This window comes from Schistocerca piceifrons, chromosome 1 (assembly GCF_021461385.2).
Source record: "Schistocerca piceifrons isolate TAMUIC-IGC-003096 chromosome 1, iqSchPice1.1, whole genome shotgun sequence".
NCBI lineage: Eukaryota > Metazoa > Arthropoda > Insecta > Orthoptera > Acrididae > Schistocerca > Schistocerca piceifrons.
In genome coordinates this window covers 750,319,485-750,463,663 of record NC_060138.1, presented here as the reverse complement: position 1 = coordinate 750,463,663, position 144,179 = coordinate 750,319,485, and the positions used below count along the sequence as shown (strand labels likewise).

Below are 144,179 nucleotides of genomic sequence, written 5' to 3'. Positions count from 1 at the left end.
CCCCCTCAATGGATAGACAGTATAGTGGTTCCTGTCTTTAAGCTTGGCAAGCTTCTGTCATCCCTTGGTAATTACTGGCCAATCATCCTGACCAATGTCCCTGCAAATTACTACAATGATTGGGAGCCCATTGGTTCAGTTGGGTCCTTGAATCTTGGGACGATTTATCCCCTTACCAGTGCACCTTTTGGGAGGGGCAGTTTCCATTCAATCATCTGGTTTGATTGGAAACCACAATTATGCAGGCCTCTTCTCAGTGCCGCCATCTTACCGCAGTTTTCTTTGATTTTGTAAGGCCTACCACACTGCCTGGCGTCATCACATCCTCCTTACACTCCAGGAGTTAAGTTTTTGGGGCCACTTCCTGTCCCATGAGTCCAAGTTGGCACTGTCATCCACTGTGGACCGAGGAGAATGACATTCCACAGGGCTCCATATTAAGTCTCCTTCCCTTTCTCATCGCTATTAATTAACTTGTGGCATGTACCAGACCATTCGTCACCTGTGCTCTACATGTGGATGACTTCTGTATTTGGGCTTGCTCCGACTCTGTGGCCCCTGCGGAAAGACAGCTGTGTGCCATCTGGCATGTTTTCATATAAAAGGTGGTGGATTTCTGGAGCTGTAGTAAGCTCTACCTCGACCCTCAACACTCGACCATAGTCTGTCAGTTTAATTTATTTGATCTCTTTTTGACATGAAGCTTACTTGGTTGGTTTTGTAAACTCAATTTTCTTTGTTTCCCTGCCCATACCTCTTGGCGTGCAGATCGTTTCTCTACCTTTACTGGGCGTTAGTTCTGTCTCGTTTGGATTAAGGTTGTCAAGCTTATGGATCAGGCAACACGTCCACGCTACTCCTCTTCGACCTGGTATCCATTTAGCCACCAGTACCATTTACACAAACCCTGCTGACAATCTTCTGGTTGACACTGGGATCCCTCCCCTTTCAATTCAGCAGTCCCAACTCCTGGTTTCTTATGCTGTCACTATCCGTTCTTCCCCCACTCACCCCTCCTATTCTATTCTTTTCACAGCTTCTGTGCATCACCCACACTTGGGTTGGTTTACCAGTCATGTTCCACCTCATTTCTCTTCATTTTGGCTTACATCTCCCCTTCATGTCCTCTTCCCCATGTTCTCTTCCAAACTCCTCGCCCCGTGATTAGCTTCTCAGGCCCAGATTTTGATGGATCTCTTCAGGATCCGAAAGCTTCCATTGCTCCAATGGTGTTCCATTGTTTGCTCCAAATGCTCTTAAGGGATTTGCAAGACGCCATAATTTTTTTACACTAACAGCTCCAAATCCGCCGATCATATCTCTAATTGGTACAGAACATCACCTCTTGGCTGCCGTGTATGAGGTGTTTACTGCAGAATTGATGACCACCAATCTGTTGATTAAACGGTCCTCACTCACCTGAGTTTCGTTATGCACAGACTATGAGTGTCTTTCACGCTACCGATACGAGTTTTTCCCGCCACCCCTTGGTCTTTGCCATCCATGACCTACTTGCTGGTCATGATGATTCTGGTTGTTCAGTTGATTTCCTTTGGGTTCCCGGTCGTGTAAGTATGCTGGGTTATGAATTTGCTGATCGTCTAGTTAGGAGGAGGCCACTTACTCCTCATTCTGCGTGACCCCTCTTGTTCAAATGGTTCAAATGGCTCTGAGCACTATGGGACTTAACTTCTAAGGTCATGAGTTCCCTAGAACTTAGAACTACTTGAACCTAACTAACCTAAGGACATCACGCACATCCATGCCCGAGGCAGGATTCGAACCTGCGACCGTAGCTGTCGCGCTGTTTCAAACTGTAGTGCCTAGAAACACTCGGCCATCCCAGTCGGCGTCCCCTCTTGTACCGGATTTGCTGCTTCACATATAAAATCCATTTTTGCTCAGTTGTGGGCTAACTACTGGGATGCTATCCCTCTGTCTAATAAATTTCGCGCAATCCAGGAGACTCCCACCATAAGGCGTTCTTCTCTCAGCCTCCCCCAGTGGGAATCTACCATCCTCTGCCATCTTCATATTGGCCATATTTTACTCCACTATGAGCCAGCCCCCCTCTCACCGTAATCCTTATTTTGCTGGACTGCCTCTGCAGTGAAAGTGGTTTGTCCTCTCAGGTTTATGTCCTTGAACTTACCTTTGGGCCGGCCAGAGTGGCCGAGCGGATCTGGGCGCTACAGTTTGGAACCACGCGACCGCTACGGCCGCAGGTTCGAATCCTGCCTCGGGCATGGATGTGTGTGATGTCCTTAGGTTAGTTAGGTTTAATTAGTTCTAAGTTCTTGGGGACTGATGACCTCAGAAGTTAAGTCCCATAGTGCTCAGAGCCATTTGAACCATTTTTTTTTTTTTACCTCTGGAATTTGAGTCCCTCAGCGTACATGTTGGTTATGAAGGCCTTGACCTTGCCTCCAAATTGGCCAAATACCAGTGTTTATATTTAAAGTGCAACTACGCACAGAGGTTCAGTGTAGCCTGTAATTATCATGTGGCAGAGAAACTTGGTAGGTGGGCTAATTTATGCGGTACTGATGTACACTGGAAAAAATTAGTTCCAAATGTGGCCACGAGTTGAAAATCTGGTGCTGTAACGTATCTCGTCGGCGCCTCTGTCGCTCATATGGAACAAACTGTGTAAGTGGCAGTTAATATAAAATCAACATTATGCCTTTTTCGCTTGTTTCGCTTTTTCTGCTCGTCTCAAGGTCGTAATCAATTGCGTATGGAAACATTTCTATACATCATTCTTGCATTCACAACGCCAAATTTGCACCTGGTGGCCAAACTTGGAACCAGTGTTTTCCAGCGTAAATCGGTTTCGCATTAACGCATTATAGTATCCGCCAAGTTTTGCTGCCATACGAAAATATGGCTAAGACTGGACGTCTGTTAATAACTGCACCTTAATTATAAACTACCAGTAAATACGTGAATGTGCAGAACGCATTCCTTTGGGCTACAGGAAATCCACGTCATCTGCACGTGAAGGAAGTGGATGTCTAGTGTGCAATGTCATGTAGGCGAATCTTCATCACATTCTTTCCTGACACAATGGAGAGTGAGGTGCCACAACAACAAATTTATTAAAAGACCCCTGTTTTCCACTTGGCACTATTATGATCAACGTCTTTGTTTCACACGATCAGCTGATTTCGGAGATTTGCTATTGTCTACACCCAAACAGCATTTCCGTGTAAAATTACACTCCTGGAAATTGAAATAAGAACACCGTGAATTCATTGTCCCAGGAAGGGGAAACTTTATTGACACATTCCTGGGGTCAGATACATCACATGATCACACTGACAGAACCACAGGCACATAGACACAGGCAACAGAGCATGCACAATGTCGGCACTAGTACAGTGTATATCCACCTTTCACAGCAATGCAGGCTGCTATTCTCCCATGGAGACGATCGTAGAGATGCTGGATGTAGTCCTGTGGAACGGCTTGCCATGCCATTTCCACCTGGCGCCTCAGTTGGACCAGCGTTCGTGCTGGACGTGCAGACCGCGTGAGACGACGCTTCATCCAGTCCCAAACATGCTCAATGGGGGACAGATACGGAGATCTTGCTGGCCAGGGTAGTTGACTTACACCTTCTAGAGCACGTTGGGTGGCACGGGATACATGCGGACGTGCATTGTCCTGTTGGAACAGCAAGTTCCCTTGCCGGTCTAGGAATGGTAGAACGATGGGTTCGATGACGGTTTGGATGTACCGTGCACTATTCAGTGTCCCCTCGACGATCACCAGTGGTGTACGGCCAGTGTAGGAGATCGCTCCCCACACCATGATGCAGGGTGTTGGCCCTGTGTGCCTCGGTCGTATGCAGTCCTGATTGTGGCGCTCACCTGCACGGTGCCAAACACGCATACGACCATCATTGGCACCAAGGCAGAAGCGACTCTCATCGCTGAAGACGACACGTCTCCATTCGTCCCTCCATTCACGCCTGTCGCGACACCACTGGAGGCGGGCTGCACGATGTTGGGGCGTGAGCGGAAGACGGCCTGACGGTGTGCGGGACCGTAGCCCAGCTTCATGGAGACGGTTGCGAATGGTCCTCGCCGATACCCCAGGAGCAACAGTGTCCCTAATTTGCTGGGAAGTGGCGGTGCGGTCCCCTACGGCACTGCGTAGGATCCTACGGTCTTGGCGTGCATCCGTGCGTCGCTGCGGTCCGGTCCCAGGTCGACGGGCACGTGCACCTTCCGCCGACCACTGGCGACAACATCGATGTGCTGTGGAGACCTCACGCCCCACGTGTTGAGCAATTCGGCGGTACGTCCACCCGGCCTCCCGCATGCCCACTATACGCCCTCGCTCAAAGTCCGTCAACTGCACATACGGTTCACGTCCACGCTTGCTACCAGTGTTAAAGACTGCGATGGAGCTCCGTATGCCACGGCAAACTGGCTGACACTGACGGCGGCGGTGCACAAATGCTGCGCAGCTAGCGCCATTCGACGGCCAACACCGCGGTTCCTGGTGTGTCCGCTGTGCCGTGCGTGTGATCATTGCTTGTACAGCCCTCTCGCAGTGTCCGGAGCAAGAATGGTGGGTCTGACACACCGGTGTCAATGTGTTCTTTTTTCCATTTCCAGGAGTGTATAAGTAAGCACTTGAAAATGATAATCGTCGAAGGCAGCTGATCGTGTGAAATAAATGATTCTGATCATAATATAGTCAGGATGGAAAACGGAAGTGTCTTTTACCTGAAGATCAGTTACAGTGCACGTGACTTCTGTTGGATGGTGCTAATGTCCCTTCAGACAACACCTTGACATACTCGGATCTGCATCTTCACGGAAAAATGAAGCGCATGAGTTCCAGCCCGCTCAGTCTCCTGCTTTATCCCTACATGAGGTTTCTCTTGTGACAGTTAAGGGGGCTGCTTGTAAAACTCATCCACGCTATTCTTGAATTTCAGGAGAAATTTGAACCAAGTAGTGATTCAGTTCTTCAACATACATTGAAAGATTTGTTTTAGGATATGGAACGTCGGGTTCAGTTGTGTGTGTTATAATGGTAGCATTTTAAACAAATTTCCTTAATTTTTAGATATGAATACGTTTCTTTTTCACATCCTGTACGAAAAGCACATGATTTATAAACCATATATTGTTTATAAATTATGTGCTTTTCGTTGAAGGAATACGTAGTATAGGATGCCAAAAAAGAAACATACTCATATCGAAAAACTAAGGAAATTTGTTTAAAGTGGTCATCATTACGATACACAACTGAATACGACGTTCCATGTTCTAAAACAAATATTTCAATGTATATCGAGGAACTGCTCATTTCACAATTCCTTTGCTAAAATGCATGATGTTTTCTACGACGAAGTCTAATTTCGTGGTTATGGTTACAGACTGCCTGTTAGTACTCTCTCCCACTCAGTTTTCTAGATCTTTAGGTGCCAGTTGCAGCCACATTCACAACGCTGCAAGAGCCGTGTCGTCTATATACAGTGTTTAACGACCCCCGAGTATGTCTTCTTGAGTATGACCTTAATATAATTTCGCACTCTAGCTTACACGTAGCGTCATAATGATCAAAAAGAATTAAAAGATTTATTGTACATTCATTTACAGGTATTACAATCTATGAACGTAATCGGTCTCCCACGATTCACGTCATAGTATCGTAAAAAAATATAGACCATGAATAAATATTTGCTTTTAACAGCTTTTTCATGGAACTTAAAGTTCAATACACGCGTTCAGCAAGCCTACGTGCTATGCCATTCGTAAAACAACGCGATAATTGTTATTGAGAAACCTTTTGAGATTGGAAAGGAACTCCACCCATGTACACAAAGGGAGGCATGGACGTACACTGTATCGATATAATCTTTACTGATCTGTGTCGTCAGAGACTCGACGAACAAAGGCTATCCAATTATTTTCCCTCCTAGCTTTGTATTTAGCATACTTGTCACTATAATGAAGCTGCGTCGTTCACATCTCAGACAATCGGGGCTGATCTTCAAGAGTACGCTGCGCTTGCATCACAAGATTAACTACTCTGTTGGAGGACTAAACGAATAAAAAACATCAAATGGATATTAACGTGGAGCCGTTACTCTCACGAATCGACAACATTTCCAGATTTGTGTGATCTAATTTGTATACAAAGAGTACTTTCACTTCAGAGTGCGGCATTTTTGTTCCGTTTCTAAATTGAAATTTCGTTACAGGCTCCTCCTCCATTCTGTAAAGACCTATGTGTGTGCTGTAGTTGTCAAGAAGGAACAGAGATTGTTAAGGCTATGCGGTCAAACTGACAATCATCACATTCTGCAATCAAATTTCGTGGATCTGCGTACGTCTCTTTTCATTCCACTATTTCCACGCATGCACACACACACACACACACACACACACATACACACACACACACACACACACACACACACACAACAGTCGTAGACCGATCTCATTCAGAAGCTAATATTGCGAAAAATGACTTCTACGTGCACATTGTTATTTGTTTTTAAGTTGTCACTTCTGTTGATGCCTCTTCAGTAACTTTTCTTTGGTCCCCACCCCCAAATAAACCAAACAACTGACTTTTACGGAAACACAAGGGAGATCGTAGCGGGGTCTACATTCATCGCTCTCTGTACAGTTTGAATTACATATTCCTATGCACCGTTTGGGATTAGATTCATTCAGATCTTAGTTTTCGTGTGTTGCAGTTTTCACAGAAATTTTTATGCCAATTTGTCTCGCAATACCAGGAAGGACAGCAACTAACAAAATGTTACTTACTGTGCACATGAAGTAAAGTGTTAAAAGTACATGAAAAATTTGTTGAGTGGTTTGGCAGTACACGGGATACGAGATTAAGGGGCAGGCCCGTGAATACCAGGGGAATTGTCAGTTTTCTAAACAGTGTAACTCAAAAAATAAGATTTGTAAGCCCATATAAAGCTTACCATCTTTTAAGACATCTTTTAGGAACATTTTTATGTATGAACCACAGCTTTAGCTCTCACACTTTTTAATTGTATTTTTTTGTTGCAAGTGAAATAAACCATGCTCATTGTTTATGTACGTCACACATACGCATTACTCATAATATAAACAAAGCAGAAGGTTTATTTTTTTCCTGTAAGTTATTTGAACTATTATCTTTAAAGTAGACTGTTGAAAAGATGGTGCTGTCATAAATGTGGCACACAAAAATTTTAAGTATGATCATCAAAAATTTTGGAAATGAATTTATTTTCAAAGTCACAAGAGTAGTCTGTTTTTTAGTTAAGCATGTTTTAAGACAGTATGCAAAATTTCAGCTCTCTATCTTTAACAGTTTTTAGCCGAAGTGTACCAGAACATGAAATAATTTAACTTTTGGGAAATTCAAGTTAAAGTTAAAACTTGCTTTTTGTATTAAACTTGCATGGCACTAATCCATCACATGTCCATATTTATTTCTTCTTCCTTTCTCTTTTCCTAACTACTTTTCCTTATTCCTGCTTCTTTGGTGGCTTCCAACACTGATCTTTATGCTTCGAAGTGTCTCCTTCAGTAAATGGCTATTAGAGCTCTATGCATATTAGTCCACCAGGCACTCCCATCAGTTCCATAACATTAAGCCTTGACACTGCACCGTCATTGAAGCAAAGAACAGCATCTAGCATACATATTGTCAAAATATTTAGTCCTACTATAACAGTTTCCGGTTTCTGTTCCCATTTACAACTGTTGGAACTTTCATTTGGATTTTGAGTCCTACCATGTAAACATTTCTCTAATAACCTTGTGTCACTAAATTCCCTAGATATAGGTTTTATAACTTCCATTACAGCAAATGGCAAAGAACGTTTATGGTTGTAGGTTTCACCTTGAGTAAGAGCCCTCTGATAGCCATATCATGAATCACTGCCAGGTGGGCAGAGTACATGAGATGGGTTGTCATCTAGGGGGGATTATGAAAGAAGGTAGCCCATACTGCCTTTTTCATTCCTTCAAGATAATTTTTATTTTGTCTTATGGCTTGTCCATAATAATACTGCAACCTGTCAATTTCTTCATCTGTAAGCCGACCATGTCTTCTAATGTACTTACCATCAGCTAATTTCTTTCCCTTCAAATTCCTCAGTTTGTACCTATCCTTTCCTGGACATGTCCAACACATTCCAGCATAAGATTTGGATTCACAGACTTTCTGATACCCTTTTGAGTATCCATGTCGTAGGTAAGATGTATACGAGTACAGCACACCAAATTTCTCCACTGACCTGTGAAATATCTTCAGCTTCCACCCCTCCACTATAACCACTAAAATTAATCAAACATTTATAATTTTCAGATCCACTAGTACATCCATGGCAGTACTTGGTAATACATTACACATCTTACCACAGTCCAAGGAGGCAGCCGTCACTATACTATTTAGGGAAATATGGCCTCTTCGTTGCCAGGATGCATCCAAGGCTGCAGACAAACATGTATTGCTGTCATTCATGTTCACACTTTCCTGAACAGCATTTTTCATACTATCATTTGCTACTTCTTCTAAGGCTGTAGAATAATTTTGTTGTACCTGTCAAACCTTATAGGGGGAAGTAAGTCCTTAAGAGCACAAAAAATTTGTGCACTTCTGTACCCTTTGCCTATACACCTCATAGCACAAGGAAATTTACTATTTGTGTTATACGCTCTCTGTTTAGTTACGCCACAAGTATAATCACATTCTCTTAAATCACAAAAATTACAAACAATTCTTCATTTTGATACGCAATCTCTTCTATCACATATCTCCTCAACTACCTTCATTGCAAAGCTTTATTTATTAGTTCAGATAGACCAGAGAGCTCAACAGTAACACAATCTGAATCAGTGGTTGGGGTCACTATATTAACAACACTAACACTGGCAAACCCATTGTCCAAATGTTTCAGTTTTAGTTTCGAAGCACTTGGAGTAGCTGAAGCTGATTCAAGTGTTGTTTCACGTTGTATTTCAGTATTAGCAGAGTTAATTCGTTTGGTGAACCTATTTCCATGAAATTTACGTTGTTTAGTACAGAGATTATTAATTCTTCCCATTGTTTTCAAGTGGAGTAAGAAGCTCACGCACATAATAAAAAGTGACGCACACAATTGCTTTACTGTAAACAAAATATTCGCACCAAAACCACAGATAATAATGACTAAACTCTCTGTATAGACAAAAGATAAGCAACTGTAAAGCTTTCGCAGTTTAGCCAACTTAAGAGACTAAAACGCCATAAAAACGAAACGAATGAGAGAAACTTGTTTGAAGTCAGTACCGCCACTAGACTTTTTTATTTGCAGTGTTACATTTACATGATCATGATTTCGGCTTTAAAGTGCCATTATCGAGTGTTTTAATGTTGTACAGTGCCTAAGATGGCATCCTGTCGTATTTAAAATATACTATTAGACACATTGTCTAAGGGTCAATATTTCTGGTAAAAGCCTACTGCTGTATCACAGAGGGTATATTCAGTGATAAAACAAAGCCTACTGCTTTATCACTGACGGTATATTCAATGATAAAACTGTAGGCTTTTACCAGAAATACTGACCCTTAGACAATGTGTCTAATAGTATATTTTAAATACGACAGGATGCCATCTTAGGCACTGTATAACATTAAAACACTCGATAATGGCACTTCAAAGCCGAAATCATGATCATGTAAATGTAACACTGCAAATAAAAAACAGTCTAATAGCGGTACTGATTTTAAAGAAATATATTATGACTGTGTCCCCACATTATGAAAAAATTATTGAATGAAATAAAGACTACTTTTAACAGAACTGTTTGTGTACCATGGGGACGTCGTGGTGCATGCAGCTACTTTTAAATTCCTCTAAGTTTGGTTCTTTCTGTGGTCCATTTTCCTCTAAGTAAATTTTTTCTCGTTCAGAAAACTACAGAGAATTTTTAAGACAAAAATAAAAAATCGATTTTTTTAATAGTTATTCACATACAAGTGCCCTTAGTTACTCACGAGGAGAACACGGGAAGTGCCATAACCTGATTTGCCAGAATCTTCGCTCGCCCACTGAAAGAAGATCCAAAGTAAGCGAACACATGTCTTGGCTTACCTGCAGATCCACGACCATTTGTGAGAAACGACTGTCAAAGTTTTCAACAAAATTTAGAGGGTTTATAGCATGCAATAGAGCTGGGCCGAGGTGGTGGCGTAGTGGTCAGCTTCGTGACCTTTCAGTTTTTGAGTTCTGTGTTCGAAACACGATTTTATTTTTTGTTTATTTTTTTCTTTTATCTAACCATGTCCACGAATGTTTCTTATCAATTTAGGCCATACAAGGGCGCGATATTAAATGTAAACTTACAACTATGTTTCACAAAAAGTGTCATACGTTCATTGTGTGTAAGGTATTTTCACACCTTACAATCTTTTAAAATTCTGATATGCTTATATTTAATTCTCATATCAATTCTTCATTCTCATATTTTGTTCTTAAGTTTCTTCTTCATGAAGATTTGGGGCAATCCCTTGGATGATACCGATCCTAGAAGCATTGGAAACACACAGACTCCGAACACCACGAATATCGCGCGAAGGCAGGTTTGTAACAGCGACGTATCTTCGTATGAATCTCACTCGGGAAAGTAACGTCATTAATACTGCTGAAGTTTTCACGCGTTGGCAACGACTTCGCGCAAACTGCGCATGAGGTATCATTTTTCCGAAAACTGGCACTTGCAGTTGATTATGAGTCAAGGTACTCTACAGTAATTGCCGGCCGGAGTGGCCGTGCGGCTCTAGGCGCTACAGCCTGGAACCGCGGAACCGCTACGGTCGCAGGTTCGAATCCTGCCTCGGGCATGGATGTGTGTGATGTCCTTAGGTTAGAGAGGTTTAAGTAGTATGATATCAGTGGTGACTTGGTTAAGATAGCTACTCAAACTGGTGACAATAATGTGCATTTCGTGCAATTGTTTCAGCGTCATGATCGGCCTCACCTTAATGCGGCTGTTAGGCGCGTTAATGTGGGGCTGGAAAGGGCACTGATGGCGGAGGGCATGGATCACATCTCAGTGGTGCCAGTTGGGTCTATCTGTAGATGGGGTTTCACTAGGCATGGCCTGCACCTCAATAGGTATGGGAAGGGGAGGCTGGCTAGGCTTATAGGTGACAGTGTAGTGGGTGGTGGTGGTGGTGGTGGTAGTGGTATCACTCATGGAAAAATTCCTGTAGTAGTTGGTGTTGGAGCTGCACCTTTTTTAGACTGAAGTCAGCTGATAGGTATACCTGCTTAAAGGACGTGCCTCTAACTAAGGGCTCACCTCCAGAGGATGTAATGCTTCCAAGTAGAGAAGGAATTAGCATATTTCACCAAAATATAAGAGGTATTAGAGATAAAGTTAGTGAACTGCTAATATATGTTAACTCTGAAATCATTGGTATATCAGAGCACCACTTAAATAATTTGATAATTCAGAGGCTTCCTTTACCAGGCTACAGATTAGCTGGTTGTTTCTCGAGGAGTTCCTTGCGGTGTGGGGGAGTGGCTCTGTACGTAAAAAACAGTATTCCATTTGAGTCCATAGACGTATCACGACACTGCACTGAACAGATATTTGAAAGTTGTGCAGCATTAGTTGAATTTAGTGAAACTAAACTTCTAATTACTGCTGTTTATAGGGGCCCTAACTTCGACTTTAGAGCATTTTTGCTTAAGCTAGAGAGGGTTCTTGATTCACTTTGTTGGAAGTACCAGAAAGTAGTTATATGTGGTGATTTCAATATTAATTTTGTACATGATTGTGTAAGAAAAAGGATGTTGGTAGACCTCCTAAATTCATATGATCCGATGCAAACTGTGTTTTTTCCAACTAGGGTGCAGGGGAACAGTAGCACAGCCATAGACAATATTTTTATTCATTCTTCATTACTAGATGGGCATTCTGTTACTAAAAGGGTGAATGGCCTTTCAGACCATGATGCACAAATTTTAACACTAAAAGGTTTTTGTACTCAAACCAATGTCGTATTTAATTACAAACTACGTAGGAAAGTTAATCCAACAGCAATAGAGAGTTTTTCAAAACTTGTCAAGGAACAAGAGTGGCAAGATGTTTATAGTGCCGATAATATAGATGATAAATACAATGCTTTCCATAACACATTTCTCATGCTCTTCGAGAGTTGCTTTCCATTAGAACATTCTAAACGGGGTACTAGCAGTAATGGACAGCCCGGTTGGCTGACTAGTGGGATAAGGATATCATGTAGAACAAAGCGGGAATTGTATCAAAATGTTAGAAGTAATCGCAATCAAGCTACAGTAGCCCATTACAAACTGTATTGTAAGGTGCTTAAAATATTATTAGCAAGGCAAAAAGTATGTGGTATCCAAATAGAATAGCTAATTCACAGGATAAAATTAAAGCCATATGGTCAGTTAGGAAGGAAGTGTCTGGTCAGCAGCACAAGGTTGATGATATAAAGTCAGTTCGCAGTAATAATATTTCTCTTACTGATACATCAGATATATGTACAGTATTTAACAACCATTTTCTGAGCATTACTGGTGAATTAAATAAAATTTTAGTTTCTACAGGAAATCATATAAATTTCTTAGCAAATGCTTTTCCGAGATTGACGTCTGAAATACTCCTCTGTGATACAGACAAGAGGGAGATTGAGTCAATAATTAAATCACTGAAGACTAAAGACTCTCATGGTTATGATGGAGTGTCTAGTAGAATATTAAAGTACTGTGCTGCACATGTTAGCCCTGTATTTAGCCATATTTGTAATTTTTCCTTTAGGAATGGTCAGTTTTCTGAGCGATTAAAGTACTCGGTAGTAAAGCCGCTTTATAAAAAGGGAGAAAGGGATAATGTAGATAATTTTAGACCTATTTCTATGCCATCAGTGTTTGCAAAAGTTATCGAAAAGGCTGTGTATGTAAGGTTAATTGATCATTTTATATCACACGATTTGCTATCAAATGTACAGTTCGGCTATAGAAGTCGTCTGACAACTGAAAATGCTATATTCTCTTTTCTCTGTGAGGTACTGGATGGGCTGAACAAAAAGTTTCGATCGCTTGGCGTATTTTTTGATTTAACAAAGGCATTTGACTGTGTTGATCTCACAATATTGCTCCAGAAGTTGGACCATTACGGAATAAGGGGAGTAGCTCACAATTGGTTCACCTCTTACTTTAGCAACAAGTAGCAAAAGGTCATTATTTACAATGTTGATAACGGCTGTGATGTGGGATCTGAGTGGGGTACTGTCAAGTGGAGGGTGCCTCAGGGATCAGTGTTGGGGCCGCTCCTGTTCCTTATTTATATAAATGATATGTCCTCTAGTATTATGGGTAACTCTAAAATATTTCTGTTTGCTGATGACACTAGCTTGGTAGTAAAGGATGTTGTGTGCAACACTGACTCGGTTTCAAGTAGTGCAGTACATGACCTCAGTTCATGGCTTGTAGAAAATAAACTAACGTTAAATTACAGTTTCTAACACACAATTCAACAAAACCTGACGTTTTAATCTCACAGAATGGGCATATGATTAGTGAAACTGAACAGTTCAAATTCCTAGGTGTTCAGATAGATAGTAAGCTGTCGTGGAAAGCCCACGTTCAGGATCTTGTTCAGAGGCTTAATACTGCCATTTTCGCTATTCGAACGGTATCGAAAGTGAGTGATACGTCGACACGTAAATTAGTCTACTTTGCTTATTTTCATTCACTTATATCGTATGGTATTATGTTTTGGGGTAATTCTTCCCATTCTGGAAGGATATTTTTGGCTCAGAAACGGTTCGGGCAATAAGTGGTGTGAGTTCACGAACCTCTTATCGACCTCTGTTCACGAGTCTGGGTATTTTGACATTGGCCTCTCAATATGTATATTCCTTATTGTCGTTTCTTGTTACCAACATTAGTTTATTTCCAACAATAAGCAGTTTTCACTCGGTTAATACTCGGCAGAAATCAAACCTCCATTTGGATCGGACTTCCTTAACTCTTGTGCAAAAAGGTGTGCAGTATACTGCTGCATCCATTTTCAATAAGCTGCCACTCGAATTCAAAAATCTTAGCAGTAATCCACGCGCTTTCAAATTGAAATGAAGAGTTTCCTCATGGGTCACTCCTTCTATTCTGTCGAGGAGTTCCTTGAAAAATTAATCTGATTCTCATTGTATAGCTGATAGCGTTTGCTTAAACTTACGGACTGATTTTCTTGCAGGTTCATGAACATTTATTTTCATCTGTTATTACTTTTATGTTGTAAGTTCATGTACTGACACGCTCCATGACCTTGGAGATTTGCTCCTCAATTTGGTCCTACGGAACTTGACGTGTAAATAAATAGTTCTAAGTTCTAGGGGACTGATGACCTCAGGAGTCCCATAGTGCTCAGAGCCATTTGAACCATCTACAGTAATTTCACCGATGACAATTTCAAAAATATTTCCTTTCATTTACAGTTTTTTTTAATTCATTCACCAGACATACAATTAGTAGACTAGTAAAGACAACGTTATTTCAACATACATCGGAAAATTTCAATATACGTTGGAAATAATCTTCGACGGCCTGAAACACTACTGTGCCACTGCTTCAGCTGGACTAACTGCTAGCTAAAAGACACATAAAGCACCCTGGAAACTTAGGCCAACATTTTCTCAGGTATGATCGAGTGAGTATCTACGTGTTCGCTTACTTTGACCCCTCTTCCACAGAGCGAAGTTTCTGCACAATCGGATTTTGGTAGTTTTCGTGTTTTCCTCGTTAGATCTGTCACTTCTGACAGCAACAATGACTGTAATCCGGCTGGGCGTGTAGTCGAATTCTGCTTGGATGACAGCTGTGGGTACGCCAGAGTGGTAGTGCCTGGTGGGAAGTGGCGTGATAGTCTCTCGACACCCCTGACCAGATTTTTTGTCAGTGCCAGATATAAGGAACGTGCCAGCCAGTGCGTCTGTAGCGAGGTACATCAGGACGATATGAGCAACACGCAGTCTTGCGTTGTCTTCTTGAAAACCGATGTCACAGAGACCTCTAACACACAAGGATTGCACAAAAATTTAGAAACTCCCCGAAGAATGCATGCTTGAATATAAAGGTGGATGATAGCCAAGCCTGCAGGTTGACTTCTGGAAGGCGTTCGATACAGTTCCGCACTGTCGCCTGATAAACAAAGTAAGAGCCTACGGAATATCAGACCAGCTGTGTGGCTGGATTGAAGAGTTTTTAGCAAACAGAAGACAGCATGTTGTTTTCAATGGAGAGACGTGTACAGACGTTAAAGTAACCTCTGGCGTGCCACAGGGGAGTGTTATGGGACCATTGCTTTTCACAATATATACAGGGTGTTTCAAAAATGACCGGTATATTTGAAACGGCAATAAAAACTAAATGACCAGCGATAGAAATACACCGTTTGTTGCAATATGCTTGGGACAACAGTACATTTTCAGGCAGACAAACTTTCGAAATTACAGTAGTTACAATTTTCAACAACAGATGGCGCTGCGGTCTGGGAAACTCTATAGTACGATATTTTGCACATATCCACCATGTGTAGCAATAATATGGCGTAGTCTCTGAATGAAATTACCCGAAACCTTTGACAACGTGTCTGGCGGAATGGCTTCACATGCAGATGAGATGTACTGCTTCAGCTGTTCGATTGTTTCTGGATTCTGGCGGTACACCTGGTCTTTCAAGTGTCCCCACAGAAAGAAGTCACAGGGGTTCATGTCTGGCGAATAGGGAGGCCAATCCACGCTGCCTCCTGTATGTTTCGGATAGCCCAAAGCAATCACACGATCATCGAAATATTCATTCAGGAAATTAAAGATGTCGGCCGTGCGATGTGGCCGGGCACCATCTTGCATAAACCACGAGGTGGTCGCAGTGTCGTCTAAGGCAGTTTGTACCGCCACAAATTCACGAAGAACGTCCAGATAGCGTAATGCAGTAATCATTTGGGATCTGAAAAATGGGCCAATGACTCCTTTGAAAGAAATGGCGGCCCAGACCAGTACTTTTTGAGGATGCAGGGACGATGGAACTGCAACATGGGGCTTTTCAGTTCCCCATATGCGCCAGTTCTGTTTATTGACGAAGCCGTCCAGTTAAAAATAAGCTTCGTCAGTAAACCAAATGCTGCCCACATGCATATCGCCGTCATCAATCCTGTGCACTATATCGTTAGCGAATGTCTCTCGTGCAGCAATGGTAGCGGCGCTGAGGGGTTGCCGCGTTTGAATTATGTATGGATAGAGGTATAAAATCTGGCGCATGAGACGATACGTGGACGTTGGCGTCATTTGGACCGCAGCTGCAACACGGCGAACGGAAACCCGAGGCCGCTGTTGGATCACCTGCTGCACTAGCTGCGCGTTGCCCTCTGTGGTTGCCGTATGCGGTCGCCCTACCTTTCCAGCACATTCATCCGTCACGTTCCCAGACCGTTGAAATTTTTCAAACAGATCCTTTATTGTATCGCTTTTCGGTCCTTTGGTTACATTAAACCTCCGTTGAAAACTTCGTCTTGTTGCAACAACATTGTGTTCTAGGCGGTGGAATTCCAACACCAGAAAAATCCTCTGTTCTAAGGAATAAACCATGTTGTCTACGGCACACTTGCACGTTGTGAACAGCACACGCTTACAGCAGAAAGACGACGTACAGAATGGCGCACCCACAGACTGCGTTGTCTTCTATATCTTCCACATCACTTGCAGCGCCATCTGTTGTTGAAAATTGTAACTACTGTAATTTCGAAAGTTTGTCCGCCTGAAAATGTACTGTTGTCCCAAGCATATTGCAACAAACGGAGTATTTCTATCGCTGTTCGTTTAGTTTTTATTGCGTTTCAAATATACCGGTCATTTTTGAAACACCCTGTATAAATGACCTACTAGATAGTGTTGGAACTTCCATGCGGCTTTTCGAGGATGATGCTGTAGTATACAGAGACGTTGGAGCATTAGAAAATTGCAGCGAAATGCAGGAAGATCTGCAGCGGATAGGTACTTGGTGCAGGGAGTGGCAACTGCCCCTTAACATAGACAAATGTAATGTATTGCGAATACATAGAAAGAAGGATCCTTTATTGTATGATTATATGATAGCGGAACAAACACTGGTAACAGTTACTTATGTAAAATATCTGGGAGTATGCGTACGGAACGATTTGATGTGGAATGATCATATAAAATTAATTGTTGGTAAGGCGGGTGCCAGCTTCAAATTCATTGGGAGAGTCCATAGAAAATGTAGTCCATCAACAAAGGAGGTGGCTTACAAAACACTCGTTCGGCCTATACTTGAGTATTGCTCATCAGTGTGGGATCCGTACCAGGTCGGGTTGACAGAGGAGATAGAGAAGATCCAAAGAAGAGCGGCGCGTTTTGTCACAGGGTTATTTGGTAAGCGTGATAGTGTTACAGAGATGTTTAGCAAACTCAAGTGGCAGACCCTGCAAGAGAGGCGCTGTGCATCGCGGTGTAGCTTGCTGTCCAGGTTTCGAGAGGGTGCGTTTCTGGATGAGGTATCGTATATAGTGCTTCCCCCTACTTATACCTCCCGAGGAGATCACGAATGTAAAATTAGAGAGATTCGAGCGCGCACGGAGGCTTTCCGGCAGTCGTTCTTCCCGCGAACCATACGGGACTGGAACAGGAATGGGAGGTAATGACAGTGGCACGTAAAGTGCCATCCGCCACACACTGTTGGGTGGCTTGCGAAGTATAAATGTAGATGTAGATGTAGATGATGTAGATGTTGCAATGCACCTGTGCACTGTCCTCAGTATGTTACAAATGTCGCCGTGGTCAGAACAGCAGTATTGTGCACAGCTGTGAGCGCATTATTCAGGAGCTAAGCGGATTGGAACGTGGGTAAATCCTTGGTGCTCGCATGGTGGGTGCTTCCGTAGCCAAGGTAGCCGAAGTGTTTGGTGTTTCGAAAGGCACCATTCTGAAGATTTATATCGTATACATGAAAAGTGGTAAGGCAGAATGCGGATGAAAGTGTGCGTTGCGCGATGGCGTCGACGGTAATTGAAGAGGACTGTGACGAAAGAAAAGAGGACGGCAGTTTCAAAAGTCACTGCACAACGGAATGCCGCACTCGCGAACCATGTCGGGATCGAAACAAACCGAATGGAGCTCCAGAAGGAGGAAATCGAAGGGAGAGCCGGAATTCCAAAGCCACTCATGAGTGATACAAATACCCATACAGGAAAACTTAATGCTGAAGTCGTAAACCTTGGACTATGGATCAATGGGATAGTCGTTTGGTCGGATGACAGTTGTACACTGTTTCCAACTTCTGGCTCAGTTTATGCCGTAAGAGCAAAGCATGGGGGCGTGGGGTTCGACGATGATTTGGGCAGCCACATGCAGGATTTCATGGGCCCCATGGTTACCCTACAAGATCAGTTATAGCCAAGGATTATGTGACTGTTTTGGCTGATAAGGTGCATCCCACAGTACAATGTTTGTACCCCAATGAAGACGCCACACAGGTCGCACCATCTAGAGCAGGTTTTGTTGGCACGAGAATTGTCTCATCTTCCCTAGCTTAGTGATGTACTGTTTCTACAGGTTCAAACTATTCTCCCAACCAGTTTCAATAACAAGCGACAATCAATCAATTATCTTTAACTGTAATAATAAGGAAAGGATTAATTCGCCCCAACGCTTCACTTTTGCAGTTATTGTCACACCCTTCAGTGTAAATCACAGAACAAGCAAGTGTAGCAATGAGAGAATATTTACACTCGTGATATTTGCTATATAACTTAAGAATTAATAAACAATAGGAATACAAAATTAGTCCTTTTTAACGAACTTAATTAAGACAATAATAAAGATCAACCGTTAATAAAGTCCCGTAAACTTGAGCAAAGATCACCTTTTAAGTGTCTGAATGAAGTCAGTAGGTGACATAGGGGACAATCAGACGTTACACCATTAAGGACGATCACTCATTAAGAACTATTCCACAAATTGAAGAAGATTAATTTAAAGCAATTAACATCAATAGCAAATAATTACGTCTCGTCTTAGCAAATTTATCAAAACCAAATCTTTCAGTTCTATAACAATGTTGGATCGTGGAATACGCCGAATTACCGACACGGAAGGCTAAATTTTACCAAACAGTAATTTCTCCAAGCCTATAACTATCTTAATAGTGCACAATACTTAGGTTATCCAGAACTACTCTAATTCGCCTTTCTTGGAAATAAAGGTGGAGTAGATAATTAACCTCTTATTTCATTCTCCTGGAACATTGAGCGGCAATAGACACTCGGGCAACTCTTACCCCAGCGTGGCTCGGGAAAGAGGATGGCTCCACCAGGAGGAGGAAACATTTACCCGAACAGGAAAGGGAACTCATCTAACACGAGCCACTAGGTTGGACGAAGACCAGTTGGTGATTTTTAATCATTAACCAAAGCTTGCTGACCAGCGGACGAAAATTACAGAGGCAAAGGTAGCTTTATTTATGCTCACAAGAGTTGATAACTTCTGCAAATGAGATTTCAGCAGAACTACGGCCGTATTATCAATACGGGACTGCGGAGAGCAAGTCAACAACGGTCTCTACCCAAAAGGCCCAACATTTCAGACAGACCGAGCAACCGACATCAGTCGTGGCTAGGCGGATTACCAAATAGAAACTCTAGCACTACCTTAAATATAAGTAAATAGATCACTTAAATGCCACGGGAACTAAAATCCTTCACACAAGAATACACACACAATAACGACTAAAGTTAAATATGCCTACGTACTAAAAGACAACAGATATTAGCGAACATCAACATAATCTCGCATTTCAGACATCGATAAAATTGGCTCTCTCTCTCCGCCAGACAGTATAAGGTTATTTGACATTTTACAACGTGCTTATCCAAACGGTGACCTACGTCGTCCATAGGTAAACAACTGTTTGCAGAAGGGCCACAGCCAAAAAAATTTCTTTTTTTTTTTTTACGATGCGCGCCTTAAGTCAGTATGGCGTACAAATTCACGATCATGTAAGGGGGCAGTAACACACATGCAAGGCAATTTCCGATCACAAACTCAAAGCAGAGAAACGTTGCCACACAGTTATTGGTTCAAATGGTTCAAATGGCTCTGAGCACTATAGGACTTAACTTCTGAGGCCATCAGCCCCCTAGAACTTAGAACTACATAAACCTAACTAACCTAAGGACATTACATACATCCATGCCCGAGGCAGGATTTGAACCTGCCACCGTAGCGTCGCACAGTTCCAGACTGTAGCGCCTAGAACACAGTTATTAATAGCTCCCACAACACCGGGAGATTGGCCCCGCCAGGCGACGGCCGTTGCACTAACTAGATGAAAAATCTTACTTTCAGTGACGACACCACTTATCGAAGGTTATTGGCGGCAGCAGACGGACTTCATAGCTTGACCAGGCCATGAACGGAAACCAAACGTTGTCCACATATTTACGGCCTCTTCTGTCCTCACGGCCCGGGTTTTTGGGCCCATCCAGACTTAGCATAGAGGGACCGAGCGTCCCGCTGCAGAATGGTCGTCCAGGGCCAAACACTCGTCTCAACTGCCTCTTCCGCCCTGGGCACGGCACACAGCGCCTCCACCCAGCGGGCGAGCTAGCACGCTCTCGCGGAGGCTCCGCAACGTCCTCTAGGAAAGCGCGGAAATTCCAAACAGGAGTAAACCTAGGGAAAAACAGGAACCGTGTCAAACGACGCGGTTCATTTAGTCACCAGATGTCCATCTTATAGAGCCTTTATATCCTACCTTGGAGAGAAGGCTGTCCACCTCCATCATAATTACATAAACTTGCCACTGTTTAGCAGGAAGAGTGGTACAAAGTTCGATTGAAAGCCGTATACGACCTGTATCTATCCATTCCGAGACGACTGGAAGCTTTTTAGAGTGCCAACAGGTTTCGTATATCGTATAGGGCATGATACTGTGTAACGTCTTTAGTGTTTTCATACTTCTGTCCACCCACTGTAGGGCGCAGCCACTGGCGTTAATACATCAGATTTTTAATGCCTGTCGTCCAAATTACCGGCTATGTGAACCGGCGGTGATCGTATTGCGTGCCCCAGTATGTCATCACGGCAGGTCCTGATCTTTTATGGAGACGATAAACACAGTCTGCAACGATCCTGTCTCCAGAGCCTCCAATTGTCCATTGTCATACTCTAAGTAGAATCAGGACTCGTCTGAAGAGAACACTTACGGCCACTCCTGAATCTAGTGTGACAGAGCGCATCACTGCAATTCGTCTTCTCTCTGAAAATGCCTTAGCGAAGCCGCTACAGTGGTCACCGTGCCGACGGTCCGTGGTGCTCCAAAACCCGTCGCGCTGCCCATGTCCTGTGTGGGCTGTAATTATCGTATGGCAGCGAGACTTGGTGGGTATGCCAAAGCGCTAAAGCGAAACCGATTTACTCTGGCAGGAAGTTAGTTCCAATTCTGGCCACGAGATACAAATCTGGCTCTGTACAGCATCTCATCGACGTCTCCGGTGAACAAAATTGTGTAAGCACTGGTTAATAATACACTCCTGGAAATGGAAAAAAGAACACATTGACACCGGTGTGTCAGACCCACCATACTTGCTCCGGACACTGCGAGAGGGCTGTACAAGCAATGATCACACGCACGGCACAGCGGACACACCAGGAACCGCGGTGTTGGCCGTCGAATGGCGCTAGCTGCGCAGCATTTGTGCACCGCCGCCGTCAGTGTCAGCCAGTTTGCCGTGGCATACGGAGCTCCATCGCAGTCTTTAACACTGGTAGCATGCCGCGACAGCGTGGACGTGAACCGTATGTGCAGTTGACGGACTTTGAGCGAGGGCGTATAGTGGGCATGCGGGAGGCCGGGTGGACGTACCGCCGAATTGTTCAACACGTGGGGCGTGAGGTCTCCACAGTACATCGATGATGTCGCCAGTGGTCGGCGAAAGGTGCACGTGCCCGTCGACCTGGGACCGGACCGCAGCGACGCACGGATGCACGCCAAGACCGTAGGATCCTACGCAGTGCCGTAGGGGACCGCACCGCCACTTCCCAGCAAATTAGGGACACTGTTGCTCCTGGGGTATCGGCGAGGACCATTCGCAACCGTCTCCATGAAGCTGGGCTACGGTCCCGCACACCGTTAGGCCGTCTTCCGCTCACGCCCCAACATCGTGCAGCCCGCCTCCAGTGGTGTCGCGACAGGCGTGAATGGAGGGACGAATGGAGACGTGTCGTCTTCAGTGATGAGAGTCGCTTCTGCCTTGGTGCCAATGATGGTCGTATGCGTGTTTGGCGCCGTGCAGGTGAGCGCCACAATCAGGACTGCATACGACCGAGGCACACAGGGCCAACACCCGGCATCATGGTGTGGGGAGCGATCTCCTACACTGGCCGTACACCACTGGTGGTCGTCGAGGGGACACTGAATAGTGCACGGTACATCCAAACCGTCATCGAACCCATCGTTCTACCATTCCTAGACCGGCAAGGGAGCTTGCTGTTCCAACAGGACAATGCACGTCCGCATGTATCCCGTGCCACCCAACGTGCTCTAGAAGGTGTAAGTCAACTACCCTGGCCAGCAAGATCTCCGGATCTGTCCCCCATTGAGCATGTTTGGGACTGGATGAAGCATCGTCTCACGCGGTCTGCACGTCCAGCACGAACGCTGGTCCAACTGAGGCGCCAGGTGGAAATGGCATGGCAAGCCGTTCCACAGGACTACATCCAGCATCTCTACGATCGTTTCCATGGGAGAATAGCAGCCTGCATTGCTGCGAAAGGTGGATATACACTGTACTAGTGCCGACATTGTGCATGCTCTGTTGCCTGTGTCTACGTGCCTGTGGTTCTGTCAGTGTGATCATGTGATGTATCTGACCCCAGGAATGTGTCAATAAAGTTTCCCCTTCCTGGGACAATGAATTCACGGTGTTCTTATTTCAATTTCCAGGAGTGTAGATTCAACATTATGCCTTTCTCATTTGTTTGACCTTTTCTGTCTGTATGTCCTTCTTAATCCATTATATATGTATTTCTTGCATTCAATGCACTAGATTTGTGCCTGGTAGCCAAAATTGGAACTCATTTCGTTCCAGCGTTAATCGGTTCCACAGTAACGTACTAGAATACCTACCAATTTTCGCTGCCATTCGATAAATACAACCTACACTGAACCTTTGTGAGCAACTGCACTTTAATTAGAACCACCTGGTACTTGTCTGGCGGCAAACTGCCGATTTTCTGCGTCAGATTACGTAACGTGGTGGCACGACACAGACTCCAGTCGTCAACGCTTCGGGCTGCTGAGATCCTGCATGTCGTTATAGCCCTCCTGAGCCATTTCGATGCCGTATTTGCGTGACATCCGTGACATAGCCAGCATCGCGTGCAGCATCAACTCGGAATGCTGAACTCTAGTCTCGATAGGACTGAGTTCTGCCGCTGTCGAATCCCGACAGGTGCCAATAGGCTTTCCTCTTCCGTACATGAGGCGTTATCCGATCTTTTCGCAGACAAACGAAATTTAAATGTGATTTGTGGAAGAGAAATCCACTTCCCATATATACAGATTGCGGATGGCGTTAATACTACACATTTTTTTTCGATTCCTCTGAAATTCTGAACATTTATACTGTAAGAATACAGATATCGATCGTATATTTGAAGGATCGAATCTACCCTTAAACTATTTTGCTACAGGGCAGCGACAAAACGCTGTTTGGGATGCCCCATCGTTCTAGAAGTGAAGACTGGCACCTGGAGATCGTCTGGCGCGGAATGAGTCAATCGAACCTGAGCAAGCCTGCAGGGCAGATCCCTGGAGATCGTGCTACGCACATCGCGCGTAAAAGTGAAGTATTTTATGGAAAGATTATAACGAAACTCAGATCAGAGTTAAAATGTGAGTATAATGAGTGTGGGTGTGAGCAGTGTGGGATTCTGAAGCTCGGATTAGAATTTCCTATCGAGGGAATTGTTATGTAATGAGACCCGCCAGGTTAGCTGAGAGCGCTAATGCACTGCTTCCTGGACTCGGGTAGGCGCGCCGGCCCCAGGTCGAATCCGCCCGGCAGATTAACGGCGAGGGCCGTTGTGCCAGCCAGCCTGGATGTAGTTTGTAGGTGGTTTACCACATCCCACTAGGTGAATACCGGGCTGGTCCCCACGTACCGCCTCAGTTACACGACTTGCAGACATTTGAAGCACATTCGCACTCTTTCATGGTTTACACTACACGCAGACTGCTGGGGTGCGCTGATTCCGTCCTGGAGAGGGTGGGGGGCGGGGGTATGGGGTGGCGGCAGGAAGGGTATCCGAGCACCCCTTCAAATTAACATTCAAAAACTGATTGTAAACCTGCCGACCCTGCGAAAACTGCAGGTCAAAGGCAGAAGCAAAAGAAGAAGAAGAAGAAGAAGAAGAAGAAGGTTCAAAAATGGTTCAAATGGCTCTGAGCACTATGGGACTTAACATCTGAAGTCATCAGTCCCCTAGAACTTAGAACTACGTAAACCTAACTAACCTAAGGACATCACACACATCCATGCCCGAGGCAGGATTCGAACCTGCGACCGTAGCGGTCGCGCGATTCCAGACTGCAGCGCCTAGAACTGCTCGGCCACGCTGGCCAGCAAGAAGAAGAAGAGGGAATTGTTACCTAATGAAAAGGCGATCGTACAGTAATGAACCGATGAACCGCCAAAGGTAAACTCCCACAGGCTCGTGACAAATGAGTGTCTGCATTTGTAGAGTTAGTGCAGTCAGAAACAGTAGTGATGTGTTATATGAATTTAATGTGGAACAAATTAACCGCGTCGTAAAAAGGTGTTGTCATATTTCAAACTATTCATTATTAATAAAAATATTTTGGAAGAGATGGTTGGTTGATAATATTCTTCTCGGGTGTGCAGCCGGATCATAACGTCTTCTTGACACAATAATTCCGCGGTCCTACTGGCCGCCATCTTCAGGTGAGAGTGCTGGTACACGATCTCGCCGGAACTGACTTCTCAGCGTCCTTAAAACCAACGTGTTTCTGGAGGTACGTCTACGATACGTTTATGGTGTGGCCTCATGGGAGAGAATCTCTTGACCGCCTCCTAGATTATTTTAAATCCCTGCATCCTAGCATCAAGTTTACCATGGAGCTGGAAAGTGATGGAAAGCTTCCGTTTCTGGATGTTCTGGAGTACAGAAAGGATGATGGGACACTGGGACACAGTGTTTATCGAAAGCCTACGCACACGGACCGTTACCAGCATGCTTCTAGCTGTCATCCATCGTTCCAGCGTACGGGGGTCCTGTGGACGTTGGCGAGAAGACCTTATGTCATTTCAGATGGAGAAAGCTGGACTCAAGAATTGGACCACCTTAAGGTTGTGTTCAAGCAGAATGGCTATAAAGGTAAACAGATCCATCGTGCTTTCCAGTTTGGACCTTCGCCTGAACCACCAGAAGATACCTGCAAATCGGTGGCTTTTCTGCCTTTTGCTGGGTGCATTTCCTCAAAGATAGGAAGAATTCTGAAAAGATATCATATCAAAAGTATTTTTCGTCCGCCAGCCAAGATTAGAGCGCTTCTTGGCTCTGTTAAAGATGACTTGGGTTTGAGGAAGCCCGGTATCTAAGAGATCCCTTGCCACTGTAGGAAGGCTTATATTGGTCAGACAATCCGGACCATTCAGGACCGATGTGTTGAGCACCAGCGGCACACCCGGTTGCTTCAACCTGAGAAATCTGCAGTGGCGGAGCACTGTCTCACCGGGGACATTGAATGCTGTATGACGAGACACAAATGGTTGCCACTGCATCTCGCTATTGGGGACTGTGTTTTAAAAGAATCCATAGAGATTCGATTATCTGATAATCTTATTAATAGAGACAAGGGTTATCTTTTAAGTAAGACTTGGAACCCAGTGTTTTCAGACTTTAAAAAACAACGGTCTGCGTTTCGATCGTCGGTATAAATTTTTAATTTTCGATAGCGATATCTCGATTTCGCCTGTTTCCACCACTGGCGGCGCGATATGTTTACTTGCGCTACAGGGCAGTTACGGCACCTTCTCGCGCACGCCTTGTGGGCCTTCTGCGGCATATATAGGGGACCCGCTTGCGCTGAGAAGTCACTTCCGGCGAGATCGTGTACCAGCACTCTCACCTGAAGATGGCGGCCAGTTGGATCGCGGAAATATTGTGTCAAGAAGACGTTATGATCCGGCTGCACATCCGAGAAGAATATTATCAATATTACGCCGGGAAATCCTTCGTAGTCATAGATGGTTGGCTGGTTTAAAGAGGGGGGAGGGGAAGGGACCAAACTGCGAGGTCATCGGTCTCTTGTTCCCGATAAAATAATTACACAAGGGAAAGAAGAAAAGAAAGGAGACTTACAGGGCAATAATAGGAGAATGGAAGAACCAGAAGAACGACAGGACAACCATCACTACTAAGGACTAAGCAGGAAAAGAAAACCACAGAGAGAAGCACGAAACAGGTAGAAGAGATAAAACCAAGAGAGCAGATGACCGTGGCTGGCCGACCACGAGAATAGAAAGGAAAAGCCAGCCACTCTGCGACACATTAAAACATCCAGACTAAAAGCATTAGAGTGGAGAACACAAAGGGACAAAGGACACGCGCAAAAACTTACATACTCGTAGAATGATAAAAGCCACCGTCACGTATAAAACATAAAACTAAATTAGCCGATGAAGCGTTGTCAGCCATAATGGCAACGAGTCCGTTAAGAGTCCGTCGCAGGGCAGCCAAAGGACAGCTCACCAAGATACGGACCACTGTCAGCCGCGCGCCGCACCGACACTGAGGTGGGGCGTCATGGCGCAGGAGGTAGCCGTGTGTCTCCCAAGTGTGGCGAATGCGGAGCTGACAGAGAACCACAGAGTCCCTGCGAGAGGCCCGCGCGGAGATCTTCCACACATTCGTAGTCTCGTTAATAGCACGCAGTTTGTTGCGTGTACTGAGGTTATGCCATTCCGTCTCCCAAAGCCGCAAAACCTTGCGGCGCAGTACTGAACGCAGGTCAGTTGCAGAGAGGCCGATCTCCATAAACGGTTTCCGCGTAGCCTGTTTGGCCAGCTTGTCGGCAAGTTCGTTGCCTGGGATTCCGACGTCACCTGAGGTCCAGACAAACACCACTGAACGACTGGACCGTTCCGGGGCATAGACGGACTCCTGGATGGTCGCTACCAAAGGATGACGAGGCTAGCACTGGTCGATAACTTGTAGGCTGCTCAAGGACAGTACACAGAAGAAACGATTCCCCAGGCCATGAACGGATGTGCTCAAGAGCATGAGATATAGCCACCAGCTCTGCAGTGAAAACACTGCAGCCATAGGGGAAGGAATGCTGTTCAATATGTCGTCCATGGACATAGGCGAAGCCGACGTGACGATCATCCATCGAGCCGTCGGTGTAATTCACTTCATGGCCTCGGTACATGTCAAGAATCGAGAGGAAGTGGCAGCGGAGATCTGTGGGTTTAACTGAGTCCTTAGCGCCATGTGTAAGGTCCAGGCGAAGCCGCGGCCTATGAGTACACCATGGAGGTGTATTTGAATGGACCTCAAATGCTTCAAATGGCTCTGAGCACTATGAGACTTAACTTCTGAGGTCATCAGTCCGCTAGAACTTAGAACTACTTAAACCTAACTAACCTAAGGACATCACACACATCCATGCCCGAGGCAAGATTCGAACCTGCGACAGTAGCGGTCGCGCGGTTCCAGACTGAAGCGCCTAGAACCGCTCGGCCACTCCGGCCGTTAATGGACCTCAAGTATAGGTGGTAAAGGCAAGGACTCTAGTTCAGCCGGCTGGAGTGGCCGAGCGGTTCTAGGCGCTACCGTCTGGAACCGCGCGACCGCTACGGCCGCAGGTTCGGATCCTGCCTCGGGCGTGGATGTGTGTGATGTCCTTAGGTTAGTTAGGTTTAAGTAGTTCTAAGTTCTAGCGGACTGATGACCTCAGAAGTTAAGTCCCATAGTGCTCAGAGCCATTTGAACCATTTTTCTGAACTCCAGTTCAGAAAGAAGCGATCAGACACGGACAGCTATTGATAGCCCTGACCTGGGCAGCCAATGTGGGAGATGAATCGCCGTAGATAGGAAAAGAAGGCGGTAATTCGAATGCACATGAGAACTACGAACTTGTACAACGTAACAGACCAGCAGTTGTGCACGCCTAACTTGGAATGGAGGGACTCCGGCCTCCACCAGGACGCTGGTCACCTGACTCGTCCTAAAAGCTCCTGTCGCTAGGCGAACGCCACAGTGGTGCACTGGGTCGAGTAAGAGCAACGCTGAGGGAGCCGCCGAACCATAAGCCAGACACCCATAGTCAAGGTGGGATTGAACAAGGGCTCTGTAGAGCTGCAGCAGCGTAGAGCGATCTGCACCCCAACTGATGTTGCTCAGGCAGCGGAGGGCATTGAGGTGCTGCCAGCACTTCCACTTAAGCTGACGAAGGTGAGGAAGCCAATCGGGCGTCGAAAACCAGTCCTAAGAATCGATATGTCTCCACTACAGTGAGTGGATCGTCATTAAGGTAAAGTTCTTGTTCCGGATGAACGATATGACGCCGACAGAAGTGCATAACACACGACTTTCCGGCCGAAAACTGGAAACCGTGGGCTACAGCCCACGACTGCACCTTGTGGATGGCTCCCTGTGGGCGCCGCTCAGCAACACCAGTACTGATGGAGCAGTACGAAATGCAGAAGTCGTCTGCATATAGAAAAGGTGAGACAGACGGCCCTACAGCTGCTGCTAGAACATTAATGTCCACTAAAAATAGAAATACCATCAATACAGAGCCCTGTGGGATCCCATTCTCCTGGATATAGGGAGAACTATGGGAGGCACGAACTTGGACACGGTAAGTACGAAGCGACAGGAAATTTTGGATAAAAATCGGGAGTGGGCCTCTGAGACCCACTCACGTAATGTGTGCAAGGATATGATGACGCCAGGTCGTGTCATACGCTTTTCGTAAATCAAAAAAAGACGGCAACCAGGTGTTGGCGTCAGGAAAAGGCTGTTCGGATGGCAGACTCGAGGGACACAGGATTATCAGGAGTAGAGCGACCCTGGCGGAAGCCGCCCTGACATGGAGCCAGTAGGCCACGTGACTCCAGGACCCAACGCAAGTGCCGACACATCATACTTTCCAGAAGCTTACAAAGAACGTCGGTGAGGCTGATGGGCCGATAGCTATTCACGTCAAGCGGGTTTTTACCGGGTTTGAGCACCGGAATGATGGTGCTCTCCCGCCATTGTGATGGAAAGACGCCATCGCACCAGATCCGGTTGAAGATGACAAGGAGATGTCGCTTGTAGTTGGATGAGAGATGTTTAATCATCTGACTGTGGATCCGATCTGGCCCAGGAGCAGTGTCGGGGCAATGTGCAAGGGCAATGAGGAGCTCTCTGTGAAAGGGACGTTATAGGATTCACTGTGGCGTGTAGTGAACGAGAGGACTTTCCCTTCCAGCCGCTGTTTGAGAGTGCGAAAGGCTGGGGGGCAATTCTCCGACGCAGAGGAGCGAGAGTAGTGCTTAGGGAAGTGCTCGACAGTCGCGGTTGCGTCGGTAGATAACACGCCATTGACATTACTGCCAGGGTCACCTGTTGGGGTCTGGTACATCTACATCTACATTGATACTCCGCAAGCCACCCAACGGTGTGTGGCGGAGGGCACTTTACGTGCCACTGTCATTACCTCCCTTTCCTGTTCCAGTCGCGTATGGTTCGCGGGAAGAACGACTGTCTGAAAGCCTCCGTGCGCGCTCTAATCTCTCTAATTTTACATTCGTGACCTCCTCGGGAGGTGTAAGTAGGGGGAAGCAATATATTCGATACCTCATCCAGAAACGCACCCTCTCGAAACCTGGCGAGCAAGCTACACCGCGATGCAGAGCGCCTCTCTTGCAGAGTCTGTCACTTGAGTTTATTAAACATCTCCGTAACGCCATCACGGTTACCAAATAACCCTGTGACGAAACGCGCCGCTCTTCTTTGGATCTTCTCTATCTCCTCCGTCAGACCGATCTGGTACGGATCCCACACTGATGAGCAATACTCAAGTATAGGTCGAACGAGTGTTTTGTAAGCCACCTCCTTTGTTGATGGACTACATTTTCTAAGCACTCTCCCAATGAATCTCAACCTGGTACCCGCCTTACCAACAATTAATTTTATATGATCATTCCACTTCAAATCGTTCCGCACGCATACTCCCAGATATTTTACAGAAGTAACTGCTACCAGTGTTTGTTCCGCTATCATATAATCATACAATAAAGGATCCTTCTTTCTATGTATTCGAAATACATTACATTTGTCTATGTTAAGGGTCAGTTGCCACTCCCTGCACCAAGTGCCTATCCGCTGCAGATCTTCCTGCATTTCGCTACAATTTTCTAATGCTGCAACTTCTCTGTATACTACAGCATCATCCGCGAAAAGCCGCATGGAACTTCCGACACTATCTACTAAGTCATTTATATATATTGTGAAAAGCAATGGTCCCATAACACTCCCCTGTGGCACGCCAGAGGTTACTTTAACGTCTGTAGACGTCTCTCCATTGATAACAACAAAAAGACATCTGATATTCGTCCAGACTTGGGAAAGTGACGTATGGCACCCGATGGTCGAGACGTGTCTCTCCCAACACTCCTGCTTCCGATGTTTGATAAGTTGGCGAACGCGGGCACGGAGCCGTTTAAAGGCTATGAGGTGCTCCAGCGAAGGGTGCCGCTTATGCCGCTGTAGGGCTCGCCGACGCCCCTTAATTGCTTCAGCGACTGCCGGCGGCCACCAAGGCACTGCCTTTTGCTGGGGGCACCCTGAAGAACGAGGGATCGCGTTTACCGCCGCTGAAAGGATTGTTGTAGCCACCTGCTCAACCACCACATCAATGTTCTCGTGTGGGGCAGATTCAACGGTGACAGCAGAGGTGAAAGTTCCCAGTCCGCCTTGGTGGTCACTACCACACAGGTCGTCATGTGCTCTCCTGTGGATTGGGCTGCAAAATTGATAAATCAGTGGCCGAGTAACTACCATGTGCCACACTGAAATGTGTGGCAGCCCGGTATTTAAGAGATGGAGGTAGAGTGAGTCAGTAAAGTTCCGACATCTCTGCCCCAGCCATTAAGCATAATGCCACCCCACAAGGAGTTATGGGCGTTAAAATCTCACAAAAGTAGGAAAGGTTTAAGGAGTTGAACAATCAGTGCAGCTAATACATTCAGGGATACTGCACCATCTGGAGGAAGACATACATTGCAACGGTTATTTCCTGTGTCGTCCTTATTCTGACAGCCACAGCTTTAAGAGGGCTTTGAAGGGGCACAGTTTCACTACAGGCTAAGTTCAGGACATAAACGCAAACTCCACCTGACACTCTATTATAGACGCAATAGTTTCTGCAGTATCCCTTATAGCCGCGAAGGGCAGGGGTCCGCATTACCGAGAACCCGGTTTCCTGGAGAGCAATAGAGAAAGCAGGTGTAAAGCTTAACAGTTGCCGTAGATCAGTCAGGCGGTGGAAAAAACCGCCGCAATTCCACTGGAGGATGACGTCATCGTGAGACTGGGAAGGCATGGAACAATCAATGAGGCAGTTTACACCTCAGGGTCACCTGCTGCCATTGACTTACTGCCCGAGCAGCCTATATCCATTGTGTCTGAGGGTCCGGCGAGATCTAGGTCCTCAGCGGACGCCAGAATCTCCACCTCATCCGCAGACGCAGAGCTTGTAGGTAGCGGTGGTGAGGGTGCCACCACAGTTCCTTTGGTATTAGGCATCTTCATTTTGGATTTCTCTCTCTGCTCCTTGGGCTTTCCTGGCTGGGAGGACTTCACTGATTCAGTCTCTGGGACTGAGGAAGAGCGTGAAGCCCTACGACCAGCTACTTTTGGCTCTTCAGCCGCTGGCAGGTGTCATCTTTCCCACTACCAGAAACCTGAGAAGAGAGTGATCAAAGGGACCCCTTCCTAGAGAGAGGAGCCAAAGAAGACTTACGCTTCTCCGGCGCAGAAGTGGGGACTGATATCCCCAATGGATGGGGGGATGTTGCTCCTGAAGCAGGTGGTGCAGGAGCAACAGGGAGGGAAGTGCCTCCCACTGTTAAGGGGGTAGGTGTAGTCTTCTGTCTACAGGAGGTGACTGGGGTTGGTGGAGCTGATGGGGCTAGAACTGTTGTAGCGGGAGCATAAGACGATGTCATATCACAGGATGAAGACGTTCGAATTCACGCTTAGCGTCAGTGAAGGTCAGTCGGTCCAGGGTCTTGTACTCCATGATTTTCCTTTCTTTCTGGAGAATCCTGCAGTCTGGCGAGCAAGGTGGATGGTGCTCTCCACAGTTGACACAGATGGGAGATGGGGCACATGGATTATTCTTCGGATGTGATGGGCGTCCCCAATCTCGACATGTGACGCTGGAAGTACAGCAGGAAGACATATGGCCGAACTTCCAGCATTTAAGGCACCACATTGGGGGAGGGATATTGGGCTTTACATCACAGTGGTAGACCATCACCTTGACATTCTCGGGTAATGTATCCCCTTCGAAGGGCAAGATGAAGGCACTGGTGGCAACTTGATTATCCCTCGGACCCTGGTGGACACGCCAAACGAAATGTACACTTCACCGCTCTAAATTTTGCAGGTAGGTCTCAGCACATGATGGACACTATGCACCATGAAAGGCGCCCTTCCCCAGTTGGCTCGCTCTGCGGGAGAATTTTGAAAAATGAAGGTCAAACCCTACAGGGGACCATCACATGTGAGACTCCTTTACGCCGCCTCTTATGACAGGCAGGAATACCTTGGGCGTGTTCTAACTCCTGGACCTGAAGAGGGATTTTGAAAGAGACAGACTCATAGAACTGTGTGGAAGAATAGAGGGGACTCCCGTCTCAGGCTCATGGTCAGAACTTTAGTTACTGGCTCATGAATCTTAGGAGTGAGTTAGCCTTCCATATCTGGTTACTTATTGACATGTGATACCTAATTTTCCAAGCTAGCCAGACTACAGCAAGGAATAATTAACCATAAAAAATTATTAGGGGGCTTACAACGTATATAAACAGGTAGTACGCATCAAGACAATTTTACATTTGTAGCTTTTATTCATGGTACTGCAGTTTTAATGGCAAGTAGTGCAGTTACAGCTGGAACCTCATCCAAGGACCTCAGAAGTAGACAGCGCCAGTTGGAACGCACCGTTCTCTGTAGAGCAAATCTATTGCAAAAATCTAGCTATACATATTTCGAACTAAAGAAGACACGTCCAAACTGGAAGAAGCAGATATTGATCTATATCTTGCTCCCCTCCTTTGGTGGTCGGGCGCCTCAGAATGGCCGGCCGCGGTGGTCTAGCGGTTCTAGGCGCGCAGTCCGGAACCGCGCGACTGCTACGGTCGCAGGTTCGAATCCTGCCTCGGGCATGGGTGTGTGTGATGTCCTTAGGTTAGTTAGGTTTAAGTAGTTCTAAGTTCTAGGGGACTGATGGCCACAGATGGTAAGTCCCATAGTGCTCAGAGCCATTTGAACCAGCCTCAGAATGACTTCACTGAGAAAGGGCTGGACAGCTGAATAGAAAGGCGGAGAGACAACGGTGAGAGCGAAATACAATTATTTAAACTTTGTTGTATTAAAATGCAATAATCATTTTTTACAATATCAGATAAGAGTTTTCGCCACCCACGTTCGAGCCGCTTGCAAACTTAACATTTTTCAAAAAGTGGTGCTCTTATTAACTTATCTTTGGTGAGGATATCGTTCGTTGAACACCTATAGGTGTAACTGGGGAAATAGAACAAGACAAAAAAACAACGAAAATGACTAGAGATCTTGATTAGTATTGCATTGACAGGATCATTAGGGTAGTTGGTGGCGATTTAGGGTACCTTTAAAGAGAGTGGAAGCATAGGGAAAAATATAAATTTTAATTTACATTGAATTATAAACATTTCCAGTCCCTAGAAACAAAGTATTTTCTTAACTGTGAATGAACGATCTAGCAGCTGGCAAATGTTTGCAGTATATGAAAAACGTGGATGCCTAAAAATGAGAACAGAAATTAACTTGTGGAAGAAAGAAGGGACGAGATTGTAGGGAAGATGCTTAGGAATCAGATGATTACTCACAGAGGTGTGAAGGAGAAAGAAACAATCTTCAAACAATTGCCATTTGGAAGTTACATAACATTCCGAGCGTTATGCAGAAGACTGCTGCGTCACAGGCCGTAACTAAAGAAAGAAAAATCGAGAGTTAAAAACATTATAGTAAAACAAGAAATGGGCTTCTAGAGATTTGACCTAGCATAGCCTATTAGATCAAACAGGCTGTATCATGACCTAAATTTCGCAATCTATCAATCGCTGAGGTAGGACTAGTGTTACTATATTCTTTGCGAATCCATCGAGAACACTGTTAGCACGCATAGTTCAGTGGATACTCCTGGAAAGTATTCATTGTCTGCAATATTTTAGTTAATGCAGCTGATTGCAGTAAAACTTAGTACATGTCTTATGGCAACTGAGAATTTCTGTGATTGTCATTCTCTACTTATGTCTGTATACTTTCCTTCAGGGTGCACTGGACTCGCATTCGGGAGGACGACGGTTCAATCCCGTCTCCAGCCATCCTGATTTAGGTTTTCCGTTCAAAATGGCTCTGAGCACTATGGGACTTAACGTCTATGGTCATCAGTCCCCTAGAACTTAGAACTACTTAAACCTAATTAACCTAAGGACATCACACAACACCCAGTCATCACGAGGCAGAGAAAATCCCTGACCCCGCCGGGAACCGAACCCGGGAACCCGGGCGTGGGAAGCGAGAACGCTACCGCATGACCACGAGCTGCGGACTAGGTTTTCCGTGATTTCCCTAAATCGCTTCAGGCAAATGCCGGGATGGTTCCTTTGAAAGGGCACGGCCGATTTTCTTCCCAATCCTTACCTAACCCGAGCATGAGCTCCGTCTCTAATGACCTCGTTGTCGACGGGACGTTAAACACTAACCACCACCACCACCACCTTCAGGGTGTGGCGTATGTTACGATACATTTGCTTAAGGTTTAAAGTTCCGTCGACACTCAGATAATTGCAGCTGCACTACTAGCTTAGTATGACAATAAGGATGAAATGGGCTCGTTGGTGAAAGCGAAAGTTTTAAATACCCGTGCTACCATCCACATTTATGTCTTCTATTGCTTGCGTAAAACACTTACGAGCTGTGAGGACGTGCCGTGAGTCGTGCTTGCGTAGCTCAGTTAAGTCCGCCTTTAGCCGCGGAGCAGCTCGTACTTGTTTACGTCTCGGCTGCGAACGGTCGCGGAAGAAGCGGTGTTTACACCGTCGTCACTCGCGTGTGTTACTGTTTAAATCGAACGCAATGGCACACAATTTCCGAAAAACCACGATACAGTTCACGTTCTGTAACGAGTATGCAAGACCGAAGGCTTTCGAAATCGAACGTTTCTTGAGGGACGAAGTGCATCTTAATTACACGGAGATTATTGGAATTCATTTATCAATCGTGAGCAGCACTCTTTACGTGAAGATGATTGACGACGCAGCATGTGATAGGATCATTGAACACGCCAAACGAGGATTCCAGTTCCGACACTCCGATGGTCATATTGGCGAAGTTTTAGTCGCTCATTCGGGCCTGGGCGTGCGTACGATTCGAATCTTCGAGCTGCCTTTCGAGGTACCCGAATCATTGGTCACTGAATCACTCCAGCCATATGGCAGAGTTATTAGTCATACGGCCGAACGCTGGGCAAGTTTTAGCACGTATCCAGTGCTCAATGGTGTCCGACAGGTGCGAATTGCCCTTACAAAACATGTGCCCTCGTACATAAACATCGGCGGCTGTAGAGCTATTGTCATCTATGATGGACAGCCCAGGACATGCTCCGGGTGTGGTGGTGAAGGACATCTTCGATCAGCGTGTATGCAGAGGAGACTCGTGCAACTCCCCAGCGGAGACTTCCAGAATCCGACCACACCAACGTCACTTTCGATGACTTACGTGACGGCACTTCGCGTGGAGGTCACGCCGAGGTCGGAGCGCACCATCGAACCGACGCCGCAGTTGATTGAGGCGCCATCAGACGCCACTGAAGAAAGAATGGCTCCGACCAACCTCCAATCTCAGACACTACAGGTGGCGCAGAAAGAGGATGAGAGCATCACAATAGGCATGGAAGCTGAAGTGGAACGGCCCCAGGGGATTGTGGCGGCGGCGGGAACGCAGGAGATGCAAGATGCGCCGACACCAGAGGCCGAGGTTAGGGCCCGCAAACAACGCTCGCCAAAGCGCCGCAAGAAGCGCCGACTAAACTCTGCGGAGACGCTCCCTTCTCTTCTAGGGAGCCCAGACGAGTCTAACACTATGGACCTGTCTGACATGGAACCACAAGCTTCGGATGTCGCAGATCATATGAATTCGGACAGTGAAATGATGTCATATCGTTCAGACGACGCATCCGCTCAGGGGCCTGCTACCCCTTCGGCGGTGGAGTCTACAGCTGCGAAAGAACAACAGATGTCACACAACAATGCTGCACAGGAAAATTTGGAGCACACCAATAGTCTCAGCTGGTATGAGCAGGACGACGACATCACCGATGCGGACCATTCTATTGGTGGGGCCTTGCATCCGTCCGCATCTCAAGAAACCTAATGCCGCAGGAACACGTTCCTCGGGCGACCCTCGGCGGATGTGCAACGGGACTATCGACACGGTGAAACTTTGTCATTTTAACATCATGTGGAGATGACAGCTACTCGACCCCAGGCATACAGAATAGGGACAGTGAATGTAAATACCATTAGATCGCCCGTGAAACAGCAGTTGTTTAGGGACATGATATACGCGTCGGATGTAGATATACTGATGGTGCAGGAAATTTACATTCCTGAGTTCCAGGACGTACATGGATACATCTCCTACACCTCGCCGCACTCTAACAACGACAGTGGAACGGCGATATTGGTCCGGGACGGGATTCCGGTCCGAGACCTGGCTTATCTACCTTCGGCACGAGGACTGACGACAACTGTTAATGGAATTCGCATTCTCAATGTTTATGCCCCTTCCGGCACAGACAACAGACGGGCGCGTGCGAGATATTATTCGGAAGAGATTGTGCCCTTATTTACCGGCAGATTCGATCATTTCATTATAGGTGGTGACTTCAATTGTGTTTTAGCCCAAAAAGACCAGACACCACATTACAATACTTGTCGTGAATTGCATGTGCTATGCCGGGATCTGGAGTTAAGCGACACCTTTGACATGATTCATAGGAACCTTGAGGGATATACTTTTTTTACCAGTCACTCGGCGAGCAGACTCGATCGAATATATGTTTCGGTTGGCCTACAGGATAAGGTGGTCGACGCGGAACGATGGCCTGCGGCATTTACTGATCATCTGGCTTACATTTGTACCATGTCACTCCCTAGGCAAAGTGTGTGGAGAAGCCGCGGGACATGGAAGCTCAATTCGTTCCTTTTGGCGGACCCCGAATGTCGTCAGAGAGTCGAGGAGGTATGGGCCACATGTCAACGCCGTCTACCAACGTATACCTCCGTGCTTCAATGGTGGCTCGAGTGCACTAAGCCGGCAATAAGAAGAGCTCTAATACAGTATGGTCGGGATAAGGCGAGATGGCAGAGAGACACTCTTACACTCTTGATTATTATTACACCATGCTTCGTGAGCTGTCCTTCCAGGTGCCGTCTGCAGAACATCATGCGTAAGTTCATCGTGTCAAGGCACAAATCCTATCGATCACGTGACGACGACTGGGTGGCATCCCAATACGGGCAAGATGTCTCGACACCATCACTGGGGAACGTACCTCGATGCACCATGTGTCGCGGGAACATAAGCGTTACCGCCGGGCATTGGTAACAGTGCTCCACGGTTTAGATGGCCGTCAACTGACAACACAACAGGACATTGCAAATGAATTTTTAGAGCATTTCCGCCATCTCTATGCCGGTACACCGACGGACCGTCAGGTAGGGGACGAGATACTGCAACATCTGCAAACGACACTGACAGAGACGGATAAGGCAGCGCTTATGGAGCCACTCACAGAAGACGATATAAAGGTGGCACTCACAAAAGGAGCGGCCCATAAATCACCGGGGCCAGATGGGATTACGCTAGAGTTTTATCGAGAATTCGAGGACATGATGATGCCACAGTTGGTGTCGATGTACAATGAGGCGATGAGTCCGAACATGCGCCTACCGTCGGATTTTGTGACGGGCTTTCTTCTTCCCATCCCGAAGGTGGAGAGGAGTCGTAGTGTTACTCAATATCGGCCTCTCACTATGCTAAACACCGATTATAAAATTTTTGCACGGCTACTAGCGTCTCGTCTCAAGCTGGCGATATCCGGGACAATATCCCCTGATCAGGCTTGCCTAGGGGTGCGAAGCAACATCTCCTCGGCGTTAAGTGAATACCGTGACGTTATCGCCCTTGCGGAAACTTGTAAAATGCGAGCAGCGATGATATCTGTGGACTTCGACCGTGCGTTCGACAGGATAAACCATGACTTCTTGGCGTCAGTCGTGAGCCGAATGGAGATTCCACCTGTTTTCATCTCCATCATTATGAGGCTAATACGAGGGACTACATAGAAGGTGATTGTAAACGGTCGGGAAGCGGGCTCGGTTCCTATTAACAGCTCCGTCCGACAAGGGTGCCCACTCTCCATGATGCTGTTTGCGATAGCGCTTGAGCCGCTGATGTGTGTTATGAGGCGCTCACTTACTGGGATAGCGCTTAATGAGAACTCTTTCGTTTGTCGCGCATATGCGGACGACCTGATCCTTCTTGTCAGATCAGGTCATGAAGTGCATCAGGCTGTTGAATATCTAGACTCTTACGGGACGGCAGCAGGCAGTGTCATTAACATGACGAAATCCAAAATTATGCACATTGGACGGGGTCTGGAAGACATACCGGGACTGTTTCAGACGGTGGAATCGCTGAGATGTCTGGGGATCACATTTACCCGCTCACTACGGCGGTCAGCGGCGGCGAGTTCTCGGCGGCTTCTGCAAAATGTTCGTCTGGCGATACGGAACAACTCACTGAGAGCCTTTGACATGATCCAGCGTGTGGCATACACTAACGTTCACATAGCGTCACGTCTGCCCCATTTAGCGCAGGTCCTACCAATACCGAAGGGGATTGCAGACCGCCTCATGGCTGCCTTTGGTTACTATGTTAGTACTGGGATGTTGTTTAAGATCACGTATGACACGTTAACGCTGCACTTCCGGAACGGTGGCCTCAACCTCACAAACGTGCGAAACAAAGCTCTGGCACTTTACATGCGAGCGATGATACGAAATTGGCAACAACGAAAGCACACCATTACGTCAGCTCTGATAGAAGTACTTGTTCCGCATTCGTACGAACCCCCTATTGCGGTGGGCAATATTTCGCCTTCTCTTGCACACATTGCCTCATTTCTGGTTGATTACAGTTATGTTCGTCTGAAAGTACCTTCGACGAGATTACCCACGACTCGGGAGATCTATAGGTGCTTGATGGATCACCACGCCCGCAACGTAATGGAATTCAAATACCCGTCGAGAACGTGGAACCACATTTGGTGTGCAGTGCATACTCCATTACTGTCAACAGCAGCGAGATCGATGTGGTACATTCTTATAAACCGTAAACTTGTGACCAGGAGTCGATTACATACAATTCATATGGTCGATTCTTCTCTTTGCACAAACTGCGGCCTGTTAGCAACGGAAGAACATGGTTTAGTGTGTGGCGCAGCGAGGGACGTCTGGATGCTGACGCGTCGAATATTGGCCTTCCTTCGGCGCACTAACTACACAGAAATCACATCGGATGTACTTTTTCTACCGGACAAGACCTTTTTTCCCAAACAAAAGACGTATGCGGTCAATTGGATCGCTGGACATGCGACGAAATATTTGTATTCGTACGATATTAAGTCCGTGATGGATTATTGGATGTATTTACAAGAACAACACGAGCTCATACGGAGTCATACGAAATACAGGACTTACTTTTCCAATTTTTTAGGAAGTGTTTTTCACAATCCGCACGACAGCTGGGGTGTCCCAGAACTGAGAAGACTCCTGCAGCAGAACGACTAGAAACAATACTGCGCGGTTCAGTTATATTGGCATACAGCACACTGAGAAGACAACGGGCCCCTACATGGTCGACGCAGGAGAAATACATGAATATATGCCGCCCACAAAGGCAGAAATGGTCAAGATTATATGGCTGTCTGCCAGATTTATGATGCGACACCGCGTGCTGCAGGGATTGTGATGCAGATGATAACTTCATTTTCACTCCCGCCCGTGACGAGGATTGTCATTTACTTTCTTCATGTTACACAAACAAAAAAGGGCGGCCTTTACGTTGATTTTCTGGTTTCCAAATTGTTTTTGCTTTGTTTTTGCTGTCTCGATCCTTTTCTTATCCCTAAGATAGTACAATTGTACGAATAAAGATTGTTTGTTTACCCTGCCTTCCTGCTCTCAAAAAAAAAAAAAAAAAAAAAAAAAAAAAAAAAAAAAAAAAAAAAAAAAAAAAAAAAAAATTGGTAGAGCACTTGCCCGCGAAAGGCAAAGGTCCCGAGTTCGAGTCTCGGTCCGGCACACAGTTTTAATCTGCCAGGAAGTTTCATATCAGCGCACACTCCGCTGCAGAGTGAAAATCTCATTCTGGTCACACGAGAAATTTCGGAATTATTCCCATGACAAGGACTAGGCGTACTTCCGTTGCTGCCCTTCTCTCACGCACCTTCTGTAATGACCTCGTTGTCGATGAGAATCTAATATACTTTTCTCTCTGAAAAATAATAGCGAAGGGGACTCCAGTTTTGTCCGTTTGGAGTCATTCGGTCTGTAACGGGAAATCGTTTTTACAAGAACCAGAATAACTAAATGAGAATGCAGTGCCATCCTTTGATTCATCTCTCGGCATATGGAACCTTCGATTATGGTAATATAATATCTTAACATTTCTTTCTGCATCTGTGTATGCTACGGATGTGTGAAAAGCCAAAGGAGACGCCTACAGATGAAGGGGGAAATCGAACTCGTGGATAATAAGAAGCCCTTGGATTTATAGATTTACTAGGACACCAAATAAAGCTGAAACACAGTTATTTGAGTATTTCCGCAAAGACATAGGTGTCCACAGCTTCTGTGCCGTTATTCGACACGCTGGTTATCAGTTGGGGCTGATTATTACTATCGCTTTCTCGGAGGATATTTTGCCTCAAATCAAAATTTGTTTGTTGTTTTTTGGAGATCTGCAAGGGGAAGGTAGGGTTTGTGGACTATTGGACGATCAATGTTTCAAGCTTCTGTAGCCATTGTTTCACGGTCTCTTGAAGCAGTTTGTTCGTGCAGATGTGGCTAATGGTACTAGTTTTACTAATTTCCGTTCCAAATTTGCTCTAGATTTGTACTAGTCCGTGCCTGGAATGAATGATTAGGAAACACTACACCAGCTTACAAGATGAGCAGCAGCTCCTGTAAGCGTATGCCCGTAACACTCGACGTGGTGCTGAAGCGTTGTATTTACTGCTTCGTGACTGAAATTTTTAGCGATGTGATGGAGGGTACCGCACCACCTTATTGGTCTCGCGTGCTGTTAGTCTCGCGTGCTGTTCGTCTCTCAGTCTGTTCGTAGTTAGCGCTCGATGCAATTGTTAAGCAATGTGAAAATATCAGATATGCTAATGAGCAGTGCATTGTTAAACAAGGAATCTTTGTGGCAGGCGTTTTGCTTGAGGAGAAGGGTGCTGGTGGTCTTAGGCCCCTGGTTCCCGGGTTCGATTCCCGGCGGGGTAAGGGATTTTCTCTCCCTCGTGATGACTGGGTGTTGTGTGATGTCCTTAGGTTAGTTAGGTTTAAGTAGTTCTAAGTTCTAGGGGACTGATGACCATAGATGTTAAGTCCCATAGTGCTCAGAGCCATTGGAACCATTGGTCTTAGGTCGCAACCGATCGGAAATGTCTGAGTGTGGGAGTACCAGACATTTACAGCGCGGTTACCTTGTATTGGCTTCGCATAGATCCACAGTACAGAATGACTAGTACCCGCTGGAAGTTGACTAAGTAGGGTTTACATCTACACGACTGCTCTGCATTTCACACATAAATGATTGGCAGGTGATTCGTGCAACCACTTTAAAACTATTTCTCGACCGTTCCAGAATGTTCAAATGTGTGTAAGTTCTTAAGGGGCCAACTGCAGAGGTCATCGGTTCCTAGACTTACACACAACTTAAACTAACCTAACCTAACCTATGCTAAGAACAACACACACAACCATGCCCGAGGAAGGACTCGGAACTCCGGCGGGTGGGCGACCGTTCCACTCTCGAATAGCACATAGGAAAACGAACACCAAAATCATTTCTTACGAGCTCTGATTTCTCTTATTTTATTAATTGTCACTTCTCCCTTTGTAGGTGACAGTCAACAAAATATTTTCACATTCAGAGGAGAAAGTTAGTCTCTGAAATTTCGTGAAAAGTTGTCGTCTCAACGAAAATCGTCTTCGTTTTAATTAATTCCACCGCAGCTCGTATCTCGTATCCGTGACACTATCTCACCTATTTCGCAATGGTACTACACTAGTTGAGCTTTGTTGATGCTCTGCCACAATTCTATTTGGTAAGGATTCTATATAGCGGTCCAGTATTCTAATGACGGATATGTGTGATATAAGCAGTCTCTCTGGCAGATTTACTGCATCTTCTAAGTGTTCTGCCAATAAATCACAGCCTTTGGTTCACCATCCCCGCAACATTTTCTGTGCAATAGTTCCAACGTAAAGTTTTTCGCAGCTGTAATCCCTAGGAACTTAGACGAATCGACAACTTTACATTTTTGTGATTTTACATGTAACCGCAATTTTAAAGGTGTTCAAAACGGTTCAAATGGCTCTGAGCACTATAGGACTTAACATCTGAGGTCATCAGTCCCATAGACTTACAATTACTTAAGCCTAACTAACCTAAGGACATCACACGCATCCATGCCCGAGGCAGGATTCGAACCTGCGACCGTAGCAGCCGCGTGCTTCGGACTGAAGCACCTAGAGCCGCTCGACGACAGCGTCCGACTTTCAATGTGTATTGCTACATTTCGAACCATGTGTATATCTTGTCTACATCATTTGGTAATTTGTGTTGCGTTATAGAACAGTCGATGTTTCAACTCCCTGAGTGCCCTTGACTTGTATGAGTAGCACTGGGGAAACAGTTCGTGAACTCTTGAATTCTATCTCGTTGGTTGGTGAAGTCTTATATGCTGGTAATTTTGTCATGTGTAAATTGCATGCATTAGGCCCAGCTGCCGGGATCTGTGAAGTGCCCAATGACCAACAAAGTGCATTATATTTTAAACTGCGGAGTTGCGATTGGACTTGGAAGTTCAGGTTTAACGTGGCATGTTGATCAGACACTCCAATTATCCTTGGGTCTGAATTTATGCAGCATTCTGGCCTTCTACCAGTTCGCAGGGAGAGAAAATTTGCCTTCGTGTTTTTTCAGGGCGTGTGATAAAATTTTTGAGAGCGTGGGGATTATTCAGGCACGTAACTCAATTTGGTTGACGCCGGCGATTGTGGCGAGTTTGATCTTCACCACTTCTTGGCCCAACAAGCTACCTAATTTCTGGAGTAATGCGAAATTTTCTCAACTTGTTTAGCAATAAATTAAGGGTTACCAGGCAAGAATAGTACAAAATTCAACTCATGGACCGCTGATCAGGTAGACAGCATCCTGATAGATTTTCCCTCCCCCAGATGAACCAACTGATTTTTCAGAATGTCATTTCCTAGTCTCCCGCTCTCCAGTATTTTTTAAGAACGCCCAGTAATAGCATCGTTCGAATTTTGCTGGAAGAAATCGTAACACCACTGTGGATGGCCTCTGGCTGATGTAACTTGCTTTCTTCAGGAGACCGAAAACACAGTAAACAAAGATGAATAGCTGCGTTTCCGTCAGAGCAGCAGGAGGTAGGAATCCGTAAAAACTGTTTCCGTTCCACCTGTCTTCCAAGAAGTCACTGGGCTGAGCACAATGCTCACTGCGAAGCATGCTTTGATCGACCTTGGCCCTGTACTCAAATGGCCATTTACTTGCCACCAGCAACTCTGTCAACTGTTCATTAGCCTCACGTTTTTAGCCGGACCGGTACGGCGTATACTGGCTTCCTACAGCTCACGGAAAAAGAAGAACTTGCGGATCCACCGGAACGGGATCCAGCAGAGTAATCCTGGTCGGCAGACTAACTATGTCCAGGCTGACCAGAGGTCTGCTGCTGGAAGTTCTTCCCTTCCCGTCTGAATGCATCTCTGCGGAGATCTCAGTCCTCACCCCTGCTGTGGGCATACCGCCGACAGCGCAGACCGAGCCTCCCAAGTGACGTTTACTGTTCCATATGCAAACGTTTACGAACAGAATAGAGAAGATTAATATATAGGAAAAGATGGCTTGAGCTTTACAAGCACTGACAGCACCCTTGCAGCAACCAGTTAGGTCGAGCGGTAGAAGCATGACTGCAATTGTGATTAACGGAATTTACGGAACAAAAATGAGATGTATCAGACCGGAAACGGATTGGAACCTCTCAAATTTCTCTTTGTGCTAGCGATTAGTGAAGAAGCGACCCTAAAATGGTTGCACATCGTCAACTGGAGTGAAGTACACCATTTGTTTCGAGTGTTCCTTTAGCGGAAGTCCACCGGATTTAGCATTTGGGAACGAAGAGGACGAGGTACAGAGTCACCCTGACAAATTCAGTGGGGCCGGCCCGAGTGGCCTAGCGGTTCTAGGCGCTTCAGTCTGGAACCGCGCGACCGCTACGGTCGCAGGTTCGAATCCTGCCTCGGGCATGGATGTGTGTGATGTCCTTAGGTTAGTTAGGTTTAAGTAGTTCTAAGTTCTAGGGGACTGAAGACCTCAGATGTGAAGTCCCATAGTGCTCACAGCCATTTGAACCATTTTTGAACCAAATCCAGTGGCACTGAAATGTCAGCTTTTCAGGCACATTGCTGCAAAAATATGCTGGTACCGAATCGTCCGTAAACCACATCTGTAGTGTCTGATGACACATACTCCTGAAACGTAGTAAATATGTTAATCACGAAGCCCTCATGAAACTTCCTGGCACCGGTCGATGTGTCCGAGCGGTTCTAGGCGCTACAGTCTGGAACCGCGCGACCGCTACGGTCGCAGGTTCGAATCCTGCCTCGGGCATGGATGTGTGTGATGTCCTTAGGTTAGTTAGGTTTTAGTAGTTCTAAGTTCTAGGGGACTGATGACCTTAGAAGTTAAGTCCCATAGTGCTCAGAGCCATTTGAACCATTTGAACCAAACTTCCTGGCAGATTAAAACGGTGTGCCGTACCGAGACTCGAACTCGGGAAGTTTCCCTTTTGCGGGCAGTTGCTCTACCAACTGAGCTACCCAATCACGACTCCGGCGTCCTCCTCACAGCTTTACTTCCGCCAGTACCTCGTCTCCTACTTCCCAAACTTCACAGAAGCTCGCCTGCGAAACTTGCAGAACTAACACTCCTGGAAGAAAGGATAGTGTGGAGACGTGGCTTAGCCACAGCCGGGGGGATGTTTCCAGAATGAGATTTTCACTCTGCAGCGGAGTTTGCGCTGATATGAAACTTCCTAGTAGATTAAAACTGTGTGCCGGACCGAGACTCGAACTCGGGAACTTTGCCTTTCGCGGGCAAGTGCTCTACCATCTGAGCTACCCAAGCACGACTAACGCCCCGTCCTCACAGCTTTACTTCCACCAGTAACTCGTCTCCTACTTTCCAAACTTCATAGAAGCTCTCCTGCGAACCTTGCAGAACTAGCACTCCTGTCAGAAAGGATATAGCGGAGACTTGGCTAAGCCACAGCATGGGGGATGTTTCCAGAATGAGATTTTCACTCTGCAGCGGAGTGTGCGCTGATATGAAACTTCCTGGCAGATTAAAACTGTGTGCCGGACCGAGTCTCGAACTCGGGACATTTGCCTTTCGCGAGCAAGTGCTCTATCATCTGTAAGGAAAGCTGTGTGCTTTGATTGAGAAACGGCGGTGCAGTGGATGGGGATAATTGTCAACCCACATTTGCTTATTATGTTATTGTTCACTATACCATCTCTTGTGAACCTCACATCGTCAGTAATATATATTATCTTAGACATCTTTTGGACTTACAGCCTGCACGCACTGAAGATGGTGTGAATGCAGTACATCCTTTGAACAAGTCCCGTGAAATGACTTCGGAGTGAGCCCCTTCTTTGAACAAGCATTCAGAAAGAAAACATTTCTAGACATGTGTTTATTGGACTTGTTTTTCTTGTTTTGATGAATACTACAACCTCTTGACACCTTTTTCTTAATCCACTATCCACTCTGTTATCGGACAGCAGAGTACAAAATTTCATTTCAAGGGGCGCTGTACTTTATTAGAAGCAATATCCTTCCCGAGAAAGCTGAAAGTATACACAGGCTATATCATAACAGCGAAAAATGACCAGGATAGAACTATACGATAACAGAAGCAAAAGGGTTCCAGTGAACATGGGTCAAAAAGGAGCCTTAGTACAAACATATTTGGAATGGGAACTTTTCGGTTAAGTCCCCTTCTAATTGCGCTAGAAATTCCACCCATGGTCTACCTAAATAAGAAATACAATACTTCACGATGGTACATATAACCTCTGAACACTTGCATCTGTTAAAGGATGCTTTCCACATGTCGTCCTAGTAGTTGAATGCAATACTGCACTTTTCTCTGAAGCGAGTCATGAATATTTCGAACACCACAGGATCATCACATATACATTTAATTGCTCCAGTTCTTCAACCCTATCACCGGCATTGCTGTACACTTTTGAGATGCCTCATACAGAAAAACCTAGCTGTCAGGTGATGTTGGAAATTAAGATACATGCCCTGGTACACCCATTGACCTCATATCACACGATCGTAGCAGTCTGGTCCGTTCAATCCCACACACCAACCAACCATTATATCACACTAGCATTTTATATGGCATCTTCGATCAGCAACAAAATGTACTGGTGCACAACGTAAGTACCACGTTCTCAACTATTGGTCATAGGTAGAATTTGAGCCCAAATAGATTGAATTTTGATAGAAAATTTGTCATTTCAAATAATTTTAACAGACATGAAAGTCTGTTAACATATGAAAATGCACTAATCATAGAATAATGTTGATAGGGAGGTAAAAATTAGCACATATGCCTGTTGTGACACGCCGTTTTATTGAAAACAAAAACGAATGAAAAAACTGGCCTACAGACGGCGCTGGACAGAAACACGTCAGTCACGCCACATGAGAATTGAGTATAAAATGCTCTGCAGTAAGAGAGAGTTACATCATCCCCAGCCTGACAGATAAACACCTTTTACGCAAAATAGCACACCACTACATAATGCGACACACGTGAAAGATCTATTGCACATATCGTTCGGTGAGGATCGCGTGTGAGCTGCCATGTCCATCATGCTTGGCCTCCCAGGTCCCCGGATCTCAGTTTGTGTGATTATTGATTGTGGAGTTACCTGGAAGTGTAAGCATATTGCGATCGTCCGACCTCATTAGGGACGCTAAAAGACAACATCTGACAGCAATTTCTTACCATACCTACTGATATCCTGTACAGTGATGCTCACAACAACGTCTCTCGACTACCGGTATTACTGATGAGTGATGACCGACATGTTGAGCATTTAATTTAGAGAACATCATATTTGCTGAAAATCAAATTTTATGCTAGTTATTCCTTTTGCATCACATCAAGCGCCATCTTTTTGTCATTTTGTGTCATTTATTAGTTTCAGCAAAACCCCATGCCATTTCAAATATATGTGCCAGTTATTACCTCGCTACTTGCATTGTTCTAAGAAGTATTGAATTTACAAATGTTAATGAACTGTTGGGTCACCCTGTATAGATGCGTCCAAAGCAGCATTTATTCCTGTATGTATTTGTTGACGCATTCAGTGGGCGATCTAGATGCTCAGTGACACTGGAGACTCAAGAAGGTGTCTCCAGTCAGCAGCTAACGTGAAGATGGCTAACTAGAAGTTTGAAAGAGTTAATGAACTCGCTCGGAAAATAATGGAACAAATTTGTTGTTATTGTTGTTGCGGTCTTCAGTCTAGAGACTGGTTTGATAGAGCTCCCTATGCTACTTTTTCTTGTGCAAGCTACTTCATATATCTACTGATACGTACATCCTTCTGAATCTGCTTAGTGTATTCATCTCTTGGTCTCCCTCTACGATTTTTACCCTCCACGCTGTCCTCCAGTACTAAATTGGTCATCCCTTGAGCCTCAGACCATGTCCTACCAACCGATCCCTTCTTCTAGTCAAGTTGTGCCACAAATTTCTCTTCTTTCCAATTCTATTCAGTACCTCCACATAATTATGTAATCTACCCATCTGATCTTCAGCATTCTTCTGTAGCACCACATTTCGAAAACCTCTAGTCTCTTTTTGTTTAAACTGTTTACCGTCCATGTTTCACTTCCATACAAATACTTTCAGAAACAACTTCCTGACACTTAAATCTATACTCGATGTTAACAAATTTCTCATCTTCAGAAACGCTTTCCTTTCCATTGCTGGTCTACATTTTATATCCTCGCTACTTCGACCAACATCAGTTGTTTTGCTCCCCATGTAGCAAAACCCATCTACTACTTTAAGTGTCTCATTTTCTAACTTAATTCCCTCAGCATCATCCGATTTAATTCTACATTCCTTTATCCTAGTTTTGTTTTTGTTGATGTTCATCTTATATCCTTCTTTCAAGACACTGTCCATTCCACTCAAGTGCTCTTCCAGGTCCTTTGCTGTCTCTGACAGAATTACAATGTCATAGGCAAACCTTCAAGTTTTTATTTCTTTTCCATGGATTTTATTTCCTACTCCGAATTTTTATTTTGTTTCCTTTACTACCTGAATATCTACAATCTTTAATTTCTTGTCTGAACAAGAACTGGATAATGAATTGAATAAAAGTACACTCCTCCTGATTGCAAAATCCCATGGAGAGAGGTAAGTGTATAGACATGAGCAAAAGCAGAGTCAAAGAGAATACTGCAAGTCCTGGGCTCGGGCCTCATCTATACAGACGACCCTCCTGAACTGCTGTCTGTACTGAATTCCCCACCTTTGGGTAGTGCAGTTGGCCATGCACCCCTTCCATGTAGGTGCTTCCAGCCTCCATCGTGCAGGGTCTTGTGTGACCATATATGGTCACTGCCAGCCTCTAGGCTCTTCACATGAGTTCATGTGGTACATCTTGAGTCTACATAACATTACTGACAAATGCCCAAACCAGCATCCTTCCTGTGGCATCTCCTCTGTATGAGTACTTTCAAGAAAATTTATTCCTTCTGGGTACTGTTCTGTTGCCTCTTAACCATTATTTTTTTTTTTAATATGTGACAGTATGCCTGGGATCTCATCCCAAACCCCTGGATCGATTTCAACCAAATTTTGCATATAAACAGTGAGTTTTTTGGGTATCAACACTGTCTAGTTGATAACATCCTAGCTCCAATAGGAGCGAAAATAAATGTAAAACCGTGTTTTTTCAGCCCCAACATAGGCTGCTCTGCAACGCCTGATGTATTGTGTGGGAATAATATCAGACTGCCTTATCGACCTGCTTTGCAGAGTAGCCTACACATCAGAGACAGGAAAGGGTATTCAAACCCTGACACATAGGCTGCCTTCCATGGCAGGTGTGTTCTGTTCAAGTAGTGTCAGTTTGCCTTATCAGTCTTCAAATTGGGGCTGCAATAAAATGGATGGTATGCTCTACAGGAATGTTGTGGCAGTACTGTGTTTTGCTGGAGCTATACATGTGGATGTGTGGGTGGGCATGCCTGAGCACAGATAGGGAGCAAAGGATATGAACAATGAAAGAAAGGGGAGGATGAAGCGAACAGAGAAAGGTGGAAGAGGAGATGGACAGATTGACAGAAACGGAGGGGTGAGAAGATGGTGGACAGAGTGAAGGGGGAGGAGGGTGTGTGTAGTCGGAGAGAGGGAGGAAGATGAGATGGCCAGAGAGGGCAGGGAAGAACCAGGAGGAGATGTGTTGTCTGGCTAGTATCAGCATGGTTAGTTGACTGGTTGATTTGGGAGGGTTACTAAGTAGCGAGGTCATCGGCACCATCGGATTAGGGAAGGATTGGGAAGAAAATAGGACATGCCCTTTCAAAGAAACCATTCTGGCGTTTGTCTGAAGCGATTTACGGAAATCACGCAAAACCCAAATCAGGATGGCCAGATACGAGTTTGAGCCATCGTCCTCCAGAATGCGAGTCCCGTGTGCTAACCACTGCGCCATCTCGCTTAGTAGTATCAGCATGCCCTGGAAGAGTTGCAGGTGTAAATGCCCACAGTGGGAGATGATCGATACTCATCGAGGTTGACAGTGTGAAGGAGGATGAGATGGAGAGACAGAGAGCGTAGAGGAGGCGGGCAGCGAAAGGAGCAAGGAGGGGATGAACAGGAGAATGAGAAGGACAGAGAGGTAGAGTTGGACAAACAGAGAGGGGAGCAGGAGGTGGACAGAGAGAGTTTGTAGGAGAATGAGATGGGGAGATAGAGAGGAGTAGGGCAGATGGGCAGAGAGAGGAGGGGAGGAAGAGATGGACACAGATGGGAGGGAGGGGGAGAACGAGATGTGATGTCGTTGGGAAAATATCAGTTGGACAATATGTAATACTGAACCCAGAAGCAGCTTGTAATCGCACATTTGCAATTATCTTGGATACTCGCGTTTACTTGTACGTTATCGCTTCTGTTATCCTTGTACTTTCGCCTGAGTCGCCTTTCGCTATTAGTTGTGATACACCCTGGTTATTTGCGTCGTTTTACAACTGGAAGCCCAGAATTTGTTGCCGACTGCCGAGCCGAGAGTACGCTCCGCCTCTGTGGGTAGTCTGTTAGCTCGCTAAAGTCTGACCGCAAATGAGCGAGCTGGGCCGCAGCCTGCGGCCGACCATGTTTTTAGTTTTAAGCCAGTAAGCTGCGCCGCTGCCGGCTTTTGTTTATATCGCAGTGACGCACGCATCTGCGCGAGGCCCGGCCGCGTTGTAGGCTCTTACGGCGCTTTAAATATAATTAGACAAATGTAGCGCGGCCCAGCAGCGCGCGCCGAGCTCTCCGGCGACCTCTGCGGGCCAGCCTTAGCGCGCCACGCGCACTGCACTGTGCCAGGAGAAACTCCAATCTCTGCACCAACACCTGAAAGTGTCGTTCACAGATTATGTGGGATCACACGTTCGATCACAATGAGAACAGGTGGTTTCTCAGGCCCACAAGGCCGGAAATTGTGGTGAATCAATTATTTACAGGTCCCGCTATCATCTCAAAAAACAGAAAAGAATTGCAACACTTAGAGGGAGTTGTGCGACATAGCGCCACTATGAGGATGCAAATCAGCTTTTACCTATTTAGGTCGTGAACGTTAGTTACTTTTGTGGAGGAGCGTGGTGAGTTAATGCTAGTCAAGTCTGCCTTCAAGGGGACAAGTACGCCATTATCAAGACTTCACTGAATCTGACTGACTGAGGTCAGTTCGATTCCCGGCGGGGTCAGGGATTTTCACCTGCCTCGAGATGACTGGGTGTTTATGTTGTCCTCATCATTTCGTCATAATTCATGAAAGTGGCGAGTTTGGACTGAGCAAGGGTGGGGAATTAGTATGGGCGTTGATAACTGCGCAGTTGAGCGCCCCAAAAACCGAACATCATCATCAGGTCAGGGATTTTCACCTGCCTCGAGATGACTGGGTGTTTGTGTTGTCCTCATCATTTCGTCATAATTCATGAAAGTGGCGAGTTTGGACTGAGCAAAGGTGGGGAATTAGTATGGGCGTTGATAACTGCGCAGTTGAGCGCCTCAAAAACCGAACATCATCGTCAGGTCAGGGATTTTCACCTGCCTCGAGATGACTGGGTGTTTGTGTTGTCCTCATCATTTCGTCATAATTCATGAAAGTGGCGAGTTTGGACTGAGCAAAGGTGGGGAATTAGTATGGGCATTGATAACTGCGCAGTTGAGCGCCCCAAAAACCGAACATCATCATCAACATAATCATCATCATCATCATCTGACTGAGATCGTGTAATAGGGCTACGAGAAGCTGGATGTTCCAAGATAATGCGGGAAGACTTGGCAGGATCGTAGCCACTAAACATGATTGCTTGCAGCGGTGATCACGAATATGTACGGTCGCAAGAAGGCCGGGATCCCGAAGGCCAGTGAGAGGGTGGAACACCGCGTTCAGGCTATGGCTCTGGTGCAACCAAAGACCTTGTAAAAAATAACTAGACTCACTGATGGCGCTGCAGTCGCGGGATAATTTGAACCTTCGGCTGGACGCCATTATAGTGGTTGTAGTCTGAAGTGTTGTGTAGTACTGTTGTTTATGAAGACCCTGATTCAACGCTGTATATTTGTTGGGGCGTACATACAGTATTTGTTACTCGTAATTCTACTATCTGTACGTTCCAATCAAAAGAAGTACAATGGTGAAGAGTTGTGCAGCGATTAATTGTACAAATAAATTCGAGAAAGGAACTAATATTACATTTCACAGGTATGTGGATATTTTAAGTCAGTGCACTTGCTTAGTAAATGTTTTTGTAACACGCTATTAGCATAATGTCTGTGCGTATATTTGCAGGTTTCCTTTCTCAAAACCACAGCTGTTACAAAAATGGTTGCACGCTGTCAGGAGGCAAGATTTCCGACCGACAGAATACCATTTTATATGTTCCGATCATTTTGAAGAGAGTTGTTTCCTTGAAAATTACGTAAATCGCAGAAAGCTGAAAGATGATGCTGTTCCATCCATCTTTCGTTTTCCAGACCATATACAGCAGAAGATAAATTTTTCTTTGTGAACCACATTTTATTTTAACTATAAAAGTTGAGTTGCAAGCAACACGAAATTTGAGTTAGCAGGCTTTTTATCGTTATAAAATGCAACTGAATGTGTGTAATTGTAATCTGATTTCACAACTTCTCTCGATGGAACAGTTGTTGAGTTTTATTTATTATATGAAAAAACCACACATATAAACTGAAGTGTACATCTTCGAAAGTAAATATTGTGACTAATGCGATACTGGATGCCTGCCTGAAGTCTTGTTTGTTGTAGCTGGCTGATCGGTAGTGTTTTCATGGTCTAGGTTAGGTTGAAACTTGATAATTTGGTCGTGAGTTGCCAAAGCACTACGCCATATATAACGCACTTTTCGTCATAAAATCTAAAGCAAGGTAGAGTCAGAAAATATCTATTAACATAGTGGGCAAATCTTCGAGTATTTTGATGCATTTTGCGTACATCTATCGTAAATGAACTACGAAAAATGCTAGGGGTCCAGTGCATAACTTTTAGCTACGGCAGATTCCATGTACTACGTAACATAAAGTCATAAACAGTGACTAGTTGCTGTTTGTTCATAAATTAAAAACTATATTGTAGTAACGTATTTAAATGAGGCATTATGTTTGTGACCTAACTCTAGGGAAGGCATTTTATAACCAAAAGCGATGTATAAACATTCGAAATCCGCGCGTCAGTTTACCGCTCTAATGGCCGCCGGCCAGCTATTCAATTTGTCCGCTCTTCACAGTTGACCACTGGTGCGGTTGTGGGGGCCTGGGTGCAACGTACGGCATCTACACCAGCAAGATGAGTTGCACTTGGCACCACAGTGACACAAAGAGCTGGTACCAATCCGTCAATTCAAGGACAAATCCGAACCAGACCCCTTGAAGCATGCATTCCACTGACCCCAAACCATCACCATTTGCGACTTCAGCGAGAGCTCACTGGAGGGCAGGGTGGTTGCCTGTTGTGTTTTATGGTTAAAATTGGTTTTATATTGACGCGAGTGATGGCCTTTTGTTTGTTAGAAGGAGATCAGGTGAGATCCTGCAACCAACCTGTCTACTAGACACATTGTACCTACACCTGGAATTATGATGCAATCTCGTATGACAGCAGGAACACTCTCGTAGTTCACCCACACACCCTGATTGTAAATTTGAACGTCAGTCTGGTGATTCTACCTACTGTGGTCCCATTCGTCAACAGCGTTCCAGTGGGTGTTTTCCATCAGGATAACACTCGCACGCATACCGCTGTTGTAACTCAACATTCTCTATAGAGTGTCCACATGCTGCATTGGCCTGCTAGATCACCAGATCTGTCTCCAATCGGACACATATGGGACATCTTCGAACGACAACTCCAGCATCATCCACAACCAGAGTTAACCGTTCCTGTATCGACCAATCAAGTGGAATAGGAGTGGAACTACGCCCACAAACTGACATTCGGCACGTGTACAACACAGTGCATCCACGTTTGGTGGTTACATACAACATTCTGGCGGTTACACCGGTTATTAACCCACACACATTTGCAATAGCTTATCTCGCGTTTACGTTAACCTGTGATCTTGCAATGTTAATCACTTAACTATGTTACCTAGTCAAATGCATTCTCGAAATTTCATTACTCTGCATTAATCATTTTTTGACGTTGCATTTTTTCCGTCGGTTTATAACAGATACAGTATCTAGGTTTTTTGGAAAACGTTTAGCGCTCTCGAAATTTTCAGCTCGTCGCTCGGTGGACATCAACGCGATATTCGAGTTCTGTCCACGGACGGATGTTGCAGCACCAACATTTCCGATTGCTTCTTTGATTCGTACACGAAGAGTAGCAATGTCATTGACTGATTTTGCGTACACGCCATGCTAGACATAACCCCACAAAAACACGTGTAATCGCTTGACATCGAGAGAGCACGGAGAGCATGCGATGGGTGCATCACGGGCCATTCACCTGCCAGGAAATGTGTCTTTCACCACATCCCGCAGGTTCAAGCTCCAATGTGGGGAGTGCACCACCATGCCCAAAGTTGAGGGACGGCTGCACATCTTCAATCTGTGATAAGACGAACTGTTCGAGCACGTGCAGTTAAATATTTCCAGTCATGGTTTTCCCTACGAAGAAAAATTGGCCCATCACCCTGTCGTGCATTATAACACATCAAACACTAAGTTTCTGCTATGGCGGTTTATGTGCCCAGAACCTCACCACACAGGTAGATCGGACCATCGCCACTTTGTAAGCGCTTACGTAAGACTTTGTGGATAGTTGACCTTCGTCCTGCAGTTTGTGTGATGCACTACGAACTGAGTTTGGGGGGGGGGGGGGGGGGGAGGGGGGGAGGCTACGTTCAGAAGCAGCTTGCATTGAGTCAACATGTTCTTGAGACACAGGGGGACGTCCATTTCGAGGGAAGTCTTTGACACTGCGAGTGTCTCAGTCTCTAAAGTTTTTGAACCACCTCATACTTGTTCATGCCGGTGCTGCGCTCCCATGCCGGCGTCGATAATTCCACAGTAGTGTTGTCACACATGTGGATTCTGCCGACCAGATAACGCATTGCACTCCAAGTCAGATCTGCAAAAAAGGACAAAAGGGAAAAAATGAAGTGTTATTTCATCGCTCATTATAATTTATTCTGAGACTTTTTTGGTAATAACCGTACATTTGCAACTGTTACACCGAAACACGACACACATTGGTTAAAACACTTGCTTCGCATTCAGGAGGGCTATGGTTTTATTTCCATCGCAGGACCTAGAATTACGCTTTCTATAGTTTTGTTAAATCGCTTAAGATGGAAAAGAACACGAATTTCTTCTCCAACATTTACTAATACTAGTTTATGCTCCGTCTTTGGTTACATCGACAGTAAGTTAAATGCTAATCTTTCTCTATATTTGCAATGGTTGCGTAGTTGCATCCTTCCATAGGACATTATCATACATTTTATCGAAGGCGTCTTGACTCATACGTACGCGCCCATCGTGCTATCCTTCCATGCCGCTAAATTATACCTATCACGTTCACAATGACGTCGTGGAAGGTGCCTTCGTTCCAGTTTGCAGCACCAATCTACTTATCTAAGCGTACAGCAGCGAATTGCTTTGTAGTACGACGCTGCGGGGCAAAGCAGTGCACTTTCCTGGCGGATGGCACATAAATCAAATTTCAGTGATGAAACATAAATGTATTTTCTTCAGCTTAAGCTATGCCCATACATCCGTGAAGGAAAGATTAAAATTTCTCCACGCGACACCAGTGGCGTCGTCAGGTAGTGACGACAGCACCATATGACGATGCTCAACGTTCTATCCATGAAGTGCTGTGGGACTTGCACATTGTCATCCGGCAGCAAACCCAACAAGTTTATTTGCAACAGGTCCGTCACGAGAGCCTTAAACGTCATATATTGTACGTTATTGTGTGCCTCTGCAGGAACCCATTCTTCTGAGGTCTGTGAACAGCTTTAATGGTTCAAATGGCTATGAGCAATATGGGACTTAACATCTGAGGTCATCAGTCCCCTAGAACGTTCTAAGTTCTACTTAAACCTAACTAACCTAAGGACATCACACACATCCATGCCCGAGACAGGATTCGAACCTGCGACCGTAGAACAGCTTTAATGACGAAGGCTCTGTCCAGAGCCAAAATGCTAGGAAGGCATTGTAATTTGATTAAGAACAATTTCTGAATTGCTTCTGTGGTAACTTTTTTGTCCACAATGTTCATACAGCACGTCCTCAGTTTCCTTTCCATTCTTTTGTATACTATTATGCTTAACAGTCTACAAGCGTAACATCCGACACTAATTGCTCTATGACGTTCATATTTATCCTCACGTGCATTCTTTGGTAAACTGACCAAAACTTGCTTCTGTAAATCTGATTTTAAACTAATATATTCCACAAATAATGCTGACACTTAAAAGTTAGCTAAATTTTATGTTCCCGCTCAGTCTCGGTAAAAATACAGCCTTTGAAAGTATCCAATAAATTGTAACCACTCGATATTACCTTGGAAGTAATCTATTCAGGTACGTGCAAATGTTAAACACTCGTATAGAGAGACTTGCAATAGCTACGACTTTTATTCTGCTGCACATGTTGGTTGCAGTGCACATAAATATGTGAAACGTTTGACGAGACATCGAACAAGCTCGACTCTTAGGCACTCCATACTTCCACAGATAACTTGCATGACGCATTGGACTTCTAATTTGCATCGGCCATCTGTACAAAATGCGTTTGCTGTATTACCCAGTCGTGACTGGTGCGACTATTCGTCGAGAGAGTGCGAGAATAATGTGACAGAGCACTGAAAGACATAAACAAAATAAGGAACCTGGAGTAGACAAAATTCTCACCGAATCAAAGCAAGGACCTTGGACTAGATGGAATTCCTACCGCATTATTGAGATTCTCCGGAGAGCCACCTATGACTGAACTATCCAACCTGGTATGCAGCACATATGAGACAACTGAAATTCCATAATCTTCACGAAGAATATAACAGTTCCTGTTCCACAAAAGGCAAATGCTTACAGTTGTCAATATTACCGTAAGTTCAATAAAGCAGAGTTGCACAATATTAACACGAATTCTTGACAGAAGAATGCAAGAACTGGTAGAAGCCAATCTCGGGAAAGATCAGTTTGGGTTCCGGGTAAATGTAGAAACATGCGAGGCAATACTGGCACTACGTCTTATGTTATAAGACAGGTTGAAAAAAGGGCAAAATAAAATTCCCACCGAATCAAAGCAAGGACCTTGGACTAGATGGAATTCCTACCGCATTATTGAGATTCTCCGGAGAGCCACCTATGACTGAACTATCCAACCTGGTATGCAGCACATATGAGACAACTGAAATTCCATAATCTTCACGAAGAATCTAACAGTTCCTGTTCCACAAAAGGCAAATGCTTACAGTCGTCAATATTACCGTAAGTTCAATAAAGCAGAGTTGCACAATATTAACACGAATTCTTGACAGAAGAATGCGAGAACTGGTAGAAGCCAATCTCGGGAAAGATCAGTTTGGGTTCCGGGTAAATGTAGAAACATGCGAGGCAATACTGGCACTACGTCTTATGTTATAAGACAGGTTGAAAAAAGGGCAAATGTATATTTATAGCATCTGTGGATTTAGAAAAAGCGTTTGACAATCGTGACTTAAATTTACTTATTGAAATTCTGAATTTAAATGGGACGAAGTAGAGGAAGCGTGAGCTTGTTTATAACTTGTATAGAAAGTAGACTGCTATTAATGGAGTTGAAGGCCATGAAGAAGGGAGTGAGACCGGGTTGTAGTCTATCCCCGACGTTATTCAATCTATGCGTTGATCAAACACTAAAGGAAATCAAGGACAATTTTGGAAAAGAAATTATAGTTCATCGGGAAGAAATAAAATCTTTGAGATCTGCCGATGACATTTTAATACTGTCAGAGGTGGCATAGGACTACGAAGAGCAGTTGAACGGAATGGATAGTGTCTTGAAAAGAGATTACGATATGAAAACCGAATAAAGCAAAAACAAGGGTTATGGAATGTAGTCGAATCAAAGCAGGTGATGGCGAGGGAATTAGACTAGGAACGGGGAAATAAAAGAAGAAGATCACTTTAGCTATTCAGGCAACAAAATAACTGGCAATGGCCGAAGCACAGACAGTGTAAAATTCAAAGTAGCTACAGCAGGAACAGCATTTCTCAAAAAGAGGGTTTGTTAACATCTAGGAGTAATATAAGTTTAACGGTAGCAAGTCTTTTATGAAGGTTCTTGTATGAAGTGCAGCGTTTTAAGCAAGTGAAATGTCGATAGTAAACAGTTCAGAGGAGAAGTGAATAGAAGCTTGTGTGATGCTACAGAATATTGCTGCAGATTAGGTAGGTGGACTGAATAGTTGAATGGAGTTTCGGAAAAAAGTAATTTATGGTACAACTGGGCTAAAAAGGGCGATTAGATTAATAGTACATATTCTGAGGTCTCGAGGTATAGACAATCGTGGGGAAGCGAAAAGAGGGGGGTGGCTAAAAATTATCGAGTGAGGTCTAGGAATGATTACAGTAAACAGATTAAAGTGGATGTAGGTTGCAGTAGTTATTCAGAGATGAAAATGTTTTCACAGGTCAGGCGAGCGGAGAGCTGCATCAAATCACTCTTCTTACTAAAGACAAACAGTAACTACATTAATTAGCATTAATTAGGTTATCGGTTGCAGGAAGGACAACTGGCACGAAGAAGCGTCCCTGCGCCGAGTGAGAGTGGTGGTCTCATGCTCTCCCACATGTCGCCCTGAGGGGGCAACAATTAGATACGAACAGTGTTGTTTTAGATTACATCCTTGCTTCCTTGCTACGATTTTGTCGAATGTTCTTGTATTGTTCCCCCCCCCCCTTTTTTTTTTGCTCACCGCAAAACTGGATATTTTTCAATTCTAGAAGTGAACGTGATTCACATACGTGTTGATTACGCAAAATGTAACACGTTTCACTACTTAAAACTCACATAATCTAATAGTGCTGGAAATCAGGTGGCTGTTGAAAGCTTTGTGTGCAGAACCTGGCATATACGCGAAACCACAGCGTGGGATGACTGAAATGTGTTCCAAGTGCTCCAGTCTCTTCCAATCTCTAAGTCCTTCTATAAATACTTACCAGGTTCCTGTATTCCACATGAAAAAGTCTGACAAGGAAGAGTGTCGGAGGTCTATATGCATGTAGGCATCGAAAGTAAACCGGTCGTGCCCGAAACCGGCTTGCCTGACATTCATAAAAAACCACAATTAATCACCAGCCGAAACATCTACCGGTCCAGTTCCGTTTTCATTACACATCGCAGTTATATCATGGCGAGATCTCTTAGCAATCAACTTATTTTTATTCACACTTTCCAGTTCGAGGCTAACGACTAAAATACACAATATGTAGTCACGACGTAAAATATAGTAGCACTTCTCATTCCAATTTCGCATCCCTAATTAAAGCGCTAATAGCTACGCTGAATCCTTAATATCTTTAACTGCTCCAAGTCAGACATTTTACTAGACACTTACAATTGGGGTGGAAATAAGCGGTTTAACGTATCTCTGGAAATTCGAGGGCTATGGCCAAGATGTCAGTTATTTTGGATCCACATGATTTGACGAGTTCTCAACGAAACATTTTGTCCAATATTTACCAAAAAGTGTGTGTACCTTTCCCCGTTCACGGGCTGTACGATTATGTCACATCGATACATTCATATTCCACTGAGTCTGGTTGAACACCTGTTGAAGCCAATGTGCGTTTTCCGTTGATTAGTAATATGTGCTTCTGAAGTTTACATTCCCCTGTTCGTGAACGTGGCCTCAGCAGCAACTAATAATTTCCGTACAAAATTGTTGTCTTGCCGGAGAACAAACTGATAGTATTCAAAAGGATGTTGAAAAGGAGCGCCATGTAGTAGTTGATATAGAGAAATATGGAATGGGTGATATTTATGAAGAATACCCAGAACACCTCTTGGTTAATACCAACCTCTCTTTATACTTTACGAGAAGGGACATTTGGATTTATTGCAGCACCTGCAAGAACCACTGCTGTTGTAGCTCCCTTGGTAGCAGTCTCCGTCATGTATGTTTTCTGAGAACGAAATTTCCTATCTGGTAAAGTCTTTTGATGGTATACAAGAAGGTGGGACGTCGGACAGCCTACTGAACCGCTTGGCATACTATTCTATTGATCTAGAGTCATTTTGGTGACATTCGACACGAATTAAGAGGACATCGATCAACTCATCATAGTTGTTGTTGTTGTGATCTTCAGTCCGAATACAGGTTTGATGCAGTTCTCCTCGCTAGTCGCAACGGTGCGGTTATAATGTTCCTCTTACAGAAACTGTCACCTACCTTGCGGGGAATTTCTTCATCCGCAGCCCAGTTCACACGCCTGTCCTGTCAGAAAATGAGTAGCCGCACCACACGTCTCTACAAATTGAATTCGTTATCAAGTCAACTGAGCTATCAAACAATAGACAGTCTGTGAGTGAAAACCTTAATATCTTGTTACTTGTTTGATACGAAAACACCGCCAAGTCCGTGTTAATCTTAAGTTACTGTTTCATCATTCGCACGCAGTCACAGTCACTGGTAATAGATAGCTTATGCTATCGAGCCAAACCAAATACCTTTGCCAAAAAGGATTACAAAACGTATCATCTGAGACAGAATAATCGCTCAAATATTACGTTACTCGATCCGAACGTTCCGTTGTTGGTTCCATCTTCCATAATATGCCACGTGGATTTCAGCTAACGCAAAAGACACAGTTTACACATGTTGTTGTTGTGGTCTTCAGTCCAGGGACTGGTTTGATGCAGCTCTCCATGCTACTCTGAAAGCTCCTTCATCTCCCAGTACCTACTGTGAACTACATCCTTCTGAATCTGCTTAGTGTATTCAACTCTTCGTCTCCCTCTACGATTTTTACCCTCGAGGCTGCCCTCCTATACTAAATTGGTGATCCCTTGATGCCTCAGAACGTGTCCTACTAACCGATCCCTTCTTCAGGTTGTGCCACAAATTTCTCTTCTCTCCAATTCTATTCAGTACCTCCACATTAATTATGTAATCTACCCATCTAATCTTCAGCATTCTTCTGTAGCACCACATTTCGAAACTTCTATTCTCTTCTGGTCTAAACTATTCATCGTTCACGTTTCACTTCCATTAATGGCTACATTCCATACAACGACTTCCTGACACTTAAATCTATACTCGCTGTTAACAAATTTCTCTTCTTCAGAAACGCTTTCCTTATCATTGCCAGTCTACATTTTATATCCTCTCTACTTCGACCATCATCAGTTATTCTGATCTCCAAATAGCAAAACTCATTTACTACTTTAAGCGTCTGATTTCCTAATGTAATTCCCTCAGCATCACCCAATTTGATTCGACTACATTCTATTATCCTCGTTTTGCTTTTGGTGATGTTTATCTTATATCCTCCTTTCAAGAAGTTTACACATATAATCCGGAAGTTAGGGTGTTCGTCTTTCTCATTCGTTCACGTTCACTTTGTGGCATTTCACAGTCAAGTTTAATGCACAGTTAAGCAAAGTTATTACAGCTACTCAGAGCTCCTTATACAAACGTCCGTACATGCTGATGGCTGAGCTCCGAATTGTCCCAGAGTTTAGAAAGCAATTCCCTTTGTCCACAAAATACTCACTAAAATCCCCTCTTCTCACTCGATGAGAAACATAACAGCCAATAATAAAATTATAAACAGCCGACCAGTCGCAATGGATAAAGAAATTCTTTACCTAGGTTTCTACAAATATAAATTTGTCTTCTTCAGAAGGTAACCTAAGGGCAATGAACATCATAGCTTACATTAGAAAAGTACGAAACTTATAAGCCAAGAATAAATTTTAAGACAAATTAGAGAACTCTTGCATTACAGAAGTATGATAACGACGACTAGTACTTACAATTTTACATTACAATTGTATTATCATATTTCTGTAATACAAGAGTTCTCTAATTTGTCTTAAAATTTATTCTTGGCTTATAACTTTCATACTTTTCTAATGTAAGCTATGATGTTCATTGCCCTTAGGTTACCTTCTGAAGAAGACAAATTTATATTTGTCGAAACCTAGGTAAAGAATTTCTTTATCCGTTGCAACTGGTCGGCTGTTTATAATTTTATTACGTGAAACCGTTGCTGTTGTGCAGCTATGTTTAAAATATTACAGCCAATGATCTGCCAGAAAAAACTGCTCAATCTATCAACCAATTACAAAACCCACAATTATGAAAATATCGTAGAATGTTTATTGTTTTCCCTGTCCTATAAACAGGGTAGTCGCACTTTAAAAATTTCCCCTGAGAACGTGACTCATTCGCTCTATACAGCCACAGCTCTGACACTAACGTATATTAGACTTAACAGTACTCATTTATTAAGTACATTGAACTCACACAATCATTCACACGCACTCTCTCGCTACCACTACAGTGTCTCTTCCATTAGAATCATAAATATGTATACGATACTGTAGGGAGCTTAGTGGTGCATACAGTCATTTTTGATCAAATGTTTCACCGGCGCGAAAAGAAAACTCTCTAGAAATTACGCAATAATTTTTGTCCAAATTCTCGTAGCCAAATGAAGAGTAGCAAATGGACAAGTGGCGTATCAAATTGGCCAGTGTGCAGTCTAGTTCGGAAAATAATTAATAGGTCTAATGTATTCTGGGTAATTAAGAGAAATATAATTACTGATTTGAGGAAAATTTTAAATATTTCAGGAGCAGCTGTTGCTAGCTATACAAACGAAGAGTCAAATCACACCATAAACTGAAACTTCTCTGCTTTCTCTTGATCTTCATAGGACTCATCATAATGAGAGAGTACCGATCGACATTTAAATCGCTACGCACGCGACAGCACGCCCTACCTGATAGTTCCAAAACGCCGCGCCCGAAACTGGGATTCTTCCGGAGCACATACATCGAGTTCTATTGGTGATGGAAAGGTAGAGTCAAGTATTTTGGATATTCCGGGCTAGGGATCATCTGTCTGCCCAACAGAAGGCTCGACTTTATGTCACACCCTACAGTACCACACCTTGATTAGGCAAATGGAGCAAGTCGTGGGCGTTAAGGGGCTCTTGGGGGCACTATTAGTTCATAAGCGGTTCCCCAAAATAACCGAAGAAATTTTTTAAACGTTTTTCGTACCAAATCAAGACCCGGATTCCAAGTTGGTAATGCCAGCAAATGGTTTAAGTTTTTTGCAATATATTAGTAATATTCCAGTCTCGAACATCCTTGAAAATTTTCTTGATACTCTACTTGTACACCTAAAATATGCACGTAAAATCCGCTGTGAGCCGAAAACGTCATTCCCAGCGTGATGTGTGCTTGAAAGTGTCTCGCTTGTCATCTGAAGGGCTCTGGTAACCAAGTGTTAAGTACTGAAATACATGCAAAATTTTTCTGCACGTAAAATCGAACCTGAGGTGTAAAATTAGTTTTCTGTTATTCCAATGTCACTTAAGTAAACTATTAAATATTACTGACCCATGAAATTCTTTTAACATGAGTGACATGCCCTGTTGTAGCAGGGAAAATGAGGGAACAAGGCAAATATGCTCCTATTTAAAAGACTCCGACAGAAAATTGAGGTATCATCTGCTTCATTCTAGCTTCATCAGTATCTTTAAAAATTTTCTAAGAAATGTTGGAATGCGAAATATTCACATTTTTTGTGCTAATAGAAAAAGAGCGGTGGCAGTGGGAAAGAGATGAAAAAGTAATCAATACAGGAAATAGTGAACAGCGGTTGTGATATAGAAGCAGCGAAGGAGATAATGGCCGTATGAGCGAAACAGAGGGACACAGTGACAGTGGAACATACACTCCTGGAAATTGAAATAAGAACACCGTGAATTCATTGTCCCAGGAAGGGGAAACTTTATTGACACATTCCTGGGGTCAGATACATCACATGATCACACTGACAGAACCACAGGCACATAGACACAGGCAACAGAGAATGCACAATGTCGGCACTAGTACAGTGTATATCCACCTTCGCAGCAATGCAGGCTGCTATTCTCCCATGGAGACGATCGTAGAGATGCTGGATGTAGTCCTGTGGAACGGCTTGCCATGCCATTTCCACCTGGCGTCTCAGTTGGACCAGCGTTCGTGCTGGACGTGCAGACCGCGTGAGACGACGCTTCATCCAGTCCCAAACATGCTCAATGGGGGACAGATCCGGAGATCTTGCTGGCCAGGGTAGTTGACTTACACCTTCTAGAGCACGTTGGGTGGCACGGGATACATGCGGACGTGCATTGTCCTGTTGGAACAGCAAGTTCCCTTGCCGGTCTAGGAATGGTAGAACGATGGGTTCGATGACGGTTTGGATGTACCGTGCACTATTCAGTGTCCCCTCGACGATCACCAGTGGTGTACGGCCAGTGTAGGAGATCGCTCCCCACACCATGATGCCGGGTGTTGGCCCTGTGTGCCTCGGTCGTATGCAGTCCTGATTGTGGCGCTCACCTGCACGGCGCCAAACACGCATACGACCATCATTGGCACCAAGGCAGAAGCGACCCTCATCGCTGAAGACGACACGTCTCCATTCGTCCCTCCATTCACGCCTGTCGCGACACCACTGGAGGCGGGCTGCACGATGTTGGGGCGTGAGCGGAAGACGGCCTAACGGTGTGCGGGACCGTAGCCCAGCTTCATGGAGACGGTTGCGAATGGTCCTCGCCGATACCCCAGGAGCAACAGTGTCCCTAATTTGCTGGGAAGTGGCGGTGCGGTCCCCTACGGCACTGCGTAGGATCCTACGGTCTTGTCGTGCATCCGTGCGTCGCTGCGGTCCGGTCCCAGGTCGACGGGCACGTGCACCTTCCGCCGACCACTGGCGACAACATCGATGTACTGTGGAGACCTCACGCCCCACGTGTTGAGCAATTCGGCGGTACGTCCACCCGGCCTCCCGCATGCCCACTATACGCCCTCGCTCAAAGTCCGTCAACTGCACATACGGTTCACGTCCACGCTGTCGCGGCATGCTACCAGTGTTAAAGACTGCGATGGAGCTCCGTATGCCATGGCAAACTGGCTGACACTGACGGCGGCGGTGCACAAATGCTGCGCAGCTAGCGCCATTCGACGGCCAACACCGCGGTTCCTGGTGTGTCCGCTGTGCCGTGCGTGTGATCATTGCTTGTACAGCCCTCTCGCAGTGTCCGGAGCAAGTATGGTGGGTCTGACACACCGGTGTCAATGTGTTCTTTTTTCCATTTCCAGGAGTGTAGTTGGCAGTGACAGGTGTCAGGAAAAGAGTGAAGAAGACAGTACCAGTGGGATGGGAGTAAAGAGAAGGAAAAGTGGAAGAAGTTAAGAGCCAATGATATGGAGAGGCAGAGTTTATGACAATAACGACAAAGAAGACAGTGGTAGTGAAAATGAAAAGACAGGAGCAGTGGGGAGGAATGAATGTGATAATAACAGTACGAGAGAGCGACAGTGAGATAGTGGTGGTGAAAGGACACAGTAGTAGTAGGACAGGACGAAGGAGGCTGTGGTTGTGAGACGGTGACAGAGAGACACAAAGAGATAATGAGACTGAGTTTGGCTGAATGAGTGAGAGATAACGGGAGAATAGGAGTAGACAGGTATCAACGACTGAAAGGGATGGATTAGTGGGTGAGAGCGAGTTGCAGTTAGGGGAGCTTGTGGGAGACAGAGGTGCATGTCAGAAAGAGCGCGAAAATGTTCACATGCCAAAATTTTTGGGATTTCCGAAGGTGCAGCGGAAGGTAGTACGAGACGGCTGGTAACCCACTCTTCCGCCAGAGTCTCTTTTTTGCGCTCCGACAGGAACTTTTTATGCTGATATGATATATTTCAAGCTATCTGAACAAAAGCTGAAAACAGAAAAAAATTAAAAAACGGTCAAATGGTTATGTGTAAAGCTAAGAAATGAAACAGATTAGAGGCAAATTCGTCGTGGTTTCCAATGATCCTTGATAGGAGCTACAGTAGGTGAGATACCGACTGGAAATTTCAAGATCAGTGAAAGTGAAAGTGAAAGAATGTTAGAGTTTTGAAGAGTACTAGAGGAATATTAGTCCGGTGGAATCTCATTCAGTGGTCCCAGATCACTATACTCCGATTCACGAAGGATGGCGGTTCGCGCAGGGTGAAACACAGACGGGGGTTGCTTTGTTGCCAGTTCCAACAGATAATTGTAGTATACGCATAAACGTGTTTTGTGGTTGAAGAAAATGAAAATTATGTGTCATGCTTACCTGAGTAGAATTCGTGGGTTACTTAAAACTCCAGAGATAATTCACAACAAATTGAATAATAATTCACTAAATAACTCTCTACAACCACGTTTCACGTTCGCATTGGCTACGACATTCGCAGCAGAGCACCACCGAACTCTCATTGGTTGTCGAAGAATGCGTGACGTATGTGTGCAGAAGAAGCCTAAAATCGACGAAATTCCTTTATAACTTCTACTACAGTGAAGAGACAAAGAAACTGGTACACCCACCTAATATCATGTAGGGCACGCAGAAGTTGCCGCAGCACAATGTGGCATGGGCTCGACTAATGTCTGAAGTAGTGCTGCAGGGAATTGACATGATGAATCCTGCACGGCTTTCCATAAACCCGTAAGAGTACGAGGGGCAAGGCATCCCAGATATGCTCAATAATGCTCATGTCTGGGGAGTTTGGTGGCCTGCCGAAGTGTTTAAAATCAGAAGAATGTTCCTGGAGCCACTCTGTAGGAATTATGGACATGTGTGGTGTCTCATTGTCCTGCTGGACTTGCCCAAGTCCGTCTAAATGCACAGTGGACATCACTCCAACTACACACGCCCCACACCATTACTGAGTCCCTACCAGCTTCAACAGCCCTGCTGAAAGGGGGGGGGGGGAGAGCATGGTTTCATGAGGTTGCCTCCATACCCGTTCACGTCCATCTGCTCGATATAATTAGAAATCAGACTCTTCCAGCCAGGCAACTTGTTTCCAGTCATCAACAGTCCAATGTCGGTGTTGACGGGCCCAGGCGAGGCGCAAGGTTTTGTGTAGTGTCGTCATCAATGAATGGGCCCTCGGCTCCGACACCCGACACCCCATATCGATGATGTCTCGTTGAATGGTTCGCACGCTGACACTTGTTGATGGCCCAGCATTGAAATCTGCAGCAACTTGCGGAAGGGTTGCACTTTTGTCACATTGAACGATTCTTTTCAGTCGTCGTTAGTCCCGTTCTTGAAGGATCTTTTTCCAGCCGTATCAGTGTCGGAGATTTGACGTCTTACTGCATTCCTGATATTCACGGTACACTCGTGAAATGGTCGTACGGGAAAATACCCACTTCATCGCTATCTCAGAGTTGTTACGTCCTATCGCTTGTGTGCCGCCTATAACACCACGTTCAAACTCACTTAAATCTTGATAACCAGCCATTGTAGCAGCAATAACCGATCCTACAATTGCGCCAGACACTTGTTGCCGATCGCAGCGCCTTATCTGCCTGTTTAGTTGTCTCTGTATTTGAATAAGCATGCCTGTACCAGTTTCTTTTGCGATTTTGTGCATAATGTGCGAAAATCTCAGCTGCTCTACATGTTTCGAGAATCACTAGAAGGTACTCAATATTTTCTCTAATCTACTTCATTTCTTACTTTTTAAAAAATCATTTCACAAGAAATTGACCTTTTTCTCAAAAAACTCTTTTTATTGCCACTTTCGGTAAAGGAATGCAGTATGACAGAAAGTCGCTAAAGTCGGTATGATATGCGCTACGCCATGTACTGTAAGGTGGTTAGAGGATTATTTTTGTAAATATAGTTGCAATTTATGTGCCCTTACCTACGATTCTTCTGAATGAAAACAGACTAACAGTGCCATAAACAGCCATGAGAATTAACATGCAAAGGAATTACAGACATTGGTTGCGAGCGGTCGTTGATTTAAAGCAGGGGGGGAAGTTGAAAATTTGTCCCGGAACTCGGGTCTCGTGTTAGTGGCAGATGCGCTGACCACTGTGCCATCGAGACACAGTGTTCATTGCACCTTTAATGACTACTCTAGCATGTTTCCTGTCAAAACCGTATTCTCAACTTAGCCACGCACTAGTAACGTAGTGCCCCCCGCCCATTATCGTAATTATTCGGTGCATTTCGCCGCTCCCGTAAGAGTGCGAGCTTGGTGTGCATCCAGTTTCAGAGATCATGTCCGAAAGAAGAGCCCACACACACTGATCAGCCAGAACATTAAGACCATCTACCTTATATCGATATAAAACCTCCAGGTGATAGCAGCGTTACCTGGGCAGGAATGACTGTTGGATACGGAGGCACGGTGCATGCAGGATCAGTGCACTTGATTTCCCAGAGGAAGGCGCGCTATCTATCTGAATTTGACAAAGGGCAGATTGTAATGGCCGGGAGGCCCGGCACGAGGATTTGGGAAACTGCATGACTTGGGTGTTCGAGGAATGCTATGCTGAGTGTCTTCAACACGTGGCGAAACCAAGTTGAAACCTCGTCGAGAGGATGTGGAGTTGGGCGCCCACCTTACATTACAGATGTCGGACGTCGTAGGCTGGGCAGACTGGTAAAACAGGACAGGAGGCGAACTGTGGCGGAATTTAATCAGATTTTAACGCATACTTTAATGCTGGACCCAGTAAAAGTGTGTCTGAATACATAGTGTACCGAACACTCCTAATGGCAGCTCGTGACCCATACGTGTGCCATTGTTAACACCACGACATCGACAGCTACGACTGAAATGGGCACGTGGCCGTCGGCATTGAAACGTTGACGCAGTGGCAAAGCGTTGCATGGTCTGATGACCTGATCATGCCGCTGGGGAGCGCGAATCCGTCGTCATCCAGAGGAATAGCTCTTTGACATCCGTACTGTGGGCGGAGACAAACTGGCGGCGGCTGCATTATACTCTGGGAAACATACACATGGGCATCCCTGTGTCCAGTGGAACTCGTGCGAGGGAACGTGACAGCCAAGCAGTGTCCTACACTGGTTGTAGACCGCGTATACCTCTTCACGACGACCATGGTTCCCAACAGCAGTGCCAATTTTCAAGAGGGTAATCGCCATGCCACAACACCAGGATTGTGATTGAGTGGTTCGAGGAACACAGTAGTAGTAACGCACTGGGACTCTGAGAGGAATTTTGATACCAAATTGATATGCAAACTAATTAAATTGATCAGTTAATTAGCCCTACCCACCCACGCCCACCGTCCGTCCCATCACTGGATGATGTCATGTGTTTTCCTCAGCTTGCACTTGCGTTCCCCACCCCCTCCCCCACCTATCCTATCAGCGGGGAGTTCGAATTTTGGGGGAATTATGAATTTTGCGAGGAATTTCAAAAATACTGGTAATTTCATGTCCCAGAGCTGTAACGACGTCCCACCCCCACCCCATCTCCACTTGGGAATTGGCGGTAAATTCAAAATGGCGATGCCCTTTCTGGCACTGAAACACCAGTCCCCTGGGAGGAAAGCCCAAGTGCACCCCCCTGACACAATTACATCACCAGAGGCGCTTGAAATTGGCTGTTGCCAATAGGAACCCGGCATCCGATCACGTCGGGGATATAAGGTAGGCCCTGCAGCTGTGAAGCCTCTGTTGCAGTCAATCAGCCAGCATGAAGCACCAGAAAGGGATCATCCAGCACCACCCAGCCACAGCAGCAAAACAATAGGAAGAAGCTGCGAAAGAGTAAATACCCCTTGCTGAATGTCTGTGTTTACTGTCATGTGAGGAAGATGAAGTCTTTGTGCTTCTATCATAATTTGTAACGGTTTTTCTTCTTTGCTCATTAGTTAATGCGACTTCCTCCAGCATGTCGGGGTCTGCAGCAGCGACGTGTCACAGTACGTCGGAACCTCCAGCAGCACCAACACCCTGGGATCATGTCGCGCAATTCGTCAGCTTTATGGAGCAGGACAATGAGCTGTTATTATCGGCTGAAGGCACCCAGCCAGCCCCTGACTGCACCGGCCGTCCTGATCAGCGTCAGGCAGGTTGGTACTGCAACCCATTGTAAGCACCATCGTAGACTATTCCAGTGATATTACATTGGCAAAGTGAGGATATAGTGGATGACGAGATATCAATTAAGCTCTGACAAACACTGCTGTTCACTTCAGTGTATAATTTAACCGTTGGTGGTTTGAAACGTTTACATGTTAGTATAGAAGGAACTGTAGACCGAGACTGGCATGTCGTGATAGAGATCGATAATGCACCTCTAATGTTAAAGTATGGTTTACCGAGGTGGAATGGGATGAACTGTGTCGTGCAAAAGCCTACGTAAGCAGCAGTTGAAAGCTGAGTAACATCCGAGCCCTCGTGCCCCAGAAATTTACTGCGCTGTTCCAACATTGTCCAATGCAATAGTGTACAATGACTCTGAACAACAAACTTGTTCGGTCTACAGATGGTGCTCCCCATTGTGTTGGAAAGACTGAACAGATGGCTGCCTTGTGTTAAAGCTGTGTATAGAGACACTGCAAAGTATCTAAGTATGAACAGTGTGCATGTAGAAGTCTTCGAACAGTGGGTCGGTATGTTGCCCGCGAAAACTAATGTACTGCCAATAAGTTTGAGAGAAATACATGCTGAATTCTGTGCTTACAAAAGGGCTTTATTTTCTATATTCTGTACAGGCGTTAAGATGATGAAAGAACCTGTTGACGTAATGTATGCTGTGTATGACTATTGAATTAAAATGTATATAACCATGTATGTTTTTTTTACTTCTTATCTCTCATTATATTGCAAGTACTAAAGCTATTGCCATCAGTGTTTTTACTGCAATCATCCAACAGCAGAGAATAATGTCATTTGAGTAAATTCTCTGTAGAAGCAAATTCAACGACAGAACCTGATATAATCGGTACCATGGTAGGGCGTAGTGTTCATTATTTTCTACAAAAACCCACTGCAAGCCAGTACCTGAAGTAGTAGGTATCATGGCAAGGTGAGTGAAGCATCAAGACTTTGTTGTAAGCGACTGGAGCTATGACTTTATGCAAGAAGACCTGAAGAAGAAAGGCATGCTCCTTCCCAACAACATACATACAATAATTGGAGGTCCGTCCAATTGCGGGAACACAAATGTTCTCATGTCAGGGCTCACACATCCGGACCGAGTCCACTTTGAGCATGTATATATATTTGCAAAAACTTTCCAGGGGTTGTTGGTACCCTGTTGGACTACTATATGCCGACCAGGATGGCCGAGCGGTTCTAGGCCCTACAGTCTGGAACCGCGCGACCGCTACGGTCACAGGTTCGAATCCTGCCTCGGGCATGGATGTGTGTGATATCCTCAAGTTAGTTAGGTTTAAGTAGTTCTAAGTTCAAGGAGACTGATGACCTTAGAAATTAAGTCCCAAAGTGCTCAGAGCCATTTGAACCATTGTTGACTACTATATGTCAAGAGCTTGTGACGCCCAAGGTGCAACTTCGGACTGCCTTTGTGGAAGGTATCTTCATTCCAATCCATAAACCTCGTGGAGGATCACATATTACAGGCTGCAGACCATCTTCACATGCCTACTGGCAGCTCGAATTAGGCGCATGACTTCTCGCGTCCTGTCAATGGATGAGGCATCGATCGGTGGGACGCGTAATATCTACGCCATACGTTGCTGCTACAGAAACCTGATTGCCCTCGCTAAGGTGCGTCGTGCGCCCATAGTGCTGCCTACAAAAGACTTTAATCAAGCAGTCCGCCCCTGGTAGCTGAGTGGTCAGCGCGACGGAATGTCATACCTAACGGCCCGGGTTCGATTCCCGGTTGGGTCGGAGATTTTCTCCGCTCAGGGACTAGATGTTGTGTTGTCCTATTCATCATCATTTCATCCCCGTCGACACGCAAGTCACCGAAGTGGCGTCAACTCGAAAGACTTGCACCACGTGAACGGTCTACCCGACGGGAGGCCCTAGCCACACGGCATTTCCATTTTTTAATCAAGCACTTTACTGCGTAAATCAAATGTACTGGGTGATCAAAAAGTCAGTATAAATTTGAAAACTTAATAAACCACGGAATAATGTAGATAGAGAGGTAAAAATTGACACACATGCTTGGAATGACATGGGGTATTATTAGAACCACCCCATATTGCTAGACGCGTGAAAGATCTCTTGCGCGCGTCGTTTGGTGATGATCGTGTGCTCAGCCGCCACTTTCGTCATGCTTGGCCTCCCAGGTCCCCAGACCCTGAAGTCGCAAGTGTATCGTAATCGACCGACATCTCTAGGGATGCTGAAAGACAACACCCGACGCCAATGCCTCACCATAACTCCGGACATGCTTTACAGTGCTGTTCACAACATTATTCCTCGACTACAGCTATTGTTGAGGAATGATGGTGGACATATTGAGGATTTCCTGTAAAGAACATAATCTTTGCTTTGTCTTACTTTGTTATGCTAATTATTGCTATTCCGATCAGATGAAGCGCTGTCTGTCGGACATTTTTTGAACTTTTATAATGTTTCGGTTCTAATAAAACCCCATATCATTCCAAGCATGTGTGTCAATTTGTACGTCTCTATCTACATTATTCCGTGATTTATTCAGTTTTCAAATTTATACTGACTTTTTGATCACCCGGTACTTAGCTGTTATTCTTCAGAATATGCATTACCCAGGTGCTGCTTTCACAGTGATAGTGTTCCGTCTATTACATGGCGCTACATAGAAAGTGCTTGTCAATGGTAGACTGTCGAACACTTCGCAGTTTCGCCACTCTGTTTGACAGCGATGCGATCGAAGACACTTTACGGTTTAGCATTAGAAACTATGTTGTGCAGTCTGCGACACCGCCTCGCGGGATTGCGTCTTGGTGGCATCGTTTTTAGCTGCTCTGTGTATGCACATGATCTGATGTTAACTCCTCGTGACGAACATGATGTCCGCCGAGCCGTGGATTGGTCAGCCACTTATGATGAAGCTTCGAGGAGAAATATAATTGTACAAAAATCGGTGGCTTTGAATATTGGCACTAAGATGACAGCTGCAAGCGTCGCCCCACTCAGAGTGTGCCATAAAATCCGATGACTTGATATCGCCTTCACGGATGACATCTCATACACGACGACCCTTAATCATCAGAGCCTCTTGCAACATCTCCATGCTAGCTAGACTGGTGGATCGTCATCTCTGTGCTTTGGACCTCTTTCAACAGCCCAAATTTATTAATGTCGATCAGGCATCACGAATTCTGATTGTAGCGCAAAGGCTACCAATGTCTAAACACACAGCTCGGAGCCTCGTGGTGGCATTTGATTAACATGTCAGCGCTGGAATGATATTTAAGGATCGATATGACTCCCTCGCTCTTCCTAAAGAACGCGGCGGTCTTGACTTTGTCAATATTCATGATGGAGCAGTGTCTCTATATGTTGGTATGCATCTCAAGCGATGGCACCGATGCCCAGAGCCGCTTACTGAGATACCGGTGCAGTATCTTTCCTTTTTCCTTTATTGAGATTCGATTCCCCCCGAAGGGGGCGTACTGACAGCAGCTTAGCACGCCGCTCGTCAGCCTACAGCATTTTTTTTAAAAAAATGAAGATAATAAATAATAAAAGCAGACGATAAAATCGGTGACTTAAATGGGAAAATGGCGGAAAACTGTGGAACTTAAAACATAAAACAAAGGGTTGGCGATGCTAATAAAATACACAGGAAACAGACAGGTAAAATAATAGACAGACAATTAAAAAACACGGCAACAGTCTTGTTTCTGTTCGCAAGAGATATAAAAATCACACCCAGCGACAGCATGATTTATGTTGGCAACACTTTGGAAAAGTCACACAACACTGCACTCTCGCTTGAACACTGCACTAAAAAGTTGGCGCAAATGTGACACAACACATCCGAGGGCAGACGGGGGGAACCCGGACAGATGATGGGAAAGAAAAGGGGAAGGAGGGGAAAAGCGAAGTGGGGAGGAGGGGATGCCGTTCCTACTTTGGGAGGTTTTATCTAATGTGTACCTACCTAATGGACTTTCTCACTGTCTCTGTTACCAATGGCCAGTGACATTTATCGCACCCTACTTCAGTACCGGTCACCTAATGTCATATCCTACCGTGAAATTGGAAGGTAGTAGGGCGTATTGTCAAAACGGTAATGCTAGAGTCAGATACACGTTCTACCAGGTACTTGACAGTGAATAAGGAAAAGGTTACTGCAGGAAGACTCCAGAGAATCCATCGTACCGATTCGCCTTTATGTGTGAACTGCAACGACCTGGATACAGAACACCAGCTACAGTGTGTGCCATCCGATGAGATATGGTATTTTGTTCGTCAAATTTTGGCTCTCTTTTTTTAGAAGTCTCCCACTTATGTCAAGTCCCGCACTCTCTTCTACCTGTGCGCTGTAAGCCGAGGACGAAACACAATGCTATCACGAGGATCAGAGGTCACGTGATTCATTATTTGTCAGTAGATGGTGTCATAGCACTAATGGAGTTTTGGAACTATTTAAACGATCGTCATTATGTTATTGTGAAAAACCCTAAGTACAGCCAACACTTTTTGAACTTCTTGCGGAGTATCTTCCACGATCCGCCCCGTAGCTGAATCATTATGGTAGAAAGTAAATCTGATACGCTTGCACGTAGGAGAGTGAACAGGCAACGGTACCTACACGTCATTACGAGTAAACCTGCCGTGAAGATGGTTCGGCGACGTTCGTGAAGTATCGATGCTGCATGTACGCGTTCCAGAAGTCTTATTTTGTTTATTTTTTTTCACGTAAGTAATATTTATCCCTCCTTTTAAAATCATTGCGACAGACACATGCCATGAAAATGCTGATTTTATTTTTTTTCGATAAATAAATGAATATTCTCGTGTGGTCATTTACCCCTGCCATACGTTTCCATTTGGCGTTGGAGACATCGTGTTCTGGCTTCGTAAAATGATCGCTGCCCACTTTACCCCCGGGACCATCTACACTACTGGCCATTAAAATTGCTACACCACGAAGACGACGTGCTACAGACGTGAAATTTAACCGACAGGAAGAAGATGCTGTGATATGCAAATGATTATCTTTTCAGAGCATTCACACAAGGTTGGCGCCGGTGGCGACACCTGCAACGTGCTGACATGAGGAAAGTTTCCAACCGATTCTCATACACAAACAGCAGTTGACCGGCGTATCCTGGTGAAACGTTGTTGTGATGCCTCGTGTAAGGAGGAGAAACGCGTACCATCACGTTTCCGACTTGATAAAGATCGTATTGTAGCGTATGCGATTGCGGTTTATCGTATCGCGACATTGCTGTTCGCGTTGGTCGAGATCCAATGAGTGTTAGCAAAATATGGAAACGGTGGGTTCAGGAGGGTAATACGGAACGCCGTGCTGGATCCCAACGGCCTCATATCACTAGCAGTCGAGATGACATTTATCTAATCCGCATAGCTGTAACGGATCGTCCAGCCAAGTTTCGATCCCTGAGTCAACAGATGGGGGCGTTTGCAAGACAACAACCATCTGCACGAACAGTTCGACGACGTATGCAGCAGCATGGACTATCATCTCGGAGACCACGGCTACGGTTACCCTTGACGCTGCATCACAGACAGTAGCGCCTGCGATGGTGTACTCAACGACGAACCAGGGTGCACGAATGGTAAGACACGATTTTTTCGGGTGAATCCAGGTTCTGTTTACAGCATCATGATGGTCGCATCCGTGTTTGGTGACATCGCGGTGAACGCACATTGGAAGCGTGTATTCGTCATCGCCATACTGACGTATCACCTGGCGTGATGGTATGGGGTACCACTGGTTACACGTCTTGGTCACCTCTTGTTCGCATTGACGGCACTTTGAACAGTGGATGTTACATTTCAGATGTATTACGACCCGTGGCTCTACCCTTCATTCGATCCCTGCGAAACCCACAATTTCAGCAGGATAATGCATGACTACATGTTGCAAGTCCTGTACTGGCCTTTCTGGATACAGAAAATGTTCGACTGCTGCCGTGGCCAGCACTTTCTCCAGATCTCTCACCAATTGAAAACGTCTGGTCAATGGTGGCCGAGCAACTGGCTCGTCACAATACGCCAGTCACTACTCTTGATGAGCTGTGGTATCGTGTTGAAGATGCATGGCCAGCTGTACCTGTACACGCCATCCAAGCTCTGTTTGACTCAATGCCCAGGCGTATCAAGGACGTTATTACGGCCAGAGGTGGTTGTTCTGGGTACTGATTTCTCAGGATCTATGCACCCAAATTGCGTGAAAATGTAATCACATGTCAGTTCTAGTATAATATATTTGTCCAATGAATACCTGTTTGTCACCTGCATTTCTTCTTGGTGTAGCAATTTTTCTTTTCTGTTCTTTCGAGAAGAACAAACGCCATATATATATATATATATATATATATATATATATATATATATAAAATTGTGGGAATGCTTGAAGTTTACAGTTTACATGAATTACCGCTCTTGCAACTCATCTTGCAGGTGTTTGTAGACTGTGAGAAAGTTTTAGTTACTGTAGGGCGACGCGTCTGTGACGCGCTGCCACTGTGGTCTGTTATGCGGGTAACGAAGTGAGAGCACGGCGCTGGCTGAGGGGGCGCGTTGTAGTTGTAGGGCGCGCGTCGCTGCCGGCTGCGGGCTGCGGCTGGCTGGCTGGTCCGCGCACATTGTGACGTCGCACGGCGCGCTGTTTACACTGCGGGCCGGACCCGAGCGGAGCGCAGGCGGCGGCGGCGGCGGCCTCATCGCGCGGCCCCAGCTGCGCCGTATTAACCCCGCGGGCTGCAGGCCGGGCCGCGCTAGCTGGGCCGCCACGGCTCCGCACTTGCTGCGGCGCGGCGCAGGGCGAGCGCAAACACGCCACGGGCGGCCCGCAAAACAGCAGAGCAGCGCGCCGCGGATTACCGCCACTCGCGCCGCCGCTGTGTGCACGCGCCCCCGCCTGCCTGCTCTCGGGGCACGTGTCGCCAGCAACGAAAAATGGAGCCGAAGGCGTGTGGTTAGAGTACTCGAATTCCTCAAAGCTGCTTTCATCAAGTCTATGAATTACCTCACAGAACTGCTTCTGGCATTGTTTACGCGTGCTTTCAACAGTAACTTTTGCCAGAGAACAAACTTTAAAAAGAAGAGCTAGACACTATAATTATTGCTCTACATTTAACTGCCGACAACATCTTGCACAGTGAGAAGTATACGGGTTTCCACATCTACATCTACATGATGCTCTACGCGGCATGTGGCCGAAGGTAGGGGAGACCAGGTCAAAACGGTCCCTTTAAGCCGGCCGGTCTGGCCGAGCGGTTCTAGGCGCTTCAGTCTGGAACGGCGCGACTGCTACGGTCGCAGGTTCGAATCGTGCCTCAGGCATGGATGTGTGTGATGTCCTTAGGTTAGTTAGGTTTAAGTAGTTCTAAGTTCTAGGGGACTGATGACCTCAGATGTTAAGTCCCATAGTGCTCAGAGCCATTTGAACCATTTTTTCGATCGCTTTAAGGAGTCCGTCCATTTACTCTGGGCAATATTCAAAATATTTAATAAATCCATTGGCTATATGTCTTGCACATATTTTGCTTGTTATGTGACTTACTTATAAACTTTTGAATCTTAAATGAAGTTTAGAATAAATGCACAGATAGTTTTAACGTAAAGGATCATTTTGCCCCTGTTCTTTGGAGTAAAATGATCCCCTGGCTTATAATTTGCAGTTTACTGCCATTCTTTGTAATTTTGTTCTTTTTTAGTAAATTAAATGCATCTGTTATTCAACTTTTACTGTGCAATGTATTTAGATAACATATTATTTTACACAACTGTAATTAGTTAAGGGGAAATGAAATTTTGATTCACTGTCACAAAGTTAAAAAATAATAAATTCAAGGCTATCATTTAAAATGCAAATTGAACAAAAAGAATACGAAGCTGTTTACATATTCAATTTCCTTTTACTTGCTAGAAACCGAGCGAGGTGGCGCAGTGGTTAGCACACTGGACTCGCATTCGGGAGGACGACGATTCAATCCCGCGTCCGGCCATCCTGATTTAGGTTTTCCGTGATTTCCCTAAATTGCTCCAGGCAAATGCTGGGATGGTTCCTTTGAAAGGGCACGGCCGACTTCCTTCCCCATCCTTCCCTAATCCGATGAGACCGATGACCTCGCTGTTTGGTCTCTTCCCCCAAACAACCCAACCCAACTTGCTAGAACATTTCTTTTTCTACAAAACACACAAATGAAGTCATTATCGTCATCGTCAACTCCAGCACATTTCTCATGAGCCCAGTTTTTACAGCCCTGACACATAATCCAACCTTCACCACTTAACCAACATAGAAAAGTTTCTTTGCAGTAAACACACTCTGGGATACCACGTCATTGACATCCTCAGCGTTGTCACTCCCACAACTCTCTAGCATGCGTGACTGTCCCGTCATCTTAGACGTTTCTTTTCCTCTCTGCAAAGAGCCATCAGATGTTTTTACATGAACTTGTTTACGTTTAGGTCTTTGTAGCCATATCTTTTCCTGTAAATCATCCATTTTTCTTTTTTCCTCCACTAAGGCATTTCTGTATGGATTGCTAGTCAGTATCGTGCGCCACCCCTGTGCCTCTTCCTAACACACCTTGGTCCTTTCATTTTGGGAACTGGAATGATTTAGGCTGGCGATGTTGAACCAAATGATGTTTTTCCTACATAAAGATGCACCCACTCCACTTGGTCCTGGTTGGGAAATATCTAAACCCGGGAGGACAGATTCAACAAAAAGTTGTGGTTGCTGAGTGATTTTCGTGTGTTGTAGGCTCTGCAGACCTACATTCCTGATTGATAGAAGACTGTGATGTGGTGTGAATTCTTCAGTTAAGACTTTAGAACTGCTTTCAGTTTCCATTTGCGGCGGCCCGCTTCTTTCCGTCCCTTTACGACGAACCTGCACCTACCTGTGAACATTGTCTCAGCAGATCATCAGTAGGAAAGCCGAGTGAAACCTAATGTACTTCGACGTAAACCAAGCTGCAGTTGAAGACACTAATCTACGTTTCGGGAGAAAGTTTTCACACAAATGAAGGGTTAGAAATTTTGTCCTCAATTAATATATTCTGAAACTTAGGTGAACAAGTATCACTGCCAAGTCCGTGCTAGTCTGAACACAGTCACTTACAATCCCTTTCACTCACATTAGTAAGTTTATGGTGTTGCATTTCCCGAAAACGTAATAGCTACAAAAACACTGATTATTTTTGATTGAGAATGCTCGCCAAATATTAAGTCTGTTGGTACCAAATGCAGTCACAGTTTTTTAGCCACCGACCTGGTCAATACGCCACGCGGAATATATGTCTTTTCTCGTCACAAAATCACTTAAAAATTCCGAAATCTCTACACGCCCATCGGAATAATTATGCCGTCACTTTACCACACTTTTGATGTATGAAACACCGTTAGATTAGGCAACTTATCGTATCCATCGGAACTACTACTACACACGTCCGAACTGTTTCATGGCTAGGCTCCGACTCCTCTCTAGAATACTCTAAGTGTTCTCTACCAGCAGAGAAAGGCGAGGGAAGAATATTGCTTTACCATTGGTCAGTTTACTCAACAGCCAATAGCAAAACAACATTCTCCCGCCTCAAACCGCGCTTTTTATCAATAACCAATTGCAAAATAGAAAACCTAACGACTGCACTTTTCTCCGACGTAATTATCTAATATGGTGAAGTTTTGCTTATGCATAAAGTTATTTACTATTGTTATTTATACCTGAATTAACTTTACCTTTACCATAAACTTACTTTACAAATCTATTCTACAAAAATCCCGTTTGTCCATATCCTTACTTCTTCGAAATGTTCCCACACTAAATCCTACTACAAACTCGTTAAGCAATTATCTTCATATTAACCTTAAACGACACTGACGCATCATTCATACTACTAAAACACATTTATAACATTTTACAAACACAAAAAGACATAATAACACTTTATGAAAATACTAGAACAGTTTATAAAAAACATTCAAACTCTCCCTACAAATGGCTCTGAGCACTATGCGACTTAACTTCTGAGGTCATCAGTCGCCTAGAACTTAGAACTACTTAAACCTAACTAACCTAAGGACATCACACACATCCATGCCCGAGGCACGATTCGAACCTGCGACCGTAGCGGTCGCTCGGCTCCAGACTGTAGCGCCTACGACCGCACGGCCACTCCGGCCGGCCCCACACACATACACAAACACATAATCGCAAAACCTTACACAACACAGAACAACACAACACACACACACACACACACAGTAAGCACATACAAGACAAAACAATGCCATACCACACTCACACACACAAAACAAAATGGCTAATACTCCCCTAAAATAACAAAATTGTCCACAGACTAGGCGACATATTGAAGAAACATGGACTTCAAATAGGATGTAGGTCAGACAATACAACACAGAAAAAACTCAAAAAAAAGGGACACCAACAGACAAATTCAACAGATCAGGAATATATGAACTCACATGCCATACCTGCCGACCAGTAAACCTAGGATGAACATGCAGGAATTTTAAAACAAGATACTCAGAACACCTCAACGCTCTAAAAAGTAACAGCAACTGTAACGCATTTACTGATCACCTAATAGCCCATGGGCAACGGCCTAGCCACAGTGGATACACCGGTTCCCATGAGATCACCAAAGTTAAGCGCCGTCGGGCGTGGCCGGCACTTGGATGGGTGACCATCCAGGCCGCCATGTGCTGTTGCCATTTTTCGGGGTGCACTCAGCCTCGTGATGCCGATTGAGGAGCTACTCGCCCGAATAGTAGCGGCTCCTGTCACAGGAAACCATCACAACGACCGGGAGAGCGGTGTGCTGACCACACGCCCCTCCTATCCGCATCCTGAACTGAGGATGACACGGCGTTCAGATGGCCCCAATGGGCCACTTGTGGCCTGCAGACGGAGTGCTAACAGCCCATAAACACTATCCACCTACAATAGCGACATCTTTAAAGATACTGAAGTCCAGCCACAGCCTGTACCACAAACTAACAGTAGAAGAGAACTTTCACTCAGAGAAGGCAAACAAGTTTTAGATGAATAGACTACACACTGTAAATGCACATTATTTAACATATTAAGGAACTACAGGAAAGCCAACACAAACAGTTAAAGGAGCTTACACACACACACATACACACACACACACACACACACACACACACACACACAAACTAAGAGAGAGAGAGAAAGAGAGAAAAAAGTTCGAGTAAACAAAATTCAAATTCCGCACCAAGCTCACTCGGGAACTAATGGGCGCCGACGGTGTTGGGACACACAACAACATCCTGTACACCAGTTTCGTCAAGTGAAGAGGCGCTTATAAAACCGAAATTAGACACAGTAGATCTAATATTTGTGCTCCGTGTCCTCAGAACACGGTAGAAGAAGGTTCAGTCACAACATAACGTGAGAAGTAACAACATATATGCACAAAACATTTTGTCACACCAAAATCACATGTCAAAAACCAAGGGATGGGTTAACATGCTGATAAAATTCACATTTACAGCGTCTGGTTGCAGATGAGAAGTTATCGGTGCAGGACACCATATGAAAGATCCTGAAAACCATATAATGTAAAATCAAGGTAAGAACAGAAACGAAGAAAAACCGTCTTTAGGCCTCATTTTTCATAGATCAGATATGACCAAGAAATATGTTCATTTCAGACAGTTGTTCAGTAAACAAAACCCACTGATGATGGCACAGAGGTGCCGGAACAGTGTTTTCCATAAAAGTCGGAACCTATAGCCAATATAGTGAGAATAAATTTATATCTTCTCTCAGCATTAACATCTTTGCTCGACAGTACTGAAATAACGGATTTCATTAAAAAGTAAAATTGGTTGTTGTTAACTTACATAAAATAATTTTACCATTAAAACCAGGTCAGAAGAGGCTATTACTATTATCATTACAGCAATTTAGCTATCTAGATGGTAGCATCGTCTCTCTTCTTTGCATTGTTTTACACCACGCAACAGTCTGTTTATACACTTTTTTATCGGCAAGTTATGCTGGGAGCGTGGTTTCTAGTAAGAAGCGAGCTTTTGCAAAGCAGTAATTCAGTCTCTTTTTCCCTACCTAGCATATTTCATTGCTGCCAGCGCTTAAAACTAACAATTTATATGGACGCTTGAAATTCATATGAAAAATCATCGACACACTTAAGTAAAGGAGAGAGGGCTGATTTAATTTTCTTATGACCGAGGGTACTTTTTGTGGCGTGCAAGATAATGTTTGCTATTCCATTGGCTATTATTAATCATTGTAACATCTCATTTTCTAGCAGCATCTGTTGCTCTTGTCTACTACATAGTGGATTTCCGGGGAAGGAGAATTTCATCAGAGTAGAATTAACAGATCGATTTTCAGTAATCCTCCTAAATGGATAGCAGTTGGGGACGCCTAGGCTCATCTCAAGAGCGACTAATTCCAGTGGCAGCCTGTTTTATTCCACGACACTTGCAGAGAAGTACTAAAAATCCTCACATGGAACAGCACCGTACAGTAGAGATGTAAGTAGGAGCAGGAAATACCCTTGTAAAAGCCAATATTCTATTCCCGTTCTTATTAGCTGAAACGCTTAAATGTTAACTAATTTCGTGGAGCGGTTTGGAGCTCGAAACTCGAGGAGTTGGGCAGCGGCATTTGCGGGGCTTAGAACATGCGTGCCGTCTGAGTCAGAGGTAGTGTCTTAGATATCTATTTCGGGACAAGGGAGTTCGTTATTCAGAGTGATCAACCAAGTAACAAGTGTAGTAGTGAACACTAAGAGAATCCGAGGTGCTTCCTTGAGCGTGGGCATGAATTTCTCTTTAGCCACCTTCCTGTTTTTCTCGGCGAGAGTTGCAAATTAGTGAGCGTGGACACGTTGGATAAAACTAGAGACCTCAGACTAGAGTGTGGGTCCATTACCCAGTTGCAGGTCGTGTGGGATAAAAGTGACGGACTTGACTAGACTTAATTCGTGTCAATGAATACTCTCTTTTTTGGTGTAAAACTGAGAATAATGCTTTTGTGTGATCGTTTCACTACTGATTTTGAACACTGCTTGGGGTTTGTTGTTGTGACTATCAGCGACACTTACTTGTCGTCATTGTTTGAGGCTTTGTGTGAAGTGTTGGCAGTGGACATATTGCAGTCGATTGTTCGGACCTCGGGATCTTTCTGAGAGTAGTTGGATTGCTGCGCTGTTTTCCGTATTGACATTGGAGTTGTGGGAGGATTAACCCCGAGTAACTGGTCAGAGCACAGCTGACGGCAATTACTTCGATTGTTTGATAGCAGAGGCATCATTTCGCGCAATGAATTCTTTATCAGCGTCTGATATGGCTGGCACAGGAGCTCCAACTAATGTCTCCTTTAATCCTTCAAATTCAGCTTGTTGAGACTCACCCAACTCGAATACAGCCCTTCTTTCAAGTATGCCACATGTTCTTGCTAGTTAGCTAGTTAGTTATTTAATTAGTTAGTCAGTTACATGTTCCATAGATCATTTGAACGATTTTTTTATCGAAATTTGCGAAAAGAGTCCGTTTACAGGACGTGTACACATGATTAGAGTTAAAATTAATGAACACGTTATTTCTTTACTCCCACTCATGCAACTACACTTAAAAACAAAAGTGTTTCTTACTGGCTAACTGGTCTTAAGTAGAAATTAATGAGTGGAATAGAGTGAGCTGTCTCGGAGAAATGATTTAAACTTGAATTTAAAACTTTCTTTGCTACCACTCAGACATTTTATGTTATTGAACAAAAGATCAATAATTTTTGATGCTGCATATCGAACTTCTTTCTGAGCAACTAACAACTTTAATAATGGGTAAAAAAGGTCATGTTTCCTTGTAGTGCTGTAGGTATTGATAACACTATTCTTCTCAAATTGGGATGGATTATGTATGACAACAGCGTAATGAAAATGCCTGGCTCCTTGAATATGTACCTACATGACGTCCACGCGTGGACACCAGATAGTACTCTTACTGCTCTCTTCTATCCAGTCAGTAATTTCTTTCTGATTCCGTACAACATTAGTGAGTGGCGACATGGAAAATATTCAGGAGGTTTACTAGTTTGTTTCCAAGATTAGCAATTGCTTGCACGGCAAAAGTTGCTGTACTTAATTGTTTGAGATCAATAATATGCTTCTTCCAGTGGAAGTTTTCATTAATATGCACACGCACAAAGTTGGAGCATTCTATCGTATTTACTGAATCCTGCTCACGTGCTACATCAGTTGTTGATATGACTGTTTGCTGTATAGAGTTGAATGTAGTTTTCTTCAAAATTTAGCGAGAGTCTATTTTCTTGGAACCACTTCATAATTCTTTGGAAAATATCGTTACCATATCTTCTGTTGCTTTATCTCTAATTGGATTTATTCTAACACCACTATTACCTGAAAAAAGTACCAACTCTACTTGTTGAATGTTAAGTGGAAGGTAATTCCCACATATAAAGAGTAGGAGTGAGCCCAAAATTGAACCCTGTTGAACTCCCTTTGTAATTTCTCCCCAGTAATTAAAATTTTCTACCCTTCCGACATCATTTGAATTATTCAGTACAACCTTTTGCATTCTTTTTGTTGAGTGTGCCGTGCGTAAAACCAACAACTCCACGAAAGTTCAGTTTTTCTTAGAGAGTGTTATGATCTACACAATCAAACGCCTTGAAAGGTCACAAAAAAGCAACTAGCGATATTTTATTACTTAAGGCTTGTACAATCTGATGAGCGAATGTTGAGCAACCCTTCTGGAATCCAAACTGTAATATGCTAAGTAACTACTTTCTGCCTAAGAGTTAGACTACTCTTAACTTCATTACTTTCTCGAATAGTTTGGAAAACGATTGCAGTAAGGAAATTGGACAATAATTGTTTAAGTCTTTCTTGTTATATTTTTCATGAAGAGATTTAACAATTGCATATTTTAACCTGCCTGCATAAATTCCCTGTGTCGGTGATGCATTGCATGTATCATTAAGGACATTATCTATTAAGTTGGAACAATCTTTCAGAATTCTGTTTGAAATTCCATCAGCCCCCCATGAGCCTTTACTTTTTAGAATTCTATTAACTTCAGTGAAGGCTGTTTGTGATGCTTGTAGCTGCTTAAAGTTTTGTGGAATGACGTTTTTAATATATTCTCAAGCTTCTTCAACTGAACCATTTAATCATATTATTACTGCTACCAGTAGGAAGTGATTATTGAAACTACTCTCTGCTTGTGAATTATCAGTCATAACATTGTCATTTAGTTTAATTTTTGTGGCATCTTGTAAACTGACTGGTTGTCCTGTCTCCCTGCCAATCCTCACTAAAAATAATTATGTCTGAAATTAATATCAGAAAACAGTTGGGATAAAACAGCTGTGCCAGCTGAAAGATCAAATGGCAGTCAATTAAACCGAAGTACCAATCTGTGCTTCGACCCTCATCTCGACAAAGTTGATAATATGCCTGGGTCAGTTCTAAGACACGGGCACACGCAAACCATGCAAAACACGTATTCAAGTCAGGCAATGGTACAGGCTGGAGGACCACCTTTATTGATTTCCCAATAATCTACTGGATTACCTATGGCGGAGGTGATGAATGCGGCGACTTGGAAGGGCGACTAACTCCTTGCTGTAACATCTGTTCGACGTTTTCAACACTTTCATGCAAGGTGCTGACAGATGACATGGTGATATTCTCATCAGCATGGTACTGGTCAGCTCAAAGCAGTATTTAATTAAGTTGATAAGTTCTGCTCTAGCAACCAGCACGTCATCGGACTCACTTCATAACTGCTGTACTTATTCGCTCAGGCTCAGAAATAAATGACCTAAAGTCACCACGCCACTTCCTTCTCCCTCTTGTTGTACCACAGCAACCAGAATCTCAAAATATAGATGAGACGGAAATGTCCTGTTTCTACAAAATTTCCCCTAGTTTCGTCCAATTTACGTACTATCCGAAAATGAATTCGTGGATAACCCTTCCGCTATTTAAAGTTTAATTTTCCATGTGAACTCCCAAATTCTCAACCTAGCATATACCCATCCCACTACACACAACCTGTTTGAGTTGGCCATAACATATGGAGTCTCATCCTCAGGTAATCCGCACACTGCCTGCTGGATATGAAAACACTTCTCGTTCACAACTACCACTGAATTATTAAGCAGTCCACATATCATTTCACTATTAATTTTGAAACAGATGAATAGGGTACTATGTCGTTCACGTGCGAATCACCTATCGGCAGCGATTGATTTCACACCTCACGCTGAGCCCTTAGGACACCATCAACTGTTTTTATTCAGCTCCCTCCTGTGCTGTGGCAGTCCCTCCTGAAATAAGCTATGGCACCACACAGAAAACACTCACTAGGGTGTTCCCTCTATTTAGCACCCTGTAGTACTGTCACTATTATTTGGGCTGTACTGCGGAAAATTGCAGTTTTTTGTTTTGAGTCATCAATCTTCTGACTGGTTTGATGCGGCCCGCCACGAATTCCCGTCCTGTGCAATCCTCTTCATCTCAGAGTAGCATTTGTAACCTATGTCCTCACTCATTTACTAGATGTATTCCAGACTCTGCCTTCCTTTACATTTTATTCCCTCTACCGCTCCCTCTAGTACCATGGAAGACATTCCCTCATGTCTTAATAGATGTCCTATCATGGTTCATATGGTTCAAATGGCTCTGAGCACTGTGGGACTTAACATCTGAGGTCATCAGTCCCCTAGAACTTAGAACTACTTAAACCTAACTAACCTAAGGACATCACACACATCCGTGCCCGAGGCAGGATTCGAACCTACGACCGTAGCGGTCGCGCGGCTCCAGACTGAAGCGCCTAGAACCTCTCGGCCACATCGGCCGGCTGTCCGATAATCCTTTCCCTTCTGCTTATCAGTATGTTCCACATCTTCCTTTCCTTTCCAATTTTGCGTAGAACTTCCTCATTCCTTACCTTATCAGTCCGCCTCATTTTCAACATTCGTCTATAGCACCACATCTCAAATGCTTCGATTACCTTCTGATCCGGTTTCCCCACAGTCCATGTTTCACTACCATACAATGCTGTGCTCCAAACGCACATTCTCAGAAATTTCTTTTTCAAACTCAGGCCTACACTGATACTAGTAGAATTATCTTGGCTAGGAATGCCCTTTGTGTCGGCTTTTGATGTCCTCTTTGCTCCGTCCATCATTCGTTATCTTGCTGCCTAGCTGGTAGAATTCTTTACTTCATCTATCCTGATAAGTTTCTCGCTATTCTCATTTATGCTACTTCTCATTACGTTCGTCTTTCTTCGATTTATTCTCCATTTATATTCTGTATTCATTAGACTGTTCACTCCATTCAGCAGATCATGTAATTCTTCTTCACTTTCATTCAGGATAGTAATGTCATCAGCGAATCGTATCATTGATATTCTTTCACCTTCAATTTTAATTCTACTGCTGAACCTTTCTTTTGTTTACATCACTGCTTCTTCGATGTACAGATTGAACAGAAGGGGCGACAGTTTACATCACTGTCTTACACCCTTTTTAATCCAAACACTTCGTTCTTGGTCGGCCACTCTTATTATTCCTGTTACCCGTATCTCCCTACAGCTTATCACTATTTATCTCAGAATTTCGAACATCATGCACCATTTTACATTGTCGAACCCTTTCTTCAGGTCGAAAAATCCCATGAACGTGTCTTGATTTTGCTTTAGTTTTGCTCCCATTATCAACTGTAACTTCAGAATTGCCACTTTGGTACCTTTACCTTTCCCGATGCCAAAATGAACGTCATCTAACACATCCTCAATTTTCTTTTCCATTATTCTGTATGTTAATCTTGTTAGGAACTTGGATGCATGAGCTTTTAAGCTCATTGTGTGGAAATGCTCGCACTTATCAGCTCTTGCACTCTTCGGAATCAGTTATGTAAAAATGTCCTCATTTGTATTACACACCAATGTGAATAGTCGTTTTGTTGCCACTACCCGCAATGATTTTAGAAATTCTGACGGAATGTTATCCATCTCCTCTGCCTTATTTGATCTTAAGTCCTTGTAATCTTTCCTAAATTCTAATTCTAATACTGGATCCCCTATCTCTTCTATATTTTATTTATTTATTTACACGTCAAGTTCAGTAGGACCAAATTGAGGAGCAACTCACCAAGGTCATGGGACATCTCAGTACAAGAAATAACAACATTAACGTGATAACATAAAAGAACGTTAATGAACCCAAAAAAGGTCAGACCGTAGGTTTAAGTACACGCAATCAACAATATAACATTAGAATCAGCTTAATTTTTCAAGCAACTCCTCAACAGAATAGGAGTGACCTATGAGAAAACTTTTCAGTTTCGATTTGACAGGGCGTGGATCACTGCAAAGATTTTTTAATTCTTGTGGTAGCTTATTGAATTTTCTTTCCTGACCGTTTCCAGTGGTGGCTGTTATCGTTATTGATAACGTTTCCAGGCATGCTATGGTCTGATGACGTTGCTATAGAATGTTCTCGCGGAGGCTCCTTCCTTATTCCCCAAGCTTATTGAAAATGGATGCAGCAGTATACTGCACACCTTTCTGCGTAAGAGTTAGGGAAGTCCGATCCAAATGCAGTTTGGGTGTCTGCCGAGTATTAACTGAATGAAAGCTGCTTATGCTTGGGAATAAGATTCCTGTTTCTTCTTCTATCCCTTCAGACAAATCTTCCCCCTCATAGAGGCTTTCAATGTATTCTTTCCACCCATGCGCTGTTTCCTCTGCACTCAATAGTGGAATTTCAGTTGCAATCTTAATATTACCACCCTTGCTTTTAATGTCACTGAAGGTTGTTTTGACTTTCCTGTATGCTGACTCTGTCTTTCCGACAATCATTTATTTTTCGATTTTTCCACATTTTGCACAGAGCCATTTAGCCTTAGCATCCCTGCACTTCTTGTTTATTTCATTCCTCAGCGTTGTATTCCTGAATTTCCCTGAACAGTTTTGTACTTCTTTCATCGATCAGCTGAAGTATTTCTTCTGTCACCGATGGTTTCTTCGCGGTTACCTTCTTTGTACCTATGTTTTTCTTTCCAACTTCTGTGGCTGCCCTTTTTAGAGATGTCCAATCCTCTACAACTGTACTACCCGCTGATCTATTCCTTATTGCTGTATCTATAACCTTAAAGAACTTCAAGCGTATCTCGTTATTCCTTAGTACTTCTGCACCCCATTTCTTTGCGTATTGATTCTTCCTGACTAATCTCTTAAACTGCAGCCTATTCTTCTTCCTACTATATTATGATCTGTCTATTTCTGCTCCTGGGTATGCCTTACAACAGAGTACCTGATAACGGAATCTCTTTATGACGATGATGTAATCTAACTGAAATCTACCATATCACCCGGCCTTTTCGAAGTATAGCTCCTCCCGTTGTGATCCTTGAACAGAGTATTCGCTATTACTAGTTGAAATTTATTAAAGAACTCAATTAGTCTTTCTCCTCTCTCATTCCTTGTCTCAAGCCCGTATTCTCCTGAAACATTTTCATTTATTCCTTCCCCTAAAACTGCATTCCAGTCCCTCATGGCTATTCGATTTTCATCTCCCTTAACGTACTGTATTACATCCCCATAGACTCGCAGGTCGCCGAAGTGGCGTCAAATCGAAAGACCTGCACCAGGCGAACGGTCTACCTGACGGAAGGCCTTAGTCACACGACATTCCCATTTTCTTTTTTACCGTTTCAGTACCCTCATAAACTTTGTGTATCTCTTCATCTTCAGCTTCCGACGTCTGCAAGTATACCTGAACTATCGTTGTAGGTGTTGCTTTGCTGTCGATTCTGATAAGAACAACCATATCACTGAACTGTTCACTGCAACTCACTCCTTGTCCTAACGTCGTACGCGTGACGAATCCTACTACCGTTGTACTATTTTCTGCTGCTGTTATTAGCTTATACTCATCTGACGAGAAATTCTGATCTTCTATCCATTTCACTTCACATACCGCTATTATGTCTAGATTGAGCCTTTGCATTTCGCTTTACAGATTTTCTAGGTTCCCTACCACGTTCAAGCTTCTGACATTCAAGGCCCCGACTCGTAGAACGTTATCCTTTTGTTTGTTATTCTGTATTTGTTATGGTCACCTCACCTTTGGCAGTTCCCTTCCGGAGATCTGAATGGGAGACAATTCCGGGATCTTTGCCAATGGAGAGATCATCGTGACACTTTTTCAGTTATAGGCCACATGTGTTGTGGATACACGTTATGTGTCCTTAAAGCAGTTGTTTCCCTTGCCTTCTGCATGCTCATGCCGTTGATCACTGCCGTTTCTTCCGCCTAAGGGCAGTTTCCCACCCCGAGGGCAATGGAATGCCCTGAAATTCTGTCCGCTCTCTTTGACAAGACCTTTGGCAGAATGAGGGTTACTTCTTATGCCGGAAGTCTTCAGCCGCCAATGTTGATTACTAATCAAAATTTAAAGGATGGCTGGTTTTCAACCTGGGACCAAAGACGTGTTGATTACTAATCAAAGACGCTAGGCCTAGACCATACAAGACAGCAGCTTAGCCACCCTAATTGCAACAGCCATAAGCAGCTGGTGTCTGCCAAGGTCTTGGCGTGCCGGTTGCAGCGACAGGGCTGCAGTGGGAGACGGTCCAGGCCGGTCGCCACAATCCTGTCAACACACTGGAAATATAGGGCTCTTTCAGGGCGGGTCAAGCGGTTTCTACACCGTTGGTCTACGAATTTGTTATTCTATGTGTGCGTGGAAGCGGTGCATTGCTACACCCGCTGAGGTTTTTGCAGTCTGGCTACACTTACGTCGACGAGACGACTATGTTAGGCACCAGAGTGATATGCGTCAGCAAGCAGCTACCCCCAGACCAACTTCTAGCTCCAAATCCTCTTCCCAGGTTTGTTGCCCTCTTAATGGTGGACCACCTGCAGGCTCACTTCACCAATAAACTACTGACTTCTGTCCTGGAGAACAACAGATCGCACCTAGATCCATACGGTTGTTCGCCCTTCTAGACTGGCACAGCTAGCATCTGCTCAAAGGGCAGAATTTCACGTCTGGAGCCTGTCCGAACGCATTCTACGCTGCTGGCACCTTTCGTGAGCAGCTACGCCGCGCTTAATTGAGACATACTCTGCTGAGCGAGCACTCCTGGGCGCAAATGACACGGCCGGCTTTCTGGGCCGCCAGGTGGCCACCGCAGTGCACCTCGAGCCGTCAACGGCTCACTCCTAAATATGGGTATGGTCACTGCAACACAGCACTACAAGTGTAGTAGCGTGGGGTTCCATAAAATGTTTCATTTTCCGATATTTTTCTGCCGTGACCTGGACCAGCATCCTTGCCACTACCCATTGCCATTACTCAATCCCGCACAGCACTGATTCTTCATCCTGGGTCCGTTTCGGTTTGTGTCAGAAGTGGAATCTATGACGGCTACAGCCACCATCCATGGGTGAAGGATGTGACTTGATTACTGCAAGGGTTGCAGTTTGGCCAGGTGATGGGTGTATTGTTTTTGTTTGTGTTTCTGTTTGTCTGCGAATATCATTGGTGAGTCAATAGGTCTTTTACCAAGCGTGTCCTTGTATTGTGCTGGGTTGGAAAAATTTGTGGTAAGTTCTATGGGAGCAAACTGCTGAGGTCATCGGTCCCTAGGCTTACACACACCTTAATCTAACTTAAATTAACCTACGATAAGGACAACACACAAACCCATACCCGAAGGAGGACTCGAACCTCCGACAGGGGGAGCCGCGCTGTGGTCGGTTGTCGCAGACAGTGTTCTGTGGGTGTGTAAATAAGAATGTTAGTTTTGCAATATCTGTTACCACGAGAAAGTATTGTGGCTCATTGTCTAAGAGTGTATAAAGTGCTGAACTCGTGTAGCGATCCAGGAGATGACAGTGAGTACTGTCAAGGAGTATTCATTGTTTTCAGTATGGAAAGCAACAGTTATGGGCATTCACGTAGGCAGAATAGCTAGGTTAAGTAAGAAGTATCATGATAGCATTACGTGTAAGTCTCATTGTCGTTTGTGTTTGTGTAATTGCCAAAGGATAATGAAATCGTGGTCAGCACCACAGGGAGCGGGTTTACAATACCCCAAGTGGCTAACACGGAGGAGGTATTAAAAATGTAAAGTTAACTAAGAGATTAGAAACGGATTAGTGGGAAAATCGGCGAGAAATCATAAGTGCGACCGCTTCACACTGCACGGTACCAATAGACGATGCTGTGAAAAGCAACGAACTGGTGGATCTTTACATGTAATTAGGTCTTAATGGCCGCTTGTTCAGTGACACTGGTTTTGCGCTAGCACATCACACAACACGAAACACTACACTACACACACACACACACACACACACACACACACACACACACACACACACAAGTTATCCCAGTCACCTACAACAGAGAAATTATTTTTATTTATTTAGAGTACGGACAGATGCAGCTAAGACACAACACGAAAATTTCACGAAGGAAAGATTTAATTGTACGCTAGGAGTGAAAACCTTTCCAAGTCAACAATACCACCGACTCTGTTTTTGTTTAAATGGATGCTGATAAGATGGAGAATTATAGAGAAACATACTATCATATTTACTTTCTACAGCTCCTCTCTTACCTGAAGCAGCTTTATTTATATGTCTGAGTCGCTGTTACAAGGTATCTGCATACTTCTCCAAGCGATGCCGCCATCAGAACGATAGTGGTTGCTGCAACTATTACGTTTCTCTTCCCTATAGCGTTATACAGTATAGGTACTGCAGCTTAAAGTTAGCCTGTTGTTAGCCGTACGTTGGACCTGGTCATTCCAGTTCAGTCCGTATTTTGCAGTGATAGTAGTAATGGGTTCAATATCTAGTTTCTGTCTATTATCGGCGATTCTTTTATGGTTCAGAAATGAATATCCCACTACGAAGCGGAGAAACTTCTTCTGTGATGATTCGATTCATTGTAATTGATCAGATTTTAGGGTCCAACATTCGCTACCATGCAGCAGCACAGGCAAAGACATTACTCTGTAATGCTTAATTAATGTTTCTTTCTGTACGTTTAAGTTTTAATGTGCGTTACGTAGATCCTATTTTAATGCTACATGCGGACGATAAACATGTAGAATTCTCGTGTGTCCACGCATGTCAGGTCGTCAAGTTCGCCACGATATTTTGACAAACTCGTTACCGTCTTCAGGTTGTTTCTGATGACTGCTACTTCGCCCTTGTCGGCGTCATGTTTACGCTGGCCGTTACCTCTCCATCACTGCTCTCCTGTTGTTATATGGGCGGTGGTGGCAGTGATGATGATGGTTATGGTGACGATAACGGCGCCCGACTGACCTCCAGTGCCTGCAATATCGCTGTCGGGCGTGGCCCTACTGTGCGGGAACGCTTTTCTTTTTCTAGAATCAGTGCGGCGTTGTTAATTAGACCATTCTGAACCCTACTTTCAATGACCTCTTTAGTCAGACGGTCCCAGTTGCAGAAAATTTGGCGAAGTAACTTAGTATTTTTGTAACCCATAGAACAGAATCAACTAAACCGTTTTCTTTCAGAGCTACCTATTTTTAGAGAACTGTTGCGAGGCCGTTAATGTTGATTATTTTCCTGTGAATTCTGTGGGAAGATTGTAGTCTGATGATCATCCCTTTGTGCGAACCTTGTGCCGTCGGTCTATGTGCCCAAGTATTGCAAGCCTTCAGCTCCAGAAGTTAATGCTTTGATAACATTCAGTCATACCTAGTTCATGTTTGTTTCAGTCTAAATAAATCGGTTTTAATAAAGTCAGTTTAAATAAATTTCAGTGATGGTCTCTTTGCGGGTACTGAATGCACCTTTGCTTGCCAGCACACCATGTGGCCACTATTTCACGACCAGCTAGCAGTAGCGTTTCCAATCCTCTTTCATATTGAATTCCGCATATGTTTCTTAGTCTGTGTCATCAATTTTAGTGACGAATTTGTGGGTAGCGAACTCATCTTTGCCCGCCATCAGCCCACGTGCTCATGATTTCAGAGCTAATGGCCTACATATGTTCCATGGTAAATACTGCGTACAATTCCGTTTGCTATATCATGTAGTGTCTATTTTTATTTTTTTTGCTGAGTGATATTCTTGTCCATAACTGTGCGTGTTTACTGGGAGCATCTCTTGCGTCACATTTATTGAATTAATCCACCGGAGCCGGCCCGGTGTGGCCGAGCGGTTCTAGGCGCTTCAGTCTGGAACCGCGTGACCGCTACGGTCGCAGGCTCGAATCCTGCCTCGGGCATGGATGTGTGTGATGTCCTTGGGTTAGTTAGGTTTAAGTAGTTCTAAGTTCTAGGGGTCTGATGACCTCAGATGTCCCATAGTGCTCAGAGCCATTTGAACCAATTTTAATCCACCGGAGAGATATAGGTGGACTTATGGGAGGGGCTAAGATTATTCTAGTTTTCGACTGTAAATGTGTTGTGAGTTCTTCTTTGCTCACCAGCACGCGATGCGTTCTTGATTAAGCAGCTGCCAGGCTACAGTATTCGCACCCCCCCCCTCCCCGTCACTGTATACAGTTGTTTCGTTCATAACGTCTAATTAAGTGCTTTCCGCACTGAATTTGGATGCAACTTCCGGATTTCTCTTGGAACCCTGCTGGTGTAAAAATACATTTGATTTGCGCTTCACCCTTTACCTGGTACAATTGACGTTCACCCAGCTTGCGCTTCGTAACTAACAGTCGATATGGTTGCCCAGTGCGCATTAATTGCATGAATGTTTTACATATTGGAGCACGCCATTGGCCGGTCTTTACGTCCTTTTCAGATCGTATCCTGTACGCCTAACTAAATCAATCATGAGACTGGTAATTTTAGTATGATTTTTCGAGACGCACAGTTACGCAGTAACTGTGTTGTATCCCTCTCCCCCCCACAAATTCTTGACTTTAAATACACTCCTTGACAATTGCTAAGAAACAGAGGCGTTATTGGACAGGAATAATCGCAGCCAATGATGGACGAAATGAAAAGCAGTACATACGTAATAGAGGTAGAGTGGTATATTTGTAACGAAAAATGGTACAGATTTCAGCACATGGGAAAGCAGGCTAAAAGACATAGAAGGTCTTAATATTTGGCATAGTTCAGACTCCCAACATAAAGGTCGATATTGGACTCTCAGTGGTGAATATGCCCTTCTCGGGCACTAATGCACATTTTGCCTATGTTATTCATTCTGGCTACCAAACTGTTGAGAAGTCATTGGGCGATTTTGTCCCACTCCTCACTCAAGGTGGGTTTCAGTTCTTGGATGAATCAGGGAGTGGTTTTCGTAAAGATACACGTCTGCCAAGAACATCCCAGGCATGCTCTACAAGGCCTATGGTTTAGGTCCGGGGAGTACGCAGACCATTCTGTACGCCCAATATTTTCACTTTTAGACGTGTCTAACACCGTAGCATTCCTGTATGGACGTGCATTGTCGCCCATAAAGAGAAAGTCGGAACCTACAACACCCCTAACAGAATGGGTATGATCCAGCATAATCTCGATGCTATATCGCTGTGCTATAACGGTATCGCATGCAAAGATAAGCAGCAGTGTTCGATCACTGTGCATAGTGCCTGCCCACGCCGTAACGCCTAGGCCACACCGACGACGTTGACGAACAATCTGTGGTGCGTACCGTGTTCCCTCTTTGTCACTCCACACTAATTGGTGGCCAGAATCACTTGCCACAGTGAAGCGGTATTCGTCAGAGAACATCACTTTGGACCACTGTTGCTGACTCCAATCAACTCTACACCAATGAACTCTTTCTCCACGAAGGCGTGGCTGAAGCGGGATGCAGTTGACAGGTTTCCGAGCTTACAAGTCAGCCTGATTTAATCGCCGCGAAATCGTTCTGGTAGAGACACCTGTACCTGTGGCGGCTGTAGCTATCTGCCTAGGCGTGAGAGGTCTGTTCCTTTTGGGACAGATGATCTCGCTGTTTGGACCCCTCCCTTCCTCCCCCCCCCCCCTCCCCATAATCACCCAACCAACCATCTCTTCCTTTCCGCCACTAGGGATACGTATCGATCCTCGACCCTCTTGCGGTTTGGTGATCCTTCTATCTCATCAGTATACCTTCGCATAGCATTTGCATCTTCAGCGGCCTTTTTTAACCACGAAACGGCGCTTTTGGACACACCCATTACTGTGGCCACAGTACTGATACTCTGACCGGCTTCGACGCACCCATCTGCGCGTCCAAAATCAAAAACACTCAAATAATATCTTGGAGACATTTTGCTGTATCACACGGACTGTCACATTAATCGGTTCTACAACGATTTTCGTTAAGTACAGTACTGCATGAACAGTCGAATGGATGCAGAGCGTTCGTGCACAGGCTTCAGAGCAATTGACACGTCCCGTCCTCTTCATTTCCTTTTACTATCTCTGGTGTGTCGTAGCAGTTGTCTGTTGTTCCATAACAACTGGCAGTTTTTCCTTAGCAAGTGTCAGTTGTTTCTTAGCAACGGGCGAACAGTGTACATTCGAATCGAAATAAAAACCCTGTTCTTCACGTGAATAACCTTTCAATCACTTAAGCCAATGTTAGTCCCATTCAGATCATTTTCCTCCTTAGAAGTCCCAACGTTTACTAAACGACACATTGAATGAATAATACAAATGAATTACACAGAAAGACTGTGAGTTGCTTACTGTACGTTCTCTCTTCTGAATAATTGCACTTCATTGCGTTATCCCTTCTTCAAATAAATCATTCTACTGCTGAGAATAATTCATTATCTGGCCCGATGATTTACACATCGAGCTGAGTCTAATCAGAGGATGTTACGCTTTCAGAAGCACCCCTCTAACGGCTGGTCTTCCTAGAAAAATAAGACAAATTACCACCTGTAACCTTTCAATTCAAACATATAAAAAATGGTTCAAATGGCCCTGAGCACTATGGGACTTAACATCTATGGTCATCAGTCCCCTAGAACTTAGAACTACTTAAACCTAACTAACCTAAGGACAGCACACAACACCCAGCCATCACGAGGCAGAGAAAATCCCTGTCCCCGCCGGGAATCGAACCCGGGAACCCGGGCGTGGGAAGCGAGAACGCTACCGCACGACCACAAGATGCGGGCAAACATATAATTAGTCCGACTATATAAAATTATATGATGTGATTGTGATAAGGATTATGTTGGGCAAACCGAGAGGAATCCAATACGAAGTTTGGATGGCATGTTAATGTTAGTAACTCCAATTCAATAGCATTTAGCACACATTTAAGAAAGTACAAGCATTCCGCTAGTGACATCACTAAGAACATCACCATTCTTCACAAAGCATAAATAGGTAGGTTACTGAATATTCTTGAAGAAATAGAGGTATAACTGCACAAAGTGTAACACCCAGACAACGTCCTTAATGTACAAACAGTAACATTTTCCTACAGAGAAACTGTCTGAGCATTGACAAGATTTATTGGTATGTTATTTGACACGGGCCCAGGCTGACAGCTCTACTATATAATAAACAAAAGTGTTATTACATTTACAGCTATCTCACTAATTTTGCCTGTTTATACATTATGCCCTTTTATACTATTCAGGTTGGTGTGTAGAATGTATGAGACGGGAAGTATAAAATCAGACTTTCGGCAAAACATCATACACGCGATATCGAAGACAGCAAGACCCGACTACTGCGAAAATTGTCGCACAGTCAGCTTAACAGCTCATGCATCCAAGTTGCTGACAAGAATAATATACAGAAGACTCGAAAAGAAAGTTGAGGATCTGTTAGATGGCGATAAGCTTGGATTTAGGAAAGATAAAGGCCCCAGAGAGGTAGTTCTGACATTCGGTTGATAATGGAAGCATGACTGAAGAAAAATCAAATCACGTTCATACGCCGGCCGCTGTGGCCGAGCGGTTCTAGCCGCTTCAGTCTGGAACCGCGCAACCGCTACGGTCGCAGGTTCGAATCCGCCCTCTGGCACGCATGTATGTGATGTCCTAAGGTTTGTTAGGTCTAAGTAGTTCTTTAAGTAGTTCTTAGTTCTAGGGGATTGATGACCTCTGATGTTAAGTCCCACAGTGCTCAGTGCCATTTTTTGAACGTTGATACGATTCTGTCGACCTCCAAAAGGCATTCGACTATGTAAAATGATGCAAGATGTTCGAAATTCGGGGAGAAATAGGGATATGCTTTAGGGAAAGACAACACCAACAAGAACCAAAGGTAATAAGAAGAATGAATGCTCAATAACGAATTCCTCTAATTAAAAAGGACGCAACACTGTTTTGTAGACTTTTGCCCATAGTGTTCAGTCTATACATAGAAGAAGCAATAACGGAAATAAAAGAAATGTTCAAGAATAGGATTAAAATTCAGGGTGAAGTAATGTCAACCACAAGTGATGGTATTATTACCTTCAATAAAAATGAAGAAAATTTGCGGGAGCTGATGGCATTGCTACCCTCAATAAAAATGAAGAATATTTACGGGAGCTTTTGAATGTGAAGAACACTATAATGAATGCAGACTGAGAGAAAATCGAAGAAAGACGAAAGTAATGAGAAGTAGTGGAAATGATAAAAGTGAGAAACTTAGCATCAGAATTGATTATCACAAAGTAGACGAAGTTAAGGAATTTTGGAACCTAGGGAGCAAAATAATCCATGACGGACGGCAGAAAGAGCATTCCTGGAGAAGAGAAGTCTATTGCCATCAAACGTAGACCTTAATTTGAAGAGGAAATTTCTGAGAATGTACGATTGGAGCACAGTATTGTGTGGTAGTAAAACGTGGACTGTGGGCCGACCGGAACAGAGGAGAATCGAAGCATGTGAGACGTGGTGCTACAAAAGAGTGTAGAAAATTAGGTGAACTGATTAGCGTAAGGAATGAGGTTATGCACAGAATCGTCGAGGAAAGCAATATACGGAAGACCCTGAGAAGAAGAAGTGACAGGATGATAGAATTTCTGTTAAGACATTAGGATGTAGCCTCCAAGATATTATAGGGAGCCGTAGAGAGTAGAAACAGAGGGGAAGACAGAGCGTGGAATACATCGAGCAAATAATTGAGGACATTGGTTGGAATTGATACTCTCAGATAAAACTTTTTTTTCAGTTTATTGGGTTTTTGGAAGGAGTCCTTTCAGTTATTTCAACACTGGAATGGCAATTATGACGAAGCAAACGTAAGAACAACAGAAGAACCAGTTCAACAGCCTATAAAATCTCCGACCGGGCGGGGAATAGAAGCCACGCCCGTTTTGCGTGATAATCCGCAGCGCTGACCGCGTAGCAACGGAGGCGGACAGATGCAAAGAAACAGGACAGGAATTCTCGGCGAGCGACGATGCGCGTATCGCAGATTTAGGGCGCTTTGTTATTACCACGAAATGATGGAACCTACCAGTGTCATGTTTTCACCATTATGTGTAGTGTTATAATTCGAATTTAAATATCCACTGGTTTACTATAATCATGATAAACACTTTGCGGCTGATACGTACGTTGCTTAAAGAAGTTGTGCACATTATTTTAGTAACGTTTTTCTCTACTTTAGGGGAAACAGAGTGTTCTTTTTGTATCAGTGCTGACATGCATACATTTAATGTTTATCCGTATCACATACCATTAGTGACTGGCAATGTGCTCGAATACCGGTCTGGCAAATAAATGCTTTCAAAATGCATCTCATGGTGTATAACAAGATGTCCGTTATCAAATGTGGTCATGGATTGCTGAGAGATTGGCCACAATTAGCGAGCCACTATTCCTGGTGAAACCTGGCGTAGAGTTGAGGACGTACCAGTATCTGTCATCCAAGCTCAGTTCGGCTCGATAGCCTGTCTGTCTGGAGCCATTCCTACTATCGGAGAAGGTAGTTCTGTACAGCAAACCCTCGCCGTACCTACTGACTAGGTGAGTGCCCTACAGTCTCTTACGAGGGCAGTTAAGAAAAAATTGTTAATCTTTTGACATACGATATACTGCGAAGTCAAAATCGAGTAATGAAGCTGTGTCAGTGGATTCATCTTAACGGCATACCGGGACTCGTTGGAATTAGGGGCGACGAAAACGCAGATCAGCTGGCGAAAATGGTGCCGCATCCAATTCCCATCGACATTCCACGACAATAAAGTGATTTTAGTAGTACGCTCGCCGGACAAGCAAAACCGGAATGGACATAATTAATGGACGTAGACCGTAACATCAAAAGCACAGAGTTTTGGGTAGGCCATATGAATACCAAATAAACCGAGACATTTGTTAAAATTTATTCCTTCTTCAAACTGTGATTCCTGCCTTAATGACGGGGATATTGTACATATATTCATAGCATGTGGTAAATACCATCATCCAAGAACAATTACACTATACAGCATTTTAATAATTAAGAGCTGTTTTCCTCCTAGAGTAGCTCTTCGTTCCATGAATAGGTCTGTTGCCAAATGTATTTGCCATTTCGTTAGACTGTGTAAACTGGAATCTTAAAATCTGTTGATATCTTTAAGGTTTCATTATGTATGTATGTAACTGGATTTTATTATAAAATTCCGTGGCTTTTATTGTAATTGTGCAGTCATATTGAGTACTTTGCTGACTCTTTATCTCGTTCAATTTTTTTATGTTTTGTAATAAAATCAAGACAAAGTCTTGTTTGCATCATTACGTGTAATAACTCTCTGGTGAAATGAAATCTGCCTGCAACTAAATAAATCAAATAAGAAAATTTCTGCCGTAAATCTAGTCTCGTAAGTATGATATTCAGAAAAGAGTCATACAGGAAAATTACGTCGCCTCATGTAAAAAAGTAAACACATTGTTATCTGTCAGCACCACACTTACATACGTACTTGAAGATGGCCACTGTACACCTATTAATTACCTATGGTATAATGCTGTGCTCCGTAACTGAAACAGGCTTAAAATCTTTCCTGAATTCTGCGAATTTTGCTGCAAGTGTGTCGCAACTCGTGACTCTCTATATCTTCAACACAGCATCTGCACGGTGTCTAACAGACGGCTCCCTGATTTTAAGATTAAATAACATGAGAAAAAGAATATAACAAATGGTTCGTTTACTATGGAAACTGCAAGATTTTTGTAGAGGATTTTCGAAATAATAGTTACAAAATCTCATAACAAGTGGCGCTGTATGCAATAAAGCTCGTATCAATATGCATCAATAAACTCGGCCTCTGCAAGCAGTCTTTGAAATCACATCACAATCTTTTCAAAATGTCCACTGCTCACAGTAGAGAGGTGGCTCAAACAAACAACGAAATTTTCCATCACATCTTGTGGTGTCTCAACGGAAATGAATTCAGTTGCCACACAGATCGACGATTCAGTTCCTTCCAGCGTGGTGGGATGGTTCAAGTAGACAGTACTCACAAGCAATCAGAGTGGGCGAATGTAGAGACCGACTATATTCTTGAAGTATTCATTAAGTATGCGAATCACCTCTCCACTGTGATGTCGTCGAGCCTTATCTTGCACACATCAGTCGGTGCCTGGGAGATCCTCCAATGCTTGCTATTTGATGACAAATTTGTCCAAAATTGCAATCTTACGGTCACTAGTTATCCATTCTCGTATGAAAAAAATGTCTCTTCTGCGTACCGCATCCCAAATAGTATCTTTGGGGAATACACCAGTTCCGCTTCACACAAATGGGTATTTTCGGAACACCAAAATCGCGAGATATTCAGGTGGAAGTATGCTTCATCTGTCAACCAGACGCAGCCATCATCAGATCCATCGATATGTGTTACTGTCAGAGTCTGGTTTGCAAAGTCGTCCTATGTCACACAGCGGACACGGGTATGACCTGCTGAATTTGGATTTTGGAACACTTCATACTATTCTGCTGCAGTTTTCTGACACATTTCCTCGGATGCTGGATACGTCCAGAAACTGTGGTGGCAGTAGCTACAGTTGGGCTGCTTCCAACATTTCACGCTAGATCGTCAGCCACACTGCCTGGCGAAGAGCCTGTGTAATATTTTCGCGTCAAAACCTACAGGAATATCAAGTCGCGTTTGAAACTGCGTCTTGTTGTCACAATACTGTGTTCTAACCTGTGATATTCCCGTACCACATACACGCGTTCGTCAATGGTACGCTAACATCCTTTCACATTTCAGCGGTGGAGGTGATCGCTCGGGTTTGCGGAGTATTATTTATACGTAAAACGTATTGTGATTAAAGAGCGATCTGTTCGCAGCTTTTGTAACTACTAATTTCAAATTTCCGTGTAGAACTCTTACAGCCGCCACAGTAAACGTACCGTTTGTTACATTCTGCTATCGATCTTTATTTTCGTGTTATTTAATTTTAAAATCCGAGATTCTTTTGTTGGACGCTCTGTACCTATAGCCTTACTTTATTCAAGTAGTGTTTGAAAGTAACAACAGCTTGAAGGTCCGAGCTCTGTTCCGTTGGTATGAGATCATCTTACAAACATATTGTTACGGTGTGTGACATCTGCTGGAAAAAAAAGGATAATCATGCGCTGTGACATCAGTTAGTTCGTTTAAAACGTTCAGTCGCGAGTGAGATACTATCCACGGAAGATTTATGTCCATTGTTCCACTGATTGTCCACATAATGTTTCACTGCTGCAACAGCAGTCGACAATATCCATTATTTATGTATTATTTAGTTGGTTAAAAATATATTAATTGACAGATAGTAAAATGTAGATTCACGGCCGGAAATTACATGGCTAATAAGATGTTTCGGGATGTTACGCCGTGGTTGAATGGATTTCACATTTAAGCTTAACGTTGGAAAGTGCCAACAAAAAATTTAATATTTGTTTCCGGAACGTGGATGATAAGTTTGTTTTGTGAAGGCATGGCCGAGAAGAAGTAGGTCGTTTTCCGAACCTTCTCAATGGGAGTATTCGGATGATTCAGTTTACCTTAGAGGAGGAGGCAGGAAGAAGATTAAATTTTCTCGATGTGCTACTTTTCAAGAAAGAAGATGGTAGCTCAGGCCCCACAGTTTACAGAAAACCCACACACACAGACCGTTACTTACACCGTTACTTGCACCTCACAAATGCATTGCTCAAGAACAGTTACTGGTCCGCTGAGGTAAAACTAGCGTTAAGACCACAGCGCAGATATCACAGTGATGCATAAGCTTTTCATTAAGGAAATTACTGACCACATAGGATTAATCTCGGAAAAACGGAATATGGCGGAAATCTACAAACCGACGCGGGAGGTACAAGTTCACCTAAAATTTGCCAAGGTTGGTCGCAAACTGCATGAAGAAGCAGGAATTTTCGTGTAGTTGTGAGGGGTTAGACGTGGCTAAAACCTTTCCTAGTGTGTAATGGTAATTTTATAACACGTTTTGCCCACAAGTTAATCTTTCTAGGAATTTGTAAGGAGAAGAACAACAACAGCTTTTGATTTTAGAGTGAATGCATTGTATTAATATTAGCAGGTACGTTAACATTTACTAAAAGAGAGCAAAATCCTTGCGGTTCATTTGGGTTACCGTTTACGCAGGTTAATAATGGGTGGGTCTACTAGTACATATCTTTGGTTGCTCTACACACATAAATCCGACTTGTTATTGGAAAGAATTATTAATTGACTCATCGCTCTACGTCACTAACTTCCAGTGACAGTTAACTAATGTTGGACGGTCTCGGTACACTATGTCAACTATCTCAGTTTTACAACCCAGTACGTTTGGGAATCTCAGGTCGGACTTTGATAGCAGGCAGAAATTGTACTACATGTTGGATGATTTTCACGTCACTTGTATCACAGTAGCTCAACGTTTACCTAACAACGTCTTCTTTTTGTAAGTGTAAACACTAGCCAACCGTGTGGCAAGTATTTTACACTACATACGTCTCTTGTAAATCAGAAAGGGCTGCAGTAGTTTAGTACAGCATGATCCCTTGTTCTCTAGGATGATTTCTTAGGTTTCTTCTTCTTTCCAAATGGTGAAAGAAGCCCGAAAATCATTCTGAACGGACGTTGTAGGCTTCTTATCCATATCATATGATCGAGATAATCCTCGGGCTAACCTCAGGTTTCTAACCAATTACACCAGTGCCATCTGCTCCCTGTGGTCCCTGAGCAGATACAAAGATGCATCACAGCCTGGGAACGTACCTTTTATTTATATGAATGCTAGCGTTCACATTTCTTTACTTCTTCTCCAGCACCTCTTTCATTCCACAAACTTCTTTTCGCCGTACGAGCTCCATTCAAAATTGTTCATAAAAATGAACTAGATCCACGGATTTCTTAGTGAACAGGTTTTTTTGTTTACTGTCGGAACTCTACACCTCCCACTCAGTAAATGTTTCTCGGTGAAGAATTATTATCGCTTTTTCTTACTGCATTGCTCAACGGAGGAGTCTACAACCTTCGGCGTGTTGAACAACACACACACACAATGGCAATCTTCGCGATCTCCGTCCAGTGTTCACAGCGATGCCAACGCACAGTACCTAATATGATGGTGTAGACACTGGGCACGCGCCCTCAATAGGCTAACAGTGCACTGGACAGGGCTCATCTTCGTTGTACATCCCGAATGGGTCCTCGGTCGGTGCCATCGACCTGTGGTCGCGCCATTATTCCCATGTCTCCTTTCTTGACTAATGTAGTTTCTTAAGGTGTAAGGGACCCCTCCAATTCGTACATTACATCGTTACCTCGATTCTAAAAAAAAAACGAACTATTATACACAACTGAAGGATTATGCACATGCGCAAAAATTTCCTGCTATACGTTTCATTTGACAGCTATGAAGTGGACTTGGCATATCTGGACAGCACTTGATGAGCGTCCGTCATTTGTCAGATAATACTGATGAGCCCAACAATAAATCTAACCATGTAATTCTGCATAATTATTATTTTTGTTACAAGCTTTATTGATTTATTTAATAATTTTTCTTATTATTTAGCTTTACACTAAAAAGCCATTCATAAAGCAAAACTTGTCTTTCATACATTGAAGCGCCAAAGAAACTGGTATACGCATGCGTATTCAAATACAGAGATATATAAACAAGCAGAATACGGCGCTGCAGTCGGGAACGCCTACATAAGAAGACAAGTGTTTGGCGCAGTTGTTAGACCGGTTGCTACTGCCACAGTGGCAGGTTATCAAGATTTAAGTGAATTTGAACGTAACGTGGTGTTATGGTCGACGCACGAGCGATGGGATACAGCATCTCCGAGGTAACAATGAATTGGTGATTTTCCCGTACGATCGTTTTACAGCTGTACCGTGAATATTAGGAATCCGTAAAACATCAAATCTCCGGCATCGCTGCGGCCGGAGAAAGATCCTGCAAGGACGGAACCAACGATGACTGAAGAGAATCATTCAACGTGACAGAAGTGCAACCCTTCCACAAATTGCTGCAGATTTCAGTGCTGGACCATCAGCAAGTGTCAGCGTGTGAACCATCCAACGAAACATCAACGATGTGGACATTCGGAGCCGAAGGCTCACTCGTATACCCTTGATGACTGAATGACACAAAGCTTTACGCCTGAGCCCGTCAGCGCCGACATTGGAATGTTGATTACTGGAAACTTTTGCCTGGTCGGTCGAGTCTCGTTTCAAACTGTATCGAGCGGATGGACGTTTACGCGTATGGAGACAGCCTCATGAATGCATGGACCCTGTATGTCAGCAGGGGACTGATCAAGCTGGTGGAGGCTTTGTAATGGTGTGGGGCGCGTGCTGTTGGATTGATAAGAGTCCCCTGATACGTCTAAGTACGACTCTGGCAGGTGACAGGTAGGTAAGCATCCTGTCTAATCACCTGCACCCATTCATGTCCACTGTGCATTCCGACGAACTTGGGCAATGCCAGCAGCATAGTGGGACACTGCACACGTCCAGAATGCTACAGAGTGGCTCCAAGAACATTCTTACGAGTTTAAACACTTCTGATGGCCACCAAATTCCCCAGACATTAACGTTATTGAGCATATCTGGCATGCCTTGCAACGTGCTGTTCAGTAGAGACCTATACCCCCTCGTACTCTTACGGATTTATGGACAGCCTTGCGGAAATCATGGTGCGAATTCCCTCCAGCACCACTTCAGAAATTAGTCAAGTCCATGTCACGTCGTGTTGCAGTACTTCTGCGTGCTCACGGGGCCCAACACGATATTAGGCAGGTGTACCAGTTTCTTTGGCTCTGCAGTGTACATCACACTCCTGGAACGTCTACCGAGCGAAGTGGTTTGCATCCAGAGTTGAGTTTTCGAGTTTTTCCTAAATCTGTGAAGGTGAATATGCTTTGAAATTGTCGTGGCTTATATTTGTCAGTCCGAGATTAACTCCATGTCTAAAGACCTCACTGACAACGGTACATTAAACGCTAACCTTTGTTTCCCTCCTCGGACCACCCAGAAAAAGAGAGGGAAAATAAAAGGACTCATGAGGCATTAATTTAGATGAACCGTTAAAAGTTGACAGCTGTGCTCGTGTAGCAGCTTGACAGGACTGAAATAAGCTGCAGCTTCATCATTTTTGGTCCAAGAGATCTGGTACTGTGTCCAGCGGCTGCTTAAGGGTGATGTGCAGAAACTTATAGCACGTGGTCCAGTTAAAGTGTTGGCAGACGTACAAGTCTTAGAAGATCATTATCAATCATTTGAGCCCTAACTTTCATGGGAAACATATGATGCAACCGCAGTTGCGTTCCCCTAGTTCGAGATGTGACTGTTAAAACAATGGGCAAGAGCAACATATGACCCATGTATGAAAACTATTTGTTTATGAAAAGCAGCGTCCTCTATATTTTGATGGGAAAAATCACATGTAAAATACGTTGGTGATACAAAATCAGACTGCGCCTTCTGTAATATGGTCCAAACGGTCCCATGACCTATGGCGGTCATACGTACTACAAGCAGCCGTAAAAGTTGAAAGTACACCCAAAAAACCCTTTCTCACAGCAAACTTTCGACCGCCAGCAAGCTCCCTTTTTATCCTCGGCGTTGGTACAGAACTGTAAACGTACTGTGGAGATGTCTCTCTTGTTCGAAATACACCAATGTCCACTAACAATTTGAAGAAGTACACTACAAACGTCAGATTTCCATGAAATTGCAAATGCTTGAACACACATTTGAGCATCATTACAATGCAACAGCATGAAATTGGTAGGAGTAAGGCCGTCTAAATCCTGTTTATAAGGAAACATTGCGCAGTGGGAATCTCATTCAGAAATTGCAATAGAATGTCGGTTACTTATGGGAATATCGTGTTACGCTTTGTGTAAGAAGGAAAGACGCCTACAAGCAGGTGTCAAAATTCCAAAGCGGCAGAACTTCAGCCTATAGAGAGTGCACTTTATCGTTCCACAGTACTGCTGCTAATTCTGATCGAAACCCCACGACCGTCATGCGAGTTTGGAACAGACGCGTTCAGGAGAACCAAACTGGATGCTCTCCAGGAAATCAGCCGCACTGCACGACTACCACCCAAGAGAACAGATGTACGAGGGGCGTTCAATAAGTAATGCAACATTTCCTTTATCCACCAATTTCGGTTGAAAAAGGGCGGAATTTGCTGCGGGAAATTGTGGAATATTCCCGCTTCAGCTCCTATAGTTTCATGAAGTTTTGATAGGTGGTGGCGCTACACGTTGCCTTCAAAATGGCATCTGTAACGGAGGTGCGTTCTAAGCAGAGAGCCATCATGAGATTCTTTTGGCGGAAAATCAGTGAATCGCAAATATTCATAGGCGTTTGCAGAATATCTACGAAGGCCTGGCAAAGAACAAAAGCACGGCATCTGTCACTATCGCAACAAGGTCGCCTAAACCGATTTTCCACGTGGCGGCCGCCGCGTACAGCTGTAACTCCTCCAATGTTGCAACGGGCGCACACTCTCATTCGAGGTGATCGACGGATCCTCGCTACATAGCTGCGCAGCTGGACTTCTCTGTTGGCAGTGCTGACACACTTCATTGGAATGTTCTTCCATCCACCCTACATCCCGGATCTCGCACCTTCCTATTTCAATGTTTGGTCCAATGAAGGATGCATTCCAGGGAAGCAGTACGTAAATGATGGTGGATTATTGATGCAACAAGACGCTGGCTCCGGCGTCGACCAGTAGGGTGGTACGATGCGGGCATATAAGTCCTCCCAGGAAGGTGACGTAAGGCCGTCAAACTGAACGGTCATTATGTTGAAAATAGGATTTTGTAGCCAAAAGTGTAAGGAATAATATGGTTGGTCCGAGCACGGGGCTCACAACCCGAACCACACGCCACTGTTAAGCACTGATGAAGGGCTGGGTCTCTTACTTCGATTGCACATAATTCATTAAGGTCAATCCAACACATTTATTTCAAATAACATAAATGAAGTCACATTTGAATCTGTCTGACATTAAACAGGAATAAAAAAAACAATTTCAATATCAGCTGACTTTGTGCGTGAAGCGCGAGTTAAGCCAATAACCAGATAAACTAAACAATTCACCGTAATTCAGAAGAAAGAGAAAAACAAAATTGAATCAATACACCCTACTGACCAATATCCAAAAACCTTACAATACTACTCAAAACTATACACTGAAGTGGGGAGCAGTCATTCACCCGACAGAACACTTTAAACTGAGTTCAAAAAGGCTCTGAGCACTATGCGACTTACCTTCTGAGGTCATCAGTCGCCTAGAACTTAGAACTAATTAAACCTAACTAACCTAAGGACATCACAGACAGCCATGCCCGAGGCAGGATTCGAACCTGCGACCGTAGCGGTCGCTCGGCTCCAGACTGCAGCGCCTAGAACCGCACGGCCACTCCGGCCGGCAAAATGAGTTCAATAACACAGCTGCGTGCCCCAGAAAACAGCAAGACACTAAATACACTTCATTTGACGTACAACAAATACTCCTTAACATTACGTTACTCATGTTTGAACTGCAGTGTCCCAAAGAAACAGGCGCTTATTCTGAAAGAACAATTTTTTTATATGTTTAAATTACAGCATTAAGGAATTCCAAAAGATGTCCAATCGAACCCCCCCCCCCCCCCCCTTTCAGTTGAGGCACAAATATTTCCCATTTCTAGGCGGAGGCTGAGCCAGAAACACAGAATGCCACAAAAACACAGTGCTGTGAAATCTTACAGGACACCCGGAAGCAGTAACAGCAAGGGGTCGGCACCCACAAATAACACAGGCTAAGAGTCAGGCTGGGAGCACATCCTACGAGAGCTTGTTCATACTATGCTCACCACAAACTGTAGACATTCCGGCCGAACATCCGCTTGCGGTGGCTGCCAGAAGGACGAAGCAACCAAGAGGCCCACGCCGTGCTTCTCAAACAGGCACCTCAATTTGAACAAACATCAAGGCCAACATCAACTCCGGACTCCCCTCTCACTGCGTGGCTTGGCATAGTTTATATGAAATGCCTTCCAGGCAACCAGTAACCGCCGCAGGAGTTTCACGATTAGCAAACAGTCCCAGCGTAACAGACAACACACATGTGCTTACGCCCGAGCCACAACTCCGCCAGTCTCACCGGCCGCCCCAAACCGACTGCCTCTCGCCGTCCCGCGCGCCTCAGCCGAAAACGCAAAGATGCTCATGCCCGGGGACGCGCCAAAGATAACAAGTCGATCGCTGATGATCGACCAGCGAGCTGGCTCAATGGTGTATTGGAATCCTGAATGAAATCAAGCTGCTTTCAGGAAAGCTGTGTTCTGTTGCTTTTTGCACGCCCTCGTATGTCAATAAATCCTTCTGGGTGTGTGACTCATCAAATGTGGTAAAACTGTTGGTATTCCGGCTGCAATTGCTGGCATCGTTCATCAGTATGAGTACTTGTGGCTACACATATTGTTCGCTAGACTGCGCAGCATCGTACAGTCACGCCACGTATGGTACCTGGAGTCCGTTTTCGAAAGCGTGCATTCTTAGAAGTCAATCGCTGTATTAGTTGTCCCTATGTGTGTCTCGCAGAAGGTGAAGTTAGAGATATTGTGGCTCATCTGGTAGGTTACCTACAATCTTTCTTTCTGTGCAACTGCGCTGGAACAGAACAGGGAGGAGGGAAGTTAGATTGGTACACAAAGTAGCCTCAGTCGCACAACATAACGTGGCTTACGGAGTATGGATGTAGATGGAAGTGACATTATCAATCAATCGGTATTTGCAAAATTATTCTTGCTGGGTATTCTTGTTTTAAAATTACTGCTTTTTATTTATACACGTTTAAAAACTGTGTAATTAAGTTCCAATGAATAAATGTGTGTGTTCAGTGCAGAAATTTTGAGGGGAATCTACATACGATTTAACAGTGATCTGTGTTCGTTGTCAGTACAAGTTATTACGTTAGTCTCCATCGATCTAGACCATGTGCATTTCGATAGCAGTAAATCTGAATTAATAGGCATATCCAGTGGCAAGTTTGACAGCTTTATTCATGTCTCTCCTTGCAGATGCATTCAAAATACCGGTGCGTAATGGTAATGGTTTGCGATGGGGCGAGTTTTATATGAGGTGTGCGCTGAATATTAATCACCATGACCACGTAAGTACAAGTAGACACAGTCAGCTCCATGAGACAATATCTGACAAAATTAAGACACTTAGTAAAATTAAAGCAACAACAGCCTTCGGTTTTCAAAACAGAAGTCTTTTGACCTAGGTTTCTGCACTACTATGAGAGCCTTCATCAGAAGTGAAACACTCAAACTGGCCTATAAGTACAAAATTATAGGAAAAAAATTAAGTGTAGGTACTGACTAACAGTCCAAAAATAAATAATGCTTACAATTTACGTATAAAATAAATATCAAGCGATAAAGCTTTAGTAATTTTTGGGATAGAATACATAGAAGGAAAGCCACCATGGGCTGCTCACACGTGTCGAGCTATGGTAGCATCAGGCTGAGGTGCCCGCATTAGCAATTGTGGGCTGGTGAGCATTACACGAAGAGTGCTATCCAGTAGCCGCAAATACAAACAGGCTTCTTAACATTCAAAATAAAGACAGACGAATGTTACGATGAACATTATTTAGTACATGAATAAAAGACAATATTTTTTTGTCTGACAGCAGCAGACATGGTAACAACTTTTCTACATAAGAGCTTATAAATACGATTTAAAGGCTGAAGAAGGCATTTTAGAAATACAAAGGGAACTGAATAACTCAGCGAGCAGGAAAATGGTATAACATTAAATGTAATTAATATAAAGCATTTCATAAACAAAAAATTATGAGTCGACTTAGACAGAAAAAGCATTTCTGTACCTGCACAAGGGAACACGAAATCAAATATCAAGTAACGGATTTATACCGTTGAAAAAGCTTTTATTACGTAATTGTAGGTGCTCATTAAGAATCATTTCGAAAAACGCTTTTAAAAATGTCTAATTCTACGAGAAAATCTAATCTACGCCCTCTCTTCTCAGTGTTCGAAATGTTGATGTGGTGAACGGCTTTAGGCACGTGACCCGTAATCAGAAGGTGGTAGGCAATAGACGAATTTTGAGTGCTAGTGCCATTTTTTCTTAAAAGATGTTCTTTGTATCTGACTAAAAAGGCATGTCCTGTTTGTCCTAGTAAGAAGAGCAAGTGTCACAAAAAGTCTTATAGACACGAGAGTTTTCAAAAGGGGAACGAGTCGATTTTAAATTGTGAATAAAATTTTGTTTCAAACTATTATTGGTTGAAAAGGCGACGTTACAGTTGTATTTATTACGAAGAAGGCGTTGAATATGACAGGAGATGGGCTCCAAGAAAGGAACAGAAGAAACTTTCTTCTTTAGACTGGACTCAATGATAGAGGTGCCGAGTGTAGTAACTCTTTCAGCAATTTTCTTTTTCAGGACATCATCCATTACGGCAGGTTCTTATTCGTTACTAACTGCTATCGTTTTAATTAAATTAATTCTTCCTCGAATTTTTCTTTCGAGAGTGGAACAGAAGTAGCTCTGTGAGTAGCACAGTGAATGAAAGCGTTTTTATGAGATTGTGGGTGCATGGAACACGCAGGTACAATCTGATCGGTATATGTTTCTTTACGAAAAACAGTAAATGAGCTTTTATTTTCTTCTACTATAAGTATCAAGTTAAGAATGTCCAATTGACGGGCCTCGTTTTCGAGTCCACTGGTGAATGATATTTTCTCGTGAAGTTCATTAAAGAGATTGAAAATACGGTCAATGCCACCAACAGGTCCTTTCTAGATAACTAAAATATCATCGACATATCTGAAATAGGAGAGAATGCCTAGCGCTGTAGCTGAGAAACAGTTGAAGAACTTTTCTTCTAGAGAATTAACAAAAATGTCAGCAACGATACCAGCTGACGGACTTCCACAGTGAAACCGCCGAATTGCTGATACAATTGTTCATTAAGTTCACATTAGTTGTATTTGATTACGACTGTGATTAGATTCATAAAGCCAGTGGTTGGTTCATTCTTTTTTTAAATGACATGAATTTTTTCTACGATCCTAAGAGTTTCTTGTACGGGAACGTTTCTATAAAGATTTTTGATGCCTAGTGAAAACAACTTGGTATCTGGGCTGCATTCTAAATCTTCCATAAAATAAAAAGGCATGCCAGGTATACTCAATAATGTTCATGCCTAGGGAGCTTGGTGGCCATCGGAAGTGTTTAAACGCGGAAGAGTGTTCCTGTGTTCCTGGAGCCACTCCACAGCAATTCTGGACATGTGGGATGTCGCATGTCCTGCTTTTAATTGTCCAAGTCCTTCGGAATGCACAATGGACGTGAGTGGATGCAGGTGATCAGACAGGATGCTTACGTAAGTATCACGAGTCGGAGTCGTATCTAGACTTATCAAGGGTCCCGTATCACTTCAACTGCACGTCCCCTACACCATTACAGAGCCTCCACCAGCTTCAACAGTCCACTGCTGACATGCATGGTCCATGGATTCATAAAGCTATCTCCGTACCTGTACACGTCCATTCGCTCGATACAATTTGAGACGAGACTCGTCCGACCAGGCAATGTGTTCCCTATGATTTACAGTCGAATGAGGCGTTGACGGGCCCAGCCGAGGCGTTAAGCTTTGTGCCGTGCAGTGACAAAGGTTACATGAGTCGGTCTTGGCTCCGGAAGTCCGTATCGATGATGTTTCGTTGACTGGTTCGCACGCTGACACTTGTTGATGGTCCAGCATTGAAATCTGCAGGAATTTACGGAAGGGTTGCACTGCTGTCACGTTGGACGGTTCTTGCAGGATCTTTCTCCGGTCGCGGAGATGTCGGAGATTTGATGTTTCACCGGATTCCTGATATTCACGGTACACTCCTGAAATGATAGTATGGAAAATTCCCACTTCATCGCTGTCTCGGAGATGCTGAATTCCATCGCTCGTTCGCCGACTATAACACCAAGTTCAAACTCACTTAAACGTTGATAACCTTCCATTGTAGCAGCAGTAACCGATCTCATAGCTGCGCCAGACTCTTGTTGCCATATATAGGCGTTGCCGACCGCAGCGCCGTATTCTGCCTGTTAACATATCTTGTAACGCCGGAAATGCATGTCCTCCTATTTCCATCTATTGTACTATAAATTTTTTCCTTATTTTGTTGTCTGAAGATATGACATTTCTGTGTCTTTATATACTATATACTATTTGTATATATATATATATATATATATATATATATATATATATATATATATATATATATATATATATATGCATTTATGTCGATGTATAATTGGTTTGTTTTGTAAATATTTTTTGTATTTTTACGCTGGGTCTTGCCTAGGGAAAACTATGCTATCGAACGACTACATCGATAGGATGTGTGGAGAACCAAAGCGTTTAGGATCTTTGGTAGTGTTAACTCTGCCGCGCGGAGCGTGGGCAGAGCAGAGTCTGGCTGGAGTAGGGCGGTGGAGCAGGTGTGTTGTGTGACGCTCCCGCGAGTTGCCGCGCTTTCGGGGTTTGGCAGCATGTAATTGCGCTCGACTTGCTATTATAGTTTCTGACACGGTGTCGCGGACGGGAAGCATTAGCTGGCGCACATCAAGAGCCCACTTCGCCTGGTGACAGTGTCGAGAACAAGCCACGCCATCATCCAACTTCTGCAACAGCGACGGCCGACAGTGAGTGACTGTCGCCACCTCCTCGATCGACGACTTCAAACCTTCAATCAATCAAAAAGGAAGACTGGAAGCACGTAAAGTTTTAGAACTGTATGGCAGACCTCAGCTTTCAAAATTGTTCCACTTGCCTCACAAAATTACAGCAACTTAGCATGAACCTTTGTTGCTCATTGTCCCAATTGAATTACCAAGCAGGGTCCCTTCCTTTTCCGAAATGAACCCGAGTGTCGTTGAATTTCAAACGCCAGCATTAAAGTAATATCATTCCATTTCAGTGCTTTAATTTCAAAGTTCAGTTAAGGTATTCATAGCTGGCTACAATATTTAGATTACACGAGCACAAATTAAGAGTGCGAGTTTTGTTAGCATATTTTAGCTTACCTGTGACTGCAGCTCAGCTTAGTACGTACTAAATTTTACTACTGTTAATTGTTCAGAATCATTTAATTCAGGTTCAAAGTTAAATCTCTTATTTCTAAATTGCGTAGATTCAAGTAGCTTTTGAAATGATTGTTGAGGTAGCCCAAGACTAACTTTATTTTACTGAATTTCGTAGTGCTTCAGAAACAAAGCTCACTATTAATTTCAGTCACCAAATTAACTTTCAATTTTCCGGTTTTATTAATTCTTTTGCTAAATCAAGTCAGAGTGTAGCGAAATTTATTACTTCTGACAAACATTCAGTTTTCACATAACACATGTCAACCTTCAGTTGCCACGCTTTTAGTGCTAATTATATGTGCAATAACCTTTCTTTTTCAGTTATTATAGTAGTTTTCCATAGGACTGGCGACCGTAAATTTCCCCAAATCTCAAATATGTAATTAACGCCAGTTAATTGTTAACGTAACGACTGCATATTTACTTTCTTTATTAATTTTACCCTTTTCTCAAAATTAATTTCCACCAATTTCATTTGCACTTTTCCTTTCATTTAGATGTAACCCTTTTCTCCCTATTTACCGACAGATTAACTTCGGTGACGACTGCTTTTCCCAAATTTCCGTTATGTACACGCGGTTTAATTTTTCACTGTCATTAAGGTCGATAAGTGAGGGGGAGGTTACAATCTCTGTATTGAATAGGCATGCCTATACCGGTTTGTTTGGCGTTTGAGAATGTAAAGACCGTAACAGTTTATCTGAATGGATTTGGCTTGAGGATGATTTATCTTCAACAGCAAGAACTTCATTGCTCGATAAAGAGCAGTGGTTAGTTTTGTGGTCTTTCCGTTGTTATTAATAACCGTCGCAGTAGCGGCAAGAGGCGAGTGCCGTTGTCTGCCGGCTTGGCAGCAGCCGCCAGACCGAGGACACAGAGCAGCTGCTGCTGCTGGTGGTGGTGGTGGAGCCCGCCTACCGGGCAAAAACGCCTACCCGCTACCGCCGCTGCTGCTGCAGTGCGCTCCGGCCGCTGCTGCCGGTGTCTGAGGGACTGCGGGGCGCCTGCGGGCAGCCCGCCGGCGGACCGGCGCGGCCCGGAAATAGGACCGGCTGCGGGCGGCTGGCGGCGCCGCTGGCGCAGTCTGGCCTCGCCGACAGCTCCGAGGTCACCACTGCTGCACTGCACTGGCTGCTCCCGCCAAAGGCGCCACGACTTCCGTACGAGGACCGCAATTATGCAAGCAACAACTGCCACTGTCACCAAAAAAGGCAGTTTACCCGAGTCTTCTAAAACGAGACAGGAAATTGCATATTTTTCTCTTTTTTATTTCATCGTTGCATTTGCATTGATATAAAATTTTTGCTGCAGTAGTTACCGGTTTTGGGTTGACACGTCCATTCTCAGACCATACATGTTATTAACCGCAAGTAGTCATACAACATGGTACCAAAATGGTTCAAATGGCGCTGAGAAATATGGGACTTAACATCTGAGGTCATCAGTCCCCTAGAACTTAGAACTACTTAAACCTAACTAACCTAAGGACATCACACACAACCATGCCCGAAGCAGGATTCGAACCTGCGACCGTAGCGGTCGCGCGGTTCGACTGAAGGGCCTAGAACCGCTTGGCCACTCCGGCCGGCATATGGTACCAAAAGGAACGAATAGCTTCTGTACAGAAGGTTAAACTCTGTGGCGATAAATACTCTCATCGATATCAGCCAATGTGTCGACTTCAGCACCTGACTGACACAAAGACGAAAATTTATGGTCAGGGCTGGATATCTTTCTCCCGTCAAAACTGCAGTACCACATCAAGGTATAGACTCAACTACACGTTGGAATCGTTCTTCAAAGATACTGGTCTGACTCACAGTAGACCTTTGACCGCTTCATATGTATTTTCAGTGGCGACGTGATAGCGTGATTGCGGTAGGTCTGTACGGTGGTTTACGCTCTTGAAAACTGTTTCTCTGATACGAAAAATCCAGCCTCGTTACTGTCTTCTTGTAAGAAAATGAAACGCTTACAACCGTCCTTGTGATCTTATTTATTGTGCAGCTACCAGTTTCGGCGCCTCAGCCCGCCATCTTCAGACTTAGTTGATGCTGTAGGGGTTATCACGATTTATATACAATCTGGTCCATTGATCGTGACCGGGCCAAATATCTCAGGAAATAAGCGTCAAACGTAAAATTACAATGAACGAAACTTCTCTAGCTTGAAGGGGGAAACCAGATGGTGCTATGGTTGGCCCGCTAGATGGCGCTGCCGTATGTCAAACAGATATCAACTGCGTTTTTTAAAATATGAACCCCCTTTTTTATTACATGTTCGTGTAGTACGCAAAGAAATATGAATGTTTCAGATGGACCATTTTTTCGCTTTGTGATAGATGGCGCTGTAGTAGTCACAAACATATGGCTCACAATTTTAGATGAACAGTTGCTAACAGGTAGGTTTATAATTTACAATACAGAACGTAGGTACGTTTCAACATATTATTTCGGTTGTTCCAATGTGATACATGTAGGTTTGTGAACTTATCATTTCTGAAAACGTATGCTATTACAGCGTGATTCCATGTAAATACCACATTAATGCAATAAATGGTCAAAATCATGTCAGTCAACCTCAATGCATTCAGCAATACGTGTAACGACATTCCTATCAACAGCGAGCATTTCGCCTTCCGTAATGTTCGCACATGCATTGACAATGCGCTGACGCATGTTGTCAGGGGTTGTCGGTGGATCACAATAGCAAATATCCTTCAACTTTCCCCACAGAAAGAAATCCGGGGACTTCAGATCCGGTGAGCGTGCGGGCCATGGTATAGTGCTTCGACAGCTAATCCACCTGTCATGAAATATACTATTGAATACCGCTTAAACCGCACGCGAGCTATGTGCCGGACATCCATCATGTTGGAAGTACATCGCCATTCTGTCATGCAGTGAAACATCTTGTAGTAACATCGGTAGAACACTACGTAGGAAATCAGCATACATAGCGCCATTTAGATTGCCATCTATAAAATGGGGGCCAATTATCCTTCCTCCGATAATGCCGCATCATACATTAACCCGCCAAGGTCGCTGATGCTCAACTTGTCGCAGCCATAGTGGATTTTCCGTTGCCCAATAGTGCATATTATGCCAGTTTACGTTACCGCTGTTGGTGAAAAGACGCTTCGTCGCTAAATAGAACGCGTACAAAAAATCTGTCATCGTCCCGTAATTTCTCTTGTGCCCAGTGGCAGAACTGTACACGACGTTCAAGGTCGTCGCCATGCAATTCCTGGTGCATAGAAAAATGGTACGGGTGCAATCGATGTTGATGTAGCATTCTCAATACCGACGTTTTTGAGATTCCCAATTCTCGCGCAATTTGTCTGCTACTGATGTGTCACGACAGCACCTAAAACTCCTACTTGGGCATCATCATTTGTTGCAGGTCGTGGATGACGTTTCACATGTGGCTGAACAGTTCCTATTTCGTTAAATAACGCAACTATCCGGCGAACGGTTCGGACACTTGGATGATATCATCCAGGATACCGAGCAGCATACGTAGGACACGCCCGTTGGGCATTTTGATGACAATAGCCATACATCAACACGATATCGACCTTTTCTTTTGGTAAAAGGTCCATTTTAACACGGTTAATGTATCACGAAGGAAATACCGTCCGCACTGGCGGAATGTTACGTGATACCACGTACTTACACGTTTGTGACTACTACCGCGCAATCTATCAGAAAGCGAAAAAAGTGGTCCAACTAAAACATCCATATTTCTTTACGTACTACACGAATATTTAATAAAAAATGGAGGTTCCTACTTAAATAAACGCAGTTGATATCCGTTTGACCTATGGCAGCGCCATCTAGCGGGCCAACCATAGCGCCATCTGGTTTCCCCCTTCAAGCTAGACGAGTTTCGTTCTTTGTAGTCTTTTTGTTTGATGCTTATTTTGTGAGATATTTAGCTTGGTCACTATCAATTGACCACCCTGTATACAATGCATCACTGGCCAACATAACCGGTTACGCAGACTATCTATAACTGTGATGTCGTCTCTCCAACCATCAACTGTCGACAGTTGACAGTTGATGCTTGGAGAGACTCCACAGTAGCAGATTGTGTAAACCAGATACGTTGGGTACTGATGCATCATATAAATGGATCGTGATCATCTCTTCAGCATCAACTAAAGCCTGAAAACGGCTCACTTAAGAGCCGAAACTGGTAGCTGCACAATAAATAAGATCATAAGGACGGCTGTTGGCGTTTCATTTTTTACAGCAGTGAACGGCTGTGGTGTCCCAGATCTCCAGTCAAAAGGATGGCCCTACAAAAATTCAATACTTCCTGCATGAAACTGGAAATTCCTGGCGGCTGCGTCGGCCTACACTACCGGCGTATGGCGTGGCTGTACCTGCTCGTCCGAAGACAGCAGGCCACGCACGGTGGCCGAGACTTTCGGGTCGGGGCGAGATGGAACGACGTCGACCAGGTGGCCGGGTCCGTATCTACAGCGGCGCGAGAGCACCTACATTGCCTGCCGATCAAGTTGTTGCTGTATCTGGCCTAGCTCACGCAATACAGCTACATTACGAGTAGTGGTCAAGTTATTAGTTACTTGTGAAGCCCTTTCCGATGCAGTTTTCTCACCAGGATAAAGGTTCCAAAGGCAACCTGCAAGTTGATTGAAACATACTACGAGGGCTTTTCAGAAAGTAAGGTCCGACCGGTTGTGTAATGGAAAGCACTTTGAAATTCGAAAATGTTTTATTTGAAACAGTTAGCTAGACCTTCCATCTAATTCTCTATAAAGTCGCCGCTCAGATTTGGACATGTATTGTAACGTTGTACCAACTTTACAATGCCCTCGTCATAGATGGCAGCCACCTGTGCTTTCCGCCAAATCTCTACGCTGGTCTACCGCCGTTGTCTGTACCAAAATGTTGTCTCCATAGCCAGCGTATCAGGTAATCGGAAACAAAACTCAATGGGAGTCAAATACAGGTTGTATTGTTGGTAATCAAACACTTCCCATCGAAAACTTTGAAGGAGCATCTTCATTGACCTGCAGAGTGCGGGCGAGAATTGCCATGAAGAAAGAAATCCGTGGCAATCATGTTATGTGGGATGAATAGCTTCAAGTTAAATCTCTCACCAGACCCTCAAAATTGGCGAGAGACCCTTTTCTCTAGGCATCTTTATGTGGTCACTGTGCGTTCAGAACTGAAAAGAGCGACGCGTTCGCAATCGACGGGCATACTAGAGATTATGCCCAACACACCTGTACAAAGGTTCATCGGATTTTGACTGTAGTTTCCACTTTCGGACCTTACTTTCCTAATGCCCCTCGTAAATTGAAGCAAACCGCTTCTTAAACTTCATTTGCTCTCTTTTTTATGTTTTAAATGACTATGTAAGTTGGCGACAGTAAAATATTTTCACATTCAGAGGTGAAAGGTTGTTGTTGTTGTTGTTGTTGTTGTGGTCTTCAGTCCTGAGACTGGTTTGATGCAGCTCTCCATGCTACTCTATCCTGTGCAAGCTTCTTCATCTCCCAGTACCTACTGCAACCTACATCCTTCTGAATCTGCTTAGTGTATTCATCTCTTGGTCTCCCCCTATGATTTTTACCCTCCACGCTGCCCTCCAACACTAAATTGGTGATCCCTCGATGCCTCAGAACATGTCCTACCAACCGATCCCTTCTTCTTGTCAAGTTGTGCCACAAACTTCTCTTCTCCCCAATCCTGTTCAATACTTCCTCATTAGTTATGTGATCTACCCATCTAATCTTCAACATTCTTCTGTAGCACCACATTTCAAAAGCTTCTATTCTCTTCTTGTCCAAACTATTTACCGTCCATGTTTCACTTCCATACATGGCTACACTCCATACAAATACTTTCAGAAATAACTTCCTGACACTTAAATCTATACTCGATGTTAACAAATTTCTCTTCTTCAGAAACGCTTTCCTTGCCATTGCCAGTCTACATTTTATATCTTCTCTACTTCGTCCATCATCAGTTATTTTGCTCCCCAAATAGCAAAACTCCTTTACTACTTTAAGTGTCTCATTTTCTAATCTAATACCATCACCCGACTTAACTCGACTACATTCCATTATCCTCGTTTTGCTTTTGTTGCTGTTCATCTTATATCCTCCCTTCAAGACACCATCCATTCCGTTCAACTGCTCTTCCAAGTCCTTTGCTGTCTCTGCCAGAATTACAATGTCATCGGCGAACCTCAAAGTTTTTATTTCTTCTCCATGGATTTTAATACCTACTCCGAATTTTTCTTTTGTTTCCTTTACTGCTTGCTCAATATAGAGATTGAATAACATCGGGGAGAGGCTACAACCCTGTCTTACTCCCTTCCCAACCACTGTTTCCCTTTAATGTCCCTCAACTCCTATAACTGCCATCTGGTTTCTGTACAAGTTGTAAATAGCCTTTCGCTCCCTGTATTTTACCCCTGCCACCTTTAGAATTTGAAAGAGAGTATTCCAGTCAACATTGTCAAAAGCTTTCTCTAAGTCTACAAATGCTAGAAACGTAGGTTTGCCTTTCCTTAATCTTTCTTCTAAGATAAGTCGTAAGGTCAGTATTGCCTCACGTGTTCCAGTATTTCTACGGAATCCAAACTGATCTTCCCTGAGGTCGGCTTCTACTAGTTTTTCCATTCGTCTGTAAAGAATTCGTGTTAGTACTTTGCAGCTGTGGCTTATTAAACTGATAGTTCGGTAATTTTCACATCTGTCAACACCTGCTTTCTTTGGGATTGGAATTATTATATTCTTCTTGAAGTCTGAGGGTATTTCGCCTGTTTCATACATCTTGCTCACCAGATGGTAGAGTTTTGTCAGGACTGGCTCTCCCAAGGCCGTCAGTAGTTCTAATGGAATGTTGTCTACTCTGGGGGCCTTGTTTCGACTCAGGTCCTTCAGTGTTCTGTCAAACTCTTCACGCAGTATCGTATCTCCCATTTCATCTTCATCTACATGCTCTTCCATTTCCATAATATTGTCCTCAAGTGCATCGCCCTTGTATAGACCCTCTATATACTCCTTCCACCTTTCTGCTTTCCCTTCTTTGCTTAGAACTGGGTTTCCATCTGAGCTCTTTATGTTCATACATGTGGTTCTCTTATCTCCAAAGGTCTCTTTAATTTTCCTGTAAGCAGTATCTATCTTACCCCTAGTGAGATAAGCCACTACATCCTTACATTTGTCCTCTAGCCATCCCTGCTTAGCCATTTTGCACTTCCTGTCGATCTCATTTTTGAGGCGTTTGTATTCCTTTTTGCCTGCTTCATTTACTGCATTTTCATATTTTCTCCTTTCATCAATTAAATTCAATATTTCTTCTGTTACCCAAGGATTTCTACTAACCCTCTTCTTTTTACCTACTTGATCGTCTGCTGCCTTCACTACTTCATCCCTCAGAGCTACCCATTCTTCTTCTACTGTATTTCTTTCCCCCATTCCTATCAATTGTTCCCTTATGCTCTCCCTGACACTCTGTACAACCTCTGGTTCTTTCAGTTTATCCAGGCCCCATCTCCTTAAATTCCCACCTTTTTGCAGTTTCTTCAGTTTTAATCTACAGGTCATAACCAATAGATTGTGGTCAGACTCCACATCTGCCCCTGGAAACGTCTTACAATTTAAAACCTGGTTCCTAAATCTCTGTCTTACCATTATATAATCTATCTGATACCTTTTAGTATCTCCAGGGTTCTTTCATGTATACAACCTTCTATCATGATTCTTAAACCAAGTGTTAGCTATGATTAAGTTGTGCTCTGTGCAAAATTCTATCAGGCTGCTTCCTCTTTCATTTCTTAGCCCCAATCCATATTCACCTACTACGTTTCCTTCTCTCCCTTTTCCTACACTCGAATTCCAGTCACCCATGACTATTAAATTTTCGTCTCCCTTCACTATCTGAATAATTTCTTTTATTTCATCATACATTTCTTCAATTTCTTTGTCATCTGCAGAGCTAGTTGGCATATAAACTTGTACTACTGTAGTAGGTGTGGGCTTCGTATCTCCTGGAAATGGAAAAAAGAACACATTGACACCGGTGTGTCAGACCCACCATACTTGCTCCGGACACTGCGAGAGGGCTGTACAAGCAATGATCACACGCACGGCACAGCGGACACACCAGGAACCGCGGTGTTGGCCGTCGAATAGCGCTAGCTGCGCAGCATTTGTGCACCGCCGCCGTCAGTGTCAGCCAGTTTGCCGTGGCATACGGAGCTCCATCGCAGTCTTTAACACTGGTAGCATGTCGCGACAGCGTGGACGTGAACCGTATGTGCAGTTGACGGACTTTGAGCGAGGGCGTATAGTGGGCATGCGGGACGCCGGGTGGACGTACCACCGAATTGCTCAACACGTGGGGCGTGAGGTCTCCACAGTACATCGATGTTGTCGCCAGTGGTCGGCGGAAGGTGCACGTGCCCGTCGACCTGGGACCGGACCGCAGCGACGCACGGATGCACGCCAAGACCGTAGGATCCTACGCAGTGCCGTAGGGGACCGCACCGCCACTTCCCAGCAAATTAGGGACACTGTTGCTCCTGGGGTATCGGCGAGGACCATTCGCAACCGTCTCCATGAAGCTGGGCTACGGTCCCGCACACCGTTAGGCCGTCTTCCGCTCACGCCCCAACATCGTGCAGCCCGCCTCCAGTAGTGTCGCGACAGGCGTGAATGGAGGGACGAATGGAGACGTGTCGCCTTCAGCGATGAGAGTCGCTTCTACCTTAGTGCCAATGATGGTCGTATGCGTGTTTGGCGCCGTGCAGGTGAGCGCCACAATCAGGACTGCATACGACCGAGGCACACAGGGCCAACACCCGGCATCATGGTGTGGGGAGCGATTTCCTACACTGGGCTTACACCACTGGTGATCGTCGAGGGGACACTGAATAGTGCACGGTACATCCAAACCGTCATCGAACCCATCGTTCTACCATTCCTAGACCGGCAAGGGAACTTGCTGTTCCAACAGGACAATGCACGTCCGCACGTATCCCGTGCCACCCAACGTGCTCTAGAAGGTGTAAGTCAACTACCCTGGCCAGCAAGATCTCCGGATCTGTCCCCCATTGAGCATGTTTGGGACTGGATGAAGCGTCGTCTCACGCGGTCTGCACGTCCAGCACGAACGCTGGTCCAACTGAGGCGCCAGGTGGAAATGGCATGGCAAGCCGTTCCACAGGACTACATCCAGCATCTCTACGATCGTCTCCATGGGAGAATAGCAGCCTGCATTGCTGCGAAGGTGGATATACACTGTACTAGTGCCGACATTTTGCATGCTCTGTTGCCTGTGTCTATGTGCCTGTGGTTCTGTCAGTGTGATCATGTGATGTATCTGACCCCAGGAATGTGTCAATAAAGTTTCCCCTTCCTGGGACAATGAATTCACGGTGTTCTTATTTCAATTTCCAGGAGTGTATCTTGGCCACAATAATGCGTTCACTATGCTGTTTGTAATAGCTTACCCGGATTCCTATTTTCCTATTCATTATTAAACCTACTCCTGCATTACCCCTATTGGACTTTGTGTTTATAACCCTGTAGTAACCTGACCAGAAGTCTTGTTCCTCCTGCCACCGAACTTCACTAATTCCCACTATATCTAACTTTAACCTATCCATTTCCCTTTTTAAATTTTCTAACCTACCTGCCCGATTAAGGGATCTGACATTCCACACTCCGATCCGTAGAACGCCAGTTTCCTTTCTCCTGATAACGACATCCTCTTGAGTAGTCCCCGCCCGGAGATCCGAATGGGGGACTATTTTACCTCCGGAATATTTTACCCAAGAGGACGCCATCATCATTTAATCATACAGTAAAGCTGCATGCCCTCGGGAAAAATTACGGCCGTAGTTTCCCCTTGCTTTCAGCCGTTCGCAGTACCAGCACAGCAAAGCCGTTTTGGTTATTGTTACAAGGCCAGATCAGTCAATCATCCAGTCTGTTGCCCTTGCAACTACTGAAAAGGCTGCTGCCCCTCTTCAGGAACCACACGTTTGTCTGGCCTCTCAACAGATACCCCTCCGTTGTGGTTGTACCTACGGTGCGGCTATCTGTATCGCTGAGGCACGCAAGCCTCCCACCAACGGCAGGGTCCATGGTTCATGGGGGGGAGGAGGTGAAAGGTAATGATTGAAATTTTGTGAAAAGATCCGGCCGCAACGAAAAACGATTTCGTTTTAATTATTGTCACCTTAACTCCTGAATCATATTCGTGAGACATTCTCCTCTCTTTAGCAATACCACAAAAGGAGCTCCCCTCTTTGAACTTTTTGGTGTCCTCCGTCAGTCCTGTTTGATACAGAACCCATACAGTGCATTAGTGCTCCAGAAGAGGTCGAACAATAGTGCTGAAGGCAGTCTATTTAGTAGATTCGTTGCACTTTCTTACTTTTCTGCCAATAAAACGTAGACTTTGGTTGCCCTTTCACACAACGTTATGTGTGTGATCGTTCCAGTTTAACTTCTTCGTAATTGTCATCCCAAGGTATTTAATTGTATTCACAGTCTTCCGAAATTTAACGGATTTCTTTCTTGCTCGTGTGGATGACCTCAGACTTTTCCTTCTCGAGAGACAAGTGTCACTTTTCGCTCCTTACAGACTTCCATTCTAAGTCATTTTGCAATAATTTTGACATTCTGGTGGCTTTACTAGACAGAAAATCACAGTATCATCTGCAAACAATCTAAGAGGGCTGCTCAGATTGTCTTTTATATACACTCATGCTCATGAATTAAGGATAATGCTGATACATGGTGAAACAACGCTCTGGGAGGCGGTTTTCAGGTTTAAATCACCTCGGGGTATGACCACGCGGTGCATTTGACCTGCGGTCGTCGCACGGTGCCGCTGACAGCAGTCCACATACGCAGAGGTGTGTCGGTGCATATCAGAGTACGGTGCAGCGAGTAAATGCGCAGACGTTTTCAGACGTGCTAATGGTGATTGTGTGTTGAAAATGGCTCAAAGAACATATATTGATGACGTTATGAGGGGTAGAATACTAGGGTGACTGGAGGCTGGCCAAACACAGCAGGTCGTAGCACGGGCCCTCCGTGTGCGACAAAGTGTGATCTCAAGATCATGGTGACGATTCCAGCAGACAGGAAAAGTGTCCAGGCGCTACAGTACGGGACGTCCACAGTGTACAACACCACAAGAAGACCGATACTTCACGATCAGTGCCCGCAGACGGCCACGGATTACTGCAAGTAGCCTTGCTCGGGACCTTACCGCAGCCACTGGAACTGTTGTCTCCAGACACACAGTCTACAGACGACTGAACACACATGGTTTATTCGCCCGGAGACCTTCAAGGTGCATTCCACTGACCCCTGGTCACAAGAGAGCCTGTAAAGCCTGGTGTCAAGAACACAGTACATGGTCATTGTAACAGTGGTCCCAGGTTATGTCCACGGACGGGTTCAGGTATAGTCTGAACAGTGATTCTCGCCGGGTTTTCATCTGGCGTGAACCAGGAACCAGATACCAACCCCTTTATGTCCTTGAAAGGGACCTGTATGAAGGTCGTGGGTTGATGGTGTGAGGTGGGATTACGATTGGTGCACGTACATCCCTACATGTCTTTGACTGAGGAAGTGTACTGGTCACGCGTATCGGGACGTCATTTTGCACCAGTATGTCCGCTTTTGCAGTTGTGCAGTGTGTCCTCCTGATGGATGATAACGCACGGCCCCACCGAGCTGCCATCGTGGAGGAGTATCCTGAAACAGAAGATATTAGGCGAATGGAGTGGCCTGCCTGTTCTCCAGACCTAAACCCTACTGAGCACGTCTGGGATGCTCTCGGTCGACGTATTGCTGCACGTCTTCAGACTCTTACGACACGTCAGGAGCTCCGACAGGCACTGGTGCAAGAATGGGAGGCTATACCCCAGCAGCTGCTCGACCATCTGATCCAGAGTATGCCAACCCGCTGTGCGGCCTGTGTAGGCGTGCGTGGTGGTCAGATCCCATGTTGATGTCGGGGTACATGCGCAGGAAACAGTGGCGTTTTGTAGCACATGTGTTTCGGGACGGTTTTCTCAACTTATCAACAATACAGTCGATTTACAGATCTGTGTCGTGTGTGTTCCCTAAGTGCCTATGCTATTAGCGCTAGTTTTCTGTAGTGCCACGTTGTGTGGAACCACATTCTGCAATTATCCTTAATTTATGAGCATGAGTGTAGATTAGGAACAGTAGGGCCACTAACACATCCCAGGGGAACAACGGATATCAGTTCTGTTTTACTCGATGATTTTCCGTCGATTACTATCTACTGCGAACTTTCTGGCAGGAAATCACATATCTTCTCGCAGAACTACTTCGTAGACACGAATTGAGATTACAGGGTTTCTTCTAAGGAACGACATAAAAAGCCTTCTGAAAAGCCAGAAACTGGAATCAATTTGAGATGCCCGGTCGATAGCACGCATTCCTTCATGTAAATAAAGAACTATTTCTGTTTCACAAGAACAATATTTCCTGAATCTGTGCTGACTGTGTATTAATAGATCGTTACCTTCGAGAGAATTCACAATGTTTCCACGCAATGTATGTTCCAGACTCTTACTGTAAATCGACGTGAGTGACATGGGCCTGTAACTCAGCGTATTACCCTTTTTTGCTTTCCTGAATATTGGTGCGACCTTCAAATCTATTGGTACGGATCTTTCGTTGAGGGAGCGGTTGTATACGATTGCTAACTATGGGGCTCTTCTATCAGCATACTCTGAAAGGAACCTTATTCACATGCTGCATGGATTGGAAGACTTGCATTTATTAAGTGCTTTAGGCTTCGCTACGCCCCGGATATCTACATCTAAGTTACTTAAAATGGCATATGTTCTCAGTTCGAGTTATAGAATACTTACTTCGTCGTCTTAGATGAAGAAACTTGGGAAAACTGTGTATAAAAACCCTGCTTTAGTGGCGCTGTCGTCGGTAATATTACCAGTGGTATGGTGCAGTGCAGGTATTGACTATGTCTTGTCGCTGGTGTATTTTACATAAGGCAGTAATCTCTTCACATTTTCTGTCCAAATAGTTTCGTTGTGGAAACTTTTAAAAATATCTTGCATTGAAGTCTGCACTCAGTTTTGAGCTTCAATAAAACATCGGTAATCCTGCAGATTTTGTGTTCTTTTAAAATTTCACATGCTTTTTTCGTTGTTTCAGCAACAGTGTTCTGTTTTGTGTATCAGCACCGTCTTTTATGAATTTATTCGGTACAAATGGCTCAGTTGGCTTGTCTCAGATATTATATCTTTGAATTTAAACTACATCTGGTCTATATTCCGTATTTAGCTGGGAAGGAGTGGAGACTGTCTCTTTAGGAAGGCATCAAACGAATCTTCAGCTACTTTTTAAAGAGGTAAATTTGCGTTTATTTTTGATGGGTTTCGATGTTACGGTACTCAGTCGTGCTGCTACGACCTTGTGGGCACTAATCCCTGTATCCGTCACGATGCTCCCTGTCTGCCTGGATTATTTGTGCACGTTCTGGATTGCGGTCTTCACTCGCTCTCCAGTTCTGCACTGGCGACTCCATAGAGTGCTGTGTCCACAACGACCATATACGTGAAATTAGAAGAAAGGTCAGCGTTAGCCGTAATATTGATGGTTTATCGACAGAAAAATCGATTTTCATGGCAATAAGCACTGAAGATGATCACTATGTGATTGAAAATCTATTTTGCTATCAATAAACCATCAATATTCCGGCCAACGCTGACCTTCCTTCTAATGTTACTTTTACGCTTCGAGTGGGCTTCTGAACTAAATGTTCAAAATAACGTTAGGAAAATCATATAGTACAATCTGGGACGATGTTTTATAGCTACACCCGGCTGTGAACATGCATTTTAGATAACATGTCGAGGGTAGATTGAAGTTATCAGCAATTATATCATCTGAGTCTGGGGAGTCGGTAAAAGGAACCAATTATTAATTTTTTTCGGCTGTTAAGTGTAACCTCTACCCATGCAGGAATTATGTGATATAACTGCGTGGGCTTCCGCGGCCAGAGTCAGTCGACATGGAAGTATTCTGGGTATGGTACCGCATCATATTGTACAAAACTACTGCTGGAGAAAACCAACGTTTCGGCAACGGTTGCAGCGGTCTTCTTCTGGGTCTACTGGTGCGTTATAGCTATTCAGTGTCCCTTATATTTTATTATTACTGTTCACTGCGCATAAATTACGTCACAATTTTAAAAAGATAGTTCATTTCATGGGTCACTTAAGGAAGGAGAGGGAATTTCATTTTAATAGGTTACTGCGGTGGAGGGAGAGCTTAACCTCTGTTGTCTATTGGTTCTTGTATTATGTGTCATGATTGGTCGTCACCGGCGTATGAGAAGTTGACACCTGTTTACCACATGCTGGATGTCGGCCGCGCGGCGGCAGTTACTCGCCGGTAGTGCTCGCGCCTCGTGTTGACAGTGCGGTCTGTTGGGCTCTGATTGCTGGCAGCCAAGATGGGCCAAGCCTGAGTCCATCCTCTCTATTAGTGTTCTTAGGGTGTCCAGTATTTCGGTGGCCTCTCTGGTAATGCGTGTCGTCATAACCGGCTGCTTGACCAACACACAGGCTACGCTGAATTTTATTTCTTTTCCGCAATCTTGCTGATAGTTTACCACTGCATATTTCTTGTGTTGCCCTAGACGAACGTAGCGCTCGTGTTCCCGAATGCGCGTTGCTGTTGTCCTGCCAGTATCGCTGATGTATGCCTCTCCACATACGCATTCCTAGAACGCCCCAGTATACCCAAGAAGAAGGCCGCTGCAACCGTGGCCGAAACTTTGGTTCTCTCCAACAGTAGTTTTGTACAATATGACGCGGTATCACACCCAGAAAATTTTTATGTCAAGGAACTATCTACTTCAATTTCGCTAAAAGATATACTACAGTATTGGAGCAAGGCCGGTACCATTCCAATGCCGGTACCATTCCAAAGTACCATTATCCATCATGGCGGCCATGACGTCAGAGACACCCCCCCCCACCTACATATACGCGCTAGGCATATCCTTTCGTAAATATTTTCATAACACCGCCACCATTCCAAAGCACCGTTATTCAACAACAACAAGGTCGCACCCAGTGTATCCACCACGTGGTGCGTGTCTAGTTCCTATTGCCGTGGCGCGGTGCGAGAGAGAGAGACACAGCGTCATCTCTCTATGTCACACCCCCGCGCCTACATGCACGCGCTAGGCAGGACCCATATAAATCAGTGCACGGTCCACCTCACTCTCACACTCCTCGTATACTTCGTTCGTCCAGTACTTGTCACGTCTTCTTAATTAAACGTACAAAAATGAAGTGTTCACGATGCGCCAGTGGCAGCAGCAGCGAACGTGCTCATGTGGACGAAGTTCCCTCGTGGTTCTCGTCTGCTGTTCCGCTCGTCGTCAGCTGGCCAGTCACCGCCACAAAGTGTAAATGCATTCACTACGGATACGATATTTTATACATGTTTACTTATTGCCTAAGCCACTTCCTCTTACGTCATCACGTACAATACATTACAATTATTTTACAGAAAGACATTTCTTAGACAAAATTTTCAAAACAAAATTATAAAAACAAGCATGATGGTCTTTTCCTCCCTGTCGGCAATACGCTGAAGTGATTACCAAATTTGCAAACGTGAAATGTAGGAAGAGAGAGGAAAGGAAAAGGATGGGTGGGATATCGTAGCGGGTAACCACACAGGGCACTGTGGTATTGTAAGGTAGCAGTATTTTGCACCTTACTGTAATATAATAATTGTTGCAAAGACGAGTTAGATGCCGGTTATAATGTTATTTATCAGGCAATCAGCCTATTGAAACTAATATAGGGAGTATCAGATGGCATAAGATGCGTATTAACTTCAAGAAATTCGCATGTTGCATGAAGTCGGGGTTCAGGTGATATTTTCACGGAGTTTGACTGGAGCGGGTGAGCGGCACTGCTCAAAGGCAGGGTAGAAGGGTGCGGAAGTTTACAACCGACCATTACGAGTCAGCATGCGAAGGTGTCCCACTGGGGGAGCAGGTAGGCACCCATTGCGCGGACAACACAGGCAGGGCTTCGAGGGACGGCGCCTCGTTGGCGCTGGACGTTACGCCGACGCCACTATGTCGAGATGAGCTGGCGCCTAAGGGAGTCTTCCCATGAATCTTAACGTTTTCTGGGGCTTTCTAAGAAACGCAGTTAAGCTGGTGCAACGACCTTTTCCCGCGCGAGGGCGAACAGAGAGACACGATTGGTGGGTTCAATTTTGAACGGAGTTTCAGTTTGTCCCAGAACATTCTAGGCGCAGTAAGGAGCAGAATGTTTGAATTAGCTGGAATAAGCCAGGAAATAATAGTGGGAGCAAACGGTGCTGGTCTAGAGCCGCGGGATTGGCCAGCTCGAAAAATAGCGTGGGGGTGCTGATTTTTGCAGAAGGAAGCTTTTGGAGCTTTTATCGAGGGAAGCGTCTTAGCTCCTATAGCGAGTGGACGTCGTGCTTTCGGCTCTGCTGTAGGAGAGTACAATCTTTTCAGTGTGCTGTGCAGAACTTTGAATAAGTCTTCCAGCTGCAACTGAAACTAGTATTCAGTTAGGGGTACTGCCATGTTTTACTGTTAGAGACAGGCTGATTCCGCTAATTACGGTTGGGAATACTGTCTCACAGGACGCAGACAGGAGCAGAGCAATTTCCTTGAGCCACACTTTATTAAAGACGTTACTGGATTCCGCCTTTGGGCTGGTGAGTCCCATCTTAACGAGTGCGAGACGATTGGAAAGAAAGTAGAATTAGCTTTTGAATAGGAGTTTACGAACAGGAGGCCTGTTCGCGAAAATAAATTCATTTTGTTGCAATTGAGGCTCCTCGACGACGCAGACGCCATCGGCAGCTTGCTGACCTGTCCACGACGCTGCATTTGGTAACGTGATGCTCAGCTTCGGCATTTAATCCGATATTACGCACGCCTGTGATTACCAGAGCTCAGTTTTCCAGCCACGCTCTTACTGAAAATTTGGTAATTGAAGTAGGTTTGTCTGGCGTATTTTATGCCGTCTGACGAGGTGAGAGAGTAGAAAATAACAAGTACAGATGCGTTATCCGACCTTAAGAGTTAGTTCTGGAATTTAAGGGCCATTGCCATTACTAGCTTCATTTTATCAATTATAAAGGTCTGTCTTTGTTCACTTTGATGTTAGGAAGATGATTGTTAAATAAATGTGTTCAATGCTGTCCTTGTTTGTTTAGTAGTGATCAGTTCCCTGAACGCTATTTAATTATTAAATATTAATCAAAATTAGTAAAGGGGTAGTTTTAATTAACAGATTGGGTCTCATAACAGGCCTTCAGCCAGAGCCAGCGACCCGATCCAGTAGGCAAAGTGAACAAGTAAAAGCATTCTTGTTAAAACCTCGACATTTGGCTGACCTGCCTAGGGTCCCTAATCAGCATTTTATTGAAAGAAACCCCTTCCACGTGGCTGACAGATTGTCACAGATTGAATAAATATTTTGGATTAGGGAAATAATGAGAGTAATTGGTTAGGAATAGGATCCGCAGAGATCGGGAAGATTTGTGGGATTTCTTGGGTAACCTATTTGTGAATATTGTAGAGATATTGGGAGTTAATGATTATAATGTGTATTTTGTGTGTAAAGTTTTGTTAGTGTATAACGTTAGTGGGTAAGGAAACATAGATGATTACGAAGGCCAAGGCGCGCTTAATAGAGACAGTTCAGGGCGCAACAGGGGTTGACAGAGTGGCAGTCATGAGAGGAAGCAGCGACAGCTTACACGAATTAGCGGCAGCGGAATTCGAAAGAGAAAACCGCTATTTTCGGGAACGAACAGAGCGCATGGCGTCACCGGATAACATGGAGCATTATGCAGGGATTGGTGGGCCATTGGCGAGTCCAAGAGGTGCAATCAGGCCCATTAAACTGGTGATACGCGCGAGTTCGGCAGTGTGTCACCGCAGGGGCAAACGTCGCCCACGAGAAGCATGAATGGGTTACGTACAGGAGGATCGGAACGGAATAGTCCGACACTGTCGTACCGAGCAGGGTTTGGACCTTACTCGACAGGAGACGAAAGAATGAGCAGGGGATCACCTGCAAGTCATGACAGTAGTTATCATGCGGAAGGGGGAGACTTGGCGGTTGATGGTTCAGGTATCGCTGGATTCTTGGAGCGTACGATGCAGAAGATAGACGCTAGTACCAAAGTGATGCGGGAAAGGATTGAAACGTGTAGAAAGGAGAGGCTAGTCTGGAAAGAATCAGTGAAGAAACACAGAGCAGCATACAGGACTGTAGAAAGGAAACCCGGGCGCAGCTTGCCATCATAAAGCGTGAAACATGCTGTGTGAAGGATGAAGTAAAAGCGTTGCGCGAGAAGTTAGAGCGAGAGATAGCCGAAGCGAAAAGAACAGCCAATGAGGCGAAATTAATTGCGCGGAGAACCAAGAGAATAGCAGAGAACACGACCAAGGTCGGCAAAACTGTTGTAAATAAGCTGCAGACACGAGTGAAAAAGATTGAAGAAAGCGTGTCGAGCAGGAAGGAGGAAGCCGGAGACGCACCACTGATGGCAGAATTTGCCGAATTTAAACGACAAATCGAGAGCAGCGTAGAGGCACTGTCACTCGACAGAACTTCTACAAATACAGGACAAACTGGAGCCAATATTCAGACGGTATCCACGGAAGAGGTAACCTCGGAAGTACGGCAACGGGACACAGTATCTGTCACAGGAGCTGTGAACCGACGTGATAATGAAGCACGCATGCTGGAAACCAGACCGTTAGAACGTCAAGGCAGCTATGAACCGCGAGTCACACGTACGGAGGTACCGCGAGTAATAAGTGATTCGCCGGAGGCGGAGTTCAGTAGCAGAACAACTGGCGCAAGCAATTGCTACCCGCTTAGGCGATCCACCTCGCACTTGCAAGAGCCACAGGATATCCAGGAGGCGCACACGGAGGTAGTTTATGAAAACATCGAAACGCCACCGCAGAAAGATGAAACTAGACAATCTGATTATAAACACTTTCTGTCCGTAGGCAAGCAAGTTCCAGCACTATAAGGGTGATAATAATACGTTACATCCAAAAACGTTCATTGGACAGTTTGATGTAACGTTACCACCACGGTGGCCGTTAATGTACAAACTTGACTTCGTGTGTACGCACTTGGAAGGTGCATCAGCGGAAAGTATGCGTAGTGTTGCTAAAGGTTGCAGAACATACCAAGAGTTCCGCGACGCATTTATGAGCAGATATTGGTCAAAGGAGACCCAAAGCAGAATTAAACAAGAAATCCATATGACACGCGACTTTGAGAGCTCAGGTTTCCGAAGTGTTGCGAAATTTTTTGAGAACATGCTAAAAAAGAATCAGTATATGGACGAACCGTGCAGCCTTGGGGAGATTATACGCGTATGCTATATGAAGTTGCCACTTACATATCAGCAGACGCTAGCTGGCAGATGCGGAAATGACGTAGAAGCATTTAAGGGCATTCTTACGGAACTGGAGTTTGCCTATAACGAGCAGCAGGTGCGTGAGAAGAAGAAGCAAAGGTAAACGCATGAGGAAGGCCAAGACGCGAATATAGAGAGAAACAGAAAGCAGATGAGGAATAACTATGTCGGTAACGGTAACAACAGGGGAAACAACCCACAGTGGCGCGATAATAGACGACAAAATTTTCCGCCAGAGGAACGTAGGTGGAACCAAGGTAATAATAACTGGAACCCAGCCAATCAAAATGGAAGGGATCAACCAGCGCAGAACTGGAGAGCGAGTGAAGACCGCAATCCAGAACGTGCACAAATAATCGAAATACGTCCGGCGAACCCTGGTCGTACGCAAACTGCGCAAAACAGACATGAATGACTAGGGCGGCACACTCGGCAGCGGAAGAACGCGGCCGGGAACAAGTAGTGTATAATTAGATTAGATTTTTGTGATTTCTTGGTGATGTTTATTTGTATTAGTATAGGCAGTGTTTTATTTGTGTTTTGTGATTATTTGTTTTATGTTGTGTGCATTTATTTTGCTATTTTTCATGTGCTTGTCTTATTTTGGTATGGATTGTGTCTATATTATGTGTTTGATGTTAAATTTTGTTGTATGGGGACCACTGGGTCGCTTAGTATAGAAAATTTGCTTCAGCTATGACACAAACAATATTTAGAAGTATTAGATTAATTACAGAAGGGGTTATCTTATGTAGATAACTTCGTATACAAAATTTTATGGCAAGGCTATTGAACACGAGAACTTTCAGGACAAAATCTGGATCTGTGGTGGATGGATTTGGGGTATGTTGAGCGTGTTGTGATGTGGTAGGTGGACATTGCGCCCCACCGAATGTGTTGCGTTTCTTGAGACGAGTGCAGGGTGTGATGTCCGACGCGGTAATGTTCAGGACCCACCCGTTGCCTTATTAGTGTATGGCGATAGTGGGTGTTTCGGGTGATAATTATGAGGTGGTCTGTCGGACGCAGTAGTTTTCGAGACGCACCTGTTTTCTCAATTGTGTTGCTAGTGTGAGTACGGTGATCAAAACGATTATCCGGTGGCCAGTCAATCGCAATTAGACGATAGGGACGCACCTAACATGGATAATTCGTAATGGGAGCGATAAGGATGTTGTGTGAAAAGGCGAGTTTTGAGCCATCATAGAAAGACGTAAATCAGGTGGCTGGTTGCACGCAATAGCGTGATCGACAGACCTTATTGATGATATGCGCCGTAGGAGTGTTGTAGAGAATTATTAGCGACGCTAGCCGAGTCTGGGCTTAACTATTTGAGTTAAGCAGAGACGCTAAAACAACATGCCATTCAGTTTAAAGGAAGATAATGAAGTTCACAACAAAAGATAGATGCTCTGAAGTCCAGCCATGAACCTTGACCGCTATCACTGATTTTTTCTTGCTGTAAAGTGCAAAACTAACTCTTGTTTTGTTCAACAGATAAGCATGACGTTGAATTGAACCTCCCGTTACAGACAGAAGCACACTAGGAGCCGAAGACCAATGCCATAACCAGTCAAACAAGCACAACATCAAAGGGGTATCGGAGAAATTCGGAGTTACAGTAACCCACAATAATGTGTAACAAATGTTTTTAATTGTTCACAGATAATAGCAGCAACTGAGCGACGCCAGGGATAGGAGTTTACTATAAAAGGTCACGGCATGTAGTAGTAGCATGTTGACGTCAACTGTAGAAAGTAGAAATAGAGAAATTAGTAGTTAGAAACCATGTGGTGATGGGATGACTAAATTAATAAATCTTTATTTTATCCACAGGAATAGACCATCATGCTTGATTTTATAATTTTGTTTTGAAAATTTTGTCTAAGAAATGTCTTTCTGTAAAATAATTGTAATGTATTGTACGTGATGACGTAAGAGGAAGTGGCTTAGGCAATAAGTAAACATGTATAAAATATCGTATCCGTAGTGAATGCATTTACACTTTGTGGCGGTGACTGGCCAGCTGACGACGAACGGAACAGCAGACGAGAACCACGAGGGAACTTCGTCCACATGAGCACGTTCGCTGCTGCTGCCACTGGCGCATCGTGAACACTTCATTTTTGTACGTTTAATTAAGAAGACGTGACAAGTACTGGACGAACGAAGTATACGAGCAGTGTGAGAGTGAGCTGGACCGTGCACTGTTTTATATAGGTCCTGCCTAGCGCGTGTATGTAGGCGCGGGGGTGTGACATAGAGAGATGACGCTATCTCTCTCTCTCTCGCACCGCGCCACGGCAATAGGAACTAGACACGCACCACGTGGTGGATACACTGGGTGCGACCTTGTTGTTGTTGAATAACGGTGCTTTGGAATGGTGGCGGTTTTATGAAAATATTTACGAAAGGCTATGCCTAGCGCGTATATGTAGGTGGGGGGGGGGTGGGGGATCTCTGACGTCATGGCCGCCATGATGGATAACGGTACTTTGGAATGGTACCGGCATTCGAATGGTACCGGCCTTGTTCCAATACTTACTACTTCCACTCTGCCACCAACCGTATTTAATCTACCCTTTATGAACACCGTTAGATCTGATACGTTCATATCGATTCTGCTCTAACTACCACCGCTGCCTCAGAAAGGTTCCTCGTGGCGTCTTGAACGTGTGCAGCCGCTGACTTGAAGAATCTTGAAATAACTACAGAAGAGCCGATAGAGTCTGGTACGAGTTAAACCCTTCCAGACAGAGCAGAGGCAACTCTTTGCATCCAGATTCAGTTCAAATTAAAGAGAAATGCACAAAATCGTAAACTTTAACCATACGATAAATATGAAGCAGGCGACTAAAGAAACAGTTAATTTGAATTATTCACGACACGGTATAAATGATGCTATGTACATTTGAATCAACTAAAACCTTAAGATTCACAAGCCTGAACACCACAGTAAATGAACTTAAACAGGAAAACGCTATTATTGTAATGCCAATTTACGTATCCAACCCGGGCGTCTGTTCTTGTCTGTCAGAGCTGACAGTACTCACTGTCACATACTACAAAATGGCAACGCCTTAGGCGTACCCGAGCACACCAGATTTAAACGACAGAGACAAGATTTTGCAACAGGAAAACAGACGCAATGTATGAACACACACGGTAAACGTAACGTAACTAATCGCTTAGCAGCACTTCCCTTGGCACAGTGGTCTCATAATTCCGTTAAATCAACACGTTTCACAAGGTTCAAATACAACTGGTGAACAACTGACGAATACAAAATTGTTGAGGCTTTCGTGGCCACTTGACAATGCCAGCCACTCGTGCTGGCGAAACGTCAGAAAAATCATTAGATGAACGTCGGCCGAAGAACCCGAGACAGAAGCCAGTAGGCAGTTTGTCAACTGGCGAATGATTCTCAACAATTCTTTAATCCACCAGTGTATTTCAGTAAACTCATTTTCAATCTCAAGTATGACATGTGCACTACCGGTGCCGAACTCAACATTAGAACAGCCGGCAGGAGTAAACGTAAGCATTCCTCAGTATTAACATGAAATCGGATAGAGTGAGTTCACCAAAATCTGTCAGTAGGAAATCCGGCCAACGTGGCATACGATGTATCTACACAGCCCCAACGCAGCAGATATGCAAGGTCCCTACCTCCACATCACAAGGTCTATACTTGTCTCATGACGGAGCCTTCCACAGCACAAGCCCACAATACCGGCGCACAAGTCAGAGGCCGCGCATGATCTGTGAATCGGTCGCAGGTTCGAATCCTGCCTCGGGCATGGATGTGTGTGATGTCCTTAGGTTAGTTAGGTTTAAGTAGTTCTAAGTTCTAGGGGACTGATGACCACAGCAGTTGAGTCCCATAGTGCTCAGAGCCATTTGAACCATTTTTTTGATCTGTGAATGTTCGGTTCTTGCAGGCCGAGAAACTTAAGCGACTGTATCTAGTTCAGGACATTTATCGACCTTAGATAGCACCTGAAATCTGTTCGCCAGAGGAACGGGGGAGACCCTTGTATCGGACTGCTAGAAAGTCTTTCGCTGCATGCCATACCTTGTAACGATCTACCATTCAACCATGGCTTATGGGACAACTGAGTGCAGGCAGTAATCAGGATTCCCACAGTAAGGAGCTAGTCAGGTGAATCGTGGGACGTGCATGGGCCTTCTTTGGATACCCACGTCTGGTCTCTCACAGTTAAGTCCACTGGCAGCAGCCTCATGCTGCATTACTGAAGTCAGCAAGGACTGTCTGGAGCTGTGAGCAAAGGTTCACAAACTCAGCATCAATCTGAACGCAACAACCACAGTCTCTACGTTTACTTAATCTGGCGAAACTACAATCTACATAGTCATCAAAACGTGGGGCTGTGCCAAATAAGCATCCAAGCTGCAAAAAATTTACGAATTAAACTACTAAGCACACATGTAAATGAAAGTAAGACTCTTCTCTTTGAAGTTCGTAAAGAAACGAATGCTTTACTCTCCTGTGATGCTGCTAGAACAAGAGCTGATACCTTCCTGAATTCTCTGTCAGTGGCTGCTCGTAGTCTAATACGTAACTACGGAAGTGTAGTGCGGATGACCACAGCGAGTTCATATTAGCAGTGTTGTTTTATTAATAAAAATAGAAACGAAGAAAAGAAAGACGTTGCAGAAGACGCTTATCAAAAGAGAGCAGACTGGAAGGATGCTAAATCTACATCTATGTCAGTAATCCGTAATCTCAAGCTACCTGATAGTGTGTTGTAATGGGTATTTTATGTACCACTGTCACTGTTCTCCCATCTTACTCTAATTCCAAATGGCAATCACCACATGAGCTAGACTCTCTCTAATGTTACCTTCTTACCTTCATGGTCTCTTCGTGAAATATACAACTTGGAGAAAATAACTTGATAATAACCTCACGCCAAGGTAGGGGACGAAATTTCCACATAACTACAAGTCTTAAATGTACCACTGTGAAGCCACGGCCGTAAAGTGACAGTCAATAACGAGAGCATAGAGGTTTCTCCGGTAATGTATTTGGATGTGTCTAGCAATGCGGTTTCGTCCGATGTAGCTATTGTTGTCACAACGATGTCAACTTTTTAGCATGTTCAGGCAGTCATTTCTAGCATTTGCAGCGGACGGCGTTGTGGCCGAGCGGCTCTAGGCGCATCACTCTGGAACCGCGCGACCGCTACGGTCGCAGGTTCGAATCCTGCCTCGGGCATGGATGTGTGTGATGTCCTTAGGTTGGTTAGGTTTAAGTAGTTCTACATTCTAGGGGACTGATGACCTCAGATGTTAAGTCCCATAGTGCTCAGAGCCATTTGAACCATTCTGCAGAGAACGGGTTGTGGGTCGTGCTGGGTAGCACAGTCGGTAGAGCACTTGCCCGCAAAAGGTAAAGGTCTCGGTCCGGCATACAGTTTTAATCTGCCAGGAAGTTTCATAATTTTCAACTAATAACTAGCCATCCTTAACATTGTTTCTATGTTGCAATAAGCTGCTTGCTAAAACTGTTTTTACGTTGAGCAACGCAATTAAAGGATCATGTTTTCGAAACACCGAAACTGTCTCCTGTTGCAACGCAGAAGTTTGATGTTCAGAAATGTTCAAATGTGTGTGAATTCCCTTAGGGACCACACTGCTGATATCATCGGTCCCTAGACTTACACACTACTTAAACTAACTCAAACTAACTTATGCTAAGAACAACACACACCCACGCTCGAGGGAGGACTCGAACCTGCACCGGGAGGGGCCGCGAAGTCTGTGACATGGCGCCATAAACCGTACGGCCACTCCGTGCTGCGCAGAAGTTTTACATGAGGATGAAAGGTGGCTACAGACTTCTTCCGTAACGGTGCAAAAGTGTGATGCCTTGCGACGTCACCTTCCGACGCGACGATGCATCGAAAAGCAAGGTGTCGACGCAGCCGAAGAAAAGGCCAAAGATCAAAAGTTCATGTGACACGTAAGGTGAGTTAATGATTTTACGTGCCCAACATAACCGCGGACGTGTCACCCGATGGGGTCATCACATCCACTCTTACTCACATTTCACAGGTAGTGGCTGAAATGGCGTCAATAAAACCACCTCTTTCCTTGCAGCGTTGATTCCCACGCATTTCGCGGCCGACAACGATAGTTCACAATGCTTTGAGCAGCTGGATGACTTTCTTGACAACCGACACTGCAGACACTCCCGGATGTTTCAGCCTTTCTCTAGGGGCATTGTGGGGTGACGTGTCCATTGGCGTGATCGCACCCTTCTGGATTGCAGTGCGGTCACAGTTTTTGCTCTCGTGTACAGACTGAAACGACTAGGCACCATTCAAAATCATTTGACTAAATCTTATTGTGAACAGAAGCAGTAAAAGGTGTATATGCTTTTTACGCCATTCTGTTTCGCACCTTCCTGAGGCGTGATCAAGGGGACAGCAGGGGGAGGGAGATAGAGGGAAAGGGGGGGGGGGGTGACGGGTGGGAGACACATGCGTGCGAATATAACGGCAAAGTGTCCTGCTAAGGCTTCCCAGTTTCCAAGCACCCTTGGTGGCACCGCTCACCTTCACAGAGAATTTTAAAAATAAATCTACAAACAAACAACTCCTAGGCGCCTGCAGGCAGGCATTTAGTGTCGGAGGGGTTTCAGGGGGTTGCACTTAAAGTCAATGTGTACGACGAAGGAACATCGCTCATGACGGTGGGTGTTCCTAAAATTTTAAAAACTTTTTACTTTGGTAGGTATTTCCACATGCATGTACCTGTTCCTGGGTTGAGCAATCAATAAGCTATGTGAGCTGAGGCACGTACGGTAAAAATACATTGCACTGTTATGTTGTGGGAATTGGGCGCAAAGTAGACGGGCCATGTTTTTGATTCACACGTAGTGTGGCTTGTCGCCCTCAGAGAGTAGCAACAAATCTACTTGTTTGGGGAGCTGACTGGCTACTTTTGAAAAGTAGAGTCCAACTATTTTATGCTTTACTTCCTTCTGCGTGATGCGCACCTGGCCATCTTCTTCTTCTCCTTCTCCTTATTATTCTTCTTCTTCTGGCTTGCTCTGATCTACATCCAGGCCGTAAACGTGAACTGAATAGTCCATATTTTGCCTATCGACCCTGGAGTTTTATGGAGAATTAGATGTTTTTGAAATTATAATGCCCACGGACACCATACACGAGGGTTGGAAGTTCAATAGTGGCAACTATTTATTTACAGCTCGCACAAAATCGTTACGTGTTTCAAAGTTTTACTGACCTTCAAAGTAGTCACCAGCATTGGGTATAACCCGTTGCCAGCGATGTGGAAGTCATAGGATACTCTTAGCAGTGCCAGTTGTGTTGACAGTTGGAGCAGCGCGGTCTGTTGCCGGACGATAATGGCACCGAAACGGAAAATGACAGAGAGAGTGCCGAGATACTGAATTCGGTCCGCCGAAATTGTGTCATCGTGGAAGATTTAATACGGTCCCTCTTATCAATCATCGTACGAACTTCAGGTATAAGGACCAGATGGGATACCTTTTAGATTCTACGCAGATAGTGCGAAAGAACTTGCTCATCTTTCAGTAGCAGTTTATCGTAGACCACTACAGCAACGAAGGATTCCTAGCGACTGGGAGATTTGGTTGTCATTATTGGTTTCAAGAAGGTTCCAAGGATAGATGCACATAATTGCAAGCCCTTATCGTTGACGTCAACCTAGTAGAGAATTATGGAACACGTATTATGCTCATGTATTATGATGCATATGGAGAGCAAAAATCTACAGAAGTCTTGTGAAACTCAGCTCGCTATGTTCCTCCATGAGGTCCACAGGGCAGTAGTCATAGGCTCCCAGGTTGAAGATGTGTAGCTAGACCTCAGGAGGCATTTGACACTGTCTCGCACTGCCGTTTAGTGAAAAAACTACGACAACCGACTATCGGACCAGATTTTGAAGTGGATTTAAGACTTCCTTGTAGATAGAACTCAACACGTCGCTCTTAACGGATCAAAATCGCCAAATGTAAAGGTAACTTCCAGTGTAATTTCGGGTGCACCCCAAGGAAGTCTTGGACCGTTACCGTTTATATTGTATATAAATTATGGAGTAGAATGCGTCGGAAGCTCTTTAAGGCTGTTCGCAGATGATGCTGTCCTCTTTAAGAAGGCAGCAATAGAAGACAGAAACGATTTGCAGAAGGACCTACAGAGAGCTGACGATTGGTACTGGAACTGACACTTGACATCAAAAGATTAAGGTGCCGATGAGTTCCTAGTTTGGTCCCTTTAACCCCATCAGATCATCTACCCGTCTTAAGAAAATGTAATACATCCACTAAATAAATAGCTTACAAGGCACTTGTTCGAGCGATCCTTGGCTATTGTTCATCAATCTGGAACCCTTACCAGGTAGGACACAGAAGAGAGAAGATTAAATGAAGAGCGGCATGTTTCGTCACGGAATCGTTTAGTCAGCGCGAGAGTGTTACGGAGATGCTCAGCAGACACCAATGGCAGACGCTACAAGAGAGGTGTGGTGCATCACAAAGAGGTTTACTAACCGTGTATCGAGAGAGCACTTTCTGGAAAGAGTCTGGAACCCATATTTGTCTCATGAAATGACCAACAAGTGGAAATTCTTGAAAGTAGAGCTAATACAGAGGCTTACTGTCAACCATTCTTCCCACAGCCATTTGAGAATGGAACAAGGTATGATGGATTAGTTAGCGGCTTCAGCAGTACCCTACGCCACACACAGTCGGATGGTTTGCGTTGTATTGAGGTACATGTAGATGATTTTGGTGAGGTATATGTCTTAGAGGAGGAAATGATACATCCGACCCAATTGCACGATGCCCACTGCGATTTGCCTCTGTGCCAAATGGTTCAAATGGCTCTGAGCACTATGGGACTTAACATCTGTGGTCATCAGTCCCCTAGAAATTAGAACTAATTAAACCTAACTAACCTAAGGACATCACACACATCAATGCCCGAGGCAGGATTCGAACCTGCGACCGTAGCGGTCACGCGGTTCCAGACTGAAGCGCCTAGAACCGCACGGCCACACCGGCCGGCGCCTCTGACTCCAGAGAGCCCAATCCTGAGAAATGGTTCTGCGCAGAAACTGATGAAAAGGAGAGATACGTTTTGCACTACAGAAAACCGTAACCAATGTCTCAGTTTGGGGATCCAACTTCTTAGTATCATACGTACCAATTCCACTATTAGTTTACGAAGCAAACTTCACTGAACTCAAATATCTTTATATGTATACAGATAGTTTCA

The 144,179-nt window shown here is 44.5% G+C and overlaps 1 pseudogene; it reads left to right on the top strand.

Annotated features, from left to right (window-relative positions):
* Nucleotides 1-81,367: 81,367 nt before the first annotated feature.
* LOC124722212 lies at nt 81,368-81,485 on the top strand (annotated as a pseudogene).
* The last annotated feature ends 62,694 nt before the right edge of the window (nt 81,486-144,179 follow it).